This window comes from Megascapheus bottae, chromosome 15 (assembly GCF_031878675.1).
Source record: "Megascapheus bottae isolate mThoBot1 chromosome 15, mThoBot2.hap1, whole genome shotgun sequence".
NCBI lineage: Eukaryota > Metazoa > Chordata > Mammalia > Rodentia > Geomyidae > Megascapheus > Megascapheus bottae.
Window position 1 is genome coordinate 24,006,294 of NC_143523.1, and position 112,350 is coordinate 24,118,643.

Genomic DNA, 112,350 nt, shown 5'->3' on the forward strand with positions numbered 1-112,350 from the left:
TGTTACCCCCAAGGTCTCCTTCTGGGAAAGGTGTGAAAGGTGATGATTAGGGATCATCTACCAGCAAGGCTAGACTGGTTCAACTAAGTGATGCAGAGCTAAGGGCAGAGGGGGTTGGGCACAGAAAAAATAAAATGGATCTAAAGCCCTCAGCCATGGTCAAGCTCCCAATGTATCAGAGGTCAGGTCTGTGAGGTCAGCAGAGAACAGACCACCAGAGTGGCTGAATCCCAGCAGCCAAAGGCAACTCCAGAATAAGGAGGCAATGGGGTTGAGGGGAGTTGGGGAGGGTATCTGATCTTGTCACAGTATGTTTCCATCTGTGACTGTTCTCTTGGGGTGGACATGGGACATTTCTACAAAACTGGGCTGGTAGCTTAAAGCAGTAAGTATGTATCCTCTCTCACAGTCTGCAGATAGAGGTGCAAAGTCAAGTATTAGAGAGGTGAGGCCCTATCTGAAGGTTCAAAGGAAGGTAGGTCTCTTCCAGCTTCTAGTACTCTGAGAATTTATTTTATGGCAGCCGCATTCCTATTCAGTTTTCATGTGGTACTTATGTCCATGCAGCTCAAATATCTCTCATAAAGACAGCTGTTACTGGATTTAGGTCCCACACAAAATATACAACAATCTCATCTTGACTGCATTTGTATCTTTAATTACATTTGCAAGAGTCCTTTACCAAATCAAAATCACCTTCACAGATTCCAATAGTTGAGACATGGACCGTATTTCTTAGGGCCAGTATGCAACCCATTGGTCCAGATTGTATACGGGAACAGAACAACTGCTTCCCATCCTTTCTTTCTCCTCCACTTCTTAGAGGGAAGCAGGCCACTTATATTTAGAAAAGCAAGCTTCATGTCACAGGAGAATGCCAGCACTAGAGAAGCCCAGTTCACACGAGACTTGCAGAGTTAAGAGTGGGTTAAGAGAAACCTAGGTACAGTGGTACCTTGTGGTCATGGCCACAAGGGCAAAATACACCATAGCTCAAAATTATGGCTTCACAAAAATTATGCTCAAAATACAGAGGCAGTGCAGACACTTTGAACATTCCATGCCATATCCCCCTGGGATGGGTAATGCTCCATGGCAAATAGAAGACACAAGGGAGGGAAAGATAGTAAACAAATGCTCTACCCCCACACAAACCCTTAGTGAAGGAATTTTCAGTGCATTCATCTATAGAAGGTCCTCATTAGATAGAGTCTCAATTGCTTACCACAGGAACCAACTCAATAATAAAAAAATCTCCTATTGGCTCTTCTCCCTTGCCTATATCTTTTTTTTTCTTTTGGCTAGTCCTGGGACTTGAACTCAAGTACTGGATGCTGTCCCTGAGCCACTTTGTGCAAAAGGATAGTGTTCTACCACTTGAGCCATAACACCATTTCTGTCTTTTTAATGTGTGCGTGCGTGTGTGTGCGTGCGTGTGTGTGTGTGTGTGTGTGTGTGTGTTTATGTGGTACCAACCAATCAAACCCAGGGCCACGTGTATGCTAAAGCAAGCACTCTACTATTAAGCCATTTTCCTTGCCCTTGCCCATACTATTCTTTGTGGTCTTTTACTTCTGTTTTCTAAGATATTGTTCCATGTAAGCAGCTGTAATTGAAGTCCTTATCACCCTAATCTTTCACCTGGCTTTTAGGGAATCCAAAACTAATTCTGCTGGCACCAAGCATATGATTGCATAGATTCTGGAGGTAGAATGTTTAGCTTTGCTGGATGAATATGTAAATCTTGGACCGAAAGAGAAGCATTTAAAGAGACCCACATCCTTGAACCATATAGCAGACTGCCAAAACTTTAGCATAGAATTTAATCATAAGGGTAGCAAAACTACAAAGGCTATATATGCATAGTGGGTTTTTTTGTTGTTTGTTTTTTGTTTTTCCTTTTTTAAAAATGAGTGTTTAATCCAAACATTCATTTTGGTTAAACTTTGTCAAATGCCATTTTATCAAGTGGCACTTTTTTGTTTGTTTGTTTTTGTCAGTCGTGGGGCTTGAACTCTGGGCCTGGGCACTGTCCCTGAGCTCTTTAATTCAAGGCTATTTGCATTACCACTTGAGCCACAGCCCCACTTCCTACATGAACAGTTTTAATAGATTTCTTATGTTGAAGTCAGAACTCTAAGCGATAGAGTGGACCCAAAGATGTAGTATAGAACATATAAATGGACACATATGAGACCTATGAGCCTTCAGTTTGTATGGACCCTCTTGGTGGGCAGAAACCCTGCCCATTACTAGGGAAGAGAGCTTCCTGCTGAGTGGATGTCATTCAAGTCCCTAGCTGAGGTCATGTTTGTCTCCCTGAAGATCTGGCTGACTCAGAAAAAAAGAGAGCAAAGATACAACTACCAATGTTACAAATGGAAAGACAAGTGGAACTCATTGTAGACCCTGAGAAACTAAAATAAGAGATGATAAAAACATATTTATGCCTAGTAATTTGAAAAATTAGCTGAAATTGAAGCTTTGAAAAATCTAAACCACCAAACCAACTAAATGAGGAATAGATGACCCAAATAACTCTAGATATAGTCAATAAGTTTACAATTAAAGTTCTACCAATAAAGAAAGCTTCAAACTCAGTGGAAAATTCTGCCTTCACTGGAAAATTCTACTAAACATCTAAGGAAGTGATAACACCAATCCTATGTGAACTCTTCAAAATAAAACAGGAAGAAACAGACTTTTGCTTCTAGGAAGTGAAAATAATGAGTTCAAGTCTCATCAAGTGGGAGCTTAAGTTCAACTAATAAAGAAATAAAATATGTATTAATATATAAATATATATTAAAACACTAGAAGATATAAAGAATAATATTTGAAATGTTAATGGATGATTTCAAGAATAGAATGGAGAGGACAAAGGAATGAATTAAAAATTTTAAGAACAAGGGCCAGGAGTTTAGCCTAGTGGTAGAGTGCTTGCCTAGCATGCACGAGGACCCAGGTTCAATTCCTTGGTACCCTATACAGAGAAAACAGTCAGAAATGGTGCGTTGGTTCAAGTGGTAGAGCTCTAGCCTTGAGAAAGCCCAAGGACAGTGCCCAGGCCTTGAGTTCAAGGCCCAAGACTGGCAAAAAAATTAAGAATAGAAAAATGGAAATTATCTAATTTTAGCAACAGAGAAATTAGTCTAAAAAGAAAACAATGCCTCAAGCTATGGGACTCTAATAACAACAACAATAAAGTATCTAAAAGTATTGTTCATGCCTAAATGCAGAGAAAAAAGAAAGCAGGGAATAAGTACTTGAAGAAATAATGATTAGAAATGTCCTACATGTTGCAAAATGTGTAAACCTATGAAAATCAAGATGAAGAAAGCCCAAATATGATAAACCAGACAAATGAGATGCACCCTAGTTAAACTTCTGAAAACCAAAGGCAAAGAAGAGCCATGAAAATTGCAAGAGTTTGAAAAACCACCTCACCTACAGGAGAAACCATTATGATGATGACAGACTCTAGAATCCACAAAGGTCAGAAATCCTCAGGATTTCAGCAGAGTATCCTCAAGAAAAGAGCTGTCAACCCAGAATTCTATATTCAGGGGGAAAATATCCTTTAATAATAAAAAGGCCCATCAGATGCTCTCAGATCATGGAAAACTGAGAGAATCTATAGCTGAGATCCATCCTAAAAGAATGGCTAGTAAATGTTCTCTAAACAGAAAAGAAAAAGAACTTTGGAACATCAGGAAGGAATGCAGAAAAATAGAAAAATAAAAAGATGTTAAACATACATTTTTCTCCTGTCCTTGAGTTTCCTAAATTATGTTGGATGATCAGAACTATTATTCAGTCTGATATAGCCATATATAAGACATATAATATGATAAGATATATTAGAAAAGAGATAAAATGGAAAATAAGTCTTCTGGAGTCCACTCTAGCTGAGAAGATAGAAATTCCAATTGACTGTGATAAATTAGGTATATATAATACCTAAAGGAGCCATTAAAACATCTATACAGATATACACAAAAACTATAGATGAATCAGCAAGGAATTCTAAAGAATGTTGAAGTCCAGCACCAAATAAGCAAGAAAAAGAAAATGGAGACAGAATGAAGTGGGAGGGGAAGGGAAGAAAACAAAATGGAATAACTGGTTAGCCTGATATGGTCATTATTATAGTAAATGTAAATGGTCTAAAGACACCAATAAGATATAGATAGTGGCAGAGAAGAATAAAAACACATGCCCCAACTATATATGTCTATAAGAAACTAACTTCACATATAATATAGGTTAGTAGTAAAGGCTTAAAAATATGCATCATTCAAACATTGATTAGAAGAAAATAAGACAAGGTGTGGAAGAGTATACCTGTAATTCCAGTGCTTGAGAGGCTAAAGCAGGAGGATCACAAGTTTGATATCAGCTGGACTACACAGTAAGATATTACGTATTAAAAAAAAAACATTAAAAAATCTCAAGAAACCGTGGTAGAAAAACTAGCAGAACATTATTGGGACGTGGAAGAATCTGAAATACTATTAAGCAACAGAATCCAATTCATACACTCTTTTCAAGAACCCCTAGAACAAACATCAAGTTAGTCCATATCCTGGGCCATAAAACAAACCTCAACACATTTGAAAACATTTATATATGAGTGTTTCCACCTGGTCACAACAGAATCAGATAGAGATCAATAAAAGAAATATAACTGAAATCATAATTCATGAGTCACAAAGGAAGACTCAAAGGAAAATTTACAATATAATACTTAACTGAAACAAAGGAAAATACAATATACCAAAACTGTGGGGCAGAAAGAAAGGAGTGTTTGGAGGAAATCTTGAAGCACTAAGTGCTAACATGAGAAAAGGAGGAAAGAAATCAATAATTTTATCCCCATCTTGAAAAATAAAAAAACTAAATAGATAGCAAGCATCAGAAGAAAAGATAATGAGGAGTCAAGGAAATTTGTTTAAAAAGAAAGAAAAAACAAACACTTTTCAAAAAATTGTCAGTTTGGGGCCAAGAGTTTGGCCTAGTGGTAAGAGCACTTGCCTAGCATGCATGAAGACCCAGGTTCAATTCTTAGTACCACATACATAGAAAAAGCTGCAAGTGGTGATCTGGCTCAAGTGGTAGAGCGCTAGCCTTGAGAAAGCCCAAGGACAGTGCTCAGGCCCTAAGTTCAAGCTCCAGGACTGGCAAAAATTTTTTTCAATCTTTTATCAAGACATGTACACACACACACACACACAGATAGTGGTTAATGGAGTAGAATGGAGTGCAGGTGACACATGACAGCCCAGAGGTACAGAATGATACATGAAAACACAATGGGAGGTGTTTTCCTCACTTCTGAAGAAGTAAACTGGATAAGCACAGGTGTCTTTTGAAGTGAGGCAGGAGCTAGAAGCACTACCTACATGACAGAGACAAGAACCTAGAAAATATGGCCATAATCATTTGTGTGACTTCAACTCATAGCCTGGGAAATGAGGAGGGAGAGAGGGAGAATAAATAGAGTGAAAGAAAGATAGATGATGGATAGGTAGACACAGATAGACAGATGATTGCTAGATAGATAGATAGATAGATAGATAGATAGATAGATAGATAGATAGATAGATAGATAAAGACAGACCTCAGTAATATCTCTGGTTTCTATGACTCATTTTTTTCCATGATAATATGTTAGATGACTTTCACTGAAGGTAGGAACTGGATTTCTGCCTCTTTGTGTCACCACAGGGCCTAGCAAAGTGCTGTCTTTATAAAATGATGGATCTATGCCCACGGTTTTGTAAAGGACAACACCCATGGTGAATGAGGCACATTCACCTATTGGCTTGGATATATAAATCTTTGCCAAAGGCATAGGCATCACACCAGGTTCCAGTCGTGCCATCTTACCACAGAGACAGTAATTCAAAGTGTGGTGGGCAGCAGCTTATGCTCATTAATTGGTAATGAAGACAGGAAATTATTTGCCCTCAGAAGCTGAATTTCTGCTGATACGTTTGTGGAATTCCTTTCTCTCACCCTTGTTTACCAGCCCTCAATGCTAAAAGGGGGACATGATGTATCTATATTTTTTCTGGATAGTGCAGTCAACACATTAGAGGTCAGGCTGTCCTAATAAAAGTGGTTTTCTGTTACTGGCTGAGAAAGGAAGCTTTTCTTGTCTTTTCTGGGCAGTTTCCTTCTGTGAGAAGAGTAATGATCCTGTAGTTAGTTAACTCTTCTTTGTCACTGAGGTATCAGAAATGATGTAGGTTAACAAGTCTGGGTTGCAATCCAGCATCAACTGTGAGTTTGAACACCAGGACCACCCCTGTGAAGGGATGGGCAGACCTTTGGAACAGGTTTCACATCCTTTCTGCTTGCCCAGACCTCATGGCCTCAGTAGCAGCTGTTGGCTAGTTGGTCTCCAGGAAGATCTCTGACTTAAGCCTGAGAGTCAGAGTGACACTGATTCTCATGGCATTGAATAAATGCTGAATTTCCTATCATGCAGGAAGATTTTGTAAGAACCTAGATGTTGATCTGATTTCATACTACTGGATCAACAGAGATAGGGCCTCCTAGGGATAATAATAAGGAAAACCCACCCACCCACCCCTTGATGATGGATGTTGTGGGGATACTAAGGTTTTCACAGAATGATAAGACAGGTATGATCCACTCACCCCGTCATGAAGAGATTGAAATGAACTTGGGACAAAGTAGGATATAGGAACTGTGGTTCCTAAAGATACAGCTCATTATATATGGCAGAGTCCTCCAAGAAACCAGAGAGGTCCCTGATGTCCTGAGTATGCCAGGCACAGATCTAGGTCATCCACAGGGTTCTAGATTCTGTCAGTGCAAATGTTTCCTAGGGATGTGGCCTGGAGAAGTTCTCCAATGCCAGCAAGGCATTAGAATTATCCTGCTGGAACACAGATGCTGAGCTCCATCTCCAGAAGTCTTGGGTGGGGCCTGGCAATTGGCATTTCTAACAATCCCAAGACATGCCGATGTTGCTGGGTCCATCACTACACTCAGAGGGTTGATAGACTAGGATGTGAGATTGCCAGGCACATCTCCTGCTCTGTCTGGTGTTGTCTGAATGGGCCCATCAGATTCATTCTCTCCTTCACCCTGACCCTCATGCCTGAGTTGGTCTTGAATTACTCTTCAATGCCAGTGGCTCCACATTTCTCCTAAGCTCTCTAGATGGTGTCTTGGCTCAATTCTTGCTTGATCCAGGAACCTCATTTGACCTCTGTTAGGGTTATCTCCCTCCCCCCAAAAAAAACCCTCCTCAAGAGAAATTCCCCCTGTGACAGCTCCTTGCTGCCCCCTCCTGGTTTCTGGAAGCTGAATATAGCTTAGTTACATGAAATTGAACTCTTTGGAATATGTTGGCTCCAACCATAAGCAATTTTCAGTATTAACTGGGAAGGTACAGACCAATTCTGTAAGAATCTATACAATGAGTTTGGTGTCAGTGCTTCGTACCTATAATCCTAGCTACTCAGGAGATCTGAGGACCATGATTCAAAGGCATTCCAGGCAGGAAAGTTCATGAGACTCATATCCAACTGTTCACCAAAAAGTGAATCTGTGGCTCAAGTGGTTGAGTGCTAGCCTACAGCAAAAAAAATTCAGGGACAGCACTCAGACACTGAGTTCAAATACCAGGACTGGCACACACACAGACGCACACACACACACTGAAAAATACTTACAAATGTCTATACCAACAAACTCCAAAGCAAGACAAGGTAAAACTGCCATGTCTGTGTTTGAGATTAGGTGTAGCTCTCTTTAATCAATAGCTCGCTTCCTGGACTCATATTTCCCCCAAAATACCTCAATCAATTCTAGAAGTAATTCACAAATAGTTGATCCAGGGCCAGGAGTGGCTCCTAACACACTTTGGTGTTCCATTTTGCTCTGCCTCTGATCAATGAGTTTCCCCAGGAGCCAAGAACAAGCAAGACTCTGGGCTATGGGAAACACAAGGAGGGTATTGCGATTCTCAGGCTAGCCCACTAAAGCCTGGTAACCTCATCTTCCAGGAGTGATGGGAAGAAGGATTGCAATCACTCTGTCTGTTGCTGTAAAAAAAAAAGATTCAAGAAAATACTGTGGAATAAGAAATGGCTTTTAATTTAACTTGTGCTGTTTGAGGAAAAAAGAGGTTCAATTACTGGCAGGTGAGAAGGTCAGAGCAGGAGTTGCATCCGATTCTGAGGGTGCCTCAGGGGCAGCATTGTTTTCATTCAATCTAATCTTCCTCCCCCCCCCCGAATTTATGACTTTAATTTACTTGAACAGAAGCACTGGGCATTGTGTTGTGCCTGTGTTTAGCTGCTGAGACAATCAGGGGTTTGCAGGTTGGGGAGGGGAAAGATTACTAATGGAGCTGGAGAGGAGTTGGAAGGGAATTCAAAGAGGGTATATAGCTTGTAGGGAAGGAGGAAGGGAAGAGGGGGGCAATGATAGAGAAGGAGTGGTGACAGTGCTAAAGATGGCAGAGGAGCCTCTTTAAGGAGAGGAGTTAATCACGAAAAACTGTGTGTGAGGGGGTGGAGTAGTAATGAAGTGAGAGCATATGTCTTCCCAAGGGACAGGGAAATGGCTCTGGGGAACAGATGAGCATGAAGCTGTTGGTAACAAATCAAAACCGAAGTCCAAACATCTGTGAGAACTCACAGTATTTTTGCTAGGGATCCCGGATGTGGGGGTGGGCAGAAGTGAGAGGGGGAGGCCTCTGAGTCATATTCTCAGCCTTCGGTAACCTGGAATTTGGTTAGTTTCATTCTAACCTTCTTACTGGACTCCTGTCTGCCCCCAAAGGTTGACCTGTGAGGAGCGAAATCCCAGCTCCAGACAGAACACAAGACCTAGGTCTTACAATCCAATCTTAACCCCCATAACCCTCCTCTGGAAGCTCTGGGATGTTCCAGCTCCCATCTGGCTCTGGTGCTGCTGGCACACAGTTCTGTTAGCATAGACTGCTAGGGTCCCCTTTTCCATATCCTGGACTTCTGTCCTCTCCGCTGCTCCCTCTCCCACCTGGTCTACCCACCAATATCATTGATCTAAGCCCAGCCCCAGATCAAGACCTAAATCATCTTTCCCATGAAGTGTCCCTGCCTCGATTTCGGCCTCAAAGCTCCAAGTTGGACCCAAAACTGGCCAAATGATCCTATTCCTCTGCCCTCCTGCAGGGCCTGCCTCTTAGCCACGTCCCCCTTTAATGCCACATCTACCAGCTCCTACACACAATCTAACTCTCCTCTTGCCCTTAGAACTGGGCACAGGGTCTGGGCTCTGGAGAGGGCATTGCCATGGCCCTGGTACAGTTAAACTCCTCCTTACATGGCTAGGGAACTATGCCCTGCAGAACTCTCCACCCCATCCCCAAACCCATGTTTTAGGAGTTCCTTTGCTCAAGAGTCCTGAGCCTGCCTCTAGCTTTTCCTCTGGGAACTTTCTGCACCTCTATGTTTCTCATATGTATGGAACACCATAGAATGCTGTTCACAGAGCTCTACTCAGAGCTTTGGAGTACTGATGGAACAGAAGGTGGGAGGGATGAGGTGGGTTATACGGAGGCCTAAGGCCAGGGGAGAAATTTCGACGGTAACATGTTCCACACAAGAATTCCAATGAATGGAGGACTTTGAAGCCAATCCAATCCTCTTGGTTGTTCCAAATGTGTGTTTTTGTCAAAGTACAAGGTTGACATCTTTTAGTTAGCAATGAGTCTGATTTTTTGAGTCTTAAATTCTTGGCTGTATGTGTGGCACCAGACCTCCTTTGACTCTTAACCCCAGGCCTTGCAAATGTTGGAATGAACCTAGCCAATTTCACACCTTACTGAGTAATGGAGCTTTCTCTGAGCTTCAGAGAGAACTGGAGAAGTCTGTGGGAGGAGGGGTAGAGTGGCTATTATTACATATCACAAAAGTTTTGTCTAGCCACCTTTGCTCTATTCCCAAGTTCCTGTCCCTCCTTTCTCCTCAGGAACCATTTCTTCGGCTTACTCCTTCGCTAGGTCTTCCCTCCTGACAGCACACACCCACTGCCTCCGCCAATCCCCTTGGCTCCCAACCTGTCTGGATACAAGCTGGTTAAACAGTTCCAGGCAAAGGAAGAGTCTATCTTGCCAAAAATGGATTGCTTTCCTCATTGATCCTGCCTTTCCGATATCACAGTCTACTTTCTGAGAGCTGCGTGTGTCTTTGAACCATCCTTCCCACTAGACAGTGAGATCTTTGAGGGCAGAGATGGAGCCTGGTTCAGCTTTGTGACTCTTCCAGCACCTTGCACTTCAGAGCTTTCATGCAAGAAGCTTTTATGGAAGAATAGTCCCCAAAGGGGGCTGGAACCTGTATGTGCCCTGCATTACAGCTTTAAAGCACTGGCACCCTGGCCATCCCATATTTCCACACCCTACTCTGGGAGCCAGATCCCTCCTTCCAGACATGAGACACTCCTTCCATGAAGCTACCAGGGCCCTGCTTCCCTCCTGTGTGATGTCATAGCTCCTGACTTTCTTTCCCGGTTCTGGCTCACCTCATTCTGTAAATTTACAGCTGTGTGACTTTGACCATGCCTTATAACTCCTCTGTGCTCTTCTTTATCATCTGTCCCATCCCTACATTACTTTTAAAGAAATAGAAGTACCATTCGTGGGGCTTTAAAGGACTGAATAAGTTGGTACTCAGAAGCTTGATGTGCTGAGTCCTGAGTGCAGGACTGGGTTGTCTGTATCCTCCCAGGCACCCATGTGTTTAATTCCTGAACACTTACTGAGACTTGATATGTGTCAGGGCCCGTAATAGAGTCTGGATTGAGAGATAAAGTCAAGGTAGCCATACCACAGACCTACATTGAAAGAGTTTGATACAGGGTTATAAGTGCTGGACTGAGGCTCTGTAATGGAGGAAATGATGTGTCAGTCAGCTCAGAACAACTCAATGGAACCAGTTGAGTTGCACCATCCAACTCCCATGACATCATGGGGTGAGTGGATGATGCCTGAGAAAAATCCCACCAGTGTAAGTCCTGGGACTAGGCCTGGGCCCAAGTCCCTTACTTCCCAAAGAAAGGACTCACAGCAAGTCTCCTGGAGGTCCCCTCTCCACTGCTTGCTGGCCTGAGCCTCTGCCCAGCCTTGCAAGCTAAGGACTTCCGGTCAACTTCCATTCATTCACTGGGCTCTGAGGGTGCCAGCCTCTGAGCTCCAGAGTATTTTTAGCTCTGGGCAGCCAGGCCCTGTGGGTGATTGGCAGCAGGCGGAACCCTCTGTGTTGCTTCTGGCTCAGCATGAGAGGTGTCTGGGCATGGGGAGGGGCTCAGGCACACCTAGCACCCAGGTCCACAGCTGCCTCATTGTCCCTAGGGGAGGAGCCAGGCTGTGGCTGCTGCCACTGACCCGAAGCTGGGCACATTCTTTCCTGTTGATTCATCGCAGGGAATGTTTTGGGCCCAGCTGGGGTGGGGCAGGGCCACTGGGGGGACATCTCAGACGGGAGCACCCAGGGGTGGACAGCAGGTCACTGGCACCGGGGTTTGTGTGTCCTGGCCTTCATCCAAGGATCACAAAATCCATCTCATCAACCCGGGTCTTGTGCCTTGTTTGCACATCTGCCTCCTCCACCAAGTGGAAGACCCCCAGCCAATGTCTAGCACATGGGAGAGAAATCAATAACCGTTTGCTCAATGAATGACCCTTTGCAAGGGCGCTGGGCCAAAGTGTGGGAGGGAGGCACCAACAAGGGGAACAGAACTGGAAGGCACTGGGTACTCAGGAAAGAGTACCCATTCATATGCCCATTTCATAGATGAGACCCCGCCTTCCCTCAGGAAGCCCAGGTCTATGGGAAAGAAACTAGGTGGGGGAGGGGGAGGGGGAGGAAAGGAAGGACAGGGTTGGGATTGGAGCACCTCAGCACTTCTGCTGGGATTCCCTTCTGGGCCATTTTGATATCCCTTCTATTCCAGGTAGCATGCAATACATTTCAGGGATCTGGCAGAGCCGCAGCAGCCTCACCTCAAAGGCATCTAAATAGAGACCTCGCCACTCCCCACCCCCCCCCCCCCCGACCCCGTCCCCGCTTCCCCGCTTCCCCCAAAGGCTGCCCGCTTGTCCTGTAGCAATGGAGCCCCTGAGGTTTGGACCCAGAACAGCAAGTTGCTCCCACGGGAGGGAACTGAATGTGACTCCCTGGGATGGGCTTGGTCTCCCCAGGGAAAGGCTGCCCAGGGAACGGGTGCTCCTGCGGCTGAGTCCCGGGACTTCCCGGCCTGGCTGCGTCCTGTCCCGGGAAGCTAGCGCCTGGCGCAGGGCCGGCGGGGCGGGGCGCCCTCTCTTGGCGCGCCCGGGGCGGGGCCTGTGGCCTCCCCCACGGCCCAGGGCTGGGGGCCCGGTGACTGGTGGATAAAAGGCCCCCAGGGTGGCCCAGGAAGCCCGTGAACGCTGCTCCACTGCGGCGCCAGACCCTGCCCTGATGTCCGCGATCCAGCTGGTGAGCTCCCTCTGCCCGCCTGGGCCTCTAGCCCCGGGTCAGATTCTTGCTCTCTGACTTCTGTTCATCCGTCTGCCTCTTGGGTCTGCAGGCCTCTGGGAATCCCTTCTGGAGGCTGGGGGATGGGATAGGTGTGTGTGTGTGGGGGGGGGGGTCCCCTGGACAGTGTCCTGGCTCTGGAATCGCTGACGACCTGTGATCGACTTTGGGGGTTGGCTCAAGGCCCGCAGGGGTGGTGCACACTGGCAGTGGGGTGCCTGCTGGTTGGGTTTGTGATCATACCACGTGTAACCATTTCTCAGCTAGGGAGGATGGGGGGGGGGGTTGTGGAGGAGGTGAGATAGCTTCAGATATCATCTTCTGTGACTTGGGGGACTATGAGCCAGGCTCCCTAGCCAACCAGCCCTCAGCTGACAATGCTGGAGGGTGAAAGGGAGGGGGAGAGGGGTGGAAGGAAGGGATAAAGGATCCAAGCTTCTTTTCCCAGCCCTACAGGTGGAACTCAGAGCCTATTTGCTGGCAGTGTTCCAGGCCCTCACTCAGCAATCCTGGGGAGGGGACAGGGCCCAAGGCAGAAGCCTTAGCTCAGGAAGTTACAGAGAAGGGGATACAAGTGATCCCCCAAACTGGTGTCCCCAGAATAGTACAAGCCTGGGTGCTTCCTCCTGTTCTGGCCTTCCTCCTGCCTTCCCTACTGGACCAGACAGAGGAAGGCACCAAGCCAGTGTCTCCTGGAAGCATGTGGAGCAGGTGCCTCTGCCTGAAGCTGGCAGGGTCCTGAATCTGTCCCTTGGTAGCACTCAGTGCTGGCACCCATACAATGGCCTTCACGCCATGGCCTGGGTCATAAATCAACCACCAACAGGGTGCAATTTCATTCCCTCTTCCTTCTTCCCTTCCCTCTCCTCTCTCCTTTCCCAACATCCATCACTTGAGGTTTTGAGAGCTGGACCTCTCCCAAGCCTCCTGCTGGAATCGTGGCAAGGCTAGGTCCTTTTTGCTTCTCTGGGCCTTGTCTCCTCTGTAAAGTAGAGATGAACATTCAATAGAGATTTTAAGTTCATTATTCAGTTATGACTGCCGTCTCCTTTCCCATCCCATCTCCTCTTTCATTTCTCCTTTCCCTCTCTTCTCATCCTATCTCCTTCTCCTTCACGTAGGAAAAAGAATAGCCATGGAGAATGCCTCCTCTTGAAGGGCTAATTCTCAGCCTAGTTCTGTGCTAGAGCAACAGATGTATGGAGTCAGGAAGCAAATGCTCCAAGTACCAGGAAGGCAGGGGCCTGAGAATACTTCCTGGTAGTAGTATTTGAACTAGTTATTGACAAATGTGTAGGAGTTGAACAGTCTAAGATACACAGAAAGGGCACTCCAAGTAAAGTAATAGTGAGAGCAAAGGCAAAATCGGGGGAATGAGAAGACACGTTTGAGTGTGAACAGAAGCTATAGGAGGCAAGAGGAGATAAGACAGGTTGTCCCTGTGTCTACTTTTGGCCCTTGCTGTTGCCTAGCTGCATCCTGGCAGACTACATAGAAGGAGCCGTCTTGGCCCAGTACCCAGAGTCCTATAGCAGAAGCCCACCCCTGGCCCTTGCTGGGAGGCTGGTGGCCTGGAATTGTCCACAGCCTCTGATAAGGCCTTCTCCACATTGTGGGACTTCAACCACAAGCCAACAGCAGACCTGCTTTACCCTCCCTGGAGCCTATCAGATCGTGTCATCCTCTAGGGCCAGCCTCATTTTACCTGGAACCAGAGGAACCCTCAGCTCCATTTGTGGAAGAGTTAGGAGCATCCTGACTCCAGGGAGTGGTGGGGAGGAAAGATCATCTTGTGGCCCAGACCATGTGACCACTGGGTACTATTGGCCAAGTGACTTTAGTGTGGCTCAGATGTGAAGACAGGAAAGGGACATGGGAGGCAGTGGAAAGCATTCTACTGATAGTGACACCACCAGTGTTGAAAGACAATAATGTTGGGGCCTGGAAACATTTAAGGGGATGTAGAGGGAATGGAGCATACCTTTAGAGTAGTGCTGAGAAGGACACCACACTATGGAAGGCCCGCTCTTCTGAGGACTCAACAAGTATCCATTGGTTAATTTTCACAAAAATCCTATATGGCAGGTACAACTGTTATGTCTACTTTACCAAGGGCCACAGCGAGTGGGGTCCAGAATTATCCCAAATCACAAATCACCTTAACTAATAAGGGTAGTGGGATCTGAATCCCAATAGTCCACCTGAGTCTCAGTCTGTACTCAAGACCTGTCTCCTTCTGTGCATCGCCAAACTCACCACAAAGTGCTCAGAATCCTTAATCATCTGAGTCCTCCCTTTCTACTTCCTTCCCCTCTAAGACCCCAACATTGTAGTATGACAATAAGAGATGGCACTCCCTGCTCTTGAACCATCTCATCTCTTCCCTCCACTTTCCTTCTCTACCCATCCTGTCCTCTCTACCAGGAGCACCCCCTTTCCTGCCTAGGAGAACTCTTACTCCTTCAGCAAGGCTCAGGTTGTGTGTCCCTTCTCTGAAAGCTTTCCCTGATTCTTCTCTGTGTGTTATGAAGGCAAGGAATGTATCTGATGTCTCCATTTCTTTTATTTTTCAATACTGGACTTTAGCCTTAAGACCTCACACACTACACAGACTCTGTCCCTGAAGCCATCTCACTTACCCCTTTTTGCTTTAGTTACAGGTTCCTTAGGGTTTCTTTGCCTTTACCCAGGCTGGTTTGAACCACAGTCCTCCTATTATACTTTCTGAATAGCTGGGATGATAGATGTGAACCACCACAAAGGTAGTTTCCCTAGCTTAGCCTTGAACCTTGATCATCCTTATCTCTACATTCTGAGTAACTATGGTTGTATGCTAGCTACATACCAGGCTTATTCCTGTGTCACAGCACCTGGTCTGATAACTGAAAAAGCAAGTCCTCCAAAAGTGTCTGCTGAGTCAGTGCACAAATCACACTGCTAGATGGGTCTGGGAAAATGGCAAATCCAAGCAGAAGGAAATATTAGATGATATTTGGCTCAAACTCCTCACCTTGGATATGAAGAACTAGTGCTTAGTAGATTGAAGAGACTTGGCCAAGCTATATGACAAATGAATGGAAGAAATTCTTACTCTCCAATAACCCTTCCTGCCCCCAGCAATCATGGGGAAGGTGGCATTTTACACCTTTGCTCACGATGCTGGGAGCATCAAAAGGTAGGAGAGGGCATCATTTGAGTCAATGAGTTTTTGTCTTTAGGTGATCACTGGAGGCTCCCCAAAGAAGACAGGCTCCCATCTCTCCTTACAATACACTGTTGAGGGGGCATGTGGTAATCATTATTTACTCCTTGCCCAGGCACTTGGAGTCACCATGACATCATCCTCACCAGCCACCATCTCTTTGTTCCTACTGGTGCTGCTAGGCCAGGCATCTCCCAGCAGGCCACAGTCACTGGGTACCAAGAAGCTCAGGCTGGTGGGCCCAGGGAGCAGGCCAGAGGAAGGCCGCCTGGAAGTGCTGCACCAGGGCCAGTGGGGTACCGTGTGTGATGATGACTTCGCTCTCCAGGAAGCCAATGTGGCCTGTCGTCAGTTGGGCTTTGAGTCTGCCCTAACCTGGGCCCACAGTGCCAAATATGGCCAAGGAGAGGGTGAGTGATAGTGCTGCCCCTCAAGATGGCCAGGAGATTAGAAGGTTTCTCTCAGGAGTTGGGTTCACTCCAGGCTCCAACAAAAGCTTCCAGATGCCCATCTCAAATGGCCACCATGAGACACTTCCTGAGTGAGCCAACTTCAGATGATCCCTGCCTCCACTTTCTGTAATGAGGCTACCTCCACCATCTCTAAATTAGAATCATTGATGTAGCAATGGTGCCACACAGTGGGCTCTTAGCCAGTGCTGACTGACGGATGGATGGATGGATGGTGAGTGGGTAGATGGGTGGGTCTAATAACTACACCTATGTGCCATTCTGCAGAAAGCCAACCTTTCCTCTCCCTTCATTTCCACTTCAGCATTTAGAGGAGGCTCGATAAGTATGGGGTCCCAACCAGAAATGGAGCTGCCTCTCTGTACATCCTTGAGCTTCCTTTCCTCTCCCCTCAGGACCCATCTGGCTGGACAATGTGCACTGTGTGGGTACCGAGAGCACCCTGGACCAGTGTGGCTCTAATGGCTGGGGTGTCAGTGACTGTAGCCACTCAGAAGATGTTGGGGTGGTGTGTCACCCCCAGCGTCAGCGTGGCTACCTTTCTGAGCGAGTCTCCAATGCCCTTGGGCCCCAGGTGAGAAGGCTGTTAAGGCCCTGACCTGGTTGGCTCAAGACAGAACTTCTTAGATGATTAGGCTAGAGGAGGAAGAAGTGATAGAGGAGGGCTGGCCTGGATAGGTACATGGTCAAAGAGCCCTAGCTTAATACAGGCAGGCAAGAGGGATTAGAGGCTAGGTATGCTGGGAATCACAGAAACTGCTACCCTCAAGAAAGGTGGTGGGAGGAAAAGGGAGCAAGAGGACCATTTCACCCACAAGATGTGCCCACAATTGCTGCCTCTTCCAAGCACAAACAACCATGAACTAAAAACAGCCCAAGCCAAACAACAGGAGCGGGAAGGGCAGAGCCTTGGCTTCTACCCTCTGCCACCAGGCAGCCCCTGCCTGAGGACGGCTACTCGATGAACGCAGTGGGTCTTGATGATGGAGGAGCTCCATGCTAGCCTGAGTTACCTCAGGGCAGCGGTAGCGGGGTCCTGTAGGGGGGGTGGGTCCAGGGGTTCCATGCCCAGGAGAAGCCTCCTAAATTTCATGAGCTCCTGTCCCGTCCCAAGGAGGGCACAGATCCACACTGTCATCTCTAGTTCAATAGGCAAGGTGGGGTGAAGAGTCTAGCAAAATCCAAGTTCTGCCATTCACTCACCCTGAGTAATGCCTCCCTCTCTGAAGCAATGAAGGGGCCAGAAGATGAACGGTCAGAGCTCTGACCAGGTTCTTCCTGTATGAGGGGAACCTGGGCCCATGGTGATTCTGCCCACTGCAGGGCCGGCATCTGGAGGAGGTGCGCCTCAAGCCCATCCTTGCCAGTGCCAAGCGGCACAACCCTGTGACCGAGGGGGCCGTGGAAGTACGGTATGAGGGCCACTGGCGGCAGGTGTGTGACCGGGGCTGGACCATGAACAACAGCAGAGTGGTGTGTGGGATGCTGGGCTTCCCTAAACAAGTGCCTGTCAACAGCCACTACTACAGGTAGGAGGGGCTGGGATTGTGGAGTGGTGGGTGAATGTGGTCTGGGGTAGGAGATGGAGGGAATGTGGGCTCTTGCAGTGTTCAGCAAGAGCTGGCCAGATGGATTGGCAGGGCTCGTGTCTGTGATTAGATCCTGTCGTAAGAAACAGCTCCATAGAGGATTGGGCCTGGACTTCCTGGATTTTACAAATGCCTCCAAAGAGTTAAATGAGTGAGCAAGGGTGAACTTTGGGATCATGAGAAATATGTACAAGGGGGTCAGAAAATAGAACTTTCTATTTGCCATGCATAAAAGGAATTGACTATTACACCCAATGGAAACATCTGGTTAATGTAAACCTCCATCCTCAATTAAGAAGATAGATTTTAATGAAGAGCTATATAGTGTCACCCATATATATAGACAAATACTGGGCGCAGCTCCATCAGTAACTAGCTGTGTGGCCTTTGGGAAAACCATGAATGATGTCAACCCTTTGACTGGGTCTGCATGTGAGCAAGGCATTGGGTGGGGCCAATTTAGGAAGAGGAGACCTTAGAAACACTGTCAGAAACGTGGCAGAACTGTCAGAGCAGATTACATCAACCCAGTAAATCACATGCCCAGGCTCACTGTATCAGTGAGAACTCTGAGGTTCTCACTCATTCTTCTTCAGCATCCTCCAGCCATCTTTCCCAACACAATCAGTGCAACATTTCACTGAAGCAGCAAACATCTGGCTATTTTGCCCCTAACACCTGGCCATTTTTGCCTCTAACTGAAATGACCCAAGTCCTGAAGGAAGATGAGGTATTGGGAAGCTACATGATTCCAACTTTGAGAGTGATGGGGACATGGGCCCTGGCTCCCCACTGCCTAGTAACTGCACACTGATCTTCACTGACTCACTCACCACCCATGAGGAAGGCAGCATTGATTACAACCTGGGTGTCTCCAGGTGGCAGCTCTCCCACCCCCCTCAGCAAGGCCCTCAGCCTCTCCATCTGTCTCCAGAGGACCTTCCTCCAGGGTCCTTCTCTCAGAGCACCCTCTGAAGACTGCCCTTCATCTGGGCTGGCTGGAGGGCAGAGGGGAGTGCTTGTCACTGAGTCGCCCCAGAAAGTAGAGACCCCACTGCAGATCAAGCCCACAGATCTCAATTGCCTTCCCAGTAAAATGGGGATCATGATTATTTATGAGGTGATCACCCTATCCGGCTGCTGTGAAACTTAGTAATGACCTAGGATCAGAAAACAAGTTTGCAGATTGTGAAGTCTGATATACACGAAAGGGCAACTCTGGGAGATCATGATGGCAAGGGGTGAAATTCCTGTATCCATGCCCACCCTGTACCCCATCTGCTTGCTCCTACCATAGGAAAGTCTGGAATTCGAAGATGAAGGATCCAAAATCAAGGTGAGTAATAGTGCCCGCAAGGTAGGAGTGAAGAGATGTGCTTGCCCTTCCTTCTTCCTCTCTCCCCTGGCTTCCCTTAGTTTCCTTCACCCTCAGTTTCCCTTGTCTTCCAGGCTCAATGGCCTGGCAAGTAAGAACTCCTTCTGGATCCACCGAGTCAACTGTCTAGGCACAGAGCCCCACCTGGCCAACTGCCAGGTACAGGTGGCTCCAGGACGGGGCAAGTTACACCCAGCCTGTCCAGGTGGCATGCATGCTGTGGTCAGCTGTGTAGCAGGGCCTTATTTCCGCTCACTGAAGGCAAAGTCCCGTCGCAAGGAATCCCAAACAGAGGTGAGCCCCCAGATGCCCTGTATCCATCCTGTACTTTGAACAAGATCCTGCTGCCCAGTGTGGGAGGGGGGAGGACCAGATAGGAAAGAGGGGACCAACTCACAGAATGGGGTACCTTGGAATTAATTTAAAAGGGATATTTATAACCTTACCATAAATGGAAAGCAGACATCAGTTGCCATGAATAGAAGGAAACTATAAAAAGAGTAATTAAATCATAGCTGCACCCCACTGAGGCTGAGGGTATTGAAGCTGGGCTTGGTTCTTTGTTACAAAAGCAGGTGAGTACTATGAGGCATTTCACCCAGACTAGTCACTGGAGAAGCAGAGGTAGAGAAAACTGGCTTGTTCAATGTGATACTTGCACAAAGTCCTAGGCAGGATCAGAATGCATGCCTTTGTGGCTTCAGCTCAGATCACAGAGCTTGAAGGCCGTGCCTTGGAGTCACTGCAGGAGCTCAGCCCCTCTGGCTGCTCTTTGTGAAGCTGCTTTTCTCCTCCCTCAGCAAGAACTGAAGGTGCGCCTGAGGGCTGGGCCCCAGGTGGGTGAGGGCCGCGTAGAAGTGCTCATGAACGGCCAGTGGGGCACTGTCTGTGACCACAGATGGAACCTCATCTCTGCCAGTGTGGTGTGTCGTCAGCTTGGCTTTGGCTCTGCGCGTGAGGCCCTCTTTGGGGCCCAGCTGGGACAAGGTGAGCCAGGCAGGAGGCCAGGGGTGGAACCAGAGGACCTAGATGTGACACTGTCTCATCTCTTGGTAGCTTTGGGGTGCCAGGGCTCCTTCTAAAGAAGGCAAGCACAGTTTGGACTACAGAAGTGGAAGCTCACACCCCCTGTTCTTACCCCCTAGGACTGGGGCCCATCCACTTGAGTGAGGTGCGCTGCAGGGGCTATGAGCACAGTCTCAGTGACTGCCTCACCCTGGAAGGCTCCCAGACCGGCTGTCAACATGCAAATGATGCTTCTGTCAGGTGCAATATTCCTGACATGGGCTTCCAGAACCAGGTGAGTACAGGCAGAGTGTCTCCAGATCGGAGTTTGGATGCCACTAGGGTGCCCCTAAGACATTTCCTTGAGCCAGGGGCGGAGGGGGTGGGGGAAAGACACTCAGGAAACAGGATCAGTGATCGCACCTATGCAGTACACTCACCTTTGGAGCCAGCCTGGAAGTCTTCTCTTTGTCATGTGCCTCATCTGCAGCCCTAGAGATACAGAGGGACATAGGACTCTATAGGCACACACTCACCTACACATTCCTGGGTCCCCACTGAAACTAAGGAAGGAGATGCCTAAGGCCAGAGCCACAGGCTGCCAGCACTAGTGAGGGCATTAGGGGCTATGTGGGATGCTTAGGTTTAAGTGTCACTCATAGTGGGATTTTAGGTAGGAGGAAGGCAAATTGTAGGTTAGAAGCCTGGGTCAGATTCCTCCAGTGGACAGGGACATCAGCAACTGTCTGGTAGCCTATCCTTGCTTTACCGAGCAAACAAGTTAGGGGAAGGATAATATCTGGTCTAGAGCCACACTCAGCTGACCTGGCAGGTCTCCAGACTTCACAGTCCTGTGCTCTCCTTCTTCTCCTGGGTGGTACAGGCCCATGGTAGTCTGGGGAAAATAAGTGAAGAGATTGAAGACATATCCACGTATCCCTCACAGGCCTCTAATCACTGCAGGTGCGCTTGGCTGGTGGGCGCAGCCCAGAGGAGGGCGTGGTGGAGGTGCAAGTGGAGGTGAACGGGACCCCACGTTGGGGGACAGTGTGCAGTGACCACTGGGGGCTCACTGAGGCTATGGTGGTCTGCCGGCAGCTTGGTCTGGGTTTTGCCAACTTTGCCATCAAGGTAGGTCCCTGCTGTGGCCAGAGAAAGCTCATCATGTCTATTGAGAAAATTTGGGAAAAGGGCTGCAGTGTGACTCACAAGGCAGTGTGTACAAAGTTCAAGAAAATGATACAGTAAAAGATTTACCTCTTGCACCCCAATATTTTAGAAGCTACTTTCTTTGCTACTTGGAAAACATTTGAACATTGAAAGTAACTTGAATATAAGAAAATATGCTTAGGTTACTGTAGTAGTCCTGGTAAGAAAAGATGCTGGGCTGGACCAAGCTAGTGGCAGTTTGGGGAAAATAAATACTCCTATCTACTGTGTGAGCAACAACTGGGGAAACAGCAGCAGAGTTATCTGTGTGGGGAGGCAGGCATAGACTCATTCTCCTCAGAAAGGACCTCTTCCAAGACAGAGATAGGAAGAGTATCAGGTAGAAGCCACAGGCAGTGACATTTTGTCTCCATAAATGGGAGAAACCCCTAAACCCACAGGGGTCTGACGTGATGGTGGATCACCCCAGGGGGCTGGCAGTTCTTGGTCAGTGAAGATTTTTAGGTCTAGGTTATAGCCAGCCTGGTGAAGATGGGCGATGTGGACTAAAACTTAGTTGTACCTCAGAGATGGTTCCCAAGGCACCTCTGGCTCTGACGGGGTGATGCTGGCTGTCTTCTTAGGACACTTGGTACTGGCAGGGGACACCGGAGGCCAGAGAAGTGGTGATAAGTGGGGTACGCTGCTCAGGCATGGAGCTAGCCCTGCAGCAGTGTCCAAGGCATGGGCCTGTGCACTGCTCCCACGGCGCCGGGCGCTTCTCAGCTGGTGTGGCCTGCATGAACAGTGAGTTACAGGAGGAGCCCACGGGTGTGGACAGGCAGGGGTGGATTGGGAGTGGAGGCACCAGACCTGTTATATCAGGATGCAAAGCCTACCCCACCTCTCTGAAGTCAAGTGGGTGAATGAAAACTGAGAAAATGATAAGATACACACAGTTTTTCAACTTGGGGTTTATGACTAGTAGTTATCTTTTTTCTCTTTTTTTCTGCCCGTCCTGGGGCTTGAACTCAGGGTGTGAGCACTGTCCTTGGGCTTTCTCAAGGTTAGAGCTCTATCACTTGAGCTACAGAACCACCTCCAGCCTTTTCTATGTCAAACCCAGATATTCATGCATGTTAGGCAAGCACTCTACCACTAGGCCAAACTCCTGGTCCTTAGATTTTCTTTTTTAAGGAAAATCGAGTGCTTAGTAAGCACTTAGTAAGGATAAGCTTATTAAACACAGTGTTTGTTTCCTTTCTTCTTTCCTTTTCTTTCTCTTTCTTTCTTTTCTTTCTTTCTTTTTCTTCCTTCCTTCCTTCCTTTCTTTTTTTCCTTTCTTTCTTTCTCTTTCTTCCTAAGTACTTAATAATACACTTATGTGTATCTGCAAACAAAATTTTTTGTTTGTAAGAAAACCCATTTGAGATTACTTGAGATTCATCGTACGGGATATATACACATGAGGCACACTGGGGCTGTGTGTTCTCTTCCTAAATCTGGGAATTCCCCAGAAGACCTGAGGACAAGAACAGTTGTGGCAAGGCTTTTCCCACAGACCAAGACTTGAAAGGGCAGCAGCATCTTTTGACACCACCCAACATAGCCTAGGCCAACATGACTATATGTAGAGTTCAAAGGTTGCAGGCTAGTGCCAGTCCTAGTAACCATTTAACCTTCTCAGCCACACTTCAGTCCAAAACATCCTGAACTCAGGAAGCTCTAGACTTCCTCTCTGTGCAGTGCCTGCTGGGCAGAGCACTGGGCCCACCCATCACACCTTCTCTACAGAATGATCAGTAGCTCCCTCAGCACCAAGGCCTTGGCATGTGGGGGCAGGCTCTCTACCCTTCCACATGAAGGGCTATTGTCCAAACACCTACACTGTGGCCTTGTGTTTTGTCATAGACAAGGACTGAGAGAGGCCCTTTTTGTCTACTGAGGTTACATGGCAACAGCTCTGAATCTCCGTATTTCTGTACTGACACAAGGATTAACAATGATGGAGGCATGTGGTGTCAGAGATTAAGGGTCCCTGGAAGAGTAGAGGGCAGAGGCTGTGCTGCTTAATAACATCCAGATCGGGTTTTTATATACAGAAAATGACCAAGCATCGCCAGCACACCTCGGAGAGAAGATAGGGAATATACTAAGGTGCCAGTCAGGCTAGACCAGGACCTCTGGAGGGAGTGCAGACCAGGGAACCCTCACTCAGACCAGAAGTGTAGAACTCAGGAGCAGGCTTCCTGGGAACTAAACTCCTCCAACCCACCCTTCTGGCTCACCCTGGACACTGAAGCAAAGACAGGGAATTGGCTAAAGTAATGAAGTTCAGTATCAGCAGAAATTTTCAAGAGTATTTTATGTATGCACTAAGCTATGTAAAGGCAGTTTAAACACTGAAAAGCATTTTACAAAAGAAATGGTAGTTTACATCCATTGCCAGCTTATTGTGGGGCAGACAATGATCTAAACACAGAACATATATTATCATATTTCCATCAGTAAGCTTATCTCCAGCCTGCAGATGACAAAAATAACACCCAAGAAAGTCAAGCAGTCACGAGCTAGCAAATGGGATAGTCAGACCTGAGACCCAAGAATGAACCCTGGTGGCCTGGCTCCAGAGTTGATAACCTTAACCATGACCCTGGATAGGAGCTAGCTCCTATCTCAAAGTGATAGATTCTTCCTTTCAACATTATTAGAACCCACATAACTCCACTGCCTTTTCTGAGCTCCCATCAGTGAGCTTACTTTGTAGACAAGCCTGGGCTCAGGCTGAAGAGTGAAACCGCTGCCTTCCTACCCTTCCCTCTTACTCCATGTTTTCTGCCTTAGGTGCTCCAGACCTAGTGATGAATGCCCAGCTTGTGCAAGAGACAGCCTACCTGGAGGACCGCCCGCTCAGCCTGCTGTACTGTGCCCATGAAGAGAAATGCCTCTCACAGTCTGCTGACCATATGGACTGGCCCTACGGACACCGGCGCCTGTTGCGCTTCTCCTCACAGATCTACAACCTGGGCCGGGCAGACTTCCGTCCCAAGACTGGACGCCATGGCTGGATTTGGCACCAGTGTCACAGGTTAGTGCCTGCCAGTGCCTTGGTCATAGAAAGTTAGGGACAAACACAACCAGCACAGCTCAAGGACCAAAGAACCTCGGACACACTTCCCTAGAAGGGCTGTGCACTATACATCTTTTTCTCCCATAACCCTCAGGGCTGGCAGGGGGAGAGAGGGTTAACAAGGATTCTTGTAGCATCCACCTGCCCTTTTCATCCCTCATCGTCCTTGTATGTACCAGTGCAGATGATACTCATAGGATCTGCTTCCTACAGTGAAGTCCCAGAGAGAAGCTATCAGCAACAGCTGGTGTTGCTATCATGGCCTTATATAATCTTTGTATGTTGGGGTCCTAAGCTTTATCTTCAGAAATGGGGATTCCCAGAAATCTGGAGGTCCAAAATAGGATGCTAGCTCTGCAGACAAAGCCTGCTGGTGGTTCCTGAAGTAGTGCAAAGCAAGGCCCCCAAAGAATGGCATGAAAAGGAGACAATGAGCATTCTCTCCCATCAGGCTGAACAGAGAGGCAATGCTTGTGACAAAGGCAAAATAAAAGGGAAAATAAGTATTTTTTTTTTTTCTTCAAGACACAGCCAGCCATGGGTAGTGAAAGTTGAGAGGAACAGGCAGTGACTCTGAGCCTTGGCTTGTCTGAGATAATGAGCACCTTTTCCTGTAGCATGAAGAGTTGTCATTATTCTGGATTGGAAAATATGGTAGCAATTTGGTCCCAGGCTGACAGCAAAGTTCCCTCCCAGATGTTCCTTAGGCCAGTGTTCCTTCCACCCACCTCTGCCTCAGGCCTGGGGCCAGACACCAGCTACCCCGAGGTGACCAGGGTAGAGCTTTTACCTTTCTTACCCAGGTTATGACTAGGTGATGGGGACAATTGTGTCCAGCTGCCAGTCAATAGAGTCGGCTGTGGGCCACACTAATCTCAGGTTTGGAAGGGAGAAGGGCACTGCCCTGCTATTATACCTTCCTCCCTGGGTAATGATGGGGCCCACTGCCTCAGTCTTCCCTGCCAATCCCTCCAGAGTAGACCCTTTGTCACCACAGGCCTGACAGCTCTGCTTCTTCTCCAGGCACTACCACAGCATCGAGGTCTTCACCCACTATGACCTGCTCACACTTAATGGCTCCAAGGTGGCAGAGGGCCACAAGGCCAGCTTCTGTCTAGAAGACACAAACTGCCCCACAGGTACACAGTTTCTTATCAGTGTATCTCCCTATGATACTCCCTGCCTTGTATTCCTCTGTGCCACTGAGGGCAGCTCCTGTTTAACAGTCCCAGAGATGCAGAGATTCTAGCATTCAAGGGAATCCAAAATATCAACTTTGTGGAAGGTGTCAGTTTCCTCTAAATTCCCAACATACCAAATTCCCAGCACATTTTTAGAAGGCTAGCCACTTTCTATCTTGGAAAATGTTTGCTGTCTACTAGGGTGAGGGCAGGGATTATCTAATTCCCCTATTTCTTAGGAATGACCTGGTATATACTGGCTCTTCAGAAGGTTGGATAAATGGACAAGTTAGCTCGGTAGGGCGAGCATCTCTCAACTACATTTCTTAGGCCAGCAGGGTTTGTTTGTTGTTATTTTTTTTTAATCTAGCACATCTAAAGTAATCTCTTTTTGTCACAGACATGATTTATTCAGCACTTGGCAGGAATTAGGATACTCAGGCAAGTCATTTAACTGAAACCCCAGTCTCAAAAATCTCTGAACTGGTCTTAACTACACTGGAGTTGACAAGGCTGGAGTGAGGATTATATGCTAAAAATACATGAAACTGTTAGCACAGTGCCGGTCCCATAGGCTTACTTGGTGCCTCAGTAATGGTGTACCCTTCCTTGCAGGAATGCAACGACGCTATGCATGTGCCAACTTTGGGGAGCAGGGAGTGACTGTGGGCTGCTGGGATACCTACCGGCATGATATTGATTGCCAGTGGGTGGACATCACAGATGTAGGGCCAGGGAACTATATCTTCCAGGTAAGGAGGCCTAGCAACTAGCCACCAGAGCCTTGTCTTCTCCAGGTCCAAATCAAGGCATTTCCCCTTACAGTTCCCTATCACAGTCCTGCTACTCCAAACTTTGCTATGGGAGAACACAGTGTGGGGGGAGGAACATCCCAGGAGGGACCCCTGGGATGGGGTGGGGTGTGAGTCAGATTCAATGGATATTACATAGTTCTATTTCCCTCTGTAAAATGAGTGCCTACTTCCTGGGGTGACTGAAGGGATCTTACGCATCAACATTCTCTTTTGTCCCCACTCCCCTACTCCAGGTAGTTGTAAATCCCACAAACGAGGTGGCAGAGTCAGATTTCTCCAACAACATGATGCGCTGTCGTTGCAAATATGATGGGCAGCGGATCTGGCTGCACAACTGCCACACAGGTAACTTAAGGTCCACTGAAAGACCATTGCATGGGCTCACGACACAAGATGTTAAGTACACCCAGGTGAATGAATAGAATGCTAAGGATAGGATTGAAGAGCATTTTTTTTTTTTTGGCATCTTCACAGGTAAACTTCTAGAATTGATCAGACCATCAATGACTTACTCAATAACTACTTCTGAATGCCTATCTGCTCCTTACAGCTGTTTGACTATTTGAAGCTTCCAATCTGTCTTGGGATCCTCCGTCCTGTCACCTCAAGCCTTGTCATGGCTTTCTTTCCCAGTTCATTTCTTTTCTTCTTTCCTTTGGCTTTGCCTGTGACTGCAGAAGTTCCCATGATCTGTGTTCCTACCTCCAGCTGTGATCACTGCTTCCAAAACTGGGCCAAAGAGAACAGAAACACTTACAGGGCTAGTACTGTTGGGCAAAAGCAGCAAGAAAACAGAGTGGGGAAGTTGCTCATCTTATTTGTGAAGAGGATGTGCACTCTTGCACATTCTTGCATTTGTGGTGTGGAATGGGATAGTGTCTCCTGCAGTCAGCATGTATTAAGGCCTATTAGCATGTGAACACTGTGCCAGGTACTCCTAGGCTACATGAGTTTAGTGTTAAGATGTGCAGGCATACAGATAACCACAATCAAATGAGCACTCCAAACAAATATAAACGAAATGTGGAGCAAGCAAAGGCAGAGGATGACCCAGGGGCCAAGAAAGTTTTCATAGAGAAAGGTACAGAGGACAAAGAAAGGAGAAGCAGCAGAAAAAAAAGCACTGGATTTGTCTTCAGATAGCTTCACTGGATTCCAAATTGATTCCTACCACTCTGCAGCTGAGGACAATAAGGAAATCCAACTGTCCTCTCTTGTTCTTTTGTAAAACAGAGCTATGACCATCCAATCTTCCAAAGTGCTCTCCAGGGAGAATTATGGTAGTTCTGGCCCTTTTCTTGTGAATGTCTAGGAAACTGATAAATTTCAGTCAAGGGAACAAGATCATTTATTCTTTTCCTTTCCCTTCTGCAGTGTGAGCGGTTGAGGCCATCGTCTTGCAAATACAAGGCAAACAGGCTATTATGGAGCTACCTTCCTAGCCTCACTTGTTTTCAAAAAATGACTAATAATAACTAGGAGAGTAAGGAGTAGTTGATCGGGGCAGATTTTCTTTTTTCCTCCCCAGTCTGGGCACTGTCCCTGAGCTTCTTTTTGTTCAAAGGTAGTGTTTACCACTTAGGCCACAGCACCACTTTTAGCTTTTTCTGAGTACTTTATTGGTGGTAAGAGTCTCATGAACTTTCCTGTCCAGGTTGACTTCAAACTGTGACCCTCAGATCTCAGCCTTCTGAATAGCTAGTATGTAGGTATGAGCCACCAGCACCTGGCTCCAGGGCAGATTAAGAAGAGAAAACCCCACAGATCTGCAGATCCTTCTATCAGAAGGGAGAAGGGGCATCCTGGAGTCAGATGAAAGCTAGAGCTATGGTGAGTCTTGCCAGGACTATAGTCAGATGGTTACTGCCAGAACTAGAGAATCAGAACATCAAAGAAATGGCTGTCCTCTCCTCTCTCCACTCTCTGACCTGCAGGGTGGTGCAATCTCTAGAGGTCAGTTCCCCAGACAGAGAGCAAAGGTCACAAAATGAATCTGGGGTGGGAACAAAATAGAGCTACCACAGTGTTTCCCAATCAAGTCTGTTTATAGAGAATGACTGGCACCAGTGTCTATGACTGACCTGATAGCAACAACAAGCTGGGCAGAATGGATCTGTCTAAAGTCACAGAAGGAGACAGCTCTGGAAGGAGTGGTTACTTATCTTTCTTTTGCCACAGGGGATTCGTACCGAGCCAATGCAGAGCTCTCCCTGGAGCAGGAACAGCGACTCAGAAACAACCTCATCTGAAGTCATCATTGCATACTCCCAGCTCTGCACACACACTAGATACCTCAGCTTACTGGAGCCATGCCCTTCATAGAGCTCTCTCTGACTCAGAGGAAAAGGGGCTAGTGCCAAGTGGCACCAAGAATCTGCTCAGGAAGCCTTTTGATGGCAAGACTGCTAGGCCAGGTGGCACTGCTTTCCCAGAATGGCTCTGGGCCTATCCCTGAAGATCTGCAGCCCACACAATATGGCCTCCAGGCTGTAGTCAGCTAAGCTCCTCTTCTATAAGGAGAATCAGTTTTTCCTCAATTTCCTGCAGTTCCCACTTCAAGGGCTTTTAGTTCCTTAAAAATGGGCTGTGACTCAGTTCCCCATCTAAGTGGTGCTTCCCGAATGTCCTAGAGGAGAACAGGAGAAAGGACTAAAGTACACAGGAAACAGAGATAGTTCTCTGCTAGGAGCTCAATTAGACACAACTGTGTCAAAGTCATATTGGTGGAGAAGTGAATTGGTAAATGCAATCTCTTGATTTACCTGTTTTCCTTTTCTTATCCTCTGTAAAGTGTTTGCTCCTTAGTGTCTTTACCCTATCACATATTTGGGTGTTTCGAATACTCATAAACTCAAGCTTCTGGCCCCCCATCATCTCCCAATGGGTCAACACCCCAGTTACTGAGGCTTGAGAAGAGACAAATTTCATAAAAGTAGAAAGAAGAGGCCTTCTATAGAACTGCAAACCATCATGCAGAAAAGACACTGACGTGATATAGATCCTGTCATTGTCAGGGCCTGTTGCCAAAGAAAGCAATGTGTCCTGTATCTGGGAGGTAATCCAATTTCTTTCAGGATCACCACACACCTCAGGATTGGCTTAAATTCCAGGTCTTATCAAGTCAACTTTGTCTTGAGTAAATTTTTTTTTCCAACAGAAAGAACCTAGGTTAACGAAGACACTATAATAAACACAAAGACAGGTCTGGTAGAGTAAGAAAGAGACTATGGAGAAAGCAGAAGGGGGAACATTTCAAGTATGAAACTAAAAAAGGTCACCATCCTTGCTTGATGTGGCTGTACAATGCTCTTGCTCAGGTGGTTTAAAATCATATGGTCTTTTTTGGACATGACTCTTGACCCTTTTTCCACTGACACACACTTTAAAAAATGATCCTTATAAGGTCTGACACCCTAATGCCAATAAAGGTTGTTCATTATGGACTCCTACCAAGACAAGACCAGCGGTGAGTCTGTGGTTTCTAGTATGCTAACTCTGGTTTCTATTCTTCCCTTCAAGCCAGGGATGAAGATCTTTGGGGCATAAAGACTACTCATGACAGATCTAACCCCATATGCTTCTCTATCCCAGTATTAGTCTACTCTGTTCCCCAGATTACCCCCCCCACACACACACACTCATGCTAAAATACAGGTCAGAGGGCGAAAGATAGGAGAGAGAAGGTAAAATCTAAAGACTATAAACTTTTATAATAGAGGTTATAAAACCAAAAAAAAAATGATAGCAGACAGAGCAGATTTATAACAATACTCTTCTCCTCCATAAGAGCTATCTTAATGACAGGGACATGTTCTAGGTGGCTTCTATGAATACAAAGAAGTGCTTTCTTCCTTCCTCTCCTCTACTTTCTTCGGTACTACTCCTTCATCTCTTTTAGGCCAAATGAGGGAGACTATTTTGGCATGGCAATTTAGGTAAATAAGGGAAGGACTGATTTCCTGTTGGACCCAACAAACATCTTCCCAACAGTAACAACATTATACTCACACATTCAGCTAATGGTCTGTGAAAGAATGTGCAGCTTGCAGGGCCAAGTGTGGTGACTGATGACTAGATTCAGGTAGGGAGGTTCCCTCAGCTTTTTGCTCTATCTAGTTTCTAAGAGGCCAGAAAAAGCAGGCTAAGTCACCAGCATTAAACCTCATCTCAGTCTTGCTGCCCACATCACATGTTTGATAGGTGTGACCACTTCTAATTCCTGGAAAAAGCTATACAAGGGTTGTGCTGTTATAACTGAGTTGAAAGGGAAGGACACGGGAAGATTGGTGTTTGGCATGACTTACAACTAGATGAGGAATGTTAACAGAATACTGACCACTAAATTCCAGACAGAATTAAAAAAAAAAAAATGAAACACCTCAGAAAACTTTCACATGGACACATTTTGGCCTTAGAGAAACTGAAGTGCTAGGAATCTCTTTAGAAGCTAACCCACAAAAACTTTCACTCTACAAAATTAGAACTCATTTTTATTATTAATTCCATATAATCCCAGGATATAGATGTTTGACACACATGAATCACATATGTACAGCAGAGTGCACAAGCTGTCTTCCCAAATATCCAACATTCTCTTTTAAAGCAGCCATACATACTGAATGAACAGATCTACTTATCTTAGTTTTATTCCCTGAGCCAGTAGCAGCCTATGGGTGTTCTCTGACAAACCCTACTTGTGAAGACTTGGTTTAGACATTAAGGACTAGTCATCATTGGCCAGTATACAGCTACTCCAAATACTAAAATATAACTCAAAACTTGGTAAAAACGAGCAATATTTTAAATTTTCAGATGTTTCTTTAAAAAAAAAAATCCTTTCTCAGGGCCAGGAGTTTGGCCTAGTGGTAGAGTACTTGCCTAGCATGCACAAAGAACCAGGTTCGATTCCTCGGTACCAAATATACAGAAAAAAGCCAGACATGGTGCTATGGCTCCAGTGGTAGAGCAATAGCCTTGAGAAAGTCCAAGGACAGAGCTTAGGCCCTGAGTTCAAGCACCAGGACTGGCAAAGAAAAAAAACTTTTTCTGTGGTATAAACCTGAGAGTTAAGAGTGGCTGTCGGCTGAAAAAACAAACACACAAGCTTTTACAGCACTGTATTAAAATGAGAATAAATGTAACTTCTTAAAATTATGAACATTAAAAGAAAACTGGAACAGACTGCCAGTGACTCATGCCTGTAATCTTAGCTACTCAAGAAGCTGAGATTTGAGGACTGTGGCTTGAAGCTAGCCTGAGCAGACAAGTCTGACAGATTTTCAGCACCAGATAACCTGGGAAAAATTAGAAGTAGAAGTGTTGCTCAAGGGGTAAAGCACCAGCAAAAAGCCAAGTGAGAGCATGAAACCCCGAGTACAAGCCCCAGTACTAGCACACACACACAAAAAGAAATACAAACAGGATATAATAAACATGTTACCATTAACAATGCTTTAAAAAGTAAATTACAATCAGATAGGGGACATACCATCAGAGGCAAGTGATAGGAACACTTACCTTTTTTTTTTTTTTTTTTTTTACAAGCAAGATCACTCTTAGGTTTAGACAATTAACACATCAGCTGGGGATGTAGTTCAGTAGTAGGGTACTTGCCTAACACATGAGGCTCTCTGAGTTTGATCCCCAGCACTTGAGGGGGGGTAGAGGGGAGGAAAGAACCAAAACAGAGCAAAGGTATCTCAGAAACATACTATTCAGTATGAAGTCATACTGTAACTCCCTTCCCTGAATTTTCATTCAAAGAAGCTACACTCTTCAAATAGACCTATCATCTTAGAAGAATCTGTTCCATGAATACAAAACTAAAGTCCAACAGCTATAAGCAAAAGGCAGACAAAGTATCAGAGGGTCAAAAGAATGCCTTATATACTCGTCCAAGCTTGACCTGGAAGCACTGAACATAAACAATGGAATACCTGACCAAGAATTAGACATACAATGCTGAGGAACTATGAGCAGGGACTGGAACAGTAACAGGCAGTTACACCGGGACTAAGACCCATGGCCAATGTCATTTGAGGAATGTTTGAACAGAGTTCTACTCTACCATATTCTAGGTAATGCTAATAATCTATCATTGTCATGAGCACTAAATCATAGAATGAAAAATAAAAAGGAGGCTTTGGCCTAGTACAAAGCACAATGAGATTCTGTCAGTTCTGCTCTTATGGTCTGGCACTACCCTTTCTTCAGTGCAAAAGTCCTATCTAAACACAATGAAAAAGCAGATTATGAGGTAGATGGAGTCTGAGTTGATGGCCTGTACTGCATGTGTCCTTTGGAGAATCTCTCATTGCCTATAGATATTTATTTCATCCTGCTGCTTCTCACTGTAATGGATGGTCTGGTGCTGCTTGCCAAGTGCCTCTGACACAGCTGAGAAGATCATACCAAGAACATGCTGTGTGCCAGATGTTTTCTACAGGCTGTCAAATTTGACAGAGACAAGGAGGAAGGACAGGAGGTTCGGGTGCACAAGAAGGTCAAGGTCAGAGGAGCGGCAACCTACCAATCCAAAGATATGTCGCTTTTGGAGTATATACTGGGGCAGTGATGGTCAGCACTCTATTCACTGAGGTTCAACAAAAGCAATAGATTGACTTAAACCATGCATGGCATTATAGGCATGAAAAGGAAAGGCTGTCTCCTGCTTTTTCTTGTGGGAAAGACAAAAACTGATAAATACCAGGATGATATATGTCATAAAATGGCCTTTAATGTCTCCCTCTTGCAACATATTGCTGCTTAAATTGGAACTGGCACACAACTCTCCAGGACTGGCATCCTTTGAGAAGAAAGCTGGCAGACCCTTGGCTGCAGTGCAGCTGGAGCAGCCCCAGGCATTGAGATCACTATGAACTCGGGAATCCAAATACCCTTAGCTGCTGCTGTTCACCATCACTGGAGTGCTGGGACTGCAGAGCAAGTCTGTGTATGGCACACACACACACCAGACATTCTTCTTTTTGTCATAACTGCTCCCTCCTTGCCCCCAGTGTTGCTATACTTGGCATTGTGAGGTACTAAGGAATATCTGCCTTTACAAGGCCTGAATCTCCCATCACTGCAGGTTTAAATCCTCTGTCGTGCTCTTCGTTTGCTTTAGACCTGTTGGGAAGTATGAACCGCACAAACACGATGTGTACATGACCCTCTCCAGAGAATTCTAGGACACCACATCTTCCATGTTTCCTCTCAATTGATAGTTCCCTTCTGTATCTACTACAGTAAGGAAAGACCCAATGAAATGCAACTAGAATGAGCACAAGAGTTCACCTTCTCTCTAAGCCCTGTCAGTCTTTGTCTTGACCACTTTTTTTCTTTAACATGTACCTCAGCTCATACACAGCTCTAGAATGATCCTCTTATCTGAAGACTATGAAACACTTCCTTATGCATGGAATTATCCTTTTCATTGAACAATGTTCAAACTGCAGACAGGTCTCTGCCTTCCCAGATGTCTTCCCGTTGTTTGGCTTCCAATCGCTTTCTCTCTGTTAAGTAAAGCATAATGTTAAACATGACTGTATACTTCATAAAACTAGAATCCAAATTACAAAATACTCTAATCATGAGACAGGCAGATTTACTAGTTACCTTTTACTCTGATCCTAGGGGTTAATTCTTTTAACTGTCCATGTGTTTTGTTATTTTTTAAGTAGAAATGCAGAGTACTAAATCATTTTCATTTCTGTGTGTGTGTGCATGCGCATGTGTGTGTGGTACTGAGGATTAACCTAGGGCCTTGAATATACTCTACCAACTGAGTCATACCTCCAGACCCACCATGTCTCTTATGTAATAAGAAAGAAAGACTTAGGACTAATAAAAATAAAAAGTGGCACATATGTTTCATTCTAGCTATAGAGAGGTTGAGAATGGGGGAAGAAGGGTGTCACAATAACACATGAGTCCAAGCAAAAAAGTTTATGAGAACCCATGTCAACAGAAAAATCTGGGTGTGGTGGAATATACCTATCATCCCAACAGCTACACAGGAAGCATAAATAGAAGGATAACAGCTCAGGCAGGCCCGGTAAAAAGCAAGATCTTATCTTTAAAATATTCAAAGTGAAATGCTTATTAGCAAAATTGAAGCAGTAGAATGAGCATGTGCCTAACACGTACAAAGCCCTGAGTCCAAACCTCAGTACTTTTGTAAATAAAGGTAAGCAGAGCCTGGTGCTGGTGGCTTACACCTATGATCCCAGCTACTTAGGAAGCTGAGATCTTAGGATTATGGTTCAAAGCCAGCCTGGGCAGAAAAGCCCATGAAACTACTATCTCCAATTAACCACCCAAAATCCAGAAGTGGAACTGTGGCTTAAGCAGCAGAGCATTAGCCCTGAGTGAAAAAGCACAGGAACAGTGCCCAGGCCCTTAGGCATGCATGCACGCAGAATCTAGCAAGATCTAGGTTTTTGAGTCTTCCTAGTATGTATTTATTTTACTTCTACTTTCCAACTTTTCAACTGTGACTGATACTTCAGAATAACATCTCATTATTCCTAGGGCACTGTTGTTTATAAATGTTTCAATAAGGATTAAGAATATGTTTTAATAGTCTCTTTTCACTGTGTTGTTCAAATTGAAATAGTAGCCACTGGGCTCCACTCATATTTCCCTACTACAAACTTATTGAATAAATATTTCAGAGGCAAACCAAATTTCTGCAGAGCACTTCCAGGAACCAAACATCTTCAAGAATACACAATTCCAATATGGAAAAATTACCATATATAATTGGTAAAAATGAAAGAACTACTGCTTTTTTGTGGGGGTGGGTTATGGGGCTTGAGCTCTGGGCCTGGGCACTGTACCTCAGCTCTTCAGCACAAGGCTACTACCCTACCTCTGGGCCTGGACATTGTCCCTTAGCTCTTTAGCTCAAGGCTACCATCCTACCCCTGGAGCCACAGCCACTTCATGTTTTCTAGTGATTAATTGGAACTAAGAATCTCACGCTCTTTAGTGCCTGGACTGGCTTTGAAGCCTGATCCTCATATCTCAGACCCCTAGCTAGGATTACAGGTGTGAGCCATTGCACCCAGCTTGAAAGAACTGCTTCTAAAAACAAACGACTACAAACCTGGACAATCTACCTCTAATTTTAATATAGAAACTTGGTTTTCCTTTCTTCCTTTTTTTCTTTTCTTTTTGTGTCATTTGTGGGGCTTGAATTTAGGGCTGAGGCGTTGTCTCAGTTTTTCTGCTCAAGAGGAGTCATAGCTCCACTTTCAGTTTTTTGGTTCTTAAATTTTTTGGATGTAAAAGTCGCATGGACTTTCCTGCCCAGGCTAGTTTAAACTGTGATCCTCAGATCTCAGCCTCCTGAATAGCTATGATTGCAGGCATGAGCCACGAGCACCTGGCAGAAACTTGGTTTTCTATTTGTTTGTTTGTTTATAGCTAAGACCTGAGAAAATACAAGCTAGGAGTGGTAGTACATGCCTGTAGTTCCAGAAGGTGAAGGCAGTTGGATCACTCAATCCTAAGAGATTGAGACCAGCTTCAGTATCATAGCAAGATCTTGTATATCCTCCCAACCAAAATAACATACATGGTTGGGTGGTCCAAATGCTGTTAGATGTCATAATATTAGCTCTAATTTTATGACCAGGTTAATTTAATAGTACAAAATGCAGGTGATAAGCCTAAATATGCGTCTTTTCAGGGACACTATTATTCTAGGTTGATAATGTCTATAAAAGACTTTGTAGTCATGAGACAGGTTTATTACAGAAATCAAGGTGAGTTTAGAGTGACACTTGCTATTTCAACATATCTTTCCAAATTAGCAGAATCCCTAACAAAGTTCCTGAACTATATTTGACTGTACTTTAAGGGAAACTGACTGGCACTTTGAAATGTGAGCAACAGAAATTCCCTGCTATTTGGGCACCATCTTGTGGCATTATCTGAACATAGCAGCAAAGTTACAAGTGGCAAGAAATGGGGGACTCAGCTATAAGGCAGATTTTGACTGGTCTAAGATTCTCCAGGAGATAGAGTCAAGTATAACTGACTTGTCCAAAGGATGCCAGCATTTCTAAGGTAGGTAGTGTAGTTTGATGCTTAAACCCATAGAGAAGTTAACTGCAAGGTATCTTTGGATACATCATTGAAAAACTGGTCTCAGTTCCGAGGAAAGGAAAAAACAAAAAGAATGAGCTATTAAAACTCAAACTTTTAATAATAAACAAATCAAAAAGACAATAAGGAAAATTATAAGATATCCATAGTGTCAAAAATATGACTGTCGGGCCGGGAGTTTGGCCTAGTGGTAGAGTGCTTGTCTAGCATGCACAAAGACCCGGTTCGATTCCTCGGTACCACATACATAGCAAAAAGCCGGAAGTGGTGCTGAGGGTCAAGTGGTAGAGTGCTACCTTGGACTTGAGAAAGTCCAAGGACAGTGCTCAAGCCCTGAGCCCAAGCCCCGGACTGGCAAAAAAAAAAAAAAAAAAAAAGAATGTAAAACTATGACTGTCCCATTATTCACAATTCTAAAATCCAAAACAGTTCTGAAAGTAAAGCTTTTGTTTTTATTTTAAAGACTGGGTCTAAATTCATTGATAGACTATAAAGATGTTTCAGTCTTTATGTATTCCATTTAATATAGTCATCACACACTTTGACACAGAAATATTAATGTCAATGTGTTTGATTTTAGTGTTATGAAACATATTAAAGATACGGTGTTATCTTTCTGAAGTTGTATAAGTTCACAAATCTGAAACACAGCTTGTGCTGATGCTTTCTTATAAAACTAAAGCTCTGTGTTACCAATCATGTGTAAATAAATTTAAGAAAAATTCTGTTGGCAAATCATGACAGAACTAGGAAGAGTGGGAAAACAAACCAACATGTACAAATAAATAGGAAAAAACATAAGAAACACATAACATCAACAGCATAGAGAAATACAGAATAGGGCTGGGAGTGTGGCCTAGTGGTAGAGTGCTTGCCTAGCATGCACAAAACCCTGGGTTTGATTCCTCAGTACCACATACATAGCAAAAGCCAGAAGTGGTGCTGTGGCTCAAGTGGTAAAGCGGTAGCCTTGAGAAAGCCCAAGGACAGTGCTCATGTCCTAAGTTCAAGCCCCAGGACTGGCAAAAAAAAAAAAAAAAAGGAGAGTGAGAGAAAAATACAGGGTAGAATGAGACTTCAAAGAACTGAGAGCTTGTGTGTGTGTGTGTGTGTGTGTGTGTGTGTGTGTGTGTGTGTGTGTGTGTGTGTGTGTGTGTGTGTGTGTGTGTACGCATGCACATGAGCATGCTAACTCAAGGCCTTGAACTCTGGGCTGGGGATGGTCCTTGAGCTTTGAAGCTCAAAGCTAGTGCTCCACTACTTGAGTCACAGTTTCACTTCCAGCTCTTTATGGTTAACTGGAGATAAGAGTCTCATGGACTTTTCTGCTCAGACTGACTTTGAACTGTGATCCTTAGACCTTCGTCTCCTGCGTAGCTAGGATTCCAAGTGTGAGCCACTGGTACCTAGCTACTACCTTAATTTTAAGGCAAGTAACAAAAACTTGGGAAACAAGTCATTTCTCTAACATTGCATAATCAGTGAAAACTGAAGCTGGAACCAAGGTCTTTAATTTTAAGCATTAAGCTTTCTACTACCTTCACATCTGAAAATATAATCTGAAATGTCTAAAATGAAAAGATATATTTAAAATAAATATTGACAGAAACACGTTGTTCCTTTAATAAAGAGAAAAGAAAGCAGATAGTAGCTAGTAGACTGCATGAAAAATAACTCCTACAACTTTTATCTCTAGTAATAAAAAAAATGGGAAACTGATCAAATAGAAATCCATAAGGATAAGGAACTAAAGTAAAATAGGGGTTTAGCAGGAGATAATTACATTTGCAAAAAAGACTCTACATTTGAAAAAAGACTTTCATTCTCCCCTATAAACAAGTGGACAGAAATGACTACATTCAGTGAGTAGATTTGAAATCACTGAGGGAATATAAAGGGACCAATTTATTGTCATATCGAAAAAATGAATAAAAAAGGACTGCAAATGATAGACTTAAATTTTACTTCCACACCTAAGAAAAATGATCAGAAAATTTACTTGTATAGTCATCTACAGAGTAATAATCAACACACTTTGTGAAGAGAAAGAACAGTTAATTTAATTGCTTTCTTTTATGGTATGACAGACCGCATAGGTCAAGACATAGCATATGTAACCCTTAATTTTAGCAACATTTCAGATTTTAATCATTAACAGACTGGGAAAATACAATCTAGATCTCATCAGGAGGTATTTAACTCCAGAGAGAATGATTATTACAAAGAAACACAGGATATTTATTTTAAGCAATACTTGGCAAACTGGTCAGTTGGTCTTATGATTGATATTTTTATCTCTGATTTAGGAGTTTATTAAAGAGCAACCAAGAGCCAAGTGTGGTAGTACATGTCTAACCTTAGCACTTGGAGGCTGAGGTAAAAGGATGGTGTGTTTCAGGACAGCTGAGGCTGTATTTCAAGACCCAGTCTCAAGAAAACAAAAACAACTGACACTATATGATACCCTTCTTCCCTGAGAAGTGACCCTCCTTCAGGGAGGAGAGATGTCACAATAAAAGTAGGGTTGGAAATGAAGAGAACTTCGTATAAACAGGAAGAAAAGACATTGAGAAATTACCTGAAGGCCTAGATTATGAGACAGTAATACAGCATTTCAGAGTAAGGGAATGTGTAAAAAAGTTTCCAGGAGGAATCAACTGTGGTGAAATTTATCTTATTATAGTTGACTAAGTATCTTATACAGATGATTTTAAGGTTTCAGTGGTTTAATTAATCAAACTAGATAATCAAATTGTTTACTTACTCTGTCTTTTAGGCCTATGAACCAAAAGATGGCCTTTTGGAGCCAGCCAATTAATCACTTACTCCCAAGAGTAAAATGGAAACAAATTTTGAAATAAAATTATAGGGTAGCTTATTCTGAGAAACAATAATATCTATCTCTAATTTTAGGTAAGAATCAAATGTTTGGAAAATAGAACATGGGAAGTTTTTACATGTATTCTCAGATTCAGCTTTTAAAAATGTGGCTTTATCACTCAGTGAATCACTGGTTTAAAACAAAGGATTAGTCCAAATACAAAGCACCGAGGGTGACTGATGATTTTATTTTCTACTTAGTATATATCCCTGATCTGCTATATACTCTGCTGGACTAATGTTTAAGGACTACATACTAAGCTTCCTCTTGATATGTACACATGACTTGCTGAAAATTATTTGGGAACTTCCTCAATTCTTCCCAGAAGTTCCTTAAGTTTTCTAATCTCCTTATTAAAAATTATGGTATTATCTTTCACTAAAAGGGTAGAAAAACCCATGTAGGATGGTAAAATACTGGCAGAAAAAGTATTTAAAACTTGAAATTACAGACTATAAATTCATTAAGAAGGAATGTTTCAAATACAATGGTCAACTATGGGCTTTAAAAAAAAATGGGGGCTGGGAATGTGGCTTACTGACAGAGTGCTTGCTTAGCATGCATGAAGTCCTAGGTTTGATTCCTCAGTACCACATAAATAGAAAAAGCTGAAAGTGAGCTGTGGCTCAAGTGGTAGAGTGCCAGCCTTGAGCAAAAGAAACTCAGTTACAGTACCCAAGCCCTGAGTTCAAGCCCCAGGACTGTCGAAAAGAAAAAGGGAAAAGGAAGGACTTAAACAAAATTCAGAAGTAAAATAAAAACATTCATTAAAAAAAACTCTAAAAAAGCCAATGTTATTCATACATTGTTTATGAACATATGGTAACTGTGACTGATTAGAAATACATGCCATGGGATGGTGGGTGGGAGGGTAATGGGTACCAAGACATGTGAAAGGGTATTAATATATGTGAATTAATGCACCTTCTATCTGGCAAATATCATGTAACCCTTTTATTAATTACAATAAAAAATAAAAAAAAGAAATACATGCCATGTATAATGAAGACAGCAGAAACATACAATAAAAATTTGGCATTATTGCATTATTGTTTCATATTATTGCAATACAGAAATTCTCATAGTTAAGCACCACTTTTTTTTTTTTTTTGGTCAGTCTTGGGGACTGAACTCAGGGCCTTGGCACTGTCCCTAAGCTATTTTGCTTAAGGTCAGTGCTTTACCATTTTGAGCCACAGCAGCAATTCCAGTTTTTTGGTGGTTAATTATAGGTAAATGTTTCATAGACTTTCTTTCCAGGCTACTTTGAACCACAATTTTCAGAGCTCAGCATCCTGAGTAGCTTGGATTACAGGCATGAATTACTGGCTAGGATTACCATCACCTGGCTATATTGCACCTTTTAAAATATCCATACTTATGTAAAAATATATTGTGCTGAAATTCTCCATGATTAGGTAGGATAAGCATTATTTTCACTTTCTTAGAAAGTGTAGCAAAGAGAGGTGTAATGGACTTGCCCAGGGTCATATAGCCAATTGATGGCCAAATTTCTATTTCACCCTGGATTCCATTACTCCTAAACAATCTGCCCTTGATCTTTATAGTTAAAAGTTGTTAGAACAGAATGGTGTCCAGATGTTTTATATTTCTACTAAGAAAAAAGAAAAAGAAACTGGTTCACACTACCATGTGTGCCATGGGAGTATTTTTACATTTTTATTATTTTCAAATAGTTGTGTAATAGAGTTTCAATTTCACAGTGCATGTTGATCAGCAGCACCCCTTCCATCATCCTCTGCTCCCTCACATACGTCACATCCCCACCACTCTCCCATGTCGCCTACTTCTACTTTCCACACATACATCTGAGTAAGCTAACTGAATTAGCCCACCATTACTTCTCCATTTGTTGTTCCGTCTGCGCTCAGTCATTTTGTTATACTATTCATTAATTATTCAAAGGAATTACACCATGGAAATGGACCCCTGCATATATTACACTTCAATCAGTTTGCTCATGTATATTTGCATATACCCTGTATATATTTTTATACATGATTATATTTTTAAGTTTAACTTCCTTATTAGAGAAAACACAAGTTTTCTGTCTCTCTGAGTTTGACTTATTTTACTTAATATGACTCTTTCCAGGTTCATCTATCTCTCTGTAAATGACATATTCTTCCGGATAAATAAAATTCCATTATATACATCACACAACATATTCTTTTTTCCCCTTTTTTCTTCCTTCCTTCCTTCCTTCCTTTCTTTCTTTCTTTCTTTCTTTCTTTTTTCTTTCTTTCCTTCTTTCTTTCTTTCCTTCTTGCCAGTCCTGGGGCTTGAACTCAGGGCCTAAGCACTGTCCTTGGGCTTTCTCAAGACTAGAGGTCTACTACTTGTGCCACAAAACCATTTCTGGCCTTTTCTGTATAGGTGGTATGGAGGAATCGAATCTGGGTCTTTGTGTATGGCAAACACTCTACCACTAGGCCAAACTCCCGGGCCCCCAAATTTTCTTAATCCACTTGTGTCTGAGGGAATTTGGATTATCACATAAGCTAACCACTGGTATATATAACTAAAAAGAAGCCTATCACATTTTATTCTCTAGAAACTTAAACTTTTTTTTTGTTTGCTTTTTCTTATTTTGTTTTTATGCTGCTGGTACTAGTTTGAACTCAGGACTCCATGTTCTAGCTTGGCTTTTTTCACTCAAAGCTGGCACTCTACCACTTGACATTCCAAGTTCTGGCCTTTTTATTGGTTAACTGGAGCTAAATCTCTTGGATTGGTCTGCCTGGTTTGGCTGCAAACCTTGATTCTTAAGACTTCTGCTTCCTGAGTAGGTAGGAATGTGTGGGTCACTGGCACCTGCACATTTACATATCTTTACAAATGTTTTCTCTTAGGAGAATAAAAAACTTAACTTCCCCAAAAGTCCTTCAAGAGAGATTATACTATTGTAGTAGGAATATAAGTTTTCATTAGAAAGACCTACAATCAAATCTCTCCCCGTATTTTTCTTGGTAGGCAACTTTAGTCCAGTTACTTAGCTTCTCTAGGCCAGCTCTAAACTGCAGATAATATTATCTATCATAGTGATCATGACACAATACTATCACAACATGTTACACTGCCTGGAATTTCCTTTCAGACCTTTTCTTCAACAAAACCTTTTTTTATGTCTTTTAATCTTAAAATCTTCAGAAATGAAAGAGAGAAGAGGCTGGAATTGTAATTCAGCAATAGAGTACTTGACTAACATGAACAATAACATGGCTCTACAGAGAAAGAGAAAGACAGAGAGGGGGGCAGGGAAAGAGAAAAGGGAAAGAAGGAGAGAGGGGAGAAAAATAATTGCTTAAAATATGTAAATACAGTTCATAATTTGCTCCTGACTCAAGGTAAATAGAACAAAACCTTTTCTCCTAATTCTCATAAATGGAGAAGACAGTACTTGGCACAGGGTAGATGAGCAGGAGATGACAGTACTATAAAACTTTAAAAATAGAATAATGATAAAAATGTACATGCTAATGTCTGTCTTGGAGTCACACTTTAACATTCTGCTACTATTAGTAATACTGCTAATATCACACATATAGCTACTAACATCATATACTTAAATACTAGCTACTAACATTTACCATATACTTACTATAGACCAACTGAAACAGGAGCAAAAGTTCCCATGATTTTTGATGACTAAGTATCTTTCATAAATTATCTTTTCTTTCTTTCTTTCTTTTTTTTTTTTTTTTTTTTTTTTTTTTGCCAGTCCTGCCTGGGCTTGAGCTCAGGGCCTGCGCACTGTCCTTGGGCTTTTCTCAAGGCTAGCACTCTGCCACTTGAGCCACAGCACCACTTCCAGCCTTTTTCTATGTATGTGGTACCGAAGAATCGAACCTGGGTCTTCGTGCATGCTAGGCAGGCACTCTACCACTAGGCCAAATTCCCGGCCCTTCATAAATTATCTTTTCTGCTTCCCATTTTTATGGCCAAGGCAACAGAGGCCTCTGAAGAATAAATAAGTATTGCCTAAGGTCACATAGCTAGTAAATGGAAAAGCTACACAGATAGTCTGATTTTAGAGTAAATAAAATTATCAACTATGCTGTACTGATCTCACTAGGAACAAAAATATTTTTTGTTTTTTTCAGTACGTCAAAAGTTCTTTTAATTCCCACAGGGGAAAAAAAAGGTAAGAAATATAGACTCTATGTAGGCAACCATATGAGTATCTGTTCATACTGAAAGGTACCAGAGAGAAACCTTGAAATTCTCCGTTTTCTCAAATATTAAGAGGAGATCTCTAAAGTAAGACAAACAAGGATCTTCTATAATCTATGCATCAATAGGGAAGAACCTATCACAGTGGATCTCTATTCACAAATAAAGGTATTCTTGAGTCCCAACTATCCAGAAGGTTGAGGCAGGAGGTTTCCAAGTTTGAGCATAACCTGCAACATAGCTATACTATACTCTTATCCTCCCAAATGAAGATAAATGAAGTAAGGCCTTTTTAAAACTAATAAGGCACAATACTTGGCCAACAGTCTCATTTTTAATTGCATCACTGAATTGTCCTTTGTACAGTAAAGCATATATTTAAAATAAATACTTCCCAGAAAAGCTGCATGCTAATATGTCTACAGATAGCTACAGCAGAATACCTAGATCATGTGAAACAACTGCTGCAGTAACTGAAAAGATTTATAATATTATACCAACAGGAAAGCATGGTACATTGCAAAGGGAGATATCTTCTTTAGATATTGCTGTTATTGCTCTCTATTCATCTTCATTTCTTTTCTCTTTTTCTTTCTTTCTTTCAATACAGTACAGGTGGATCAAACCCATGGCTTTTTGCATGCTAGGCAAATATTCTACCACTGAGCCATAGTATCATCTTTCAGCTCATCTTTTGGGATAACTGTCATGTACAATTATTTTCCCCAGAGATAACCAATAACAGGTTAAGCGTACTGAATGGTTTTAAAATCTAGTTCTTCCATTACCATCTATAAAGACCAGGGGAATCTTCTCCTGCTTCTATGAGATACTTTGATTAAACAATGCACCCCCAAAATGAAAACTGCCTCAGTATAATCATTAAGGTTTCAAAAATTCGTTGGGTCCCACTCTGAAACTCTAGCACCTGCCATGACACACTCTGTTATTGGTTATCTAGCCAGTGCAGCCGAGAGTCCGAAAGCTGCCTGCTATCACCAAAGCAGAGTGGACAGGAAGTATTAATGGCCTTGTTAGACTGGCAATAAACAAGGAGTGTGAAACTTCAATTGGTTTAATAGAAAAATGAAGTTACTTCTTGGCAAGTAGAATTTTCAGAATAAATTGCCTCCACAGATTTCACAGATCTTGGGGCTAAGGCAATAAGACTGTCTAAAGCCTGAAGGTTGATAAAAAGCACTTAAGTGTCAAGTCTGAGTTCCAAGTCTTTACATACAATTCAACAGCTTATAAAGAACAGACTTATTTTAACCTCAATTCCAAGTAAAGAAAATCCCTGCTTGTGAATTTGGAGATGTTTTCATGAACTCTTAGGTACTAGAGAATAATTAAAAGACAAGAGAATCTAGATGTATTCTCATTGAGTTATTCAATTTTGTCTTTAAAAAGACAAACATCTCTTTTACAGTTACTATTACCAATGCCAGTTGCAGCTTTTCCTTAAGTTGTCTTCTACCCAAGATCTAAACCATTTGATAACATCATGGCAACAACAGCATAGCAATCATGACCCAGTAAAACCACAGCAAATAAGGTTTTCTGTCTGAAAGACAATTATGTCTTCACAGGTAATTTTTCTCAGAGCTTGGAGCAAAACTAGAAAATTCCAGAAATGAGCTGAGAAGGTCAAACCTACGTGTAGATAATCAGAGTATGGAACAGAATGCCCCTGTATGTATGAGGAATAGGAGGAAATGTTTTCCTCCTAAATGTAAGGCTTGAAAATACTTTAGTATTTAGTATATACTTGAAAGGTTTCTAGAAAATGAAAATGACAAAATGCAATGGGCTTCATTCATTTTTTTCATTATTTAAACACAGGGCTTATGGTGAGCTCTGCGGGGGGACTAGGGAAGATCAGAGAGTCAACTCACCTCGGGCTTCTTGCAGTTTCTTAAGCTCTGCTTCTCGTTCTGTTTTGCTCTGCTTGCTTCTAACCCCAAGGGCGCTGATGACCAACCTTCTGGCTAGGGCTGCTGAAGTCTCAGGTCGCTCTTTTGCTGGCTGGAGGAACTCTGAATGGGAGAAGGGGAGGGATTAGTAGGGAGGAATCAAGTGAAAGCAATCCAGCTCCAAGTGATTTAACTTAGTAATTAACATGCAAAATGGACTAACAAGGGCTGCATCAGCATTAATTAATATAGCCTTATAGATGATGATCAGAGAAAATTAACACAGCAAAGCACAAACAATCCTGCCTTCATTATTTGCATTAACACACTTTCTTTCAGTAACTTTATCAAAAACAACCAGAACAGGTACACTAGGTACCAATATCACAAATTGGCTACAAGAGTATTTACAGTTAGCATCACCTGCTCTTGAAGTAGATATTCGGATGGAGTATTTCCAACAGCCCAGACAAAATTATAGAGACCTTGTCTTATAAAAAGAACTGGAAGTATGACTCAAAAGAGTACAGACTGATTATCTAGCATGCTTCAGATTCTGGGTTCAATTCTATTTTTAAAAAATGCGTATTTCCCCTAACAAGAAAAGTAAGTCTTTGGAATTCTGGGTAGGACACAGCTACTGAAAAGAACAATAATATTATCAATGAGAAAGAAATGCAGAGATGACTCACCAGCATAAGCTCTAGCTTTGGCCTTGGCTGCTCTTGTAGCTTGTGACAAGGGCCGGATCTTCACCATGGTATGTTTAATACCCAGAGCATCACGAGCTGGAAGGAAACATCAGTATAAGGAAGTAGAAGGCATCATACAGAGGAAATTTTAAGACTAGTTTTTAGAAACTATTTCTAGATGTAATTTTTTTTATAACAAGAAAAAGTTATCATAAGATACAGAAAATACAGACAAAGAACAAATTGGTAGTGATTATTTTAGATCCAGGATCAACAAACTATGGCTTTAAGATCAAATTCAGCCAACCACCTGTTTTTGTAAATAAAACGGAAGAGCTGGATGCTACTCAAGAGGCTGAAAACTGAGGATTACAGTTCAGAGCCAGAAGGAGAAGAATTATCTGTGAGACTCTTATCTCCAATTGACCACAAAAAGCCAGAAGTGGAGCTATGGCTTAAGTGCTAGAATGCTGGCCTTGAGCACAAAAATTCAAGAATAACTCCCAGGCCCTGAGTTCAAGCTCCAGATTGGCACTAACAAAAACAAAATACATAAATGAACAAATAAATAATAAAACAGAATCATGTCCATTTGTTTGTAGACTGTCTTCCACCATAGCAGAGTTAAGCAGTGACAGACCTTTTGCTCTATTACATCTAAAACTATTTCGCCTCTTTACAAAATAAGTTTGTAGACGTGTATTCTATATTTTTCAGACAGAAACATTCTAACGTCTCTAATTTCTGTGAATGCCTCTGCATCAGATCTATTATAAGCCCAATTATATGTGTATGTATAGGGGTATATTCACAGGGTTCAACCAAATATTCAACATATAAGCATATATACTACAATTTCTCATTGGGTAGGTCACTTCAAATTCATCTGTCTGAGGGGGAAAAATAACAGGTCTTCTTGGGACTTGTTGCTATCTGTGCATCCTAATGACTATTATCACAACATCAACACAAATTACCTTGCAAGGAAGAAACTATTTCTCTAAATAACATCTATTCTGTCTAATGTATTAGTTGAATAAAATGACTGGGCCGGTGCAGTGGCTCCTAGTTACTCAGGAGGCTGAGATCTGAGAATCTCGGTTCAAAGCCAGTCCAGGCATTACAAAGCCATGAGACTCCTCTCCAATTAATCTCTAGAAAATGGGAAGTGGTGCTGTGGATCAAGTGTAGGGGGGTAGCCTTGAGCTAAAGAGCTCAAGGACAGTACCCAGGGTCCAGAGTTCACCCCATGACCCCCCACCAAAAAAAAAATGACACTGACTGGAACAGAAGAGAAATAAGAATAGGAGGAGAAACAAATGGTAAGAATGGAATACTAAAATTCATTGAATGAATACCTGTAATTGGACTGGAGAATACTCCTAGAGCATGTGTGTCATCTACCCATTTAATATCAAATCCTTTCTTTCTGTAAAGAAGAAAACAATTTCTTAAAATAAAATTTACTTTTATAAAACATCTTTTAAATAGACACTTACAAAGCATTTCATAAGACAAAGGGAGCACTCAATGAGTGCAGAGGTAGAATGGGACTAATGACACACAAACAGCTTGGAGGACAGGAGAAGCCACTGAAATTTAAAAGCAATATACTGTCATAAAGAAGTACCTGGGAGCATTTTATAGACATCAACTAATTAATCCTCACAAGTCTCTTGGGAAGGTAAAGTATTTAATGTTCTATTTATAAAAGATGTTCTTACAGTCAGAAAATGAGAAGAGATGGAAAGAGAAAGCAGAGAAGAGATAAAGAATATAGGAGTAGTCAGGCAAGGTCACTTGGACTTAATGCAAATATAAAGTATGTCCTTGAGAGACAGAGACAGAGAGGGGATTACAATGCAACATGTCACTCAAATTTTTTTTAAAGTCAAGTAATGATAGAAACAACTATAAACAGAGGTTTACTTATTTCTTCTTGTATGCTAAAGGGAGATAAGAAAAATAATAGGAAAAACTGTGGCAAAGTCAGAAAACTTCAGAATAAAAGTGGTCACAATTAGAGAAATTAACATACTAGACTGGAAGACAAAAAGGGATGATTATTTAATACGAGGCAAGTACTTTTATTTTGAAACAGAATAATGAACACAAGAGATATTAGTTAACAGTTATTTTAACAGCTACAAATACCAAACTGCTCATAGACTCTAAGAACATGGGCTGGAAGGCCAGAATGACTCCCAGTTCTCCATCTTCAGACAGTGACAAGCTTTCATCATTCTTGAAGTTGAGTTTGCTATCCGTAAAAATGGACATAGTCTTTCTCAAAATTGTTGTAAAAAATGGTAAGTTCATCTATGACAGGTCAAGAACATCAAGTTGAGTACTCAGTAGGCATTTTATAAATGAATGGTACTCTCACTTTTAAGTGTAATGTTGATCAGGGAAATAATATTGATGAATAAAACAGAAACTTGACTTTTCTGACTCATAGACATTACAGGCTTTTTTTAAAATATGACCTTTAAAGAAAAATAATGTTGATACCTTCTTGTTTTAACAATGGATCAAAAATACTCCTTGGTTGGAAAAGTAAGTTTTGGAGGCTAATCAGAAAATTTCCTGAATAAGCTTGATCATGATAAATGACCATGGATTGAAGAAATATTTTAACAGTAAAAGTCTCTGCTATAATAGTTTACAGACTGGATGGGAAAAGACTTAGAAGGGTTCTGAAGAATCTTTCAGACCTTGGATTTCATACTACTTTAAAATTCTTTTTTAGTAATCAGTTTGGCTTTTACAGAAAAACTGTCTTATAGCTAGTTAAGGTTAAAAGAAACAGAGGAAATAATTCATAAGAATTAACTATTCTAGAAGAAATTCTAGACACCAACAAAATCATGGTTTAAGTATTATGATTATTAATGACAATCTAAGGTAGTTTAGACTGCCTTAAAAGATCTGTTATGAATTGATCAGAGCTTAATATTGGTTCTTAATGTAATTGTAATCAAATAACTGACCTATACTACATATTAAGAGTAAGATTTATGGCAGAGATTAACTCGCCTCATTCAGGTATAGAAATCAAGTTTAACTGATTAAATAAGTATATAACTGCTACATATGTTTTTAGTCCTATCACTTTATATAAAAACAAGACATTTTTATAAAGCTTAACAATTATTTGTTTACATATTATCTAAGCAAGTATATAACTGCTACGTAATTTTTAGTCTATTACTTTATAGAAAAGACATCTGGGTGCAGAGGCTCATACCTGTAATCCTAGCTACTCCAGAGGCTGAGATCTGAGGAACAAGGCTCGAAGCCAGCCTGGGCACAAAAGGACCTGAAACTCTTATCTTCAATTAACCTCTACAAAAAAAATGGGAAGCGGGGCTTGGCTCAAGGGTAGGCCTTGAGCTGAAGAGCACAGGGACAGTGCCCAGGCCAGAGTTCAAGCTCCTTGACCCACCAAAAAAAAAAAGACATATATTTATTGTTAGGGACTGGAAGCAATGACTTCTTCCCTTGGCTCTCTCCCCTGTACCCTGGAAATTCCCGGCCAGCACCTGTAACCCTGGCAACTGGCATGCCTAGGGCTAGTGGGAGGTCCCCACTGAGGTATTTCCCCATCCTCTGAGATCACATCCACTTCCACTGTGTCTCTACCCCTCCCCCTATGAAATCTCTCACTTCCCGCCCTAAGCTCTCTTGCTCGCCTAACTCCATCTTGGGCGGCAGGAGTCTGCTCTTTCCTCTTCTCCTCAACTGTGTGGAGTTTCCTTTCGGCAGACCTTACATTTATAAATAAAGCTTTATTTTACAATTATTTACATATTATCTATGGCAGCTTTTGAGAGGCTTAGCAAGTTGCCAAAAAAAAAATTGCTACTTGGCTAATCCTAGCTACCCAGGAGGCTGAGATCTGAGGATAGCAGTTCAAAGCCAGCCAGGGCACTAGAAAGTCCAGGAGACTCTTTATCTCCAATTAACTACTAGAAAAGCGGAAGTGGCACTCTGGCTCCAGGGGTAGGCAACAGTCTTTAGCTAAAGAGTTCAGGGACAATGCCCAGGCCCAGAGGTAGGGCAGTAGCCTGGAGCTGAAGAGCTCAGGGACAAGGCCCAGGCACAGAGTCCAAGCCCCACACCCACACACACACAAAAACGTTAGGAGCTCTATCTTGATGCAGGTTCTATCAAATTCACATACAGTGGGGTGTGGTAGGGCTTAGTTATAACACCAGCATTAAAGTTATAAACAATTTATCAATAAACTTGATTCCTTTTTTAAAAAAAGACATCAGGATAGTAACATGAAAGTACAATTAATCCTTCTTGACACTGACTTTCTTCTAGACCCTGAATATTTTTCTTAATTCCTTAATTCCTTTTCTTAATACTTTTTCTGATTCCTGTAGTTTATTTTTTCTTAAAACTAGGAATAAAAAGTATACTTCTGAATTTTACCTTCTATAAGTGTACCAACTATATCCATATCAACAGTGTGTGTAATTGTTCTAAAGGTCACTTACCTGATAGTTTCGTGACATAATTTAATACATTAAATGAATAGAATATGAATGTGAAGAACTGTCTCCATAAAATTACCTTTGGGAGACATAAACAAAAAACTAGAATAATTTATGGACAAACTAGTTATTCTAAAAAACAGAAAATAGTTTATTCCATTAGTAAAGTGCATTCAGAGGGTATAGAATGGGAGTATGTTAAAGTTCTTGATCCACTTAAATGAAATTATAGCTAGATGTCAGTGCCAGAAGAATACCAAAGACAAAGAAAAATCCTTAAGAGCATTTAAAGAGAAAAGATTACAATCAGAAGTGACAATGATGAGACTGCCAGGTGACCTCTCATCACTGAGAAGCCAGAAGACAGTAAAATATCTCCAAGTATCAGAAAGAAAAATATCTGCCAATCTAGAATTCTATACCCAGCAAAAATCTTTCAAGAATGAAGCTGAATATCTGAGCGATAGCTCAGTTGTCAACAAAGCACTTGTCTAGCATGTACAAGCCCTGGATTTGATCCTCAATACTGTAAATCGCAAGAATAAAGAAATAAAGCCTTTACAAAACAAATTTGTAACTAGCAGACTATTTATTACTAAGTTAAATGATAAACCCCCATAGGAGGAAAAGAATCAAATACTCACAAAAGCACATAAACTAGGAGAGGAAGAGGAGGAAAATTAAGTTTGAAAGTCCTTACCAGATTTAGACAGCTGACATAAAACTAGCTTTAGCTATTAGTGAATTAAATATATATTTTATAATTTCGGTATGAACTACTAAAAACCAAACACATCATTTTTCTTAAATCATGGAATGAAAAAAAAATACCTAATCAATCCAAAAGAAGGCTAGAAAGAAAAGGACAGGAAAAGTAAACACATACAATAAAAACAAGCAAATATTAAATATATATATATTTAGATGTAAATCCAAATAAATATGAAAGGACTAAAAGCACCATGAAGACAGATTGAGGAGCCATTCAAAATAGTGATATTTGTAATGATAAAATGAGATCTAGCAAAGTTATCTGGCATTTTCAAGGAAGTCAGAAGTTTGATATACAATATTTATTTTAAAATTTTTATTTTATTATTTTAAATAAATTTATTATTTATTATCCTTAAATAGTTCAATTTAGCATCAATTCATATATAAAATACATCTTGATTGGTGTCATCACTTCTGATGTACATCATTTCTAAGAGATCTAAAAACAGCAGATAAACCTAATACTAAGGTAAACAATGAGGAATACAAAAACAAGAGATAATTTTTCAGTGAACCTATTAACACTTCACTCTAACTACCCCAGCAATAGTAATCGCTTGTAAATACTTACTGGTAACTGCAAAAAACTCGGAGAAGGTCTTCTGTACGAAATTCTTGGGGGAAGTCATAAATTTCAATGACATGCGGGAACTCACATTCACTGAGGTCTATATCAGGAAGTTCACTGTTGTAATAATCAAATCTAGGCTCCTGAATGCTTTCTCTGTTCTTCGTGTTCCCTGATAACTAGGGTAAGAGAAATATATAAGTGACTGTTCATATAAAATCATGGCATTATAAAGTATCCTTCTACATATAAACAATCCCATTCCCTGTCTTCATGTTCCTTTCTATTCTTCAAACTTTGTCATCCTGTCTACACTAACGCTGCTCAAGAGAACAATGACAACCAGGAATTTACAACCTAGTTTAATATTATATATTTGGACCATTTGAAAAACTGTTGAAATTCCAGCAAGTAAGTAATGAATGCATAAATCGAAACTTGTATATCAACTAGCATGTGAGAAAATATAGACTTAAGCTCAATGATAAGTACACAATAAGCTTATGTACTTAAAACACATAATGTCCTAGGACCAAACCCAGCAACGCCAAAGTCAAACTGAAAAAAAGAAAGGAAAAATGGAAAAAAAAATTAGTGGATCATAAACAGCACTTTAGTTCTCTCATGAGAACTTCACCTTAAAATCATAGAGTCCAGGACTAGAAACCCAGCAGCATTGATTCTAATATTAACTCTGGCACTAACAACCCAACCTGAGTCTTAGTTAACTTAGCTACAAAATAAGAGGGCCCAGACCACATCATAGGCTTTGCTAGAAGGTCCAGAATAGACTCAATAAAAGTGTATAGTCTTATATTGCTAATAAGAAAATCTCAGAAATTATATTTTAATAAACAAATACTTGAAGCCAGGCACTATAATCTTAGCTACTCAGGAAGCAAAGATCTAAGCACTGCAGTTCAAAGCCAGCCTACGCAGGAAAGCTCCTGAGATTCTTATTGCCAATAAATTGCTCAGAAAAGGTAGAAATGGCACTATGGCTCAAGTGGTAGAGCACTAGCCTTGAGCACAAAGAGGCCCAGGACAGCACCCAATGACAGAGTTCAAGCCCCAGGATTGGAGAAACAAAAACAATAAACAAAACTAAAAACTTAAAATGTACCTATTTATGGGGGACAGTGTGATAATTTGATACATGTATAAAATGTCTAATGATAAAATCAAAGTAGTCAATATTTCAACTCCAAAGATTTTTTCATTATTCAGAGAATACTTTTTTGGTCAGTTACGGGACCTGAACTCTGAGCCTAGGTGCTGTCCCTGAGTTCTTCAGCTCAAGTCTATCACCCTACCCCTTGAGCCACAGCACCACTTCCAATTTTCTGGTGGTTAATTGGAGATAAGAGTCTCGTGGACTTTAGTGCCCGAGATGGCTTTGAACCACAATCCTAAGATCTCAGCCTCCTGAGTAACTGGATTACAGGCATGAGCCATCACACACAGCTCAGAGAACACTTTATTAGTTTTCGTAAATAAAAACACAAACATAAGACTTTATATAATCCAGTGCATTTATCTCTGTATAAATGGAAAAAATTAAGCTTAATGTTTCTATAGCAACATGGCTATTAATTCCTATACACTGCCAACTCAACATGGTAAACTAGCACAGCTAAGGTTTCAAAAAATTCAAATTATATGTATCTGTGTTTGTGTGTGTGTGTGTGTGTGTGTGTGTGTGTATTTATATATAAGAGCAATAATAGTAGCATGTTATCTATCAATAGCAGCAACAGCTTTTCCAGGTTCTGCAGTCATCTGAACAAAATTAAGAGGCATTCAGCACACTACATTAAAAAAAAAAGAAAAATAAAAAAGGGGGAAAAAACAGATATAAAAACCAAAACCCCAGAAAAATGTAAAAATGTGGATCTCTGTTACTTTTTTTTTTAATTGGCTTTAAATTTTTTTTTTTTTTGCCAGTCCTGGGCTTGAGCTCAGGGCTTGGGCACTGTTCTTGGACTTTCTTAAGGCTAGAGCTCTACCACTTGAGCCTCGGCACCACTTCTGTTTTTTTTCTATGTATGTGGTACCAAGGAATCAAACCAGGGTCTTCATGCATGCTAGGCAAGCACTCTACCACTAGGCCAAACTCCCGGCCCCAGTTTTAAATAATTTTTATAAGAGACAGAATCTCACTACAGGTATCCCAGGCTGGCCTCAAACTCTTAATCCATCTGCCTTTACTTCTCAAAGTGTGAGGATTTTAAGCATGTACGACCTTGCCAGGCTTCAAAAGTTTTTTGATTGACAAATGAAAACTGTACAAATGCATGAGGTGTGACTTTCTCAGTGCAGGTATACAGTTAAGCAAATGGTAACTAACATTTACATCTCCTATTTACTTTGTGTTTAGAGTCTTCAGACTCTTGTAATTATTCACAAAACACACAACAATTTATTGTGAACTATAGGTAGCTACAGTGCTGAAAAACATTACAACTTAATACTCCTCTTTGTTTCAGTACCTGTTATTCAATCTCCCTCCCCAGCTTGAAAATTGACATTTTTTAAAGCACTCACATGCGAAAGAGAACATAGAGAATTTATCTTTCTTTGTCCAACTTATTTTACTTAACATAAATATTCTCCAGTTCTATCCATCTGGCTGCAAATCATTTTTCTTTTTAATGGACAAGTAAGGTTCTATTGTGCATATATTTATTTCTTTGACCCATTTATCTGCGATGGTCATCTGGACTGATTCCTTATCTTAATCAATGTGAATAACATAGTAATAAACATGGATATGCAGACCTCTTTGATATGAAGATATCATTGCCTTTTGATATATAGACATAAGTGGAACAACTGAATCACATGGTCCTGTACCAAGGTCTTAGAGGACTTTAAAAAAGTCATGTCAATATTTTTGCCTTTACCAGTAGTTAACTCTCTGAGCATTCTAAATCAGAGTTTAAGTGTGATCTTTGAAAATTCATCAATAATTACAGTTCTAGAAGAACAATCTGAGACAATTATATTCTACCTTTTTTGGATAGTCTTAAGAGGTTCAACTGCACAAGAAGTTCCTTCACATGCCAATGGCTGCCACACCTTATTCTACAGCACAGCTTCCTACCTATTAGAAGCATTTGATATGCCTCATATGTCCAGCATTATCAACAAATAAATAGGCAACCTGGGAAAACAGCCAAAAACGTTGGTTGGAAAATTTTCAAGGCAGGTAGTCTGGTTTAGCACTTAATAAAGCATGTTTGGGCAATATAAGTAACAAACGAAGAGCAAAAGTCACAAATAAGAAATAAATATTACTGGATTTGTAGCATTTTAGAGTATTATCATTGTTATATCTTCTAAAATACAAAGCAGGAAAGTGTATACTTTGGAGCTGAATTTGCCTGTATTCACACACATCTCCCTTTTTTTGTTGTTGTTTTTGCACTGGTCCTGGAGCTTGAATTCAGGGCCTACGCATAGTTCTGAGCTTTTCCACACAAGGTTAACACTATCATGGGCCACAGCTTCACGTCTGGCTTTCTGGTGGTTGGACATACAGAGTCTTACAGACTTTCTTACCCAGCCTGTCTTTGAATCAAGATCCTCAGATCTCAGCCTCCTGAGTAGCTAGAAAAACAGGCATGAGGTACCAGCACCAGCCCATCTACCTCTTTTCTGCTCTTATATAGGCCTATTCTTAACATAGACCCCACTTCACCCAAAGTCCCTCTAAAGACTCAGAGGCATTAGCTATCTTCAGCTTAAAATAATCTGTACTGTTTTCTTATTATTCCCTGCTTTAACTAAGTCATATCAAATTCCTAAATTTTTGCACCTATGTCTAAACACCTAGATGCACACACAAACCTCCCTCTTCCAAAGCATAATCAATATTTCTAAATTACCTCTCAGAATATTACTATCACAATAATGTTTAAACAGGCCCTGGAAGTTACCTTAGAGGGTCTTAGAGCCTAACTCTGTTATCTAACTTCCCCCATTATTAGTGTTTCTTAAATTTGACTTGTATCAAATCTCTGCTCAATAGTGATTTTGTGATGATGGGCCAACTACCACCAGTAACTACTCATTCACATTCTGATATACACTTGTGTTCCTACTGAGCAGCGCTAGCAAACTTCATATGTACCAGAATTACCAAAAGAATTAGAACCACTGACATGGTGAATCTGATGAAAGCCATGAAGAAATGCACTATATGCATGCAATTTTGCATGAGAATTCAAAAGGTTCTCATCTCAAAAGATGTTCATTCAGGCTGCTCTCGGCACTTTAACATTCTAGGGAATGTTGTCAATGTTTTCCAGACTTGACAGTAGGAAGAGCTCTCTACAAAAACATCAGAATAGAACTACTTGACACTGGAAAGTTAGTTTTGTTCAATAGGCTACACTCTCTGCAATCTCATGTGCCTCTTTTATAGGTATATGATAATAGTTCTATACTTCTATAATTTAATTCTTTAGAAATAAAAGACTCATAACTTAGTATTCCTCTTTGGAATAGCCCAAACAAAACCCTTCTACTCTGGTAGAAAAAGTCAAAATGTAAATGAAAGAACAAGACTGAAGTCCTGATTCTGACTTTCCTAAAAGTGTATCCACTAAGCTTCAATTTCCTCATTTATAGAATGGGAATTTTACAGGAAAACTATTTTTCCCTTGCAGGCAAAGGTTCTGTGAATTCACAATAAGGAATGAAAGAGGAAGCAGTTCTACTATTTGGCAATGGTAGTTCTGATTTATAGCAAGGAAACTATTGGATATAGTGTAAATATTTAAGTTAGGAAAATGAAAGACTGAGCTAAGGAATTTATAAGATGGCTTTACTCTAATGTTTTGTATTTATGAGCTCGAACTGGCCTTTGCCAGCTTGTCATTATCACTTACATGGTCTACATATACTCAATAGTCACTTATTCTTTAATTTAAATCAGCAAGAACTCCTTAAATACAGCCATAACTTTTAACCTTTTCCTTCTCTACTACTTTCCCTCTACTGTGATCAAGGACATCCCAACATCCACCAAAATAAAATGTATGGGAATAACAAGTTATAAATGATTTCCCAAATGGATCATGTACACTATATCCTGTCTATATAGAAAAGCCCTTTTGAAGCTCTCCTCTATCTTTCCTCATCAAATTGCCAATGATCCACTAAATTCATCTTCAATATATTCAGTAATATCTCTTAGGACTTGATTAATAGATGCAGCTCAATTCTGTATAGTTTTAACCTTTAAATATCAGATACTTTTCTTAATCTATAAACCTATTAAGTTATTGGAAGAAACTCTTAAATTGAATGAAAGTGAATATATGAATACACACAATGTCTACCAAACTTACTTCCAAAATCTAGGTTGCCCAAAGTAATAAACTGCCTAAGCATCAAGCAATTTCAACTGAACATACCTCTTGTAGAAGTCGAGGATCCACACAGTCACCATCATCATTAAACATAGATTCCCAGCTCTCCTCGCTAGCAGTACTTCCCTGTATATGAGAAGTTTCATTTGCTTTCAGCTCCACGGATATTTCTATAGATGATTCTCTATCAGGAAGTGATACTGTAAATTCTATATTTTCTGACTCATCTTGTTCTTTTGTTTGGAACTGTTCAGCAGTTCTTAGTTCATGCAATGCCCCTGTTATATCATTAGTACTACCCAGATCATAGCCAAAGGCACTCTCTGAAAGTACTTTTGTCCCATCTGACACAGTGAGTTCTGAGTCCAAAACAGTATTACAATTACTATCAGCAATCTTCTTTATAGGTAAAGAAGAAGCATAATCTGACAAGCCCTCTATCAACTTTTCTGTTGAGTCTGTAAAACTCTCAGCATAAATATCTAAGCAAGCCGTCAGGCTGCTGACCCTTTCACAGTCATTCTCACTTTTAGGTACTTGAAGAGGAGCTCCATTTGCATTCATTCCTATACATTTTGAGAAAGTATTTATATTGCTGTAAGTTTCATCAGATACTATACAAGAGCTGCCTACCATTAGGTGGTCACATATGGTACCTGAAATGCCCATTGTACATGCCTCACAGGCACTGGCACTTACTCTCCTAGACCCATTATCTGTATCTGTTTCATCAGCAAGGACAGTTGTATCAGAAGGCTCAAACTTTCCACATAAATCATCAGCAGTGCTGTCATTCTCACACTCTCGAATCATTGTTGGATCAATAATGTCATTTGTGTTCTCCAATTTGCTGACTAAAGGTATTTTATGAGATATGTGACACATAGTATCAAGAATGGAATCTGCATCTTTCTGACTCAAGATAAGACTTGTATTATTGGCTATATCACCTATAGTCTCAGCTTCAGAGTCTATACAAGTCTGATCAATGACATCATTTTGACTTCTAGGAACAGACGCAGCAGTGAGACTTCCACTGGTAAGCTTTAACTTTCCATCTGATGTTTGTATACTTTTTTGTAAGATTTCAGAATCAGAATTTAATTTTTCTGGTTTGAGCATACTCTCTGGTGGTGTCAACACAGTAGTACAAACTCTGGGAAACTGGGAGAGGATCTCCACAATTTCAGCATCAGTTTCAATTCTGCTTTCCAAATTTCTGTCTTCTAAAGTTTTTCCATTTAATTCATGTCTACTAAAACCACAGAATTCTACCTTCTGAAATGGTTTGTTTAGAAGTTGACTGTCACTGATTTCTGAAGAAGATTGTGATAGTAGTGCCTCATCATATCCTGCCATGGCTGTATTTTGAACTGCTAGACATTCCATGACCTTTGGTTTAAAATGTCTTTGTATAGGCACACCAGACATGATTTCGCCACTTGGAACTCTTTGCTGATGTTCTTGTGATAATATGTCTTTGGAATCCATGGTTCTTTTCTTAGTATAAAGCCCATCTTTATTCCTTTTCTGATGGCATGTGTCTTTCCTTAATCTTGATGAAGATTTCTTGCCTTCCTTACAATTATACTCTTTTCTATTTAGATTCACATTCAGTCTTTCAGTCTCCAGTTTGTCCACAAAAATCTCCTGTTGGGAAAGACAATCTTCTTTCTGTTCTTTCAGCACAGAATCAGGAAGATAGCGGTTTTTATCTCTACTGGCTGTCTTGAGGACTGCTGCATCCCTTCGAGCTTTAGGGACATAAAGTGCCATGTCAGGCCTTTTGGCTCGAACTCTGCACCTCTCTGCTTCTGGCTGCATGGCACCACTTCAATCTGAAAGAAAAGGAGAGTGATTTAATTACCAAAAATTAATTACAATGTATTGAACCAAAAGATTTTTTTTTGAAACCAAGGGATTTTTAAAGACTAGATTGACCTACTAATCCATCCTATAGAAATCCTTAAGTTAGAAAGCAAAGTAACATCTGCCAATAAAGTGTACAAGTAAGGAAATATTTTTAAGCATAAATTTTTAGCCAAGTACCCTTGTTCATAATCTCCTAAGCTACCTCTCTGCCTTTCAAATCTCTTTTTTTTTTTTTTTTTGGCCAGTCTTGGGCTTGAGCTCAGGGGTCTAAGCCCTGTCCTTGGACTTTCTCAAGGGTAGAGCTCTACCATGTGAGCCTCAGCACCACTTCTGACTTTTTTCTATGTGTGTGTATCAAACGTGGGTCTTTGTGCATACTAGGCAAGAATTCTACCACAAGGCCAAACTCCCAGCTCCCAATCTCTACTTTTTAAGCAAGCTATGTCTTATGCTGAATTAAAACCAGATTATTTGGACAATGACAGCCACCTATCAAATACTCGTAAAGCACAACGATGTCCATTATATTTAGGAGCTTAGATTTTTACTCTGAAGAGGATATTCAAGGAAGAAACCAATAATGACATCCAAATAAATACATATAACTAAAAGTACTTATTTATTTATTTTTTGGTCGGTCATGGGACTTGAATTCTGAGCCTAGGTGTTGTCACTGAGCTCTTTAGCTCCAAGCTACTGCCCTACCCCTTGAGCCACAGCACCACTTCCTAAAAATATTTTTAAGAGTAACAATTATCAGCTATAAAATATAATAACTAAAAAATATAATAACTAATCAGAGAATGCTTCCATCCTAGAAAAGTGCTTTCTTCTAAACTATGGTTCCATGGAAATAAAAAAAAAGTAGTGGAAAAGTAAAAGGTATTTAATTGCCGTGATTTGATCATAACACATTTTTATAGATAGATAGACAGACAGACAGACAGACAGACAGGCAGGCAGGCAGGCAGGCAAGCAGACAGATTATATAGATATATGATGGGAGGGAGAGAAGGAAAGAAAGAAAAAGAAAGTTATTCCATGCAACAAACATGGAATATCTTGATTTTGATTAGTAAGTCATCTATCAAAATACACCTTGATGGATTTCTGAATGATATGTAGATTAAAGACCTAGTAACCAATTAACTAATGAAGATAAAGCCAGGCAAAGTGGTTCCCATCTGTTATTCCAACTTCTTGGGAGGTGGAGACTGGAAAGATGGTTGTTTGACCCCAACCTAAGCAAAAAGCTAGTGACACTCTATCTCAACCAATAAACTGGGTGTGGAGGCATGCCCCTGTCACTCAGCTACAGTGAAGCATGAATTAAGAGGATCATTGGTCTAGGCTGGCCCAGGCATAAACCTGAAACCCTAGTTAATAATAACTAAAGCAAAAAGGATTGAGAATGTGGAGAATGTGTGGCTCCAATGGTAGGTATATGGCCTTGAGTTCAAATGGGTGGGGAGAGAGGAAGAGAGAGGGCTCAGAATTCAGTTGAGCATGGTAATGCACACCTACAATCCCTGCAGTTAAGAGGCTGAAGCAAAAGAATCATGAGTTTGAGGCAAGCTTGAGCTACTAATAAGGGGCAGGGCAAGGCAAAGCAGGGGGAAGGAAAGGAAAAAGCAAGAAAGAAATTCTACTCCTAAATATCTCTAATGCTACCATCAGGGGCAATGAGATCTTTTATTAATAACTGAAATAAAGTCTAGATGACTGACATACACTAGAGAATATAATTCTATTTAGAAGAAAAGTGATCTGTATAATTTTAAGCACCCTTCAATTTCTAAATCTTGTGTCTGTATTCCTTCATTTTTAGAAGTTAATGACTCCTTTATTATTGAATTATACTGTGCAGTCTACATCTACTATTAGTCAAGAAGAAATGCTTTGCAATTACATCAAGAACACATTTATATTTACTTTAATAAAAGTTTTGTCTGTATTTCTAACATGTAACTGACCTATTAAAGACTTAAGTTCCTCTATGACTCATCTTCATAAGAAAGTAAACTAACACATAACAAATAAGGCCTTTACATTTTCACAACAAAATGTCAATGCTGCTTGTCCTGTATTTGTGATCTATACAAAGATTCCTCATCAATCAACAGGATATTAACCCTTCAGACAGTTAAATGGACAATTTGGCCAGGAATTGACTTGATCTAGTATTTGCCAAAGGCTCACTTAGGATATTTGATTGAGAGAAACTAGCTAATGGATGTGTTAACTATGTATGCCTCTAGAATAAATTCCCTAAGCTCTATTATTTTTATCCTTTGTAACATACATGTTCCTTTTTCTCCTCCCTCACTCTCTCCCTTCATCCTCTCCCTATTTTCCTTCTATTTAATGGACACTATTTTTTTCCCTGAGCCTTCGAAGTAAATTACAGATATTATGGCCCTTGTTCTACATCCTGCAGAGTATATTTCCTGTAAGTAGAAACAATCCTCACACAACAAAAAGTTAACAAATTTAATATTGGTATAATACAATATAAATACATCTAACATTAAGTACTTCAATTTTTCCACCTGACCTAGTCATATTTCCCTCTCTAATACAGGATCCAATTTAGGGTCAGGCACTACATTAGATTTTGCGTCTCTTTAACCTCCTAATTTTAAAACATTTCCACACCTTTCCATTATCTTTTATGACACTGACATTTGGAATATTTCCCCCTCATCATACTTATTAAAAGAGGGCATACTAAGCTTACCCTGTAATCCTAGCTACTCAGGAGGCTGATAAATGAAAATTGAAGTTCAAAGCCAGCCTAGGCAGGAAAGTCTGTAAGACTCTTACCCCCAACAAATTACAAAAATAAAATCCAGAAGTGGAGGTGTTGCTCAGGTGGTAGCCTGCTATCCTTGAGCAAAAGAAGTTCAGGGACAATGCCTAGGCATTGAGTTCAGACCCCCCCACAAAAAAAGAGGGCATTCCTCATTAAAGCTTTATCTGTGGAATGCCTCCCAAAGATACATTTTCAACTAACACTATGAGGTGTAAACATATAAAGGCATCTTCAGTGATGCTTTCAACTTTGATCATCCAATTCAAAGTATATCTAATTTTTCTACAGTCTACTAACTATATTCTCTCATTTGCAAAAAAAAAGCAGTCTGCTAGTCTGCTAGGTGTCACTTTAAAAAACAAACTTCCCCCTAGATTTAGTATTCAGAATGATATATCAGATGGCTTTATCTGATTTTTTATGATGATGGTTGAAAAAAGAAAGTTTGCCAATACTAGCAGTCTTCCCACATTTGCGAGTCACCCTTTGGCATTTTTCTGAGAACAAAAGCAAATATGTATCTTAACTCACAAGACAGTGAAGTTCTTTTTTATTTTATTTTATTTTATTGTCAGAATGAGGTATAGAGGGGTTACAGTTATAGTCATAAGGTAGTAAGTAGTTACTTCTTGAACACTGTTACCCTTTCCCATGTTTTCTCCCATTTTTCCTCCCTCCACCCCACAGTGAGGCTCTTTAAGCTAAAATTGCAATGGTAAGTTTTCACATCAAACAGTTGGTCAATACAGAAAATGTGCATCTGAAAAACATTTTCTAACTCTTTCAAAAGGCAAGTTGAAAGCAACTATTACCTTATCCTCAATATCCTACTAATAAAAAAGAAAAAAGGAATGTCTCCCTGAGTTATATGGTCCCATCACTAAACACAGCACAATGTGCCCCTCTACTCCCTCTTTTCTGGAAAAACAGAAAGTTGAGTTTGCTCTTCAAATGCAATGATTAACTTATACCAGATGTCTGGTAATGTTTGTTTCTCTGTTCCTTTTTAAAGTCATCTCAAATTCCTTTGAGAAGGCTTTAAAAGGCAAGGTACAGTCAATTCATATATGTTAATAAACAGAAATATGAGGGGGTACAAGAGGAAAACATCTTTCACTGAAAATATGACAATATACTTATTCCAAATCCATTTTCTGGGGAATATCTTTTAAGTTTTATCCACTTATTTAAGTTATAAAATGCTTTATGAAATAAATACATGTCTCAAATGAGGTATGTCTTTAATTCTGATCATGCCACTTTCTTCAAATGATTAACAAAACATATGCAATATAAAAACACATAAAACATATATAACTAGGCCATTACAATTTCCATGTATTGACACGTGTGTGTGTGCACGCGCGCGCGCGCGTGTGTGTGTGTGTGTGTGTGTGTGTGTGTGTGTGTGTGTATCCTGAGGGCAAGATCCAACAGGTAGACATAAAATTCAAGATAAGAGCCTAAGCAAACAATAAATCTATCTTCATTAAGGTTTTGTGTGTGTCTATTGGTTTGTTGGTGTTGTCTTGCTCTTCATTTTAACCCATGTAATGAGCTTTTAAATTTTAAATGGTTATGGTGTATGTATGCATTATCTACTAATGGCTGTACAAGAGGATTATAATTTAACGTGCCCATTTATGTGTCCAGAGCATCTTGATGACTCAGTCCTTCTATCATTCTCCATGCCCATGGCTATGGTTTTTATTACACATTCTACTTTTCCTTTATTATGCCTGATCTCCTTGGTTGTATTTTTTGTTGTTGTTTTGTTACTTTTTACTTAACTCAAGCTTGAACTGGGCCTGAGCACTGTCCCTCAGCTCTTCAGCTCAGGCTACCACCCTGCCCCTGGGCCTGGGCGTTGTCCCAGAACTCTTCAGCTCAAGACTACTGCCCCACCACTTGAGCCACAACCCCATTTCCCATTTCTAGAGGCTAACTGGAAATAAGAACCTCAAGGTCTTTAGTGCCCAGGCTGGCTTCACTCACATTTTTTCTTCTACCTTTATTTTGAACATTTTTATATTATCAAGTTATAAATTATAGCATTAATGTTAATTTGTAATTGTTCTAAATTTATTGTGGTTTTATGTTTTATGTTTAATACTATTATATAAAATTCTCCAGGATTTAATTTACCCTGTGACTGCTTTTGCTTAAAGCATTTTTATTGTTATTGTCTGTCTGCTACTTTAATAACTTTGGGTAGTTGGTGGGGCTTTATAGAAAGAATTTCATGCTACAGACTGCAAGTGTTCCTCTAGAGTTTCTGCAGTAACATTTTCTGTTTGAGGTATACTAGACCAAGTGGTTAGTATGCATCTGAACACAAACCCACAGGAGAATAAATCATTAGTTATGAATTCTCCAAGAAATTTTTCCCTTCACTCGGAGCCCATATAAAAACAGAAACACTTGTTTTCTTTCTATGATGCAGTGAATTATTTTTATGGCCTACCCTTTGAGTGAAAGTGCAAGTCTTTCTGAAGTAAGGTTTTTGGAAGTAAATTCAGTACCCAAACCCTCTTTCTCTCTCAGGTCCGTGGCCTCCATTCCTATTTCCCACGTGCTACTGAAATCTAAGTCTCAAGTTACTAAAAACGGAACATTAGTAAAAGTAAAAAATAAATAAAAACTGCAACAAATGTAAACAAATATTTTATGGCACAACCAACACAAAATACAAAAATCATAATGCTAAGTGAAAAAAAATATAATTCCAACCACTTTTGTCTCTTCAAATGTGTGTGCATGCTTGTATGTATACATATGTAAATATACAGTAAAGAACAGGTTGTCAATCCTCAATTAGAATCTCAACCCAACTTAACTATGCCTTACCTTGACAAATTATTTAACTTTATAAAATGATAATAAGACATATCTCACAGACATATCAAGCAGATTAAATAAGATGACATACATATATATCACAAAAGTCTTCATGAAAGATGATAGGCATTGGTGGTGATTCATGCCTACTACTTGGGAGGATGGAAACAAAAGAATTGAAGATGAAAGCCAGTCTAGGCAGGAAAGTTTGTGAAACCTCTTATTAACCTATGGCCGAGCACAGTGGTGCATGCCTGTCACCTCAGGCTACATGGGACTGAGACCAAGACTGGGAGGACTGTGGGTCCTGGCCAGCCAGGGTAGGAAAAGTCCAGGAGACATCATCTCCACAGAAGAGCAACTAAAGACAACCCCTATGATCCCAGAACAATGGAACAATGGAAAGCCTAAACACAGGTGATCATAAGCTCAGAAGTGTGCCAGGATACGATGAGAGACCCTATTCTAACAATAACCCATGAAAAACATAGCTGGAGGCATGCTAAGTAGTATCATGTCAGCCTAGCAAAAGTGAGGCCTTGAGTTCAAATACTACTACCCTAAAGTTTTCTTAAAGTTAACCATCATTAAATAAGCAGTTGAGTTCTTTAAATTACAAGTTTACAAAGGGAATTTTGAGTCCCAATATTACAATACACCTCAACCAACTACATACATTTCTACTAGATATTAACCTGTGCTACATCTATACATTTGGCTTTGCCCATAATCTAATCTTTCATTAATCACTTAATCTCATAAACATCCAATAAAACAAACACTGCAAAAATAAACACAGTGCAATCAGTTATAATGTGGAAATTCTAATCTTGAAAATAATGTAGAATTTCATTCAAGCAGGAATTAATCTCACAGAAAACTCTTGGATTATGGCAGAATCAACCCAGTGAGACTGCAAACAGAGAACTACCATTGTAGGTTCCTATAGTTTTTGTTTCTGACCTTTCTGTTTGTGTGAATTATCAAAGTCTATTAGGTAAAGAATGTAGTTCAGTACTTTGAAAAGTGGGTCATCTCTAGGGTAAGAATAATCTAATCTCAATTTTTAATAGGCCATCTCTTCAGATGCTTTTTCCAGGTTCCAATGTTCTTAATAAGCAAGAATTTGTCATAAATATATGATGGTAAGGATAAAAACACTACTCTCTCTATATATATAAAACACATATATGTAATATATATATATATAGTTGTCAGTGGTTACAACTAGAACATGAAACAAAAAAGGAACAAAATCTTTAAAAGGACTGCTATCTTTTTGCACTACATAACCACAGCATTGTTTAAATTTGTTATATATGTTCCATGTAGTATTTTTATCATTAAGAGCAATAATGGCCCAGTATGCTTTATAGCATATTCTTATAATCTCAGCTACTCAGGAAGCAGAGATAGGATTGCAGTTCAAGGCTAGCCTAGACAAGCCTTATTTCAAAAACAAGCCAAGCCTCCTGGTACATGCCTGCAGTCCCAGATTCTCGAGAGACAAAGAGGTAGGAAAATTGTGGCATGAGGTTGTCCAGGCAAAGGACAGGATGCTAAGTGAAATTACAACCTAAAGGGGATATGGCTCAAGTGGTAGAGCATTTGTCCAGCAAATAAATCTGCAGTACTGCAAAACAGAACAAAAATATTAAAATTTAAAGATACACTACTTTATAGTAAAATAGGATATTACTATAAATTAGTGTATGAGAAGGCAAAGCAATAAATATTGTTAAACACATCTTTATTATACAAAATTGTAAATAGGGAAATGATAAATGGAGAACAGAAGACTCTTTAGCATATCTGACAGCATAATAAAACAAGCAGCACATCTATTACTTCGTATTAGAAAGACAACTTCAAATGTTGCAGAATGTTGAGCAATCTTTGGTCTAAGAATGATCTAGAACTACATGTCCAAAACACTAGCCATAGTAGCTATTGAGCATTGGAAACAAGGCTAGTCTGGGCTATACATAAAACACTTCCAGATTTGAAAGACTTAGTTTTAAAAAACGTAAAATATCCCATTATTTCTATATGTAAAATATTATTTTGGATATATCAAGTTAAATAGAACCTGGGCACTGTCCCCAGGCTTTCTCAAGCCTAGTGCTCTACCACTTAAGCCACAGCAGCACCACTTCTGGCTTTTTTTTCTGTGTATGTAGTACCAAGGAATCAAATCCAGGGCTTCATGCATGCCAGGAAGTCATTCTACCACTAGGCAATGCTCCTGGCCCTGCTTTAGTGCTCTTAAATGTGGTACTGGAGATTTAAATTTGCTGCCAATATTATATTCCTAACAAAATAGCACTGGTCTAAAATACTACCATATCCTTAATATGTCTCTATGGACAAAAACAGTCTTTTTTTTTCAGCAACACAGGAATGTACTAAATCAAGAAGTTAAAGTGTAAATGGACAGATATGCTTATGTTTACATATACTTTGATATTCTATAAATACTTTATCAAAAGATCTACTAAGGTTTCACAGATCTCAAAAAATTAAAATCAGTCAGAAAACACTCCCTTGACATAAAAGCTATCCTCAAGTTTAGGATCATTTTTTCCGACTTTTTCTTCTTCTATAAACAAGGAATTTATATTTATTTCAAACTATGCTAGGTCTTAGATTTTAAATTATTTTTTTCACATCGGAAGAAAGCAACTTTCTTGGCTTTTCTCTATCACCAAGAGCATTCTTTATTCTCTGTGTACTACTAATAAGCTGGCAAAATCAACAAATGCCAAGATTATTCAGTTCAGCAGCACCGATAGCCATTTGTAATAGAAGTACATTACAAGTGAATTTAGTATGTTTATTAAATGTAGGCTACAAAACGTGCTAAGTGACAAAAATTAAACCAAAAGATTTCTGGGCACTAAGATAATTTGTACAAAATTTTAAGTTCTAGCCATCCTCTAAAGAAAAAATTCACTATCCTTATCTCTTTAACTCCAGATTCTATTGAATATTATAACTGTCACCCAAGTTATTGCTAGAACCCTGGAAGTCATTGCCTGATATTTCTAAAGACTGGTCAGTTCCCTCATTCAAACTCTTCACTATAGAACTTAAAAGTATGTTGAACAACATATACAACCCTACATAATTACCCTAAAACTTCCTGCCACAATTCACCTCCAGTTTAAGTTCAGACTTTATTTTCTATCCATACCAAATGCTTCAAATAGCAGAACCATGCTCAGGTATTATCTCATACCTCTATGATTTAAAATACTCTATCTTTAGCTGGGAATAGGAGGCTTATGACTATAAACCTAGCTATTCATGAGGCTGAGAACTATAATTTAAAGTCAAGAAGAATCCATCTCCAATTAATTTACCAGCAAAAGGCTGGGGTGGAGGCATATTTCACCTGGCAAGAGCATCAGCCAAGCAAGCAAGTGTGAGACCCTAAGTTTATCCATTTGGCATAAAACAAATGTGCAAAATCATGGCAACAGACTCTCTCAAAAGGGAATGCCTTCTTCCATCCCCAATTGAGATTTCTGGTCCATTCATTCATTCCACAAACATTTATTGAGTACCTACCAGGTATCAATGTCACCTTAGACTGTAGAACACAGTAATGAGTAAACCAAGTCCCTGACTCCATGAGGCTCGCATTCTAGCTGTGAAGATAATACACTTTAAAAACATATACCATGTGTGACAGTGATGCTACAGGGTAAAATAAAGCAAGGACTGCATACTGAGCAATGGTGGGTGTGGGTGTGTGTGGGTGTATGGGGGGGGTAGGTGTGTGTATTTTATCACAGAATTATATTGGTAAAGCAAGGAGAGCCTGTTGAGGAGTAAACACACCATGTCATAATTGGTGAAACAAAATAGATTATGGGGAAAGAAAGAGCTAAAGAAAGAGGAAGAAAGGGGCAAAAGCTCTAAGGTATATACCAGAATAACAGTAATATAAATGTGGAAATAGAGTAAAAGGAACAGAGTAGATCAGAACAAGTAGGTATATGAAAGTCATAGCAAGAGCTTTGGATTTGATGGCCAATGTGTTTGGTAATTACAGGAAATTTTCTGGAAGGAAAAAAAAAAACCCAGACACACTCTGACTTATTTCTTAAAAAAAAAAAACAGACACAATATGACTTATTTCTTCTGAACATCTTTCTAGCAATATGTCATTATAGGAGGATAAAAGCAAGAAGTAAATGGTTTTAGTAAATTACTGCAGCATGCCTAGGCTAATGCAGAAACATCACTAGTAATGATTAATGATACAATTCACAAAGCAAAACTAGCAAAATGATTATACAGGATGTAAAAGGAAGAGAAGACTTGCTGAGACTTTGTGGTATGATCAACCTGGGTGACAGCAGTTACACATATTAAGATGGGAAGACTAGAAAAGGAAAAAGAAGAGAGCAATCAAGAATTCTGCCTACTGTATATCCTATAGTTGTTAAAAAAAACTGGGAAATAAGACTGAAGTTTAAAAGAAGTGTAAGAATTGAAGATGAAAGTTTACAAGTCATCATGAAGTTTCAGGTCAAAAAATAAAATACTAGTACCTAGGAAGACACAGAAGGCCATAATAGTAATAGATTAATAGATATAAAAAAAGCTTTGAATTCTACAGGATATAGTTAGTATATGAGATTAAGTATTCTAATAAACCTGCTTCATTGTATCTTTAATGGAAATAAATGGAAAATAAGGCAGAGAGTGAAATATCCTAGATTACTCAACTCTTCACCAGAAGACAATTAAAGCAATTTCAACCTCAGCATTTTTGTACACAAGTAAAACTCGCAAATCCCAAGTGTTATTAGAAGGTATTCAGACTTAGAAAAGTTCAGAATTAAAATCAGTTCTTCAGTCATTTGTATCCAAACAGTCTAAGGATAAAATACTTAATAAATACATACTTTTTTTATTAATGGCCATAATATGCCTTTACAGAACTAGGCAAACCTTGGGATGTAGCAACCTTTAGACAGTGTGTACAGTACTCTGATGACAACTCTAGATTGCAAAATTCTACTTCTTGGTCACTAAACTAAGACTAGACTAAACTAGGCTAAAACATGAAGAATACGGTTTCTAAATTAGAAAAAAAAAAAGGGGGGCAGGAGTTTGGCCTAGTGGTTAAAGTGCTTGCCTAGCATGCATGAAGACCCGGGTTCGAGTCCTCGGTACCACATACATAGAAAAAAGCCAGAAGTGGTGCTGAGGCTCAAGTGGTAGAGCTCTAGCCTTGAGAAAGTCCAAGGACAGTGCTCAGCTCAGGCCCTGAGCTCAAGGCCAGGACTGGCAAAAAAAAAAAAAAGTTATCCTTGCTACTCAGGAGGCTGAGATCTGAGGACCACAGTTTAAAGTCAGCACAGGCAGGAAAAGTCCATGCGACTCATCTCCAATTAACCAACACAAAACTAGAAGTGGCACTATGGCTCGAAGTGGTAAGTGCTAACTTTGAGAAAGAAAAGCTCAGGGACATCCTAGCTACACACGAGGCTGAGATCTGAGAATCAAGGTTCAAAGCCAGCCAAGGCACCAAAGGACCTGAGACTCTTATCTCTAATTAACCTCTAGAAAAGGAAGTGGGGCTTGTTCAAGGGTAGGGCGGGAGCCTTGAGCTGAAGAGCTCAGGGACAATGCCTAGGCCTAGGGGTAGGGGGTAGCCTTGAGCTGAAGAGCTCAGGGACAGCACCCAGGCCAAGTTCAAGCCCCATGACCCACAAAACAAACAAACACAAAAACAAAAATAAAAAGCTCAGGGACAGCACCCTGAGTTCAAGCCTCACAACTGACTATATATATATATATATATATATATATATATATATACACATATATATATACATATATATATATGTTTTATACTTATAATAATAAAGGGTTGCAGTGTTAAACCATTTTTTAAACTTTGTATTCCTCAAGGTTTAGACAAGATGTTACAAGAAGGAATTTCTTCTTTTTTAAGGGTATATACCCCTACCCCTATGTATATACATCTCACATTTTCGAGATCCATTTATCTGCTGATGGACATTTCGATTGTGCCAAATCTTAGTTCCTGAGATAATGTAGCAATAATCATGGAAGCACAAACCCTGTTTAGGATACTACTTTTAATTCTTTTTTATATATACCAAGAATAGGAAATCACTGAGTCACACGTTTGTATTTTTAATACTCTAAAGTACTTCCACACTGTTTTCCACTTCATGGTCCCACAAACACTTCCACATTCTTTTTTTTTTTTTCACTTCCACATTCTTATTAACAGTATTACCTAGCATAAGTAGGGCTATGGGGCCAACATACTTCCCAACACATACACATGTACATACACATGTGTACACACACACTCTTAGTCTTCAAAATATAAAATATAAGTTTACCTGACATTCAAGGCTACTATAAAGATTTATTTTCCATCATTTTTAGCACAAATTTAAACTGTTATGCCAGGCCCCATGTCCCAATAAATATGCATCCACAAACAATTATAGAGATAGATAGCTTATGGGGAGGGGGCACTATTTGGTCAGATCCCCATACTGGTCTGTGGTTAGGGGAAAAGGAGAGCGGGGGAGGGGTGTGGCTTCGTGATTAATCACTGCCCACTCTGCTAAGGGGTATTTATCACAGCCCACTGTCAGGTAAATCACTGGAAAAACACCTCTTCAGTAATTAATGTGAAGTGACGGATGGACAGCCCCTGGGCCCATTAATCAGGAACATCAGCAGCCTACTGAGATTATGAATGTCAGGATGCATAAACTGCTGGTGGATCAATAGGCCCAGGAATTCATCCAAGGCTCTCATTTCCGAGGTATCTCCGGTACATTAGGCCCCCTCAACCCCTCCCTCAATCTAAAATGAAAATCAAGGCTTCCGAACAAAAAACAGGAGCTGAGGTCCAAGGTGACCACTATAAGAAAACAGTCAAGGAAGCTGAACAGGAAAGACACCAGGATAAGAACAGAAGCACTAAGTGCTATGCTATCAGGTCTCTCTCCCAGAAGGTTCAGTGCACTGTAAAAGCAGGAGAACTGGAAAGATATATTTAACATTCACATATTTAGACTCTGATTACTTTAGGATTATCCAACTTCTTGCTTCTAATCTTTCATCAATTTTCTGTCCATATTTCCTTTCCTTTCATATTAGAACTATCAACATTGAAATAAAAAAGAATGCAAATTCAATTCTATATAAGAATGTATGTAAAACACTTGAGCTGGGCACGGTGGCTCACGCCTGTAATCCTAGCTACTCAGGAGCCTGAGATCTGAGGAGTGCAGTTCAAAGCCAGCCCTGGCACTAAAGAGTCCTATCTCAAATTAACCACTAGAAAACCAGAAGTAGACCTATGGCTCCAGGAGTAGGGCAGTAGCCTTGAGCTGAAGAGCTCAGGGATAGCACCCAGGCCCAGAGTTCAAGCCCCACAACAGGCAAAAATAAATAGATAGATAGATAGATAGATAGATAGATAGATAGATAGATAGATAGAAAGAACTTGAAAATTATAAACTATCTTTAACTTAATTTTAGCATTTATCACCATGATGAACAAGGAATTGTCAGCACAAGTGCTTATACTGTTAAACAAAAACATTCTCCATCAAAATGTCTTTTCAATCTAGAGTTGAAAGAGAATTACTGTCTACTAAATCATCCCTAGTCAAATTTTGTATGAGAAGGAAGGCTACCTTAGGTTTTCATAATGAATACATTCTAGACTGACAGTAACTGAAAAAAGACTGCCCTTGCTGCCACACCCCACCAAATCCCAGTACTGTGTTCTGTGGTCAGACTTAGGCCACCACTACAATTGTTGGTTAAAAAGTGTCTCAGAGTTACAGCTGCCTGTTCCACTAAATCTCATTTCATCGGTCTGATAGATGGATGGACAGATGGCTGCTTGGTGAAAGCCGCATTATCAGCCAGCTTTCTATGGAGCCTCTAAATGATGGATAGCCCTCTTTCTACTTTCTCCAAACCACCATCGATCCAAGCCATATTTCAGCGGTCAGAAGCCCAGTAATATTAAGACACACAATCGGGTTAAGTTACTTGCAGTGTAAACCTCTAGAGCAGAAATCTTAACACCTCAGCTTTGCTGTCATGAACCAGGCTAAAAACGTTACAGTTTCATTCTTTCTAGCTGCTAACACAATGAATTCCAACAGCTCAAAGCCCAAAGGGAACAGCTGGGCTCTATTCCTAGCTAGCTTGCCTGCCAATTTTTTTTTTTTTACTAGCCAGTTCATTTCTGGAAAATGAACTCTGCAGTAGTGCTGAGTAGATCTGTGAATATGTGTATCCAGTGCATATGAAACTATGAAAACCATCGAGCTGCCTAGAGTTTGTCAGTATAGAATCACCAACACCAAATGTATGGGGCCTTACACCTACCAAGAAGACCTATCAGCACCAAGGATAGTGATCAAAACCAAACAGATCAAAATTCTGTCATAAATGTTTTGCTTATCTAGTCTGCTTGACTGGGTTCTAATATCAGGCATATGTATCAGACTACTGTAAGCCCTTGTCTACTTTCACAAGCACATTTTTGTGTCCATTTTTCTGTAGCCTTCTAAACACTATTTAAATTTCCACACCTTTCTTTGCCCTTTTTTCCTGTTATCCTCAGCTCTCAGACAACTAAGACTCATATAATTGGATAATATAATAAAATTATTTCCATTGGTATGGCTGAAATAGAAAACTGATTCCAGTTTTGTGATATGGAATCCCAGAACCTACCTGCTCTCTTTTTGATGCTTACTTACACTCAAATGACCTCCTCCAAAATGCTACTCATATAGCTACAATTGTACTACCCCTTTAAACGTTATCAGGATAACCTAGCTCCTAGTCTCGGCCAACTCTTGACTGAAATGATGCTACCTCAAGACTCCACTCAGAGAATTTTTATCTGTGAGGAAAAAGGTGAGGCAACTATTTTTTTGCTGTATGGTAAGTAGTCATATACCTTAATGTCAATGCCTTAGCAATATCTATAGCTTTGTTCCAGTTAAAATAATATGCTGTTTAAAAGCACTCCTTTACTGTAATTATGAAAGGCACTGGCCTTCACATAAAATTATTTTTATAGAATCTGCTAGTGCAGGAAGACTGAAGTTAGAGGCCAGTCTGAGTAGAAAAGTTTGAGAGAAATCCAAAATCCAGAAAAAAGAAGGCTAGAGACATGGCTCAAGTAGTTGAATGCTAGCTTAACAAACACAAAGCCCTAGGTTCAAACTCCAGTATTACTGTCCTCCAAAGAAACATTTTACATCACTTTTGGGGTTTTTTAAATCATTTTTTAAATTATCTTTAAACAGTTGTACAGGGCCAGGAGCATGGCCTAGTGATAGAGTGCTTACCTAGCATGCACAAAGCCCCAGGTTCAATTTCTTGGTACCATACACACAGAGAAATCTGGAAGTGGTATGGTGGATCAAATGGTAGAGAGCTAGTTTTGAGAAAGCCCAAAGATGGTGCCCAGGCCCTGAGTTCAAGCCCCCCCTCCCCCAAAATGCTGTACAACAGAATCCTACAGTTCGATTCTTAGAAGAAACAAATAGAACTCAATATAACAAAAGAAAATTCTAATAAAGATACTGAGACTCCAAAGTTTTAAATACAGAGTTACATTAAATAAGAAATGTCAAAGCAAGATTAGTACATAGTTCACAAGTACTGTGCTAATTCTAGTCAATTTCTCAGGCATTCTATTTTTGTCGTTGGTGGTAGTGGTCATGGGGCTATCCCTGGGCTCTACAGCTTAAGGCTACTGCCCTGCCCCTTGAGCATCAGCCCCACTTCCCATTTTTTTAGTGATTAATTGGAGATAACAGTCTCACCTGGTTTTTTTGTTTGGTTGGTTGGTTTTTGCCAGTCCTGGGCTTGGGTTCAGGGCCTGAGCACAGTTGGGTTTTCTCAAAGCTAGGCCTCTACCACTTGAGCCACAGCACCACTTCTGGCTTTTTTCTATGTATGTGGTACCGAAGAATTGAATCCAGGTATTCATGCATTCTAGGCAAGCCCTCTACCTCTAAGCCAAACTCCCGGCCCAGTCTCACGTTCTTTAGTGCCCGGGCTGGCTTTGAACAGCAATCATCAGAGCTCAGCCTCCTGAGTAGCTAGGATTACAGGTGTGAGCCACCGTGCCCCCCAGTCATTCTGTTTTTATACTAGGGATTTCATCAAGAAGGTAGGTGATGAAGGGCTAAGTGTTGTGCATGTGTGTGCCTGTGTGTTTGGGGGGGGGAGTATGGTCACAAAGAAATCTGATACCTATATTATTGTGCTCCCCATCAATGTGGCACAAAGGTCATTTACTAGCTAAAGAAACAAATTTATGAAAGGACCTCCAGGATATTGAAACAAAAGCCATATAATGAATGATTGTTGTCCTTAATGTACTATGTTGTCTGTCTCTCATCTCCTTTGCTGTCCCTTGGGTATCTCATATTGTTATAGTATCTCACTTTGTTATCTGATATATTGAATTTATTTGTATTTGGTTATTTGAAATTTGATAGGGAAGGGGGGAAAACCAAGACAGGTGGGGGGGGAGGGTAATGGGTACCAAGACATGTGAAAGGGTATCAATGTATGTGAATTAATGCACCTTCTATCTGGCAAATATCATGTAACCCTTTTATTAATTACAATAAAAAATAAAAATAAAAAAGAAACAAATTTAGACAAAGCCTAACAACTAGAAACTTCTATTTTTCTCCTTTATTTGCTCCAGTTCTATTCAGAAGGTTGAAAGGTAGAAAAGCAGAAAGAAATTGAACATAAGAATTAAAGAATGAGGGGCCGGGAGTTTGGCCTAGTGGTAGAGTGCTTGCCTAGCATGCACGAAGACCCGGGTTCAATTCCTTGGTACCCCACATACATAGCAAAAAGCTGGAAGTGGTGCTGAGGCTCAAGTGGTAGAGCTCTAGCCTTGAGAAAGTCCAAGGACAGTGCTCAGGCCCTGAGCTCAAGCCTAGGACTGGCAAAAAAAAAAAAAAAGAATGAGGGCCAAGAGTTTGGCCTAGTGGTTAAAGTGCTTGCCTAGCATGCACGAAGACCCGGGTTCGATTCCTTGGTACCACATACATAGAAAAAAGCCAGAAGTGGTGCTGAGGCTCAAGTGGTAGAGCTCTAACCTTGAGAAAATCCAAGCACAGTGCTCAGGCCCTGAGCTCAAGCCCAAGACTGGCAAAAAAAAAAAAAAAATTAAAGAATGAGAGACTCCAAGACTTAGCATAAATAGATGAGCTACAGGAGAAATATATCCTCTTCATGTCCAAGAATATCATATTCTGGTCAAAAATGGAGGACAAGATGGCTTGTCCTGGACTTCAACTCTGGTGGCCAGAATGTGTCATTACTTCATTTCCTGATTTCCATTCTACCTTCACATATATCTTGATGCCTTAAGCTAAAAAGGACCCTTAAAAATCATGTTATTCAGGGTGCTGTGGCTCATGCCTGTAATTCTAGCTACTCAGGAGGCTGAGATCTGAGGATGGCGGTTCAGAGCCAGCCCAGCCACTAAAGGTACTAGAAAGCCTGTGAGACTCTTATCTCCAATTAATCATTAGAAAATGGGAAGTGGGGCTGTGGTTCCCAAGGTAGGGCAGTAGCTTTGCACTGAAGAGCTCTGGGACAGCCCAGAATTCAAGTCCCATGACCGAGGGCGGGGAAAAAAGAAAACATGTTGTATAACCATCACATATTAAAAATTAAAAAACTAGTCATGAAATTTACCTGAGTTAACAACTGTATGCATAGAAACTCAGTCTAGAATCTCAATCACCTATCAATTTAACTAATGTTAACACTATTATTGCTATATCACCCAGTTTTCCATCCAGTACATACTCAGAATATATGCTGAGCAAAGTTGAATCAGGAAGTTAATTGTGCTGCAAAAATAACCACATAATGCACATCAAATCCAAATATATTATCTACACCAATGCTCAGCTGCATTAATGTAAATGATTAGGATGACTTTTCTATCTCATTTCCACAAAAATGTGCCTCTTACACTGGACAAGGCATTATAACTATGGGAGAAAAAAATTTTTCTCTAAGAATCCACCAAAAAGAGCTTTAACTCAGAAATAAATAGCTATGTTAAATGAGTAATACAGAATGACAATTCTTTCAACTTTTACTTCTATATAATCCATAATTTCATAGATGCTGTTTTACTTTAATTAACCAAATATACTTTAGAAAAATTATTTTTATACTCATTTGAACAGCTATCTTAAACCAGTATAAAGATCTTTAACTTTTATTTATTCTTTTTTGTGGAGTTTCAAGAAAGAACTATTACCCCATGCCTAAGAGAAGAATAATGCTTATTTTCAAACTCTGCTGGCAATAAACCATGTCAATTACATTCTCTTTTTATTAAGTTTAGGCTCTACAAATAAAGTATGGTAAAGAAATACAAATAATAGTAGAAAAGAAAAAAACAAGATAAGCTACTGTTTAATGAGTATTTACAATGTCAAAAGGACTATGTTAAATATTATACACATACTAACTCACTTGATTCAATTACAACATTACAAGATAGCTTTAATTTTATGGATAGGCAACCTAGAGCTTAAATAACTCAATTAACCAGTTTCTAAGTATTGGTTAATTAGTCTCTGTACTTAACTACTATTGAGACTGCCAGATACTCTGCATGATGGTCTGTGTCATAATAATGTATTAATTTCATACATATTCCCAATCTTCTTAGACTATGTGTAAATAAATACAAAGCAACCAGAAAGGTCAGACTGTTGCTTCAATAATTAAGAAGAACAATCAAAGTAACAAAAGAACTTTAATGCTTTCGTGGCATATCTATTCCAACTAACCTTCTAGACTTAAAAGTGCTGACAATAATAATTCGCTATTGTCTCTGAAATTTCCTCATTCACCTTGACTCACCCTCCAAGCCATATGGTAAAGAACCTCACCAGGTGTCAGGAGAAGAACTCCTCCTCTTCTATTTCCCATAAGAATAATTTCTATACTACTTCCCCCTGCTCCCTAAGAATTTGGAAACATCCAGAGGTACATGAAATATGGGACTAACTCAACTGGTAAAAAAAATTAATTAAAATTAAAACAAGAAACGTACAGCAAATAACAACTGTAGATAGTATTTTCAGATTCAATCTTGCACAGAACATCTTAATAGTATTTTAACTAGTTTTTCATAGACATACAAAGTCTTTGTCCCTCTACGTGTGGTTGAACAAAGAATTCAGCTTGTACAATGAGAAGAAACGTTCATGGAAAAATCTGAGTATCAGGATACAGGATACATATTCCACTATGATCTTGAAAGCCCCCAAAGACATAACAAGTTTTCTCACAACACAACTAAAGTCTTAAGCTTATTTTATACTCTACTGGCTATATCTAATTATCAGGCATTGGCACCTACTGATTTCATACCAAATATCCTAGGACATAGGTCTCAGCTGAGTCTCTTTCATAATCCACTGACATAGTAACCCCAGGGCTGACCAACTTAACTGCTTCAAGTTTAATATTAGCATTGGTTACAGACCACCTCTGAAAATACCCAGATAAGCCTTAATATAACTGAGCAACAGCAATATAATATCCAATAGAATAGCAGAGCAAAATGTAAGCTTCCCAGTCTGTATAAATGCCTAGCAACAGAGAGCAAGAGAGAAGGCAGAAATAAAAAACCCTGTAAGTACTTTCCTTCACTACATAGCTCAGAGTCTATGTTTAACATTAATTTCTCTTGTTTGAGTTAAACTGACATCCAATAGACGACAAAAGAAAAGGAGCTCAAATGGGTAAGATTTGGGGGATTCTATCTCAACCCTGACATGCACTACAATTTGGTATTTTCTCCCCTTTAGGATGCACACAGACTAAAGCTAATAAACCACAAAGTCAAGGATACTATATTTAATCAGTGCTTAATGTCTACATATAGTATCTTAATTGATTGATTTCAACTACAACTAAGCAGGATTTACTGTTATCTCAAGTTCCTGGATCAGATATCTGAACCTTAAGTCACTTAAGGTCACCATGTTCCTAAATGTTGGTTCAGATGTCAAAGCCCTTACATTTAACTTTTTTTTTTTTTTGCCAGTCCTGGGCTTGAGCTCAGGGCCTGAGCACTGTCCTTGGACTTTCTCAAGGATAGAGCTCTACCACTTGAGCCTCAGCACCACTTCCAGCTTTTTTCTATGTATGTGGTACCAAGGAATCAAACCTGGGTCTTCGTGCATGCTAGGCAAGCACTCTACCACTAGGCCAAACTCCCGGCCCCACATTTAACTATTACACTAGACTAGAATAGCTTTTAGAATACCTTTTAAAAGTATGATAGAATAAAACACAGCAGAAATAACCTAATAAACATCAAAGTATAGTAACAACTAAAATGAATAATTGTAAAGAATATAAAATCTATATACACAGAAATATAGTCAGAGCTCTATTATCTAACTCCTCTCTCCACACTTGCTCTCTCTACCATACTCTTTCATACTTGGTATACCAACACATATGAAAGCCAATTGTGCCTGGTGAGACACCAAAAGAGGCAAGTTTCATGTTAAGAAGGCAAAGAAAATATTAGGAAGTTAATGAACGCTTTTCTCCTATGCTGCCTGAAAGTTTAGTAATTAAGAGTTTCAAGTATAACAATTACTTTAGACTACATCTTCAGAGAAATGTTATTTTAAGGATCAGAAAACTGGTACAGAGGGCTACAGACTGCTTTCAGAGAATAATCTACTGAACAAACATTGCCCAGACACTTAAAGGGCATTCTAATCTATTATTCTTATGACTCAAAAAGAAAGATAAATGTTAAAGAAAGATAAAGGTTAATAATAGGTATTGGTATTTTCTCATCATCAAACAAATATTTAAGTTTATACACTGTACTGACATCTACACTGGAGTAGTAGAGATTAAAATCTAGGATTGTATGTAACAATGTAATTTGAAACACATGAATAAAAATGCAACCTCTCCACTTAAGGTGTCTCTACCTTAAAGATATAAGGGGGAAAAAAAAAAACAAAGAGATCATTGGAAACTGTCAAATATAGGTGCCACATAAAGTGAAAGGTAATGAATGACAGAAACTCAAAGGAAAGAGATATCACACAAGGCCTAAAATGGCCGAGGAAAATGTCATGAAATAGATGGTACTGGATGGAGATAGGCTAATATTTAGATTGAGAATTTTAGGGAAAACATTCCAAACAGAAAGAATAAACATATGAAGAGGTAGTATATCAGAAAGTACTATTTTAAAGACAACAGAAACTACTGGCTTACTTAGTTCAAGCTGCTATTACAAAGTACCATGTTTCAACTGGCTTATGAACAATAGAAATCTCACAATTTTGTCAGCTTGCAATCCAAGATCAAGGCCAGGTTCTTGTGAGAGCTCTCTTCTAGCATGCAGAAGGCAGACTCTTCCTCACATTCTCATAAGGCAGGAAAAAAGTGAGATAGTTCTCTAGTATTGTCTTACACAAGTATTAATCTAATTCATGAGGGCTTTGTCCTCACAACCAAATCACTTTCCAAAAGCCTTGCCTCTAAAAAAACACATTTGGGATTAACTTTCCACACATAAATAATGGGAGAGAAAGAAGGTATATTCAGTTCATAATACTAGCTAGGCAAAGTCCAAGGTGTATTTTAGGAAAGCTATAACAGATTCTGTCAGAAAGATAGTATTCAGCTTAAAAGATTTTCAACACCAAGTTTTAGACATTAGCATCCTATGTAGGAGATAATCAAGCCGAGACTAGAACAGTACTAGTCTTTCTAGGTCTTGCACTTCCCCTGGATCATTACATTTGCCCTTACCATTTGCCCCTGTCATCTGTTTTAAATATATATCTCACTACAGCGAAAACAGAGATAGTTTCTTGCTATCTCTCCCTCTCCATCTCCCTCTCTCATGCTTCCTTCATCCAATGGTAGCTATCCCAACCAGTAACGTATTTAATCTAAAAACACAAAACAGAATCAACAGGATGAATGAGCTCCAAAACAATGGGTCTTAAATTTAATCTTAGAATTAGACAGTATAATTAGGACAATCAAATACACTTGCATGGTGGGAATCCCTTATCTTAAAAGCTTTGGGCCGAAACTGCTTCCAGTTTCAGGGTTTATTAGATTCTAGAATATTTACATAGACTTGATCAACTGAGCATCCCTAATCCAAAAATCTGAAATTCATTCCCTGATATCTGAGACTATACAATAAGCCATGTATTTCTGAAACAATACTAGCCAATAGTATTTGTGTGGGTATTAGTGAATCAAATCAAAATAAGCAATCAATAAGTCACATAGACATATTTGCCTGAATAAAGGCCCAGCCATTATGGATCTAGAAATAGTCACTGTTATTATTACCATCATTTCCCTGACCCTTACAGTTTCATTTCCTGGTGCATAGTCTCTTCAAAATTTAAATTCCATGTAATCCAGCCACATAGTTTTGGTGAGAAAATTAAACAAAAACACCTTTAAAGAATGAGCTCACGCCTCTAGTTACTCAGGAGGCTGAGATCTGAGGATCGTGGATCAAAGCCAGTCCGGAGCACAAAAGTCCCTGAGACTTTTATCTCCAATTAACCACCAGAAAACTGGAAGTGGTGCTATGTGTGGCTCAATATGGTAGAGCACTAGCCTTGAGTTGAAGAGCTCAGGAACAGCACCCAGGCCCAGAGTTCAAGCCCCATGACTGAAGGAAAAAAATACGTCCACCAAACAAATTTAGCTTTTTGTTTCACATTCTTTTTTTTTTTTTAATGCTCCAGAGGTCTTTATTTTATTTTATTACATTTCTTAGGCCATGAATTCATAAGGAACAGGTTCTAATAGCTCAGCCTCCTTTCCATTGGTTCTCACAAGTGTGCTTCTCTGGCTAGAACAGGGTGGCACTTCAGTTGAACCCAGGTTTCTTTTCTTTGGCTTTCTTCTTTTTCTTGTCATTTTTCTTTACTTATTTCAGGAAGTTATCTTGACTCTTAGAGTGCTTAATATTCTCAATTCACACATTAATCCTCTTGGCAAGGATCTTGCTCTTAACTTGCTTGTTCACAACAATGCCAACAGCATGCTGGGTAACACTGTAGACCCTTCCAGTTTTGCCATGGTAACATTTATGGGACATTCCTACTTGAACAGTACCCATTCCCTTGATGTCTACAATATCACCCTTTTTGTAGATTCTCATGTGTGTGGCCATGCTTCCTGAAGGGACTAGAGAACATGTACCGGGTACTTTTCCTCTTTCCCTTTATGTTCATCATTTTGGCAAATTACTGGAAGATGGCAGTTCCAGCCAAAAGCTTTGTTTCATACTCTTATGAACAAAGTGTAACAATTAGAATAGCTTCCATTCTGCTTACTTGTAAAACCTAAATTGCTCGGTTTCCTTCCTCATCTCATCTTTAACTTACTTATAGCCACTTCATTCTGCTGTCCACCTTCCCAAACTGCTGCTCAACAATTCACAGGCTGTCACAGATTGTTAGTATTGCATTTGGGGACTTAAGAAGTACTCTTGTGGGACAGTACAGTGTATTAGTACAGCATTTTCCCAGACACAATGTCAGTCTTTATAGCCAGCTGCAAATTAGCTTCTTCTTAAAAAAAAAATAATACTCTTAATAAGAGAGGTACAAGGAGATTTTTAAATACCCATGATTAAAACTCACTTTGGTTTGCTCTGAGACATAAGCTGTTTCAGTCATGCACACACACACAAAAAAAACCCCTAAACTATCTACTTATATAAACCATGCACAACCTCTGGGATTTCTGATACTACCAAAAAATATAAGAATGTTAATTTCCTCCTTTTTTGTGCTTATAGCTCCTCAACTTTTTACACTACTTGAGAACAATATTTAAACACAAGCTTCAACATTAATATTTATTAATGCACTACATCTAACTGCAAAACAAAACCATTTTAAAAAAATATTCTAAACCAGGAATTATAACACAATCTGGTAACACTAGCCTTTGGGATGCTAAGGTTGGAAGATCAAGAAGTCAATGAGCACACTGCTTAAAAAAAAAAAAAAAGCTAAAACAACAAGCTCAGTACTAGTGGCTCATACCTGTAATCATCACTACTAAGAAGACTGAGATTTGAGGATCATGGTTCAAAGTCAGTGCAGGCACGCACGCGCGCACACACACACACACACACACACACACACACACACACACACACACACACACAGCTAGAAATGGAGGTATAGCTTTAGAGGTAGAGTGCTATCCTTGATCAAAAAAGTTCAGGGACAGCGCCCAGGATCTGAATTCAAGCCCCAGGATAGGCACATAGGCACAGACACAGACACATAAACACACACAAAGGAAGAAGAAAACAAAGTAAGAAAAGGAAAATCACCAAAACCATGTTGCTATAGTTTCTATCAAAGTTCTGTCATATGATTGAGCAGCACATGAGTACAGTACCAATTGTGTCAAGCACTCTGATTCACATGCCTTTATACTATTATACATGAAAGACTGAGAAGAGCCTAACATTTAGGTAAAAACATCTCACAGAACAGTAGCTCATATGAAGTTACTTGTCTTCTCTGAAGACAAACATGTTAACTGAAAAGAAGTAACTATAGGGAAATATTAGGCATTAAAACTGGTTATCTAATTCTTTTTCATTTTCAAGTTCTCTAATAACATTATTCATCCTGCTTTATTATATTTTACTAAGGTTTTAAAAATAGCCATCTATTCTTCCTGAACAAATTAAACCCTTACAATAACATTGCATCTCTGTAGTTCCCATTATAAATTATAAGACAGCTAGAGCTTGATAAGGCTAATTCTCAGTTACAGCAAACAAAAAGACTAAACAAAACAAAGCTAGTAATCCAACTCTAAAAACTCTACCACAAACACTAATACTAAGAAAGACAGTGAACAAAAGCAAGAAAAATCTACTGAAGACTTTACTAATTCTTCCTAAAAATTTACACCCTGAAACTTATATGACTTACAAAACAGGATAACATTCAAGTAATACATGTAAAGCAAACAAAAGTAATAACTCGGGGCCGGGAGTTTGGCCTAGTGGTAGAGTGCTTGCCCAGCATGCACGAAGATCCGGGTTCGATTCCTCAGTACCACATACATAGCAAAAAGCCGGAAGTGGTGCTGAGGCTCAAGTGGTAGAGTGCTAGCCTTGAGAAAGTCCAAGGACAGGGCTCAGGCCCTGAGCCCAAGCCCAGGACTGGCAAAAAAAAAAAAAAAAAGTAATAACTCGTAAAATATTCCTAAGAGTAGGCAAGTTACCACACTTATTTAATAATGCAACTCTACTATATGCAAACAGACTGTGTCTGAAGGCAAATTGTACGAAATTTTCCTTCTTATAACGGCCTCACTTGGAAATAATAGTAACAAGAATTACTTTTGGGGAGGGGGGGTCACAGGGCTTGAACTCAGCCTGGGTGCTGTCCCTGAGCTCTTCAGCTCAAGGCTACTGTCCTACCCTTGAGCAAGCCCCACTTCCCATTTTCTAGAGGTTAATTGGAGATAAGAGTCTCAGGTCCTTCTGTGCCTGGGCTAAAGTTGAACCCTGATCCTCAGATCTCAGCCTCCTTAATAACTGGGATTATAAGAGTGAGCCACCACACCCTGTACAAGAATTACTTTTATAAAAATATATAATATTTCTTTGACAGTTACTTGACTTTCATCACATTTTGTAAATACTAAGATTCTGACATTATAGGATTGAATTGATAAAAATATGAATGGGACCCAGTTTCTCACTTCTGGATGGAGTTATAAACATGTAACGAGACAGAATAAACCTGTACTATTAGACTGAAATCAGAATACACACACACAATTCATATCTATCTTTTTCACAGATGTTTACTGAAAAGGGCTTAAACAACACTACCAAGTAGCAACTAAAATAAAGAATCCAAATTGTTGCTTGTAAAACCATTCCCTATTAAAAGGAGAATGATACAAGGGATAGCAATGATCAAGATGCATGTTATCACAAGTTAATAGATTAAATTTAAAGCTCTGTGTACTTGAAGATAATTAATTTTTTTTAAGTTTTAAGTGGAACAAGAGCTCCTTGAAAAAGTTATACATTCTAGGATTAGGACCTGACTGAAAAGTGAGCCTAGACTATAGTGATTAAGTGCTCAAAGTATCAAAAGGAGACAGAAATCCTCTTGAAGGGGTTCCCAAAGGCCAAATCAGAAACAAAACCACACCAAATAAAGTACTACCAAAACTAAATGTAGAAAGAATGAGAGAAATGAAAAATCATCAGTTAGGAATCACACTTCAGTCAGAAGTCACCAAAGGACACTTAAATTAGTTCATGACAATTCAGGGAATAACAAAATCTCAACATATTTTTCCACAAGATATTGTCAAAGTACTATGTAATTCATAAGTTGTAAAGAGAATGAAATGTCAGTGATCTATACACTTAAAAATTAAAGCATAAAAATTCACTTCATTAAATTCATTTTATCACACAAAATAATTACAAAAAAGAAAACAGTTAACTTTACAGTGAAAAGCCTTTATGAAGTGATTCAAGATTACATATATCAATATTTCATGCTTCCTTGTCTGCCTTGAGAAGTACATTAATTCGGCAGTACTCTTGCAAGAAATGGATAACCTGAATCCAATATCAGGCATCCAATTTGGAGGCATTCTATAAAAATAAGTAGCCTGTAGTCTTCAAAAATACCAATATCATGAAAAATTTGAGCAAAACTGAGAAACTACTCTAGATTAAGGGATAATGACAACTGAATGCATTAACAAGCTGTAGATCATATTAAATCAATGCTAATTTCCAGCTTTTGACAATATAAATGAATGTATAGAAAATAAACAATGACATTATTTAGGCAGAAGGGGCAATAAGGTCTATACCTTTGTCTAACAAGAAATTTAGTCATGAAGCACATGACATCAGCAGACTGCATATCCAATGGTGGTCTCAAAAGCTTCTAAGAGCTGAAACTCTTGTCACCTGATGACACCAAAGCCAAAGTAACATCAAAACCTGTGTTAGTCAATGTTTATCATAACGCTGGTATAAACAAGCATACTAAACTTCGAGTTGTATAGTAATATAGTACACACAATCACATCTGGAATATAGTAGGCAGTTGATAATAATTATAAATGTAATGTTCCAGTTTGTATAATTATATTATAGCTTTTATCATTATTTTAGATTGTAGTACTTATGAAAAATTCCGTATAACGGTCTGCTATGTTTCAATGTCTCCAATGCATCAAAAAGCCACCTGGAATTACTGTCCTACACTGACTAGATTTGTTAAGCATGATGTTCACACAATAATAACCCAAGGATACATTTCTCAGAACGTATTCCCATCATTAAATGCCACATGACTGTGTATATGTTAGATGGTGCAACAGAAGGCAAAAAGGAAACAGTAAAGTATTAATATTGGGGATATTTGAGTCAATTCTTTCCACCATCCTTAGAACTTTTCTTCAGTCTGAAACAATACCAGCAAAAAAAGATGTCAGCACAGTACCTGGCACATGACCTACGTTCAAATTCCTGATAGCTGTTAGCTGTTGTTAATAAGACCATAATCTCACGATTCTGTGCAAAAGATGTTCTCTTGATTCAAGAGGTACATACTTTTATAGTGGGAGAAAATAGGAGGAACAAAAATGTATGTAGTATGCTCCAGTTAAACACACAAATACCTAAGGCATAGAAAATACACACTGTTACTAGTGGTAGCCTCTGTGCAGTGAAAGAGTCATTCTTACTTTCATCCTCAAACTGCAACATTTTCTTTTTTTTTTTGCCAGTTCTGGGCTTGAGCTCAGGGCCTGACCACTGTCCTTGGACTTTCTCAAGGCCAGAGCTCTACCACTTGAGCCTCAGAACCACTTCCGGCTTTTTTCTATATGTGGTACTGAGGAATCGAACCCGGGTCTTCATGCATGCTAGGCAAGCACTTTAACCACTAGGCCAAACTCCCGGCCCCTGAAACATTTTCTTATAAAGATGACATCTGTTTCTTTTCCAAAAATTAATTTTAGAAATTAAAGGTATAGCCTATTGTTAGTTACATTTGAGTACTGTTATTAGTTTCACCTTAAAATTTTAATGATCGTATATTACTTAAGAATGTTCTACCCTATGTTCAGACTCCACCATCACAAACAATCAAAACATATACTAGTCTCTCAATTCATTTCAGTATTATGCAATGAGTAGCATGTACACACACAGTAATTTTGTTTCTTCACAAAAATCTTTTTTTTTTTTTTTTTTTTTGCCAGTCCTGGGCTTGCGCTCAGGGCCTGAGCACTGTCCTTGGACTTTTTCAAGGCTAGAGCTCTACCACTTGAGCTTCAGCACCACTTCCGGCTTTTTTTTCTATGTATGTGGTACCGAGGAATCGAACCCGGGTCTTCATGCATGCTAGGCAAGCACTTTAACCACTAGGCCAAACTCCTGGCCCCGTTCACAAAAATCTTACTAACAGAACAGTAAATTTCTTTTAAGACATAAACCCACAAAGATGGAGAACAGGAAAGAAGAACAAGAAAACTTTTTTTTTTTTTTGCCAGTTCTAGGGCTTGATCTCAGGGCCTGAGCACTGTCCTTCGGCTTTCCTCAAGGCTAGCACTCTACCAACTGAGCCACATCTCCACTTCCAGCTTTTTCTGTGTATGCAGTACTGAAGAATCAAACTCAGGGCTTCAGGCATGCTAGGCAAGCACTCTACCACTAGGCCATACTTGCAGCCCCAATAAAACGTCAAAAGTTGAAATATATAAAGCTTTACATAACATTAGTAATCTTTTATCAAGGGGATTAGCTGATCAAATACTCTAGAGAATAAGTTATGATCTTATCATTCTTTGATAACAGGATAATAACCTAGACAAACATAGGAGGAATGGAAAGCAGGGAAGTAAAAAAGCCTGGTAACTGGGGATTCTTGGATAATAAAAGAAAACCAATCCACACAGAGTTTATATGACAAACAGGCACATTGAAGGCAGTCATAACCTGTTATCGAGCCTGTAGGCTTCAAAAATATCAATATTTTTCAGCCACAGTACCCATCTAATCAAGCACAACTACTAGACATTCCACCTAAATAAGACAGCAAATGAAAAGATACAAATGCTCCAACAGTACTAGGAATTAAACCTGAGTGGAAAGTCTAAGGACTGTAACAAAGAGAAATCATCCCAGAAAAGTGTGCAGTAGGTTTAGAAATTAAACTTAAACAGTAAGAATAAGGAAAGTCTACAGAAGTTTGGGGGAGCTTTTTCTGCGGGGAGGGAGAAAGGGAAGGGAAGAACTGATAGATTACTATAATTAACCTTGTAGAAAACCACAGTGAGAGGGTATTTAAGATACTATGAAATTTGCACTGGCATAACAATATAAATACAATACCAACAATATGATTTAACCAAATACTGTAACTTAGTTGGGAAGGGAAAGCAACAGGGGAAATGATTATTTAAAGAGTAAAACCTTCTCTACCATAATGGAAATCCCATACATAATGAATAAATCAGTTAATGAAAATATAGCATTATAAATATACTGTTTTTAAATATGGAGATATGCACTATCGAAAGAAAAAGGATAGGGCTGGATGTTTAGCTCAGTGAAAGAGTGCTTGCCTACTAAGTGCAAAGCCCTAAATTCAGTCTTCAACATGTCAAAAAAGAAAAGGAAAAAAAAACTAAAAAGAAATAAGGAGTTGAAAATGGTTAGAGGCGGGGGTGGGGGGGTGGGGGGGGTGGAGGGTAATGGGTACCAAGACATGTGAAAGGGTATCAATGTAAGTGAATTAATGCACCTTCTATCTGGCAAATATCATGTAACCCTTTTATTAATTACAATAAAAATATATTTAAAAAAATAAATAAATAAATAAAATGGTTAGAGGAGACTAGAGAGTAGGGATGGTGAAACAAAAACTACTCACTAGGGCCGGGAACATAACCCAGTGGTAAGAGTGCTCAGCTAGCATGCACAAAGCCCTGGGTTCAATTCCTCAGTATCACATACTAAGAAAAGGCCAGAAGTGGTCCTATGACTCAATGGCAGAGTGCTAGCCTCCAGCAAAAAGTGTCCAAGGCCAATGCCCAGGCCCTGAGTTCAAGCCCCAGGAGTGGCAAAAATAAATAAATAAATAAATAAAATACTCACTGCATTTTGTTACAAATCCTTTTTACTTTTAACTGTTTTAAAATTTTCTCTATAAGCTATATATCTACTGGTAGCATATAAAGAATAATTTACAAACAAAAAGCACTAGTTGTTCATATATATAAACATAGCTTCTTGGGAGCGAAGGTCAAGAAAATCATGGTTCAAGGTCATCATTGGCTGACCTTCATGAGACCCTAACTCAACCAATAGCTGGGCATAGTGGTTGTGCCTGTCATCCCAGCTTTGCAGGAAGCAGAGATTATGAAACTCCTAGTTCTAGACCAGCCCAGGCAAAAGTAAAAGACTCTAAAGCCTGTAGCTCACGAATACAATCCCAGTTACTTAGGAGGCTAGGAGCTAGAAGATCATAATTCAAAGTCAGCCCAGGCATTAAAACCCATTAAACACTATCTCCAATCAATTAGCAAAATACTGGCCAGGAAGCATAATTCAAATAGGAGAGCAAGATACTCAGATAAGAGTTCAAAGACTCAGTGCCTCAAAAGTTAATGATGGAAAACAGAACAAAAAGCAACACATCTTTTTGGCCTGTAATCCTACCTACTTAAAGAGGCTAACACCTAAAGATTGCAGTTTGAAGCCAACTAGGGAAGAAAAGTCCCCGAGTCTCCAAATAACCACCAAAAAACTAGAAGTGGCACTGTTACTCAAAGTGGTAGAGTACTAGTCTTGAGCAAAAAAGGTCAGGGACAAGCTGGGTGTAGAGGCTCACACCTGTAATCCTAGCTACTCAGGAGGTTGAGTTCTGAGGATTGCAGTTCAAAGACAGCCCAGGTACTACAAAGTCCTGGAGACTCTTATCTCCAATTAACCTCTAGAAAACCAGAAGTGGCCCTGTGGTTCTAGGGGTAGGGTAGTAGCCTTGAGCTGAAGAGCTCAGGGACAATGCCCAGGCCCTGGAGTAGGGCAGTAGTCTAGAGCTGAAGAGCTCAGAGCTCAGGGACAGTGCCTAGGCCCAGAGTCCAAGCTCCACAACCAACAACAACTCTACAGACATAATGTTTTATTACATTGATTAATACGTATCTATGATATACAAACCCTTAGCCTAATTTTGATTATGTTCTAAAAATTAAGAGCCTGTGATTGTATATAGAGATTCCCTTCTTGAATACTTGTTAAACACATCATTTGAAATACGATGTAAAAATCAATGTTAATAAATTCTTTAATAAAAAATATAGAAGGAAAAAAAGTCAGGCCCTAAGTTCAAGCCTCAAGACTTTAAAAAAAAAAAAAAAAAGACAAACCAGGCACAAGTGGCTCATGGCTATAATTCTTCCTATTCAGGAGACTGAAATCTGTGGATCACGGTTCAAAGCCAGGCCAGGTAGAAAACTCTGTGAGATTCATCTGCAATTAAACACCAAAAAAGCCAGAAATGTTGCTACAGCTTAACTGGCAGAGGGCTAGCCTTGAGCATAAAAGCTCAGGACAGCACAAGTTCAAGCCCCAGGTCTGACCCCAAAACAACAAAAAGTACAAATATAGTATTTTCAATTGAGCCAGGCACTGGTGACTCATACCTGTAATCCTAGCTACTCAGGAGGCTAAGAACTGAGGGATGAGGTTCAAAGACAGCCCAGGCAAGAAAGTTCATGAGACTTATCTCCAATAAACAACTCTGAAAAAGCCAGAAGTGTTGCTGGGGCTCAAGTGGAAGAACACTAGCTTTGAGCAATAGAAACTCAGTGAAAGCACCCAAGCCCAGAGTACAATCTCCAGGACAGGCAAATTGAAAGGGACAAAAAAATCTGAGTCCTCAGTTCTATTCCATTGGTCTTTCAGGCCTGTTCTTGTGCCAGTACCAAGCTGTTTTAGTCACTATAGCTCTGTAATAGAGTCTAAAGTTTGGTATTGAAATTCCCCCTGCACTGTTCTTTCTAAGAATTGTTTTTGCTATATGAGGTCTTTTATTATTCCATATGAAATTTTGGATTGCCTCTTCTATTTCTTTAAAGAATGACATTGGGATATTGATGGGTATTGCATTGAATTTGAATTTGTAGATAGCCCTTGGCAAGATTGCCATTTTCATGATGTTAATTCTTCCAATCCAGGAGCATGGGAGGTTTTTCCATTTCCTCAGTTCTGCTTTAATTTCCTTTTTCAGGGTTTTAAAGTTTTCATCAAAAAGGTCCCTTACAGGACTTCTCATCCTCCTCAGTCACACACCCCACCATGGCTCCCCCTGGAATGCCCACAATTCCAGAACGCAAAGAAGTGTTGTCAGATGCCACCAAAGAGTCCACAAGGCGAGTTTCCAAGTTCAAAGCTGCCCAACTGCAGCAGAGAAGCTAGGCCACGCCAGCTGGGCTTGCTCAGCTTATGTCAGCGTGCCCGTACCACTCAGGCACCAGGTTGAGGTGGGGGGATGCCGCCCTGCTCACTGGCAGTCCAGCAGTCTGCATGCACCATTCTCCCAGAGCCGCCTCAGTTGGCTTTCCCACGCCGCCACCACAGCTTCGATTGTTTTCAGTGGGTACAGTTGGTCTGCATTGTTTTTCATGTTTCAGACTAAATACGGGCCTTGCTGTAACAGCCATGATACATGTGGGCCACATTAAAAAAAAAAAAAAAAAAAAAAAACCTCTTAAAATTCAAATCCAGTCAACGGTTCTGTCCCTTTGTATTTGCATTTTCAAGGCACTTATAGGTTCTGCAAGGCCACATGAAAAAAAAACTTCTTAAAATTCAAATCCAGTCAGCGGTTCTGACCCTTTGCATTTGCATTTTCAAGGCACTTATAGGTTCTGCATCGAGGTGGCTATTTGAGATGCTCTCTCCTTTCATTGCCACACTGTGCTCCTTTTCTTCTCTATTTTCTAGGTCTGAGACCAGGACTCAAACTCAGTACCTGGGGTTGCTTTCGCTCATTGGCTAGCGCTCTACCAGGCCAGCCCCACAGTATGCTTCTACCATGAAAGTGTGTGTGGCCGCTGGGAAAGTGGCTTTCTTTGCAAGAATATTTTGTAAAATGATTTATGTTTTCTGGGTTTTTTTCCTAAATAATGGTTTTATGGAAAAAAAAGGTCCTTTACATTCTTAGTTAATTCCTAGGTACTTTATTTTCTTTGAGGCTATTGCAAAAGGAGTTGTTTTCTTGATTGTTGCCTTGTTCCTCTCATTGTTGGCATATAGGAAGACGGTTGATCTTTGAGGGTTAATTTTATACCCTGCTACCTTGCCAAAGTTTTGAATCAGCTCAAGCAGTTTGGGAGTGGAGTCTACAGGGTTCTTCAAATACAGAATCATGTCATCTGCAAAGAGGGAAAGTTTCATTTCCTCTTTCCCTATTTGGATCCCCTTTATGCTTGCTTCTTGCCTTATTGCTCTGGCTAGGAATTCTAATACTATGTTAAAGAGGAGTGGAGAGAGTGGGCATCCTTGTCTTGTTCCTGATTTTAGAGGAAATGGCTTTAGCTTTTCGCCATTAAGTATAATGATAGCTGTGGGTTTGTCATACACAGCCTTTATTATACTGAGGAATGTTCCATTAAACCATAGACCTATGGCCACCTAATCTTTGATAAGGGAGCCAAAAAATAGAATGGAAGAAAGACAGCCTCTTCAACAAGCGGGGCTGGCAAAACTGGTTAAGCACCTGCAGAAAGCTAAAGTTGGATCCTTCTTTGTCACCCTGCACCAAGATTAACTCCAAATGGATCAAAGACCTCTAGGTAAAAGCAGATACACTGAAAACTTTACAAGAAAAAAATAGGAGATACACTAGGTCTCCTTGGCACAGGTCAAAACTTTCTTAATAATACCAAGAAACACAACAAATCTGAGAAAATCTGGATAAATGGGACTGCATTAAACTGCAGAGCTTCTGTATGGCAAAGAACATAGCTAGCTAATTAACAAAGTGGGAGATCTTTACTAACCATATCTAAAGTATATCACTCCAAAACTAATCTCCAAAGAAACAACCATCCCATTAAAAGATGGGTCAAAGACTTAAAGAGAGTCTTCTCTGAAGAAGAAATAAGAATGGCCTATAGACACATGAAGAAATGCTCAACATCTCTGGCCATAAAAGAAATGCAAATCAAAACAACTCTAAGATTCCACCTCACTCCAGTTAGAATGGCCATGATCAACAAATCTAGCAACAACAGATGCTAGAGGGGATGTGGCCAGGAAGGATCACTACTACAGTGTTGGTGAGAGTGCAAACTCATTCAACCACTATGGAAAGCAGTATGGCAGTTCCTCAAAAGACTAAACATAGAGCTCCCCTATGACCCACCAATTCCACTACTTGGCATTTACCCAATCGGCCAGAAACAAGGACATACAAAAGCCACTAGCACAACAATGTTCATTGCAGCACTATTTATCATAGCAAAGATATGGAACCAACCCAGATGCCCCTCAGTTGATGAGTGGATCAACAAGATGTGGTATTTATACACAATGGAATTCTATGCTACTGTCAGAAGGAATGACATTGCCCCATTTGTAAGGAAATGGAAAGACTTAGAAAAAATCGTAGTAAGTCAAGTAAGCCAGACTCAAAGGAACATAGGCTCAATGGTTTCCCTCATTTGTCATAATCAGTAGAAACCTTGAACTCTCCTAGCAGAGTTACAATAGAACAAAACCTAGATACATAAGGCCATGTATTATGACGCTAAATGAAAGGATCTCCAGGATATAGAGACAAAAGCCATATAATGAGTGTTTGTTGTCCTTAATGTACTATGTTATCTCTCATCTCTTTTGCTGTTCCTTGGTTATCGCATATTGTTACAGTATTTTACCTTGTTATCTGATATAATGGATATATGCGTACTTGGTTATTTGAAATAGGATAGGGAAGGGGGGAAACAAGATGAAGGGCATGGGTGGGGGGAGGGAAATGGGGACCAAGACATGAAAAATGTATGTGAAGTACTGCACCTTCTATCTGGTGAATATAATGTAACCCTTCTATTAATTACAATAAAAAATATATGGAAAAAAGGAGACAAAAAAATCATAGGAGAAAGTTCTCTTTTTTAAGAAGATTTTTATACTTCTCATATTGAAAGAGTATAAACACACAAAATATGAAATATTTTTAAAAATTTTAAAATTAAAAGCAAATAATTATCAGGAATGAGAAGACAAAATTCAGTAATTGTTATACTAGGAAGCCTGTAAGTCTGACCTTACTTACAAATTCATTAATGATCAGGAGACTGTGAAAATAGGGCATTTAATTAAATTTGTTCATTTATCTATTTTGGGAAGTACAATTAACAGCACTGTGAGAGAAAAGTAATATAAAAAGACAGAGATGGATTAAAAACATTGGCCAAAGCTCAATCAAACTGGTGAGATGGATGTGGACAAAACATTATAGGCTTAAAATCGTAAGAGGGATATCAGTGGCTTGTCATCAACTTTTTGCACACTGCTGTCATATGAGGTAGCTATAGTCAACATTTATGTTAAATGAGAATATATATGTGCATATATACATATATATACACATAATTTACAGAAAGGATTATGCTCATTATCCAAATTGGTTGGGGGTAAGAAGTGCTTCTGATTTTACAGCATTTGGGGTTTCAGGGTTTTTCAGGTTTATGAATATTCACTAATATACACACTAATTATATAATTACACTAGTTCTAAAAAGGACTACCAATAATGAATTAAACTGTCATGAGAGAGAGAGAGAGAGAGAGAGAGAGAGAGAGAGAGAGAGAGAGAGAGAGAGAGAAGAGCTGAGTATGTACCTCAGTGGTTCAGCACTTCCCCACATATACAAGGACCTGTGTCTCTAATTACTTGAAAGAGAAGAAACAGACTGAAAGAGCAAGAATAATGTCTTGTTCAGACCTTAAAAGTAAATTTATATATTAAAACCTTGAGTTTAAATGTTTTTTTTAATAAACATAGTGTAAGATGGTAAGTTAAAAATACCCTTAGTAACTTTAGTACTAATCAAGAAGACATTTACTCAATGACATTTTTAAAGCATGTGTGCAAGCACTGTTATTGGCGCTGAAACTCAGGCCTTCATACCCTTGTTTGTCTTTTTCACTCAAGACTGGTATTCTGCCACTTGAGCCACACCCCCACTTCCTATTTTCTGTTAGTTAGTTGGAAATAAGTCTCAGGAGTAGCTAAAGATTACAGGCATGAGCCACCAGCAACCCAGTCGTGTGTGTGTGTGTGTGTGTGTGTGTGTGCCACCAGCAACCCAGTCCTGTGTGTGTGTGTGTGTGTGTGTGTGTGTGTGTGTGTGTGTGTGTGTGTGTGTGTGTGTGTGTGTGTGTGTGTGTTAGGGTTAGAACTGCAGCTTTTTGTTGCCTATCTTGCTATCCTGGGGACGGTCCTCTCTGAGTCTCAGCTTCTTGAGTAGCTAGGATTTCAGCCATAAGGGAGGCTCAAAAGTGATACCACTTTCTTAACTCATTTTTAATCTATTGCCTTTCACTTCGGTAAATGCTTACCAGACTCCCAAGATAGCTTGCATCTATCTTCCATCCCACCCCCAAGTCTTTTTCTAATATGATTTTGACACTCCACCTGTGAGAAATGAATTCCAGGGAACCACCACTCTCCTTGAGTATACCAAGCTCTGACACAAGACAACTTCCAAGCCTAGTTCACAACAGGCAAGCTGGTTTTCTGGGAGTGTTCACTATGAAAACAGTCATCACTAAGTAGTGAAGCAGCTTAAATTAGCCTATGTGTGTGGAAAGACAATACATAGGTGTTCTGAAGGACCGTTAACTTCAACCCTTCAACCATGAGACTTGTGAGAGAAGCAGCCTTCAAGCTGTAGCTCCCAGCCATCAAGTCACAACCATCGTCAATCAATGTACAATTAGGCAGACCTATTTAAATAAGGCAATTTCTGCTCAAAGAACTTCATAATTCATCTCAAAAATATTCTAAATACCTACATAGACTTTGGTAAATAAATAACAAATATGGACTTCAGCTTACTAATGGTGTCAGAAAAAGATGTGTATACTAAGTTTATTAACAATATGTCCACTTAAGTACAGAAAGATAATCCTGCCACATATGGTTAATTTACAGTGTAATTTTGTACTTATGAACAGCTTCTTCCTTAGGAAAGCAAAATTTTAATAAACGCTGGGCCAGGAGCATGGCCTAGTGGAATAGTGCTTGCCTAGCATGCATGAAGCCCTGGGTTCAATTCCTTGGTACCACATACACAGAAAAAGCCAGATGTGGTGTTGTGGCTCAAGTGGTAGAGCACTAGCCCTGAGAAAGCCCAAGAATAGTACGGAGGCCCTGAGTTCAAGCCCCAAGGGTTGGCAAAAAAAAAAAATTCCTAAGTGCTTAGGATAAAAAGACTGGGAGAAGCCGAGCACCTGTGGCTCATACCTGTAATCCTAGCTTTTCAAGAGGCTGAGATCTGAGGATGGTGGTTTGAAGCCAGCCCAGGCAGGAAAGTCCATGAGACTCAACTCCAACAAACTATTCAGAAAAAGTTGGAAGTGGTACTATGGCTCAAGAGGTAGAGCACTAGACTTGCACACAAGAGGCTCAGGAGCATGTTTAAACTATACCATGAAGACTCGGGTAAATAACAGAACTTAAACTGGCTTGGTAGAAGCATGAAGAATATGTGAAATAAATACTTAAGTGGAAATGCTAGTTAAAAATTCCAGAAGTATGGGGCCGGGAGTTTGGCCTAGTGGTTAAAGTGCTTGCCTAGCATGCATGAAGACCCGGGTTCGATTCCTCGGTACCACATATGTAGAAAAAAGCTGGAAGGGGTGCTGAGGCTCAAGTGGTAGAGCTCTAGCCTTGAGAAAGTACAAGGACAGTGCTCAGGCCTGAGCTCAAGCCCAGGACTGGCAAAAATAATAAATTTTCAGAAGTATGTTACTTTATAACTATCTGATTTCCTTTCCTTTCCAAGAAAGCTATAAATATTTACAAGTCGTCCTCAAATAAAAGAAATCGACTCAATTCACTTCCCATCTCCTGACCATACTCTCCCAGTCGTTTGCTCACGCAATTGCTTGCATTTGCTTTTTGTCTCCCTCCCTTTAACTGTCAAACTTATGTCTCTTATTTCTGAGGCTGACCTTCTAAAGCTACCCTTCTCTCTACATCTCTGATTACCTAAATTTCTAACTGCCTGAGTAACTAGCTGTCCAGCTCAGTGTCTGTCACTTCTATTTTGCCTTTCTCTTCTCTATATTCACCCCATATTTGAGATATCCTTCTTGACATCGCTTAACTTTTACAAATAATCAGTATTATTATCCCTATTTTACAGGAAAATAGAAACTATGGACAAAAGGTACATAGCGTTTTTAAATATTTACTGGCATAAATCTGAAAGAATGTATACTTATGTGCTTCCCTTCTTTCTTTAATATGCTTCTTTCCACCACAAAAAAAATGTAAAACAATCCAATTGTAAGCAAATATTAACAATTATTTTAAGACATAAACTCAATATTTAAAAATGCTATGGACCTTTTGTCCAATTTAAACCTTGCATTATGTTCAGGGGTCACGAACTGTCAGCTATTAGCATATTCCATAAATTCATATCACCATGTTCTCAGGTTAAACTGAGAACTATACTACACAAGGTTCCTAATAACATTTCTGTTTTCATTCCTATGCTCAAATCAGCCATATTTATGAGAAAGAAAGGAGAGAGAGTGAGAAAGACAAAAGAGGTGAGAGGAAGGGAAAAGGAAGGAAGAAGGTAAAGTGGGAATGGGAAAAGAAATATTAATAAAACAAAAGTAAATCTAAAAAATGGAAAATTACAGAGAAGGTTAGCATGAAACAATGAAAATGTGCATTCCATAGACTTGTGAGGTGGAGAAATTTTCTCTTTAAACATAGGCTTTCTGTTGGCAAGCAACACTACATAACTTTTCTTCTATCTAATGCTCAGACAACTAGAATTTCTCTGTAATTCAATACACTGTTAGGACCTAACCAGCTCCATCCATCCTCCTTACTAGGCTCATTAATAGAGAACGAGAACTCTAAATACTTTCCCACTAGTTATGAGTGTCTTTCCTATGGAATACACAGAAACACAGTTCTCTTTCAACCCAAGAACAGTTCATTTCTTACTTCTCTTATTGGTGAGGAGTCATCAACAAATACAATTTAACAACTTAAAGAAATGTCTAAATTATAATTCAAGTTTGCAGTTGTCATCTTGTATGTTACCAGTTTTATACAGAGCATGAGGCCTAGTCTTCTAAATAATTGAGAATCTATAGTTTGTACATTAGTTCATTTTACTTATGTCTAAAGAATTGTGTAAATGCCAAACAAAAAATACACTGTTTTTTAAATTTATTCTAGTGGAATATTTGTATTAAACTAATGGAGACAAGGTCACAAATCCAAACTCCTTGTTTGCCACTTACCTTTGTAATGTTTCCAGGTTCCCTGGTCACAATCAACAATCTTAACCTTGGCTAACAAAGACATACTGATCATGTGAAGTATTAAGAGAGTGACTATAGAAGCAAAACCAAATCTATTACTATTAGAAAAATGTAATAATAAAAATTAGAAATATGGGGCCAGGAGTTTGGCCTACTATAAGAGTTCTTGCCTAACATGCATAAAGACACCAGTTCCATTCTTTGGTACCACAAACATAGGAAAAGCTGGAAGTGGCAAGGACATACCACTATGTCCAGCTTCCCTCTGTTGAGATGGAGTCCTGTGGATTTTTCTGGCCAGACTAGCCTGGAACTATAATCTTCCCAATCTCAGACCCTCATGTAGAATGACAGGTGTATCACTATACCCAGCCATGAGGTTGAGAAAGGATCTGTCAAACTTTTCTTCCCAGACTGGTCCCAGCCTTGTAAGTAGCTAGGATGGTAAGCATGCCACAGTATTGTATACAAAAATCAGTTGTGAAAACAATACCTAATTCATAACTAATAGTAACAATGAAACTAGAGAAGCATAGCCATACAATATCAAAAAGAAAAAAGGAAATATTTCCTCAATATCAGAAAGTGCAAATATCTGATTACTGAAGTAGCACTTAATGGGAGTAAACAAACAAAACTGCACTTTGAAAGTGTTACTAAGTGGGAGTTCTCAAAATGAAGGAGTTTTTTGTTTTCGTTTTTGTGAACAATTGTATTTCTAATAAAAAAATTATAGGAGGCGATATCTAATGCTGGAATTATAGATATGCATGCCAGAGTAGCTCAAGAGAATTTTGTTAAAGCCTGTACATCAAGTATAACTTGGGGCCAGGAGCCTGGCCTAGTGGTAGAATGCTTGTCTAGCATGCACAAAGTCCTGAGTTCAATTCCTCAGTACCACATACTTAGAAAAAGCCAGAAGTGATGCTCTGGCTCAAGTGGCAGAGTACTAGCCTTGAGCAAAAAGTGTCCAAAGACAGTGCCCAGGCCCTGAGTTCAAGCCCCAGGACTGGTAAAAAAAAAAAAAAAAAAAAAAAAAGGAAGGGGATCGGGAGTCTGGTCTAGTGATAGAGTGCTTGCTTGGTATCATGTAGACAAGCTGGAAGTGGTGCTGTGGCTCAAGTGGTAGAGCATTAGCCTTGAGAAAGCCCAAGGACAATGCTTAGGTCCTGAGTTCAGTCCCTAGGACTGGCAAAACAAAAAAAAGGGATAACTATCTTCATTTTACAGATAAATTTCCTAGAAAAGTCCTAAATCATGTTTTCATCAGCATCACAGACAACAGTAACATAATGAGAATTTACTTTCGCCTGACATTCCTATGCCTTTTATTATTATTTCTCATTTCATCCTAACAACAATGTTAGGTAGTAAATGCTACTAACTCCACTTTAAAAATTGGTAAATAGACTCAATGAAGTACATTTGTCCAAAGTTAAAAAACTAGTAGTAAGTCACTGCACCAGAGCTAGTTCAATTTTGTACACTATGAGTGCCATTTTTACTGCCATTCTGTATTTTCTTTTTTTAATATTTTTATTGTAATTAATAGAAGGGTTCATTATATTCACCAGATAGAATGTGCATTACTTAACAATCATGGCTACCTTCTCATGTTTTTGTCCCCATTTTCCTCCCCCGGCCATTCTGTATTTTCTGAACCAAGTACTTTCCACCCAATGACTTCAGAAAATAAATAAATAAAACAGGGTAAAGATACCTCCGAACTATATATATATATATATATGTATATATATGTATATATATATATATGTACCATAAGACCCTGTACAAACTGATTTCAATTTCCTTTTCTCTACAAAGGAAAGAACAAAAAATAACCTGCTTAGAATCTCTGTGCTTACCCTACAGAAAATAGGCTGGAATATTAGCTAGCTATCCTTGGAATTCTGTGAACTCCAATATAACCAAGATAAATGAAAATAATCCTACTATTCCTGCCAGCATATGCACAGGTTAGTGAGTGGGACCATGTAAGAAGCAGAGCACGAGTTTAGTGCATGAATACTACGTGTAAGGGAGAAAAAGACAGATGAACTGCTGGAGGCTGGTTATCAATCAATTCAGAACCATAGCTGGAGACTTTTAAGTGCTTTCTCGGATGCCTGGACCTGTGTACAGCTTAAGAAAGGTTGTAACAGAGCATGAGAGGCAGATGAAGGCTCTGTATTGGAGAAAGGGAGGAAGCTAAATGATGAGCCTTAACATCTGGAAGTTCCACGGGCAGTAAGGCACTCCACCTTCACGTTACATCTTCACTAAGAAACCTGGCATACATCATTTGTATTAGTTCCCAAATGGCCATTTACTAAATCATTTGATCCTATTAACTCATTTGATCTTTTATAAAAAAAAAAAATGAATGTAGTTTTAAAATTCAGCCGACCAGGACTAGAGACAGGAAGAACATTCTCCAAAGCTTTTTGCACGCCATGTTATCATTTCTGCAGAACCCCATAACCCTGGAAGGGAGAATAGCAATAAGACCCATCTTTTTTTTCCAGTAGGGACATCAAGGCGGCTGCAAGAGGGACTACCCAAAAGATCCTGGGTCCAGCCAAGTGGCCGGCTACCTCCCAAGACATCCGACAACCAAATCCTTTGCTCCCTTTCCCTTCTAGGCTACGCGGAAGAAAACTTTGCTCGTGGGAGTTGAGAGTGCTGTGCGGGCGGCCCCCACCGAGAGCTGGGAAGTACAACTCCTCCCGGGACCCGCCTCCTCCAGATCGTAGCCCCGAGCTCTGCGACCGCCGGGCTGCCGGCCAGGAAGCCTCCGGCGGGCCCGGGGCCCGGGGCGGGGGACTCGGGGGGGTGGAATCTGCGGCCCTCGTCCCGGGAACCCTTACGGGGTCGCTACACACCCCGCCCGCCACCTGTTGAAACCCACAAACGGGACGACCCCCTATGCCGGGAACGCTTCCGACGACGCCCAAAAGCGTCCCGGGGCCCTCGTACGGACAGCAGGAACCCCGGAGTGGCCCCGAGGTCGAAGGACAGCGGGTTCCTTCGCCCCAGGCGGAGGCCGACCCGGCGCGTTTACGTGAGAAGAAAAAAATTCCCGGTAACCCACACAGCAGGAAAGGAGATTTTTGTCACACGCCAAGAAGGGAGACGTGAGAGCGACCACGCCCAGGTCGGGGTAGGAAGGGTCGGGGGAAATGTGGAGAGGGTGGGGGAGTCGGGGTTACCGGGACGCCGTGGCTCTCCGCTTCCGCCGCCTCCCCGCAGCTCCCGCTCTTCCGCTCGCCGCTGGGGCGCGCACCAGGGATAGGCTCCGCCCCTTCCGCAGGGCCTTCTGGGTACTGTAGTCCGCAAGGCACCCAGCGGCGGCGCCGCCGCGTTAGACCGCGTTAGGGCGGAGCCTGTAAACGCCGGGGGCGGGAAGACGTCGCGCCTCCGGCTCCCTCTTCCACCTTCTTGGGCGGAGGTCCTCCGCTGTGTATCTGCTCCCGTCTCCTTTCCGTCCACAGCCTCGTTCTCCGAAAAGTAATCGACACTTCCTCCACTCTGCACCGCGGCTTCTCCCCCCCTCCCACCCCTCCTCCCCACGGAACGCGTCCTTGTCGCCGTCTGCGTCCTTGCAGCCAAACCCGCTGGAGGCATTTCCGAGCTCGCCTAACTTCAGCGTTAGTCACTCGACGCTGCTAGACGTTATCATCTGTTTTCCACGACACCTATCCGGTTTGCCCTCCTGCCTTCAAGTCAGTGTGCTCTGTCTCCTTCAAGAATCCACTGTTGCCGATGGGGGAGTGAGAGAGGGGGCTCCAGTCCCTTCCCTCCAGACCCTCCTGCCCATGCACGTCCCCGAGGGGCCTCAAGCTCGGTGAGGCTGAGGGTGAGGCTCAGTGGCCCCGGATTCAATTGGCAGCACTGCCAGAGGAACAGAAAGCAAAAAGGACCTCAAAAGCCAACTCCTACCCCTCTCCATCCCCTGATGTTCCCCTCTCTCTCTCTCTCTCTCTCCCTCTCTCTCTCTCTCTCTATCTCTCTCTCTCTCTCTCTCTCTCTCTCTCTCTCTCTCTCTCTCTCTCCCTCCCTCTCTTTCCCTCCTCTCTCCTTCCCTCTCTCCACACACACACACATGCACAACCCTCTCTGCCATTCTCGCCATATTCAAATGGTCAACAAATCTTGTCAATTCTCTTATTCTAACTCCTTGTGTCTGTTTCCACTTCACCTCCACTACAGCTGATTTAATTCCTACCCGCCTCATTTCCTAGCTGATTACTATGTGGGCCTGCTTACTGATCTCAGTACCTCTGTGGGGTCCTCCCTACTGCCTTAGGCCAATTAATGTAAATAACAAGTTTAATCAAGTCGTGTTTGTGTTAAAAATCCTTTAAAGACTCCATTTGATTGAGTTTGAGAAGAGGAATGGAGGTTAACACCTTGGGTACCTTTTTCAAAATAAGAATCCCAGAGGCTGGGGATGCAGCTCAGTGGCAGAGTGCTTGTCGAGCTTGTGCATTGCAAGGCAGAGGGTTCCCTCCCCAGCACAGCAAGAAAACAAAATATATGAACCTCACTCCCCCCCAACAAAAAAAAAATCCCACCCTGCTATTACCCCTCCTATCCTCTATTAGGGTTGAGAGGTGTAGAAAAGGAAGATTTCCACCAACTTTTATTGTAAGGTGAGAGGCATGGCATTTTTAAAAAAGTTCCCCCAAGTAATTTATTCAATAAGAAATGTATTTTGTTGTTTCTTATGTGTCAGTGCTGTTTACTGAGAAAATAATAGGGAACAGAAGATTCTCTTCCCCTGTGGGGTTTACATGATCTTACAAGAGATCTATATTAATCAAATAATCCCATACCAAAGAAAGAGTAACAACAATAAATGTACACACACACACACACACACACACACACACACACATATACTACCTTCCAGGATAAGAATAGTGGAGGAAAAGTAATTGTTCATTTTTCCTTCTCTATGCCACCTGACTGAGTCTAGGTTGAGAATCAGCTTATGTTAGCCTTTCAAGCAAAGCCTGTCAGAAGCTGATCTTATACACATACACACACACACACACACACACACACACACACACACAATTTCTTCCCATCTGCATCTAAATTTGCCAAACTGTTGTATTATATTTGTTCTCTCACCTTTACAGAAGCTGTCCCTTTAATTCCCTTTCTCCCTTCACTAACTTCTGCTCTAATTCTTTGTCAAAGCAAACCCAGGAGAACTCCAGCCACATGGAAGGATTTGCTGAGGATTCAACTGAATTGTTTGATAATGCCAAGGTAAGCAGAAGTGAGTTGAGTAGAAAAACCAGGAACAGTTGATTGTGGACTATTGGGGACTAGAGCTATGTTAGCCAGTTTAGAAGCTTGATGCCTTAAGTCAATAAACCACAAATCCAGTATCACTTCCTCCGGGAAGACTTTCATGAGTGTTCCCTATCCCCAACTCTTTTCTGAGTACTTATTGCTTTTGTTTGGGGAGACCAAGGTGGAAATAGTCCATCTCTTGTAGTAGGCAGTGAGAATTAGTGAAACACACTACTAGTAATGGGATAAAGAGAAGTGAGTAAGTTTGACCCAGTAAGTCAAGACTTGCTAAAGATTGAAGATAGTGGAGGATGGGCTAGTGAAGAAGGATCAGACCCATGGTAAAATAATTGGTTAGATCCATCTCCATAACTTCAGCCCCTAGGATTGGGTCCAGTACATAGTTCATAGTCAACAGGTGTGCTGAATGAATGTATCCATTCTGCATGTTAAACCTTGCCTCACAAATGTCAAACTGCTAAAGACAGGCCCTCTATTAGCCCATATAGTAGGATAATTTATTGTACAATTTTTAAAAAATTAGTGCCACATTCCTCCAGGGTACAGACTAGTGAGCAGTATGTAGACTTCATTCCATCCCCCCTCTGCCCTTGTGCAGTGCACAGTCTGCACAACCACATACAGCAGTACAGTTTAACTTAGCAGCCCTGGGAGACAGTTTTGTGGCATCAAGCCCAGTATTCATGGGTAGACTTTGAGGTCCAGAGGAAGGAAACTACTTGCCTGGGGTCACAGGAGCTGCTGCTATGACTGAGATTCAAACCTTTGCCATCCAAATCCCTGAGGGCTCTTTAGCCTTGGAGCCACATTGTCTCTCCCAGATCACTCAGCCCATCAATAAAAAGCTAAATTCAAAATGGTGACTCTGCTTCCTTGAGTTTCTCATCTGTCTCAGTTACTATTGTTAGAGTCTTTAACGTTTATATAGTATCTAGTATGTGTTCTGTGCCTTACAAAATACAATCAAAGAACATGAAACCAAAAGACTTAAAATAAATAAATAAATAAATAAATAAATAAGGAATGGCTAGTTTAAAGAGCTCTTAGCTCTTGGATGAACATGAGCTATGGCATCTTGTTTTATACTGATACTGTAATGACTATCAAATAATAATGGATAATAATTGCTCACATGTAAGCTGCTTTTCTTTACATCCCCAACTAGAAAGGGGAGAAGCTATGGCCAAGAGTTTAGCCTAGTGGTAGAGTGCTTGCCTAGCATGCACAAGGACCCAGGTTCGATTCCTCAGTACCACATACATAGGAACAAAGCCAGAAATGGTGCTGTGGCTCAAACGGTAGAGCTCTAGCTTTGAGAAAGCCCAAGGACAGTGCCCAGGCCCTGAGTTCAAGGCCAAAGACTGGAAAAAAAAGCAGAGGCTATTTAAACATCTGGTTCTACAATGTGAACTAGAAAAAGAGTCAGGGTGGAGAATTCAAGGAGATAGGAAAGAAAAGAAACCGAAAGAGGAATGTCCCTTTCCTTTAGTAAATTGCATTCAACAGTTAACAGCATCACTAATGTGTGCCAGGAGACAGGCCAAATCCTTTATGTGCCTGATCTGGGTTCGTCCTCATACAGTCCTGTCTTGGGAGAAGCCAGGCCCACCATCATTTCACACGGGGGTGGGGGGAGTGGAAGTATACACACAGAGATCACATCACCTGCCTAAGGCTATGCTGCTAATAGGTGATAAGCAAGAGATCTGACCCAAGACAGCCTGGCTTAAGAGTCTGAGCTTTCAACTACTCTGTTACCACACTTTACTTACTATATTCCTCTCAGTTGCTCCTGGCACAGATTCCTAGCTTTAATATTGTGAGCTTTTTGAGTCATAACTAACAAAAGGTATCTGGTTCTCAGACTCGGGGATTCGGTGTTACCTGTCTGCTCAGTGATTAGACATGCTTCCAGCCTAGTTTCAAAGCGAACAGTTTGAACAAAACATATACAAAAGATATATAATAAAAGTCCTAACCCTGCTGCATGACATTTAATAATCTTCTCTTGGTTTCAGTAGTCTTCTAATATCATAATTACTCATATAGTATGGAAGATGGAGGAGAAAATATTATCAAGAAAGGACTAAATAAGCCTTCGTCTTGGAAAGGTGGGTCCTGAATCTTGAATGATTTTTCAACACAAAAGCACAGAGAATTCGAATTTTATTGGGCTTTTGAATATTAAACCCTTCCCCATGAATAGCATCAGTAAGTTCTACTATCTTGTATAGAGCCAAGACCTATCAACTAGACAGTTTGGGGTTTCTGTTTTGTTTTGTTTTATGGCAATAGTTGGCAGGACATCCATGTACAGTTCCCTTTAGTTAATGGAGAGAAGTAGAAGAGCTCTTAACAAATGGCAATGATTCTAGATTCCAAAGTCTAAGTTTAGAAACCCAGAGGACCCTCCAGCTTTAACTGGAGCCATTTGCAAAAGGCCCTAGTAGCAAATGCTGCTATGGCTGAATCTCTAGGCTATGAGGTCACAGCCTCTGCTATTATCCAACTATGTGAGCTATGCCAGCACAATACCAGTACACAGCACACACATCCACCCACTTTCTTTCTTTTTTTTTCTTTTTCTTTTTTTTTTTTTTTTTTGAGGTTCATGGGGCTTGGACTCTGGGCCCAGGCGCTGTCCCTGAACTCTTCAGCTCAAGGCCACTGCCCTACTTCTCAAGCCTCAGCACCACTTTGGTTTTCTAGTGGTTAATTAGAGATAAGAATCTCATGGTCTTTAGTGCCTGGCTTGCTTTGAACCATGGTCCTCAGATCTCAGCCTCCTAATTATCTAGGACTACAGGTGTGAGCCACTGCTCCCAGCTTACCACCCATTTTCTACTTAGCTTTCCTGCACCAAGACTATTCCACCCTGCTTTTGATCTTAAGGCTTATATGACCGAGCTATGCAATGCCACAAGTGCCCACATGATGGGAAGGGCTTAGCAATATTGTGCCTACATTCATCTTGACTGAATCATCTGATAATAATTTGACTCCTTAGAACTATAATTCTCTCTCTCTCTCTCTCTCTCTCTCTCTCTCTCTCTCTCTCTCTCTCTCTCTTTCTTTCTCTCTCCCCCTCTCTCCCCCTCTCTCTCCCTCTCTCCTTCTCTCCTTCTCTTCCTCCCTCCCTCTCCCTCTCCCCCTCCCTCTCCCCCTCCTTCTCCCTCTCTCTCTCCCTCTCCCTCTCCCCCCCTCCCTCTCCCTCTCCCTCTCTCTTTCCCTCTCTCTCTCTGAATAGGGCTTAAACCCAAGTGTGTGTGGAGCTTTAACTCAGGGCCTTAGCACTGTCCCTGAGCTTTTCTGCTCAAGGCTGGCACTCTAACACTTGAGCCACAGCTCTACTTCCGGCTTTTTGATGGTTAATTGGAGATAAGAATTTTACAGACTTTCGCCTAGACTGGCTTCAAACCTTGATCCTTAGCTCTTTACATCCTGAATAGCTAGGATTACTGAAGCCAGGCTAGTCTGGTTTTTTCTTATCCAGCATGGTATCAACTATACTCCAGTTATGATGCCTTCAACGTTTACTTTGGGATATTCTGCGAGCCACACCTCCAACTCCAAATTACATAAGAAGGACCTCTAGCCTGCATTAGAGACTATGCCAAGTACCCAGCAGGAGGTAGAAGATGAAATGCCTTGTAGAAGTGAACAAGGTAAGACCATGACCCCCAAAATGCCTTCTAAAAAGATATATAGGCATTGGTGGGTCACACCTGTAATCCTAGTTACTTAGGAAGCTGAGATCAGAAGATCAAGGTTTGAGATAGCCCAAGCATAAAAGTCTCAATGACAACATCTTCAAAGTAAAGCTAGGCTAGAGGCAGGACTCAATGGTAAAACACGGCCTGAGCAAGCAAGTGAATGAAGCAGTCCATAGTTTAAATCCCAGTACCAGCCCCCAAAAGCATAGACCCCAGAGGATTCACTAAAACTCAAAATGAAAACCCACTAAGACCTACTCTGTCAGGTAAGCATGAGTACTAAGTTACAAAAGGAATGGAAAAATGGTTCCCTACACTATTTTAAAAGGGAGGGAAGCTATACGTTACACAAAGGAATCTAATATAAACAGGAAATGAATATAGTTTAATATTGCAATGAAAATTCTCTTTTTCCCCTTATGAGAGGGGTAGAAACAGTTTCTTCTCAGGACACAACTCTCAGACCCAGGCCCTTTCCCATATCCCTGTGTTCTCAGAAAGGAACAGTTCCTTCACCAGGACTCAGTGCTTGCACATATTATGTTAGACATTTGTCCTTTCTATCCAATAGTAAAACACTTAAGATGAGAACTCAAATAGGTATGTCCCAGAGAATTACATTTCAGGTACCCCCTGGAATTTGTAACCCAGTCTCTCATCCAATATTCAGAGGCCTAAATTGATCCACATCACTAAAGAAAGCAAGAAGCATAATTCCAGGCAGACAGGTTCTTTCTGGTCTCCAATCTCACTGTGTCATTTCACAGTTCCTTTCCTTTGCTCATGCAGTCCCTTTTCCTCCATCTACCTCTATCGATAACTAACTTGTGGCACCTCTAACCAAATTTCAATATCCCTGGCCGCCTTCCTCTTCATTCCCCTTGCAACTCTTGGTTATAATGCTCCCTACTAAATCACAATTACTTGTGAGTGTCTCTGCACACATTAGTGTCACCATGAAACCCAGTGCATGGTACATGAGCCCCAGGTTCATTGGATAAACTGGTTGTCTCTCTGTCCTGTTAGGGAGGGCCTGCAATGGAAAAACCAAGGAAAAAGCAGAAGAAATCCAACAACCAACAACTTTAGATTACATTCTCATTTTTTAAGAATATATTTTTCACCAGGTACCAGTGGCTCATTCCTAAAATCATTGCCACTCAAGAGGCTGAAATCAAGATTGCAGCTTGGAGCTATACTTGGCAGGAAAGTCCGCAAGGCCCTTATCTCCAATTAAGCACCCAAAAATCCAGAAGTGGTCAGGCATGGTGGCTCATGCCTGTAATCCTAGCTACTCAGGAGGCTGAGATCTAAGGGTCTAGGTTCAAAGTCAGCCTGGGCACAAAAGGACCTGAAACTCATATCTCCAATTAAACTGTAGAATACAGGAAGTGAGGCTTGGCTCAAGGGTAGGGTGGTAGCCTTGAGCTGAAGAGCTCAGGGACAGTGCCCAGGCACAGTTCAAGCTCTATCACCCACCAAAAAAAAAAGCCATAAGTGGCACCGACCCACAAATAAAAAGCCACAAGTGGCACCATTGCTCAAGTGGTAGAGCACTAGGCATTGAACAAAAAAGCTCAGGAACATTGCCTAGGCCCTGAGTTCAAGCCCCAGGACACACATAGGGACACACACACACACACACACACACACACACACACACACACACACACACACTTTTTTGCAGATATCCCCCCCCTCCCGCTCCTTCCTCTGAACTGCCTTCAGGAGTAGGCAGAACTTCACAAAGAGTAATTCCACTTGACCCTCTATCCACACCCAATCTGGTTCAGAAGAGGTAAGACCACAGATATCCACACCCAGTCTGGTTCAGAAGAGGTAAGACCACAGAAGCTAAACAGCCTACATTTGAATCCTAGCTCTACTAATTACTCCCTGGGCAAATGAAGTTGCTTAATTTTTCTATGCTTCTGCTTCGCTTTTCTGATGCACACGATGATACTGATATCACAGAAAGTGCACATGGATTGTGAGAATTAAATGCTACAATCTATGTAAAGTGCCGAGGTCCATAAGTGGTAGCTGGTTTGTAGACAGTTCAATTTTAAAGATGACAAATCCATTCTATTTAAACCTTCTGAGGGCTGGATTTGTTCCAGAGCAGCCTGGGGAGGGAGGAGGTGTCGTGGCCACTCTAGAGTTCTGTCTGGAGACACAGACAACTGGTGTCATCGACCTTTGGTTCTAATCTGGATCCATCATTCACCAGCCATGGCCCCAGCCTAAGTAGCTTATCTTCCTGAAGCCTTATGGCCCCAGTAGGGCTAGCAGTACTGAGCTGCCTCACAAGGGGGTGCTGAGAAGATCAATTCGTGTTAGCAAAGTGCTTTGAAAATGTAACATGCTAAATATTAATGGGTCTCTCTGAGTGTCGGGAAATGTGCAATCTGAACTCTGTTCAGGGCAAGCTGAAGGTGGGGAGAGCAATTCTGGGCAGCCCAATTGCCACATCCTTGCTCTAATTGGGAGGTAGTGCTGGTGAATGATGAGTGAGTGCAGCAGGCCTGTGGAGGCTGGGCAGGGCTGCTGTGAGGAAACAGATCTGGAAGGAAGGATGTTCTGGGAAAGCACCAGATCCACAGAAACATAGAGCACATCATAGGCAAACCCCCAGAAAGCCCACCCCTTTCTCCCACATCTTGCAAAAAAAAAAAATAGCTTTATGAGAATCTCAGCCTTCTGAGTTCTTGTCCTGTTCTTAACTTCCTCACTCCCACAGGTAGGGTAATCAGTAGATATTTTATTAACCTAACCAGAATTTGCAGTGTGAAAACTTCCCTGTGGACGGATATCAGCCACTTCTTGCATGAGTTATCCCTGAACAGCTGTGAAGGGAGATTTCCCTTGGGAGACTGCTCAACTGTCACCTCATCCAGGAAGACTTCTTAGGCTCAACCACATTAAGCATCAAAATGTGCTCTGCTTGTTTCTTTAAGTATACACAAGAGACACTATGTTCTTATGGAACTTTTGTTTCCTATTCTCCCATTACTTTCTACTTCTGATGGCCAGGCATACACTTGGCCAAAAATCAGAGTACTCTAGAAGATGATAGCTCATGGGCTAAGACCTCAGATTTTCACCCTCAGCTGGGACAACACTTCTCCTCTGCCTCTAAGAGGCCTGCAGAGGACTGAACCCCAGTAGCCCAAAGCGATTGCCTGATGAACACAGCCTTTACAAGCCTTCCTTTCCTTCATCTCCTCTATTGGTAATTCCTGGGATCACTCTTCATGACTGTTGGATACTCAATCTCAGATGCTGACTCACCTAGCTTTTAGACAGTTATTTATGTTTGTCTCTCTTTGTCCATAACATGAAGTTCCTAAAGGAGAAGACTTACATCTATTTCATCTTTTTATCCTGAGTGCTTTGTATTGTGCCTAGAATATAAATGCTCAGAAAAGTGTTGTGAATAAATGGATGAATTAATGAAATATGGAATTAAAGAATGATATTAATAAAAGCAGCTGTCACTTCTTTCTCTAGTCTCAAAGGATTCTGTGCCAGTAAGAGAAAACAAATACTTGTAAGAAGTGAAATTTCCAGATGTGGTCAAAACTTGGCCTGCACCCCCTGGCACCTGGCTTGTATGCCAGACTGGCTGCCTCTGAGAGCCTCATGTGTCTCCTGCAGCTCTGGCCTCTGGGAATTCATCACCTCTGGTAGGACAGCAGCTTCTACCGTATATAACAGCAAATGTTCTTTTTGCCTCATGCCAACTCCTCAGGCCATGCTCTTTTCTATTCTTCACATTTGAAAAAAAGGGTCCTGGCTGGCTATTTTTCATGCATTTTCTGCAGGATTGCTTTTTGTCTTGACTTTTTTACTTTCTCAGTGCTAAAAGAAAGGGAAGAACATGAATTTAAAAGAAAAGTGTCCACAGGGTGAACTAGGGCTCCAGGAAAAGCTGAAAGCAAGTGAAAACAGTTAGTAGCTATGTTTGGAGTGAGGACATTACGCCAAAGCTTCCATTGGTGGAAACTATGAAAATACATGTGTAGCAATGAAACAGGTCAAACAACTTTATGAATACTTTCTTTTGTTTTGTTTATCACCTTTGTCAGTCTTTAGAAAAACATATAAGCTAGAAATCATATAATAATCAATATAAGAATGTAGAGAATTCCAGCAAAGGGAAAGCATCTGAGCAACTTGCAGTGAGATCACAGCAGATAAATTCAACTATTGGCATTTGGGGAAAGAGAAACAAGAGAAAGAAGGTGAGAGAACAAGCAAGCAATTACAGTTTGAACAGTCCAGGACATTCTGCCTGCCTTTCCACCCACTTAGTGCACGCTGTGATATGAACTTTGATGAAAGATAGTAAACCAATTGAAAGCATTGATAGAAATGTTTATTATGTGCCAGGTCATACAAGGTCATTCTAAGGACCGAGTATACATCAGTGGGTTTGGTGTAAACATAACCTTTAGAAATAGGTACTCAGGTGAGGAAACTGATTTTGTAGAGAGCTTGGACAACACTTGTTTTCAAGCCACATGATAAGTAAACAAATATTTGAAGCAGGACTGACTCTAAATTCAACAGTCTGACCAAAAGCTGGTGACTCAT

General features: G+C 40.7%; 2 protein-coding genes across 4 annotated transcripts; one reads left to right on the forward strand and one right to left on the reverse strand.

The window, feature by feature from the left end:
- Positions 1 to 12,452: 12,452 nt before the first annotated feature.
- Loxl4 (lysyl oxidase like 4) lies at positions 12,453 to 29,226 on the forward strand. Its single transcript, XM_090346107.1, has 15 exons — positions 12,453 to 12,503; positions 15,860 to 16,154; positions 16,610 to 16,788; positions 17,538 to 17,743; positions 19,101 to 19,139; positions 19,253 to 19,472; positions 19,979 to 20,165; positions 20,324 to 20,478; positions 21,147 to 21,314; positions 21,977 to 22,139; positions 24,177 to 24,420; positions 25,486 to 25,601; positions 26,259 to 26,395; positions 26,692 to 26,803; positions 28,637 to 29,226. Exons 1-15 carry the CDS (start codon positions 12,486 to 12,488, stop codon positions 28,705 to 28,707), a joined length of 2,310 nt encoding a protein of 769 aa, XP_090202233.1. The 5' UTR covers positions 12,453 to 12,485; the 3' UTR covers positions 28,708 to 29,226.
- R3hcc1l (R3H domain and coiled-coil containing 1 like) lies at positions 22,048 to 102,014 on the reverse strand. Of its 3 annotated transcripts, XR_016537812.1 has the most exons (8): positions 101,926 to 102,014; positions 57,516 to 59,308; positions 52,099 to 52,274; positions 47,610 to 47,680; positions 46,252 to 46,347; positions 45,542 to 45,682; positions 33,812 to 33,972; positions 22,048 to 22,128 (listed from the first exon to the last, which is right to left on the reverse strand). XR_016537812.1 is itself a non-coding variant. In XM_090346104.1 (7 exons), the coding sequence occupies exons 2-7, from the start codon at positions 59,292 to 59,294 to the stop codon at positions 33,905 to 33,907; spliced, it is 2,331 nt and encodes a 776-aa protein (XP_090202230.1). In that variant the 5' UTR covers positions 59,295 to 59,308; positions 101,926 to 102,014; the 3' UTR covers positions 30,822 to 33,904. The 3 variants fall into 3 exon arrangements, 2 of the variants coding, with proteins under 2 accessions (XP_090202230.1, XP_090202231.1); XM_090346104.1 differs by lacking the exon at positions 22,048 to 22,128 and having other exon boundaries at positions 30,822 to 33,972; XM_090346105.1 differs by lacking the exons at positions 22,048 to 22,128; positions 101,926 to 102,014 and adding an exon at positions 74,379 to 74,488 and having other exon boundaries at positions 30,822 to 33,972.
- Positions 102,015 to 112,350: the final 10,336 nt, after the last annotated feature.

Bases quoted from the DNA above. Each gene is read 5' to 3' on its own strand.
- Loxl4 (XM_090346107.1), top strand. The intron at 16,789-17,537 runs GTGAGAAGGCTG...TGCCCACTGCAG, and splicing joins CCAATGCCCTTGGGCCCCAG to GGCCGGCATCTGGAGGAGGT. The intron at 17,744-19,100 runs GTAGGAGGGGCT...CTCCTACCATAG, and splicing joins GTCAACAGCCACTACTACAG to GAAAGTCTGGAATTCGAAGA.
- R3hcc1l (XM_090346104.1), bottom strand. From the start codon at position 59,294: ATGCAGCCAGAAGCAGAGAGGTGCAGAGTTCGAGCCAAAAGGCCTGAC. The intron at 52,275-57,515 runs GTATGTTCAGTT...CTCTTACCCTAG, and splicing joins ATCCTCGACTTCTACAAGAG to TTATCAGGGAACACGAAGAA. The intron at 45,683-46,251 runs GTGAGTCATCTC...TCTCCCATTCAG, and splicing joins CAAAGCTAGAGCTTATGCTG to AGTTCCTCCAGCCAGCAAAA.